Raw genomic sequence first — 144179 nt, 5'->3', positions numbered from 1 at the left:
CTGTAAACAACTAAAAACTTTGGCAGGATTTGAGTAATGCTTGTAATGTACGAAAAACCATGGGAAAATGGAGTATTATTCTTTTAACAAATTAGAGAAAATAAGATAAGCAGTTGGGGGGGGGGGGAGATTGATAATGGTAACCACCATGGAAGGGCAGGGGGGAGTCAGAGGATTCAGGGAATCCTAAATGAAGAGATGAATAATTTGTTTGAATTTAAATTTGTTATGTAAAACCATATATATATATATATAACAAAAAAGAGAATAGGGATGTCCTAAGGAAAAGCGGGACATTCGGGGATCAAATCAGAAACTGAGACAGCTTCTGTTAATCTGGGACTGTCCCTGGAAAATAAGGACACTTGGAGGGCCCAGCCACGTCCAGCCCCCAGGGCTGATGTGTACCCACCTGGGCTCTAGGTATTCATCAGGGACTGCTTTCCAATATTTCATAACTGAAAACAGGGGCATTCCTCTGTGATGTGCAAAACATTATAACATTCTCACACACTGGCACCACACTTATTACAGGACTCAGACATTACCAAAAGAAGAAGAAGAAGAAGAAGAAGAAGAAGAAGAAGAAGAAGGAGGAGGAGGAGGAGGAGGAGGAGGAGGAGGAGGAGGAGGAATGCATCACCCAAAAAGAAGGCAAAAGAGGACATACACATGGAAGACGGAACAAGCTTGGCAGGTTTCTAAGCAGAGATTGGATGGCTGTCTGTTATGGATCCTTTAGCTGAGATTCCTGTATTTCAGGGGGTGGACTAGTCAGTGTTCCCCAACCTTGGGCCTCCAGCTGTTTTTGGACTACAATTCCCATCATCCTTGACCACTGGTCTTGCTAGCGAGGGATGATGGGAGTTGTAGTCCAAAAACAGCTGGAGGCCCAACGTTGGGGAACACTGGACTAGATGATTCTCTGGGTCCCTTCCAACTCTGCGATTCCATAAAATTTGCCAGTGCTGTTTTATAAATAATGACTATACAGTGGTACCTTGGTTTACGAACTTAATCCGTTCCGGAACGCTTAAACCAAAGCGTTCTTAAACCAAGGCATGCTTTCCCATAGCAGCGTGGGACTCAATTTACACTCAACAGGAAGCGGAGCATGTTCTGCTTCCAAGGCAAAGTTCACAAACCAAAACACCTACTTCCGGCTTTGCAGCGTTCTTAATCCAAGTTGTTCATAAACTAAGCTGTTCTTAAACCAAGGTACCACTGTAATTTAAATACTAATGAAATACATATCAGGAAAGCAGGGAGAGAAATAGAGATGGGCAGACAGACAGACAGACAGACAGACAGACAGACAGTGACCAGCTGACCATTGTGCATGCTTGGTCTGCTGTCCAGGTCCTATTGATGGGCAACTTCAAGGCTCCTATTCTTCTTCCTGGATGCCTTATCTTTCAAGCAAACTTGGCCCAGATGCTGTCAAATATTAATTTTCCTGTATTTTATTTTCTTAACCTCTGTCACCAAACCAAAATGTCATTCCCAGTCACCCATCCAAGCACTGGCCAGTTCCAGACTTCTTCTGTAGCTGCATCAAGGTGGCCACACCCTTGGGATGGTTGGGATGGTATGACAGCTTTGTCGTCACTTGCTTGGTTGTTCACCATTGCATCTGCCCAGGACCAACCAGCAGTGCTGTTTTGACTGGTAGGTGTTTTTTTAATAGCTTGGTCCTTGCTCGACTCCCTCAGTGGTAAACTTTGGGCTCGGTCATAGTTTCTGGTCCCGAATGGGGTAACTATGCCCCTGAAGGACCAGGTGTGCAGCCTGGGAGTCATTTTGGACTCACAGCAGTTCATGGAGATGCAGGTCAATTCTGTGTCCAGGGCAGCTGTTTATCAGCTCCATGTGGTACGCAGGCTGAGACCCTACCTGTCCGCGGACTGTCTCACCAGAGTGGTGCATGCTCTAGTTATCTCTCGCTTGGACTACTGCAATGCGCTCTATGTGGGGCTACCTTTGAAGGTGACCCGGAAACTACAACTAATCCAGAATGCGGCTGCTAGACTGGTGACTGGGAGCGGCTGCCAAGACCATGTAACACCGGTCTTGAAAGAACTACACTGGGTCCCAGTACATTTCCGAGCACAATTCAAAGTGTTGGTGCTGACCTTTAAAGCCCTAAGTGGCCTCAGTCCAGTATACCTGAAGGAGCGTCTCCACCTCCATCGTTCTACCCAGACACTGAGGTCTAGCGCCAAGGGCCTTCTGGCAGTTCCCTTGCTGCGAGAAGCCAAGTTACAGGGAACCAGGCAGAGGGCCTTCTCGGTAGTGGCACCTGCCCTGTGGAATGCCCTCCCACCAGATGTCAAAGAGAAAAATAACTACCAAACTTTTAGAAGACATCTGAAGGCAACCCTGTTTAGGGAAGCTTTTAATGTTTAATAGGTTATTGTATTTTAGTTTTTTTTATTGGAAGCTGCCCAGAGTGGCTGGGGAAACCCAGCCAGATGGGCGGTGTATAAATAATAAATTATTATTATTATTATTATTATTATTATTATTATTATTATTATTATTATTATTACTATTATTCTACACCCGGCATGGTGGCTGAACTCTTAACACACTGTAAGCGGTGGACATGCTATGCTACTTTAAGGATGGTGGCATTCTGGAAAATGAATTTTGTCTGGCCACCTTTAAGCCAGTCCTTATGCACACTTGTCCCCATTGATTTGGTGTTACTTGAGACTCCCTTCCTTCTGCTTCTTCGGCCACTCGTTCGGATTACTTGTTCGGATTACAATAGAAACTCGCCCTGGTAGGATGTTGTCCTTCCTGCTGCTAAGCTGTTTTTGCAGGTGAGAGAATAAAAGAGGCAGGGTAGGGCTTACTGGATTTTTCTACATTATTGAGGCAGGAAGTTAAGAGGCAGTTGAGAGTTTCACTCCCCCACCCCACCCCACCCTCACCACACGCACAGCTTTTTTTTCTTTTTCTTTTGAGGGCAAAAGTGAATTGCACAAAGATCCTTTTCTTTCCTGTCTGGGATCCTTTCAAAGTGACCTGGGGCTGCGGGAATAGCAGCTTGGCTGCAGGTAAATGGTTCCTTGGATCCTGCTGCTCAGAGCTGATCTGCAGGTGCACTTTAAGCCCTGGAAACTGTGCTCCTTGCACGGTAACTGAAGACAGAGGATGAGGCAGCACTCCTTCTTCCTCCAGATGTTTCGTTCTACCTGCCTTCTCACTATTCACTTCTTTGCCTTTTGTTCGTTTACAAAATAAATTCAGCTTCTTGGGGCATCCCTCTCCCCATTCCAATTGTAAGAGAATTGTTTCGTCTTTGAAATTTAGTTTTAGGGCCCCTCCAGACTTTTTTGCAGGTACGTTCTGCATCATGTCCTTGATATAATAATACTACGTTAGTAATGGGTTTATACTGGAAACAGCTTTGGTGTGGGGCACACTTGCCAGAAAGATTGCTGACTACTGACCTACCCACTTTTTAAGCAGAAAGGAGGAAGGGGGTGGCACATTGGAAGGTTAGAAGGGAGTTAAAAGCTAAGAAGGATTCCTACACTGGCCCTGATAGACCAGGGTCAGGTAGTAGAGGAAGATAGATTAGTCCCTGAAAACATTGGCAAAGGTAAGCAATGGCTAAGACTGGTCTGTGAAAGAGCAGGACTTTCTACCATTTTGTGCCAAGATTATAGCTGTAAAACCTAGGTTGTGAAATGATTCCTTTTTCCTTTCATGTAACTCCTGTATAGGAGGGTCAAAAGTTCGCAGGAAGGTTAAAAGTACAGGGGGTGTTTTGCTCAGGAAGAGTCGACAATACAAGATGATGTTTTGCACAGAAGGGCTAAAGGATCGTCCTAATAACCTGGCAAATGGTGGAGATAGAAAGTTCACCAAGACCCTTCTCTTCTTATGATTGGCTGAAAGGTTGAGAGAGGAAGTAAAAATACAGCATGTAAGTTGAGTTACAAATAGAGTAGCTAAAAAGATGAGGTGTGCTGGTCCCGAGGGTTAACCGTGCAGCGAGGTCCGAGTCCAGTCCGAGGTCGAGGGTGCGGTACGGAGGCCGTCCATCGAAGCTGAAGCAGGGTCCAAGGAAGGGAGTCGGGTGAGGTCAGGAATTCTGGCAGAAGAGCAGGACAGGGTGTAGGCAGGAACAGGCTACCAACAATGTTGCTCCCGCAACTTGGGCATGGGCTGGCTGGCTTTTATCTGCCCCGAGGCATAGGGCGGCCCCGGTCCACAGGTGACTCACCTCTCCTGGCCTGGAGGTGAGCACTCCTCCTGCGAGAACTTAGTTCCCTCCGCCTCTCTGCCCTGAGCCTCTGCAGCTCAGGAGAGGCTGAAGGGTTACCGGACCCAGAGGCAACTTCACCTTTCCCTGACGGGTCTGAGAGTGGAGCACCTGCAGGCAATGGGTCCTCCATCATCTCAGGAGCCAGAGCAGACTCAGCTGGTGCCTGCACCTGAGGATCCAGCACAGATGAGGACCCTTCAGGCTCAAGCCCCAGGCTCAGCTGGTTCTGGAGGTGGGGACTCCTGTGCAGGCTGGGATTCCTCAGGTTCAGCCTCCGAGTCCGAATCCCAAGCCATCACATGAGGAGTTGAAGAAACTTGTGGAGTCAAAAATGTACAAGAGATGAAAAGGACTGAAACACTTTTTAAAAGTTAGAATACTGGAACGTGTTCAAGGGCACAGATGAGTAGTGCAGCAAAAGCCAGGAAAAAATAAAAGGTGCCCAGAAGCTCAGTTGAGGGATGCAAAAGACAAGTGTTGCCTGGTCTAGGCACACTGTCTAGAATAGGTATAGCTGGATGCATTTAGCTTGATTTATGTTTAACTTATGGGTCTAAATTAATTTCCCCAAACTGGCTGACATTGCCATTTCTACACTCCATAAGAAATAAACACAGCTTGTGATGGGACAATCTGGTTTGAGTCCTTGTTATTTGGCCCATGCCTAAGTGCCACAATACTCCACTCAATATAGAGAGTAGGTTGGGCCAGTAAAAGTCGGAAAGGTCAAACAGCTGTTCAGTGGAGGCAGATAGAGAAAAAGAAAATCATTTACTTGGTGGCTGTGGGAAAGTTAAGAAGGAAGAGGGGTTGGTTTAATTGGTCTCCTTGCCTCCCTTGTAGTTCAGGATATACTCCATGCCATGATACAAGACATTTTACTGCCTGATACAAAGGATAAGATGGAGCTCTCGCTCTCTCTCCCATTCTGTGTACAGTGGTACCTCGGGTTAAGTACTTAATTCATTTGGGAGGTCCGTTCTTAACCTGAAACTGTTCTTAACCTGAAGCACCACTTTAGCTAATGGGGCCTCCTGCTGCCGCCAGGCCGTTGGAGCACAATTTCTGTTCTCATCCTGAAGCAAAGTTCTTAAACTGAAGCACTATTTCTGGGTTAGTGGAGTCTGTAATCTGAAGCGTATGTAACCTGAGATACCAGTGTATAAGAATCCACCAGATTTGCAATTGAATCTTCCTTCAGCATGGTGATGGAACAGCATCTGCCACTGCACCTGAGGACAGTAGGCTAGCCTGAGAAGTACAGAGCAGGCCCTGCGGTGCACACAGTTCTGTCCTCCAACAAGTCACCATTGCTTCCCATCACCTGTTTCTGCCACCTGAGACATCTGCCTCACTCCCTCTAATGGTAACGCCAGCCATGGCAAAACCACTCCCTTCTTGGGGAGTGGTCTCCAATAGAGATCCACAGACAAACCTGAATCACTCTGGCGTGGTGTCCATTTGTTTCCCATATTTGCTGCAGATTCAGAGAAAGTATGCAGCTCAATGAGCAGCTTTCTGATTTGGGCTGGAATAGCACTTTCCCAGGCCAATTTTAATGGGACTTGTTGTTTTCCCCAGACTCTTTGATCCAGTTCATTGCTCGTTGCCTCTAATCTGAGATGCCTGAAAATGCATCTTGAGTTTTTGGAGAGTTATGGCTCCCATCTTATTCATTAGCCACTTGGCTTGTAGCCAGAGGAGATGTTCTGGCTTCTTTGCATGCCAGATGTGATGAAGAAAAAATGGAGGGTGTGTGTGTCTTGATCCTTGAGAAGAAAAGGTCTTGGGTAAATCAAAAGGAAATGTTTGTAATGGGTTATTGAGGCCAATAGAAGTCGATCCATCTTTATACGGCTAACTCATCCCAGGAGAGAACTGGTGAGATTAAACCATTCGTTAGCATTCTGCTACAGCTGCTTGTAGTCTTTCATCTTGCAAACGATGCTCCAATCTGTGGAAACTTCTCTTCTCACCACCGCTTCCATCTTTCTCACTTTCCTGCGTTCTCTTTTGCAGATACACGTAAGCACACACTTTTTCAACCTCATGTTTCATTTTTTTTTAAATGATATTTATTAAAAGTTTAAAGATTACAGAAGAAAGAAGAAAAAAAGAAATAACAATAAAGTAGAAGAAAAAAACAATAACAAAACATATAAAACATAAAAAAACCATACAATAATACAGCAAAAGAAACAACCTCATGTTTCAATGGCTTTACAAAATACTTTAATCCAAACCTAACATCAAATTACGTAATAAATGAAACCGGGATGAAGGCTTTAGAGTTCAAATGCTAAAGATGGCTCAGGTCCATTTGTCCCTTTGGGAGCAGAGAAAAGGTCTCAAGAGATGAAGCCAGCCATAATGTCTAGGGCCAATCTGCTGTGGAAGAAACCTACTTAAAAAGGAAGAACATTGGGATCACCATGAGCAAGGAGATGGAGAAGGCCCTTCTTTATCCACCCATTGTAATCCACAGGCTCACATGTCAATATTTCCACTTTTATTGGCAGGTAGGGGTTTGTGTGTGTCTATCTTCTCTATTTGGATGAATTCCTACAAGTGTTTATTGCAAACATTTCATGTGGGATTCACTCCGCATTCAAGGTTAGAGTAGCTCTTGTTCCTAGAGAAGGGGTGGGTGAGTGGGTGGGGAGGAAGGGCTGCTTAGGTTCCATGGCTGGCAATGGGGAACTGCAATTCCCACGGTGCAATACAATAAAGTGTTCTGCTTGCAAGCTCACAGAGAGGGAGCTCAGAAAACAGACACATTCAAGATATTCAAATTGATGATTGTTTACCTTTTTCTAGTTTATGTAGCATTGTTATTTTCCAGTGGTGTTATTGAGAAATTTGAATTCTAATGAGCTCTCATTTTTGTGAGTTCCCAGAGTTGACAATTAGTCTTGGACTTATTGTACTGTAATATCATTTCTGGTAGCCATCAGCACATATCCAGATGGTTCAAATGGACTCTTTTACAATACACTCTCAGTCGTTCCTCTCTGGCAGGACTTCTCTACTAGTTCCACCATTTTTCTTCATCCCCACTCAACCACTACCAGTGGTTTGAGTTCCTCTAGGGATTTAAGAAAGCATTGTTAGCCCAAGCACAAAGGATATATTTATCCCGGGGCTTTCCAAAAGACCAGGTGCTATCCTCTTTAATCTTCTGGGTCAGAGGTCAGTGTTTTTGACACTGCCGTGATCAAGCAGGAGGTGGACTCGGAGAATGATTCCCAGGAACATGTGTGGTTTTGGCTCAGAAATGATAACCTTCTTTCCTCCCCTGTTTTCCAATAAAATAGTAAATTCAATGCTCTCTTCATTTAGAGCTATCGCTATTCTTCCTCAGGGGCAAAACATGAAAAATAGTGCATCAATACAAATCTGCCTTATAAGAAATGATACAAATAGGTGTACTCATTCCACCCACCTGAATGTATGCAGAATTTTCTCAGGAAATCTGTGGGGCCAGCCAACTCACTGTTTCCCATGGCTTTAGGGCTCCCTCCCAACTGAGATTCAGCTGTCCCCCACATGGCCAAGGTTTAGGCATCAACTCAAGACATGTTCCAAGAAATTGATCTGTTCGTTTTTGTTTTTATTTTGTTTAGAGCTTTTCAACCCAAAAGGCTCCCAGATTAGCTTAAATACAATAAAAAAACAAAACAAGAAAAAGATAGTCCCTGCTTGCAGGTCTGCCATATAAAACTACTACAACAACAACATCACACAAGTCAAAGGGACCAGGGAAGAAGAAAAATCAAACTCAAGTACCAATTATTAAACAAATCGCAATGTAAACAGGATACCAATCTCTTTATTAGCATTGCTGGAGATGGTCCAAAAGAGGCTGCTTTGGATAAAGAAATTCTATATTCTATATAATTCTATATTTATTGTTAGCCACCAGGTTGATTATCGCATTAACATGGAAATATTAAGAGGAATTAAATAAGGAATTGTGGTACAGTATAGTCAAATCTGTTCCATAATTATTGCTGAAAAAAAATAGCTCAAAAATTAAGGTATACTAGAGGACAAATGAAAGAAATATTCATTTTTTTACCATGCAGCAAAATTTTATGCAATAACGATGATAACAATGTTCAAATGACTCCCGTTAAATAAATATGCTGATATTGTGAAGATGTCATTGATGTCATTTTATTATTTATTTGATTTCTTACCCACCCAGTTGCATCGTGGAACAGTGGCTTTTTAATCAATATACCACCATGTCACTCTAAAGTTCAAGTGATGGTAAAGAACTGGATGCTGGGATAGTGCCCAAAATCTCATCACATGAAATTGCAATGCAAAACTCCCACAATTTTCTAAGTTAACAAGGCTGAAAATGACTTTTTCTCCTAGAAGCTAATTGTTAATGACATGGAAATGTTTGCGAAACTCCCACTAGATTTCACCAGATACCCAGAAGTGGCTTTTGTGTCATGTGGAAGATCACATAAGGAATAGAAATGACCAGGTAAGGTAATTTCAGGGAAATGGAAAAGGACTCAGTGAAAGTGAAACTAGGTAGAACCCAACTCCGGTTCTGCTCTGAGCTACAGAGTTCACATGTTGTTTTAACAGGGAGCAAACAGAGCCTCAGCCCTATAGAGTAGCAGGACAGTTGCCTCCTCATTCTGAGCCCTGCGCATACTGGAAAGTTTTGCTTTGCTTAAAGGGGCCCAGCTTTTTCCATGACTTTCTTGCCGCAACAGAGCAGAGAGATTCTCCAGTCACACCGACTCCTCCATGGAGTTCTCCAAGTCCAAGGATAGCAGTACTAGGGGGACACTGGCTCTGTAGGCTCATTAGGTAGCTACACTTCTAGAAGGCACTTCTGTGTACCTTTCCCCTCTGTTTCAGAGTCCTCCGCTTCCTCACGTGAAGAGGACTCTGACAACTGGTACCCTCCAGAAGTTATTGAACTACAACTGACATCATCACCTTTCAGCATGGCCATTGAGCATGGCCAAATGCATTTCTTAGTACAGAAAGTATTGATCAGATTTGTAGAGATCTTTCCTGTTCTAATTAATTCAAGAGGGTTCCGGAAGCTTCTGGAAGCTTCTATGTGTGAAAGAAACTTCATGTTTGGGTTATTCCTTCAGAGAAGCTGAGTACAGCCTTTCTTTCTGGTGTGGAAACACTATATATAGTGTTAAGGTTCAGTCTTATTACAGTATAAGTTATTGTAAGTTTAAGTTAAGTCGGCTGCAACTGGATTCTTATGGACAGGGCCAATCCTGAATGGATTTGTGACCATTATGCTCATTTTTCTTAAAAATATAAAGCGGTATAGAAATGAAATAATAATTAATTAATTAATAATTTGCCTTCAGTAGCAGTAAAGCACTACTGGATGAAATACAATTGCCTCTGGTCTATTTTTGGGGGAATCCTGCAACGTGTTTAAGTTTTTACATTGGAATCTACTCTGGATCAGTATTGAGTAGAATTTAAATGACACAAATATCTGGTGGGTACCTGTTTGGAGAAGACTGTTCTAACCTACAAGGTTCTGAGCTGCTTTGGGTTGGATGAGGAGCAGCAGTTGATGGAAGGACCAACCAACTTCCAGTCCTTGTCTTTGCCTCTTTCTTCTTCTTCTTTTTAAAATAATTTTTATTAACCGGCCAATCACATCAAATCAAATCACATCACATAAATTCCGAATTACAAAGCCGAATTTCAAATTCTGTTGAGGGAACCCATATTTCAAGATCCGATGGGGGATTCTGATCATCTTCTTGCTACTGCGTTAGTGTCCAAATCAGTCCAAACAAAGTTTATAATTCTATCCAGACCCATCTCGCTGCTTCCACATCACATCCTGTTCATATATTTTCTCTTTTTTCTTTATGATCTCTTCTGATAGTCTCCCCAAGCCGATAAACACCAATAATAATCCTGTGTGAATTTTTCCGTTCCTCCAGTCCTCAAACCGAGATGGCTTCCATATATCATCGCCTTCATAGATAACAGCGCTCTTTCCATCATTAATTACAGAACTGTCGTTCTTAAGTCCCACTGAGGAGTTTCATCCACAATATAAAAACAGCTCTATTTCTCTATTTCTCCTCTCAGACTTAAGTCCTCCGACAGAACTTCCCAATATGGCGACGGCATTTTTAACTGCGTCATTCCAAAGCCCTTATACATTCCATGCTCTTCTTAAAACATGCTCTGGTTCAACAGTTTATCTCCACACAGCCTTAAATCCACAGCTTAAGTCCTTAAAACGACATTTCTGACTTGTGGGGGGGGGGATTCTTGTTTAATCACATAAAGGAAAGAAAGGAAGTTTTTTCCCCTCCCCCATCAGTCCCTTTGCCATACCGAGTCTTGGCGTATTTTCTCATGATCTATACTTGTTCCTCTGACTCGTCTTGTTTTATCAGAGATCTCTTCTGTTAGCAGTCTTTACTCCCCCTTCTTCCTTGAAATATGTGCATTAGCTGCATCCAAATTATTTCTTTTGAAGTTCTTGCAGCTAGTGGTGTGGATCAGAGACGGCGTCTAGGAGTGCCAAAATCCCACAGGAGGGCATTGTGCCTAGTGCCCCCATCCCCACAAATTCGGGGGTGGTATAGTGCACAGCAGGCAAGGGCAGTCCCCCACCATAATCCTGGGGGCGGTAGGGAGGCTATTTACTCCCATCACAGCCTCCAATTTACCTCATGTGGGTCGGAGAGATGTTATTGTCAGCCATCTTCTGATGTGCCCCTAGTGGTCCCTCCTGTCCTTGCCTCTTTCACATGTGTTCATTTATAAGTCCACTCCATGACATTAATTTTAGATACATATTTAAATAGGTATTTTTGAATTTATTTGCTCACAAAGCATGCATTCCTAAATGAGTTTCTTTCCTCAAAATACACATTTCTAAGCAGGTTTTATCCCAAAATACATATTTGTATATGCATTGTGGTATTTTTCTTTGCTGAAAACTGCTTTGTGAAATTTAGAAAAGCACAAAATCCAAAGGATAGTTATATTCTCATCTGCACATTAGTCAAAGGGGTGTAAATCAGGTGAGTCCACATTAGAATTCATGAAGAGGGCATTCCTCAAGTATCTCTGGCTTTGCCATTGTGTAAGAACCTGGGTTCGCGGGAGAGAATTCCCCCCACCAAGAAGGCAGAATCCCAGAGTCCAGGCTGTTTCCTGACAATGCTGTAGCCAAAGCACAGGCATGACTGAACAAACCTGGAAATGGGAGCACTTTGCCCCCCGTGATCTGTGTCAGCAGGCTGGAGAATGAACAGTGGGAAGGAATGCAAATGTATGGTTTCACTCTCACCACTTTGCAGAAGTGGCTAGAAAATAATAAATTGGTATTTCTAAAGCAACTACTGAAGCACAAGCAGATAGGAAGACAGACCATAGCAAAAGCATTTAAACAACAGCTGCAGACAGTTGCTAAACACTTGAATTATGAGAACCACAGCCTGTCAGACTTATTGGCAAATGCTCTAGAGGTTCCAACCGATCCTTACAATGTTAGCAATATTAATTATTACAATCTGTCTGGGTTGCCATACCTTCCAACATTTCTCCGATGAAAATAGGGACATCCTATTCCATACCCTCCAGCATTGCTCCGATGAAAACAGACATGTCCTCCAACATTTCTCCAATGAAAAAGGGAATGTCCTATTTCATGTCCTCCAACATTTCTCCAATGAAAAAGGGAATGTCCTATTTCATGTCCTCCAACATTTCTCCAATGAAAATAGGGACGTCCTAAGAAAAAGCGGGACATTTAGGATCAAATCAGAAACTGGAACGGCTTCTGTAAATCCGGGACTGTTCTTTGTAAATAGGGATACTTGGAGAGTCTGGGTTGCCCCACCCACTCTGAGCGGCTCCTAAAAGCAAGAAGGGAGAACTGCTGGATGTACACATTAACACTGCATGGCCTCAACCGAGAGGATAATACTTATGGCTTAGCGTCAGCGAATGAAGCCCTTCTGAGCATCCCATTCTCATAGCTCTATGATGGCCACCTTAGAAATGGCATCACTTTTATCAGAGCAAATGATGAAGGTGGAAGCCCAAATGTTTTGCCATGAGAATTTTCAAATTTCTCTTTTGTTGCTCACTGGAATATATACAGTGGTACCTCTGTTTGCGAACGGGATCCATTCTGGAGGCCCGTTCGCAACATGAAAAGAGCGCAACCTGAAGCGTCGTATCTGCGCAGGTGCCCAGCACAATTTGGCGCTTGTGCGCAGGCGTGAAGCACAATTTAGTGCTTCTGCGCATACACGAGCGGCGAAACCCAGAAGTAACCCTTTCCAGTACTTCCGGGTCGCCGCGGGATGTAACCTGAAAGAACGTAACATGAAGCAAACATAACATGAGGCATGACTGTATATACATATCTACATTCATTCCTTATATACGAAAGAGGAACATCTTCTACACTACAGGCACCAAAAGGACAATGCAGAAGGGCACCAACTATGAAATGCATGGGTGGGGAACCTGAGACTCGGGGGGGGGTCAAATACAGCCCCAAAGCCTCTCTATTTAGCTATTTAGCCCTCAGACCCCTCCCCAGGCCACACTGCCTGTTTTTCCCTGGCTGGAATGTGGCCTGGAGCTCTGATAATGCCTCCTGTTTGCCTGGCTGGAAGATAGTGTGTTTGAAACTAGCCCACTGTACAAAGATAAAAGTCCCATCCAATGCCTCTGGCTCCACTTAAAACTGGCATGTGGATCCCAGATGGCTCCCAGAAGGGGATGTGGCCCTTGAGAAGAGGGCTTCCCTCCCCTAATATAATACCTGTCCAATAAATGATATTACCTGATCTACCTCCTTCCCCCTTCCTATACCACGAGAACATGACAAAGCTGAATGAGTACCACATGCCCTTTAAGCTATTCACAGTGTCCATAATTTCCAGCTGTGCTAAAACGCAACTTCTGCTGCAAACAGATATTCAGGATTCAAATACCTTCCAGATAAAAAACTCCCCCACACCCTTAGGGAATTTGTTCCAGAGGTTAGTTACTTTCCGTGCTTCGTATCATGTGTGCCAAATCATAGTCTGCCTAGCTTCAGTTTCAGATACAGGATCTCGTTCTGCTTTTTGTCCTCTTCAGACATCTTTGAACATTCCCCACTTTGCCTGCACTCCAGGCCCTTTGCTGTACATTATGAGTCTGCTACTTAACCCTCTCTGGGTATGTCTCATAAGTTCCTCCCGAGGTTAGATGTGAACCTTTAAAAGATGACTCACCTGTCTACATTGTACATATGGCAAAGCTGTATACTCTGCTAGTTAAATGTGCATTTCAAGGCACCATCTGGATTCTGAAGAGCATGGCAGATGTTTCTCTTTCTCCATCCTTACCGTACTCCCGACACCTCACATGCACAGATGCCTACACCTGGCCCTTTCCCCGCCATAAACAAGCCCATAAATTAAACTTCCATGGGAAGGATGTCCAGCTCCAACTCAGTGAAGAACCCAAACTCAGATAATGGGTCTTCCAAAACTTTATATGCACAGATCAGTGTGATACATATACTAAACAATATCTCAAAAGTGCATCAGGCAATACACATCTTTACCCAAAGGCATAGCAGGTAATATGTCTACTCAAAAGAATACATTGATCCATGAGCGTGCCAGGATATATGTTGGGGGGCAGGACACCCACCTGTCATCATCCTTTGTCTGGCAGATTCGGAATGAAATATATCAACAACAATTGTTTTAAATTACAGCCGTACCTCAGAAGCCGAATGGAATCCATTCCAGAAGTCCGTTCGATTTCCAAAACGTTCGGAACCCAAAGTGTGGCTTCTGATTGGCTGCAGGAAGCTCCTGCAGCCAATTGGAAGCCATGGAAGCCTCGCCAGACGTTCGGGTTCCAAAGAACATTCGCAAACCGGAACAGTCACTTCTGGGTTTGCGGCGTTCGGGAGCCAAAACGTTCGACTTGCAAGGCGTTCAGGATCCAATGAACAACTGTACTTTCTTTTGGCCCCAAGTGCTAGAAAACTCTGTCAAAATCTTTCTACAATTTCTACTTTTAGGTAAGTATTTTTATTTATTTACTTGATTTGTGGGGTGGGCAGCTGCCCCCTGCCCCCTCCTGCCCACACATTGATCCAACAGTGACATATCCCTTGCACTCCTGTGCAGGCAATAGCACAGGCAAAACCTAGAGTAGCAAACTATTTCTTAGCAAGCGATCTAACACTCCACCTGGAAGGCTGGACCATCTGTTGAAGCCTCTACTGGTGTCTCCAGGACCTAGGTGAAGGATGGGGGTACCTGTGTCTCCTGAGAGACAGGGAGTGGGGACAGAATCCTCCTCCAAAGAGGCAGGGGGAGACCTGGTGCCTGAAAGCTAGACTCTCACAATCCCTTGGGGGAAAGGTGCTGGCAGCATGACTATGCTGGTAACATGGCAATGCAAGAAGCTATGTTATATTTTTCAACCACTTGTTTCCAAATGGCATCCAATCGTATCCAAACATAGAGGGGAAACCTTGATCTCAGGAACCATCACACCCAATTAGATTATGATATCATAAGAGGTGTCTAAACGCATAGAGAACAAACAACTTTCCAAAATATATAGTAGATTTTTGTATGCTGTTTCTGCTACTGTGGCCGTCCTTTGCCCTAACACAGGCATTTAAACCAACCAACCAACCAAGCTCATCACTTTGCTGGAGAACTGCATTGCAAAATTCAGAGACGTGTGAATTTCAGCAGATGGCTGCATTTTGGTTCCTGTGTTATTTTGCCAAGTGCAACTTAGATCAGTTCAGCTTTAAATGTGAACTGAATTGAATTTATCTCCTATCCTTAAAATGATCCTTTCAAGAGAACTGTAGCCATTGGCCAAATTGTCTCAACATCATTGGTATATAGCAGACATGTCCAAAGTCCGTTTTGGGGATTTAATCCGGCCCACCGGTCAGTTTAATCTGGCCCCTGTGGCAGTTTATTTCCTGGGCTAAACTCCTAAAAAACCTTAAAAACCTCAACAACTTCAATCTTCAATCCTAAAAAAAGAAGCTTCTATGAAACCCTAAAAGAAGCTCAACAAGTTTTGGGTAAAATCATTAAAAAAAAGCTGAACAACTTCACTTCAATTCTAAAAAAAGGTCAACAACTTTGGTCGGCCCTCACAGCTCTTCACTTCATCAAATCTGGCCCTCTTTGAAAAAAGTTTGGACACCACTGGTGTAATTCACAAGGTTTGGGGGGGGGGCATTGTGGAAAAATAAAGTACCAGTTTGGATGTGGTTTGTTTAAAAAATAAAAATGTGATATGTAATAAAAGACAAAAGACTCCATCTGCAATGCAGTTGTTTCTGCATCTCAGCTCCAGGGAGAATTTCTGCTCCGATTTCTGTTCCCTTTTAACAATACCTAATCTGAAAAGCAGTTGGAGCTTGGCACCAACAACCTTCACAGCTGGAAGAGGCCCCGGTCTTCTCAGGAACACCCTCCAAAACTACCCAGAAGGTGGCAAAACTTGACTGTGTGAGGCGTCAGAAAGGAGCCGGACTGGTGGTGTGAGGTATCTGTTCTCAGTTCCGGAGCCATAAATCCTGGGCTGATAGGGTAGCCAGATGTGAAAGAGGGCAAGGATGCACCTGCTGAAATTCCATCTTCTACATGGCTATGGAAAGGCCACGTTGGTCCGTATGTGTGTCGCGAGGGGAGGGGTCACTCAAAAATCCACATGCCTTTATCAGGACCAACCTGAAAGAAGAGAATTGCACAAGGAAGTGAAGGCTTATACAAAATGCAAAAAGTCCCAGATGGAAGGGATAGGAATGCGTCCAGTCTGAAACCTTGAGAATCTTCTTGCACCCCCTGCCCTCTGCAGGCCTATTACGGGGGTAGGGAGGGACCCTCACCTTGGGAGTGAGGATATGGTAGTCTGCGGCTCCTGTACTCCCCCCGCGACAGTTTGCAAATTGAAGGTGCTTTTGGAAGACTCATCATGAGGGGGCTTCCTGAGTCCCTAAGCATGCAGCCACATGGCTTGTTCTCTGGCAAATAAATGGCAGTTTAGCAGCCAGGGATTTTTATAACTGGACTGGGATAGAAATTGAACTTTCAGGTTGCAATCCTAAAAAAAAAAAAAAAAAAATTACTTAGGAGTAAGACCCAATGAGATAGGGGACTATGTCAATTTTGGTTTCTCTGCTTCAAACAGGAGTGGTAAACCTGATTTTAAGAAATTTTATTAAATTAAATTAATTTGGTTCAATTTGGTTCAATTTAGAAAATTCATATTAAAAATGGGAGTGGGGATCTGATTTCTTCCAGTTTTCCAACCTTAAATTCAGTTCCCCATATGCCCACATCAGTGTGAAATTCTTTTTTAAAAAGTCATAATGAAAATACATCAGTATTCTATTCCAATTTCTTCTGATACATACTTTTTTGCCTAATACACATGTCTTTTGCCCGCAATTTCCCCAAATGTATGATATTTTTGCATGATATTTTCCCTAATATAGGCATTTTTATGCACACTTTACCCTAGTACATGATTTTTCCTACATGCTACTTGGTTGGAAAACTACATTGCAAAATTCAAAAAAGTGTAAATTTCAAAGATGACTGCATTTTGGTTCAGTATTATTACCGGATGAGAAAATTATTTCTATCTCTAGAAGTAAATGTGCAAAGAATTGTGCTGACAGTAGAGTTACAAAGGTGGGTGCTAATATGTGGAGAATGGCAAATATAGTAACTCATATTAACAACACTCTAGGGGTGTTCACACATTACATTTAATGAGCATACAGTCCGTTTACCTGTTCACATAATAACCTATACACTCTGTACACTCTTTCACGCAAACATTTGTACAAGTGTAGAGGTACCTTTTACCTGTGTTCAGTGTGAACATGTGAGCAGCCTTTTTATCTATCTATCTATCTATCTATCTATCATCTATCTATCTATCGAGAGTTTATATTCCATCCTTCTTCCTGAAGTAGCCAAAGGTGGAAAACATACCCAGAATTTTTTTTAAAAAAATTTCTTAAAAAAATTCTAAAAACAATTAAAGTTAAAAACATTATTCAATCCAGTGATCTCAGGATTGCCAGGAACAGTATTCTTCCACCAAATGACTGGGTAAAGGAGAATGTTTTCTAATTCCTCCTTAAAGTTAGTAACGATGGACTCAGGCTTACCACACTAGGAAGGGCATTCCAAAACTGGGGAACCACCACTGAAAAGGCCCTGCTATGGGTCAACACCAACCAGGCAGCCCCCTAGTGGCAGCACCAACAACAAGGCCTTGCCTGTTGATTGTAGGATCCAAGATGGTTGGTTAAAGTGCATTCTCCAAAACTCCAGAGAAGAAGAAGAAGAAGAAGAAGAAGAAGAAGAAGAAGAAGAAGAAGAAGAAGAAGAGGGAGGTTTGGGGGACTCATGTTGTTTTTTTCATGTGTTTGTTTTAACCAGGAACAGATTCCCAAAAAATGTTTCATGTGCCTGGTGAATAGGAACAATTGGAACACATTGTATTTGCAAACCATGACACTGCTTAGAAGGTATAACCAGACAGTTTAGCTCACTCTGAACGCCTATATGATACGTGCCGTGTTGGTCAAAGAGTGGGAGAACTTGAGAGAGAGAGAGCCATGAGTAACTCTCTGCAGAGTTGTCTGGACCGAATGAGGTTTTTTCCGGAGGTAAAATTACAGGCAGGGTTTTAATTGGGATCATAAATAAAGAGAGAGAAATGTGTCAGTCTAAGACATTTGGGGAGTGTGGGGCAGGGGTGGTGGCTTTCAGCATAAACATAATGGAAAGTTAGGTCTACATTAAAAAAATCAAAAAATCAGAATGGCCAAGCAGAGCCTTAAGAACTCAGCTGCACTGGACTTGTCCCTCTAGGAAAAAGGAAGAGGACAGCTAGCAAAATGAGGCTGGAGAGAAAGAATAAAAAACCCTCATCATGTCTAATGGAACCAGAAGTGCAAATGGGAGCAGAGTTTAATAACTGTCTAGGAGTATCCGTAGTTGCACCCATGCTGAGGATGCTGATAATTTAGCAGAAGCAGATTTGCTTGCTTGTTTATTCCATCTCAGGCTGAGCAAGATCCAATGGGTGCAATGGGATTTCTGAAAGCAGGAAAATTTCAATCTTCCAGTGAAACAGGGCTATATCCCATGCTAGTCATAGTCAGAGCAGGCCCACTGAATTGAACATAACTGACTTTAGGTCTACTAATTTCAGTGAGTCAAGTAAAAGTTAGCAGGCTGCCACCCACAGTTTGAGAGTCGATGGATTCCTTTAAAATAGCTCAACAATTATGTGTTCTTCCTATAAAAAAAAAAGCCTTGCTTCCCATGCCCTGGGTATGATCATACACACCCAGGCAACAGCATACCCTCCAACATTTCTCTGATGAAAATTTGGGTGTCCTATTCTATTATTATTATTATTATTATTATTACCTGCCCGTCTGACTGGGTTGCCCAGTTACTCTGGGCAGCTTCCAACATATATAAACACATAACAAAACATTAAGGAACTTCCCTATACAGGGTTGGCTTCAGATGTCTTCTAAAGGTTGTATAGTTACCGTATTTTTTGCTCTATAAGACGCACTAGACCACAAGACGCACCTAGTTTTTGGAGGAGGAAAACAAGAAAAAAAAAATAATCTGAATCTCAGAAGCCAGAACAGCAAGAGGGATCGCTGCGCAGTGAAAGCAGCAATCCCTCTTGCTGTTATGGCTTCTGGGATAGCTGCGCAGCCTGCATTCGCTCCATAAGATGCACACACATTTCCCCTTACTTTTTAGGAGGGAAAAAGTGAGTCTTATAGAGCAAAAAATACGGTACTTATCTCCTCGGCTTGGGGGGGGGTTCACAAAACCCCATACCCTCCAACATTTCTCCAGTGAAAACAGGGACGTCCTAAGGAAAAACAAGGCATTCCAGGATCAAATCAGAAACAGGGATGGCTTCTGTAAGTCCGGGACTGTCCCTGGAAAATAGGGACACTTGGAGAGTCCGTAACAGATATTTAGTAAGCAAAATCCCAGCACCCAAAGTCCATTCCAGGGCTGGCTCTACCATTAGGCTCTGCCTCAGGTGGCTGATTCTTAGGAAAGCAGCAAAAGCAATGCAGCCGCCTCTGGCTTTTTCTCCTAAGCCCTCAGCCCTTCCCCTCAGCTACCATATGGCCTCTTCTGCACCACCTAATCTGGCCTGCTGTCTCAGGTGTAGTGGGGGATGCTATCCCGTGTTGAAACAAGATTTGACTGCAGTGCAGTTGGCTTCTGACAAGAGTGATGGGAGGGAATGTAGTTTTGCCCTTTGCTTCATACGGCAAAATGTCTTGGACTGGCCCTGGTGCAATCTTAATGCCACATCTGGCTAGGCTGTCAGGGGCCATATAGACCACAGCCTGGCCTTCCAGACACATTGCAGCTACCACAGTATATTTCAGGGATGGGGAATCTCTTGGCTCTCCACATGTTGGTGGACTCCAGACCCCATCAGCCCCAGCCACCACAACCAGTGGTCAAGAATGATGGGAGTTGTAGTCCAACAGCATCTGGAGGAGCACAAGTTATCCATCCCTGGAGTAGAGGCAGGTAACATTCACAGCAAAGTAAGGGAGGCCAGGTTGTGGCTGTTCCCTATAGGGTTGTCACATGTCTGGAATTTCCTGGACATAGCCAGAATACTGGAGTCAGAAGCAGTGTCTGGATCAAAATTGCAAAAAAAATGTCCGGGAAAATTTGGACGTATGGCAACCCATGTTGGGAGTGTCGTTCGGGGTGATTCTCCTTAAAAGTAGCTCAAAAAACTTATCTTTTCTCTCTCTCTCTTTTGCGATTTTGCCAAAGAAGCTCAACAATTTTGGGCAAAACTAAAAAAACCCAACTCAATAACTTTGGCCCAAAAAAAAAAAGACAAAAAAGCTCAACAGAACTTTTGTGTGCAGATTTTCACTTTTCAAAATATGGCAACCCTAAATTAGCTTTCCCAGACTTTGCCTATAACATTCTCACTGCAGGGTGTGTGTTTGTAAATGACGTCATCTGCTTCAAATCATATTTTACTGGAGACAAATGGCCAGGGCTCATGCCAGAGAACTCTGCCGGTTAGGGCCTGATCAAAGACTTTAGGATTGGGATCAAGATCAATGGGAAGGAGACAGAGAGAGAGAATCAGCTTTATTGCCTTCAGATGGTCATTAGCTGCAGGTGGAAAAAGGCATCTCCCTCACACCTGTTGTGTTGGCTCAGTCATGGAGTTGGCATCAGCAGGACCAGCCAAGACACTAATGGCTCCAGGCTGCCTTTCATCTCGAAAATGCAGGGCCGAACTGAAAGAGTGCCCTGATAGCCCCTTTTCTTGCCTCGTACACATATGGCCATTATTTGAGCATGCACTTACTTAAAACTTCCATGCGGATGCCAGGCAGCCCACTACAGTGCCCAAATTTTAAAGCAAATGTGATGACCACAACAGGGAATGGCAGTGATCCATTAGACAGGTTCCTTTTCCATTACAGCTGATTGACAAAGCTTCAACAGAAGTCCTTTACGCTTCCAAATTAAGGATTCTTTAGGGCTTTGAAGAGATACTCTGTCTCTGAGATTCCTGCATCTCTTCATCAAAAATACCTTTTCTCCGGATAACCGGTGCTTGTAGAGACAACCTGAAACTTCTTTCCCAACCTTCTCTTTCTGCTTTCACCTATGGGTGTGAGCGGTGCTTTTTTCCTGGGGGGAGGGGGTACGCAGGGGTACGCATACCCCTACCTAAACATTTCATGAATCTAAGTTTGGCCTCATTGAGGGGCAGCATTTCAATATGAGTGGGAAAATGTTGTTGTTGTTTAGTCGTTTAGTCGTGTCTGACTCTTCGTGACCCCATGGACCAGAGCACGCCAGGCACTTCTGTCTTCTACTGCCTCCCGCAGTTTAGTCAAACTCATGTTTGTAGCTTCGAGAACACTGTCCAACCATCTCGTCCTCTGCTGCCCCCTTCTCCCTGTGCCCTCCATCTTTCCCAACATCAGGGTCTTTACCAGGGAGTCTTCTCTTCTCATGAGGTGGCCAAAGTATTGGAGCCTCAGCTTCAGGATCTGTCCTTCCAGTGAGCACTCAGGGCTGATTTCCTTCAGAATGGAGAGGTTTGATCTTCTTGCAGTCCATGGGACTCTCAAGAGTCTCCTCCAGCACCATAATTCAAAAGCATCAATTCTTCGGCAGTCAGCCTTCTTTATGGTCCAGCTCTCACTTTCATACATCACTACTGGGAAAACTATAGCTTTAACTAGACGGACCTTTGTTGGCAAGGTGATGTCTCTGCTTTTTAAGATGCTGTCTAGGTTTGTCATTGCTTTTCTCCCAAGAAGCAGGTGTCTTTTAATTTCGTGGCTGCTCTCACCATCCCCTAAACACTGTTCTAAGGGGGGGAGCACTGGGTGTGAGAGTGGGGCAAGGAGAGATTTTTCAAACATTCATGAATAATCTGTACTTATGTTTATAGTCAGCTGGGCTGGGCTGGTGCCAACAATGTGGACTTTTAATGCAGCTGAGTTCATGAGCCCAAAAAGCACTCAAAAATTAGTTGCATACCTAGTTGCATATGCTTATTAAACAGCTGTTTTGTGTGGCTTTTATCATACGCGTTTGTTGTGTCAACAGCGAATGCATTACAGATTGATTTTCATTTTAAATATGTATATATACTTCCAAGGCTTACATTGCACTTCCAGTGGTTTCCCATCCAGGTCATTGACCAGACCTTCACTGGCTTAGCTTCACAAAAACAATAGTCTGATTTGCACATAATGCTAAACCAAGCCCCAGCTTAGTGTGAACAAGCAAACGTGTAGCTCCAAGGGAGGAGATGATGGCCACTTTGCTCCTGCCCTGTCAACTTGCTACTGTGCTGTACTGAGCTAAGCCATGGTGTGTCATCCAAACCCAGACTCATGCTTCAATTCTCACCAGACTGACCATGAGCTGGAACTAAAGTTTGACCTTCGATTTGCATCTTGAGGTTTTTCTGGAAGAGGTAAACCACGACGCCAGGTTCAGATGACATGCTAAGGCACACCACATATTTGCACAGCAGCAAAAGAACCTATCATAGCTTCCTCCATAACCCGCCATAGCTTCCTCCATAGAATCCCAGGAACTGTAGCTTGTACAGGGTTATTATTGATACCCCGCCCATTTGGCCGGGTTTCCCCAGCCACTCTGGGCGGCTTCCAGCAAAATATTAAAATGCAATAATTCATCAAATATTAAAAGCTTTCCTGCACAGCAAATATTAAAAGCTTCCCTAAACAGGGATGCCTTCAGATGTCTCCTAAAAGTCAGATAGTTGTTTATTTCTTTGACATCTGGTGGAAGGGTGTTCCACAGGGTGGGCGCCACTACCGAGAAGGCCCTCTGCCTGGTTCCCTGTAACCTCACTTCTCGCAGGGAGGGAACGACCAGAAGGCCCTCAGTGCTGGACCTCAGCATCCAGGTTGAATGATGGGGGTGGAGACGCTCTTTCAGGTATAGTGGGCCGAGGCCGTTTAGGGCTTTATAGGTCAGCACCAACACTTTGAATTGTGCCCAGAAATGTATTGGGAGACAATGTAGGTCTTTCAGGACCAGTGTTATATGATCTCGGCAGCCACTCCCAGTCACCAGTCTAGCTGCCGCATTCTGGATTAGTTGTAGTTTCCGGGTCACCTTCAAAGGTAGTCCCATGTAGAGCGAATTGCAGTAGTCCAAGCAGGAGATAACTAAAGCATGCACCACTCTGGCGGGACAGTCCGCGGGCAGGTAGGGTCTTAGCTTGCGTTCCAGATGGAGGTGGTAGACAGCTGCCCTGGACACAGAATTGACCTGTGCAAAATGAGACCCTAGAAGACTACAGTTCCCAGTTCTCTTTGGGAGAAGCCATGACTATTAAAGTTGTATAGGAGTGCTTTAAATGGGTGGTGTGAGTGTGGCCTTCAATACCCATGGCACATCAAAGACCATGCAGGGGTCCAAAACGGAACTTATTGTTGGCCAATTATGGCAGCAGTGGCCAATGTGATGTCCTCCAGCTCTTCTTCAACTCCAGTTCCCATGGGCCTCATCCAGCATGGCCAATGGTTGGAGATGGTGGAAGTTGTCCCCCAACAACATCACTATTGGCTGTCTTGGCCCTAGGAATCACAAGGTTCTCTTCTATATGCGCAGGAGTCAAGTAGCCAAGGAGAATCTCCTCCGAGAGTTTCCCAGCAAGCATCTTTGTTCAATTTCATCTGAAGACAAGGGGCGGCAGGAAGAAACCGCTATTTCTTTTTCTCCCCTGGAGAAAAAACATGGGTCTCATCTTCCTAGTTGTGGCAAAGGTTAGCCTCTGACCCTTGCCAGACACAAGGAAGGTGTCTGCCCTGAAAGGCAAGCTTGTGTGGAGCAGCCGAATGAATAAAGCCATGGGAGAAGGAGGGGGGGTGCTTTATCCAAAACACATGTTTTTTGCCACTATTCTAGTTATCTGGAATATTTCCTGCATGTTTGTTGCCGTGGTAACTGGCCCAGCATGAAAGACCTATTTACTAGGCCCTAGGATAAGAAACAGCCATGTGTTGTCAATTTTAGAGCTCTCTTTCTCTCCCCCCAACACCCCTGTCTCTCTCTCTCTCTCCCCCCCCCCCTCTTATACAGTCCCCCTCTGCTGTATAACCCGGATGGTACGGAGCCTAAAACCCCAAGACAAGAACCATCCCTCCTGCTCGCATCATTCCCAAGTAATTTTGTTTTCTCCTTGAGTGAGGTTTTCTTGGCTCCGCATGGAGAACAACTGGGCAAAGAGCCATGGTGGGCTGGGGGGGTGGGTTCTGCTTTGAAGGAAACGTTAAGAAAAAGTGTCTGGTGCCTTAGAGGCGTGATTTGAACAGGAGAGGCTCTGAGACTGGACAAGAATTCACCAACAGAGCAGGAGGTAAGTGAGCGCTTCAGCTTTCAGAAGGGGAAGCCGCTGAGTTAGCTGAGGTGAATTCGTTCCCTCTTCCTTCTTTCTCTTTCTCTCTCTCTCTTTGCACCTTCTTTCCCCGGTTTCCTCAGGGTGGTCAACCTGAGCTGAAGCTCTTTCACCTTGCTGCTTTCTCGCTCCCTCTTTTTTTTTCTTCCTGTGAAGTGAGCAGCCTGTCGACAAGCAAACCTGTAGGAAAATATTTGCTCTTCAAACTGCGACAGGAGAACTGCACTGTGCTGCCTTTCTTACGCTCCAGTTCAGAAGAGCAAAAGGGGAGACATTGATGAAAGCATCGAGATTGTGAGGTCGGAGCTTTTCTGTACAACGACAGAAAGATGTAGTCCCCAAGGGACCATGAAACCCTCTAAGAAGAGCTCTGGGGACCCAGAATTGATGGTGGCCTGTTTTACAGTCTAAGCCTCCTCATGCTCTTTCTGTGAGAAAGTCTTGCAGCTCTATGAGGGATTCCTCCAGTCACCAAGGGGCTCTGTTCATACTAAACGTAATGTGTCATATGCTGGACAGAGCCCCAAGCTTCTGTCTGCAGTTTAGGATTCAGAGAAGTCGCTTCTGGTTGTCCCTGGGGACAGATCTGCTGCCTGAAGTCAGACAGGTGCAAGCTCGTTTGAGATATTTCAGTAATTAAAACCAGTCCAGGTAATTTGCCTGAATTAATTATCCTAATAAAAGACAAATGTCTCCTCTTCTTTTTCCTCGATGTCTCTTTGCTGGACAAATCAGAGTGTGCTTAGAGGTGTGGGTGAGCTGAGGGGAGGAAGGTATGATCTGTCTTTCCACAGGTGTTGCCAAGACACTCCTTGGAGAATGTTTGTTTCCCTGAGCTGTGGGATCTCTGGTGCAGTATTGCCTGTGATATATATTGCAGGTCCTATGAAGGATGATGGGTTGTGTTGTGATGTATGCAGTTACAGCTGTGTGAGTGTTCAAAGTAGAGGTGAACAGGAAAAGGATACATTGTAATGGTGTGTAGTGGCCCTTACCTGTGCCCAGGTGTGTGCAGTACCTGAGCACAAAACCTTGCTGCTTTGGGATCCAAAATAATGCCTGAACATCAAACCAGCTGATGTAGGCATACCTCTGGTTGACTGACACATCCATTTCCTATATTTCATAAGGTGTAGCAAGCAGGACTGGATGGTTAGGAGTTTGGGTTTTGTTTCTTATTATTTTTGTCCAAATGCTCTCTGTTTAGATCAGAGGAGGAAGCTAGTCCATTTAGCTTGGTTACATCTACACCAGGGATAGCCAACATGCTGTTCTGCAGAGATTGTTGGACCATAAAGTCCCATCATCTCTGAGCACTGGCCATGCTGCTTGGGGCAGCTGAGAATTGTAGGCATGGAGAAAAGCTTAAACTTCCGCATATTGTGCATTTGTGCATTCCTGCCACAAAATTCAACAATGTCTGGAGGACAACACTACCCTTAGTCTCCACTGGCTGGAAGTGGGTCGTCAGCATTTCAGACAAGGAACTTGCTCAGCTCTACCTGAATATGACAGGGGTGGAAAATAGGATCTTCTGCATATAAAGCATTTACTCTACCACCTTGGTCCCTTCCCAAGGATGCACATGGCAAACCTCAAAAATTATGCATCCCAGGTATGTTATGGCAAAGGGAGCCCACAGCATCATGTATCTGCTCCAACATATAGATGTTAAGATAGGACTGTTCACCCCTAATATTTTGTGCCTTCCCTCTGCTCAGCTTTCCTCTAAGCTCAGTATAAGTAAGCACAGTATGAGACAGGATATCAGATAGGGTGAACTTGCACAAAAGACCTGAGAACTCTTTCTCACATCGTTTAATGTATACATTTCCATTGTACTTGCACATATATATGTGCATAAACTCTGCAGTGCTGCATGCATAGAATTTCCTGCAGAAATACATGTTGCTGTATGGATTCCTGACACTACCACCATCCATGATTAAAAAAACCAAACCATGCAATATAATTCTAGTCCTCAAGGAAATTGAAATAATATTTTAAACCATGTGCAGTATCTGTCAGAGGCTCCAGTGTTCAAATGATAGAGTTTTGGTGCTTATCTTTACCTGTTCACGTATCCCACAACTCACGACTGACCCGTTCCTTGCCTCCTGCCACCCTACTGCTGCTTCCCCCAAATAGTTTATGTTTTGCAAAAAGGTAAGGCATGGGGCTCAGAAGAAAGTTGAGCCCATGCTTTACCTTCATGTTGTTGCTGTTGTTTAATCGTTTAGTCGTGTCCGACTCTTTGTGACCCCATGGACCAGAGCACGCCAGGCACTCCTGTCTTCCACTGCCTCCTGCAGTTTGGTCAAACTCATGTTTGTAGCTTCGAGATCACTGTCCAACCATCTCGTCCTCTGTTGTCCCCTTCTCCTTGTGCCCTCAATCTTTCCCAACATCAGAGTCATCAGGAAGTATGCTTTACCTTCATACTTCACACCAAATGAATAATATGATTATAATAAGGAAGCACATTTACAAAAAATAAAAAGATTATTTATTTACATGATTGAACTCAAGATGTGGGGTAGATGTCATTATTTCTTCCTGGTTAAAAACCTGATTTCTAGAACACATTCGCTACTTTCCCAACCCCATCAAGTACCTCAGGATCAACAAGAGTTGGTGTGCTCAACAGAGAAGTTGTGAGACTGCATCTATTGAAGTTTGGCACATTATAGAAATGTGTGGAAGGAATGTAGTTCAATGGTGCAATGGCACATGCTTTGCATTTAAGAGGTCCCAGATTCACCCACTGGCATCTCCAGGTAGGCAGGGGCTGGGGAAGACCCCTGTCTGGAACCCTGGAGAGCTGCTGCTGGTCATTGTAGATCAGAGAAGAGGAACCCTCTAGCCCTCCAGATGTTGGTGGACTCCAGCCCCCTCCGTCAGCATGGTCCATGGTCAGATATGGTGATCCAATGACATCTGGAGGCCCACAGGTTCTTAATCCCTGGTGCAGACTGTACTGAGCTAGAAGAACCAATGGCCTGACTCTGTTTAAGGCAGCATCCTATGTTCCTGGATATATTCTATGGGGCACAGCCATCCAGCCCACTCAATGGCAGCATTATAGTCAACTTGACCATGTGTTCATCTTCCAACATGCTTTCCATCTACCCTCAGTGCATATAGCTCATTCTCCCATGCCCCTGGCAGAAATTTCACACATTTAACAACTGTATGGCAGACAGAAACCCTGTCCCATTGCTGAATCTGCATGCAAGGAAAGGCTTTGCCTGGTTTCTGCCTTTCATGCAGAGGTAAAAGCCGCAGCAGTCTTGCTGGTGGGGAGAAGCAACCCTGTTCAGTTAGTAGGCTGCATATTTCACCGGCCTTGGCATTCTGTGAATTTGCTGAAAGTCCCAAGACGTGCTGAAATTCCATCAGAAATGGCTGGAATTGAAGGTTGGAGTGGTAAATGAAACATCTCTGATAGGAGGGCAAACTAGGTCACCATTGTGGTTCTCTCTAGCCTGCAGATTTGTGTTACAGACAGCTAGGCTCCCCTTTTGAGGCAAAGCATTCTTTCATATGGATGTGAAGTGACTGTTTCCATACCTTTGGCCAAAACAATACCTCCTGCCATCCCCTAAGAGCAAAAAATGCCAAGAACATTCATTCTGGCATGTGAACTATATGGCAACGGCAGAGCGCGCTGTCGTGAGCCAAGGAAAATACCTCCTGACATTCCCTTAGAAAAATAAAAGCCTAGGTTTCCTCGCAATATGAAATAACTTGAATATTAAAAACAAACAGAGGCCCAGTAACAGGGTCGAGATGCAAAGAGTAACTCCTCATACAACTGAAGTTTTGCATGCAAAGATGAGCAAAAGCTATGGGAGCTTCACCCACATACAACCAGAAGTAAGTAGAAGGAAATATGATGGCACTGGCACTGGCCAGTAGGCAACCACAATACTAATACAACGGCCATCCACCCCACACACATGCTATTTAATCTGCAATACTTCTACTCCCTGGAGAAATCGATCACCCAATCAATCCTTGAAGTGCTATAATCTTTCTCACCTGTATGGATGTATATGCTGCATAGCAGGGCCTCACTTTTGCATGGCTGGAACTTATCTCCAGAACAGAGGTAAACCCGCACTAATTGATCTGTACACTTTGCCTTTGGCCCCATCCACCACTTACACGAGGGCCCTGGAAAGTTCAGACGAAGGGAAAGCAATGTTTGGGTTGGGTTCCCCACCCCATGGGGACAGATAGAAGAGGACGCCTTCATCCCAGTATGGCTCCCCTTTATCACCTGCACAGCTCAACGAGACAACCCACAGACTGCATACCAATCAATATGGCTCACCTGACCCAACAATCCCACCCACCACCCTCACAAATGCAAACAAACCTGACTTCAGCCAACTACAGACAACCAACCACACCCTGGGCCCCCCAATCCCTCTCACTACCAAGGAAAGGTAAGAAGTGAATAGAAAGAGAGCCTACCCAGTTGACACCGGCCAACCGCCCCCCCCCAAAAAAAACCCCACATGTACACTATACAAAATAATATGTTTCACCACCCTACACCTCCTCTCCTCCCTCTCTTCTTCCCTGACTCCATAATGAATACAAAACTAATGTCTCATAGATAATGTAACTGATTCATAGAAAAGTCTTTAATCCAGAAAAAAGAGAGACAAGGCACGTGCTTTGGTAAACCAAGAAAAGCTATAACAACAACAACAACAACAACAACAACAACAACAACAAATGAAATACAGTGGATGCTCGGGTTGCGAACGTGATCCATGCGGGATGCACGTTTGCAACCCACAGCGGTGCGTCTGCGCACATGCGGGTTGCGATTTGGCGCTTCTGTGCATGCACAAAGCGCAATTTAGTGCTTCTGTGCATGTGCGACTGCTGAAACCCAGAGATAACCAGTTCTGGTACTTCCAAGTTTCCGCGGTCTTTAACCCGAATAAATGCAACCCGAAGTGTCTGTAACCCAAGGTATGACTGTACTTATTCTGAGAGCCAAATGGATGCATGGAAGATGGGCACCCTCAATTCCCCAAGCTTATCTTCCCTTCATGACATTTATCTTCGCACTCTTCTCAGAATCAGAAGCCAACTGAGCAAGGAGGAGTTCTGGTGTTGGACTGTGGGAAGACAAGCCATGGGAACGGTGTGGGAATCTTCTCAAATGCACACCCACTTTCCACAACACTGAGCCCCATCCCACATTTTGAACATAATGGGGGTAGACCTAGGCCTAAGCCAAGGGATGGAGAATCGTTTTTTAGCCTGAGGGCCACATTCTTCCATGAGCAACTTTCTGGGGGCCACATGTCAGTGGTGGGTGTGGTCAAAGGGTGTGACTTTCATCTTTGCTACATTCTGGCCACGCAGGTGCTAGAGGTTTGTATGCAAGTGCCCATATCTCTCTATTCAGTCAGGCAGCAGGTATTATCACATTTCCAACCAGGCAAAAGCACAAAAGGAGTGGCTCAGAGGGGGGGGGCCTAGGGAGAGTTCTGAGGGCCAGAGAGATATTGAGGGCCACAGGCTCCCCATTCCTGGATTTCTGCAGACATCACTGGTAATTTGATCTTCAGTTTTCCCACACCAAATATGCATATGTAACCGTAATATACCTGTAAATCCTTGCATTTCCCTTTGCCTTCGGTCTGCTGAGCTGAAGAGAGTTTTGTTGATGAAAAGCTGTGAAATGCCAGGGCCAGGTCACATGCCCATCGCAAGGTGCTCTGCGTAAGGGTAACACTGCGGTTTGTTTTGGAGCAGCCATGGCATGTGCCAGTGGCCAGGGTGCCCAGACGACCAGGGCTATGTTTATAATAACAGTGTTATGTGTGTAGTAAGAGCAGCCTATAAAAGGCAATGCAGGCTGGTGGTTGTAGAGGAGAAATGTAAACATATAGCTGAAAGTTAGAGGCAGACCTGCTGGGCTATGAAGAAACTTGCTTGTGAGATAGAGATGGGATTGAGACTAGAGGAAGCCTAGCGTGCAGGCAGTTTAAGGAGGTCTCTGTCTGCCAAGCATAAAAACCTCAAAACCTGACAATATTAGGAGTCAGGTCACACAGCCCTTGGCTCTGTCCGTTTGGAATATTGCTGTGAAAACGACGACAGCCTTGTAGAAATTTCATAAAGCTTTTCTTGAAATCTGACAGAGGATTTGATCTTGCACCTTTAGTCTCCTGCTTTCAGATCCACAGCATTACACATTTTTTACTTGGGTGCTATCGGCTGACGGTTAACATTTCTGTGTACTTGTCAAGGATATTTTCATAATATGCTGACCTGTCATGCCATTTGCAGTCTGATCCTCTGACCGCCATTATGTTGCACCAAAAAGACCCATTTAAGTTATTGAATGTGCCCCCAGTTTGCAACTTTTCCGTTCTAACTCAGAAGCATGGAACATTTAAGACTACAAAGTCAATGATTCAGTGTTGCGCTGAGCAAGAAAAGGAAAGAAAGGAACATGTGTGACACCACTCAGGGCCTAAATTAATTTAACCAAGTAGCTGAGAAAGTATGGAAGTTGATTGCTTGGGGCCAGGGAAGTGGAATGCATCTTGTAATGGGCTATCATTTGTGTTATGTTTATTTTCTTGTAACAGTTTATTTTATTAAAGTTTTTTGGGATGGGGTAAAACACAGTTTGGAGATGGAGGCAAGCATTGGAACCAGAAGCCTCTCTGAGCCATGAACACACATACAAGTGATGCGCCTCTGTGGCTAGTTATCACATGCCTAGAATTCTCCATCCGATCACCTGGACACTCACAGCTCCCACTGCCCCTCGCTCAAGAATCCGTCTCTAAAATGCCAAGAATGAGCCCCTCTCAAACAAGGGAGGAGGCTGGAGGCCACTATGCCTTTGCACAGGTATCAAAGCAGAGTGCCTCGAGTGGGATCTCCCCAGATTGACAACACAACATTACATGCAGCAGCATCTGCCATCATTCCTGAGCGCGGAGCACAATGTGCGGCCCGGAGGCAATCCACAAGGTCAGAGTCCTGACCTCCAAAGACACAGCCCCACGGGCTGGAATGTGTTTCCACAGCAACCTGTTGGGTTTGGATTTCCCCACCCCACCCCAACCGCCTCACTTATCAAGGGGACAGTTTCTGTTTTGGCAGCTAATGGAGCAGCCTGGGAGTGTAACTGGATCCACAGCTGGAATTAAAGTAATGGCCTGGCCTGTTTAAGAAGTTTGATGGATGGGGAACCCCTTGGGGTGAGTGGAGGAGGGGGCTGGATACTCAAGGCCGAGTCTCGGGAGCTGGTGCTGAAAGCAGAAGGCCACCTGCCCTTGTTGCCCCAGAGCCCTCCTTCTAATTTGAGTCCCTCCTGGGTTGTTTGTGGTCTGGTGGGTGGTTAGATGCTAGCCGGAGAGATCTGATGAGTGGCAGAGCCAAGCTGTTTGCTTTAGCTTGGAGTACTGGCTCACTCTTTGGTTTCTCCTCTTTCAAGTGGCAACTGAGGTTGTGTTGTGGGGAATGTGGGCAAACAGGGGTCCGGACAAAGAGGAAGCTGCCATCGAGCCTCAGCGCAGTGGAAGGAGCTGCTTGTTGAGCATCTCATATTTCCAGCCAGGGCCTTTGCAGGTGATGAATTTATCTATATTCAGACATTTCAATGTCGCACCCATGATAAATGAACCTCGCGGTGCCTGAAAAGTTGATTGTCCCTGGCCACTGCTATTGAGAATGCTCACTGTGCTGGTCCAGTGCTCAAATTTGGAGGGGAAATGCATAAAGTTATCTGCAAGATCCTCCTCAATTTTAGTCCAATCACAAACATGGCAGCCTTTTTAAAAACAGTAGCTGAGGAGGCCAGCACAGAGGGGAAAGGGGCTGGGTCCCCTCTGTCCCTCCTTATATTTAAGTCATATGCCTATTTTATGTATATTTGATCTTCCCGGGCTGCACCTTTTGGCATGTCATGGTCATGTGGCCTTACTCTTGTATATACATAAGTGTGAGCATCTGTAAACACAGCATCTCTCTGGATTACAGCAGCCAGTTAAAGGTAAAGGTAAAGGTACCCCTGACTATTAGATCCAGTCTTGACCAACTCTGGGGTTGTGTGCTCATCTCACTCTATAGGCCGAGGGAGCCGGCGTTTGTCCGCAGACAGCTTCTGGGTCATGTGGCCAGCATAACAAAGCCACTTTTGGTGAACCAGAGCAGCGCACGAAAACGCAGTTTACCTTCCCGCCAGAGTGGTACCTATTTATCTACTTGCACTTTTGACGTGCTTTCGAACTGCTACGTTGGCAGGAACAGTAGCCAGTTAGGTGTCACCAAAAACAAAAGCAAGTCAATTTTGCATAACATTTGCATATTGTAATGTACAGCCACAAGCTGACAAATTATGGGTTGCATCCAGTACAGCACTAAGTTGACGTCACTTAGTGGCATACTTGTCCCACCGGCAAAATGTTTTGTGGGAGAGAAATGTTGTGGCGCAATAGAAGGCTGGTTGCCGGTAATTTTGTTGTGCAGCTGATTGTTCAATCTGTTTTACAATGACTTTCCACCAGTGCAGTTGATGCGATGGGTTCCTCCGTTGCACAACAGTAAAACTCACCTGTCTGCTAGTGCTTAATAACAACAAAACCAAATCCATTGCAGGTGAGGAGCTCTAGTTTCTCTGTACTCCAAGAGCCTGCAGCATTCAGGCCTAAGTACAGTTCAGAGGGAACGAGGGTCTTCTCACCTGGATGAGTGGTTCACAGCAACCAACTTTCACAGTGAGAAAATTTATACTGCACCAATGAATTCAGGCCCTATGCAAGCCTCTGTCTCCCTTCGCTGTTGTGTGTGTCAGCCTGAAGGATGCTATGGGAAAGTCTTGGTCTTCTGTGGGAACCTCAGCGCAAAGCTCTGTCCCCCCACTTCCCAACCTCCCATGTTGTGTCCCGAAGAAGCACCTGGACCTGCGCCCCCATGAAGCAGAGAGTGAGGAGCTGTTGTCCTGGAAAAAACTGCTCCCTCGGCCCTGTTTGCATGCAAAAGTCTTGCAGCAGGAGATTCTGTAGGCGTGGACCCAGCCCAGCCGACAGTGGGATTTGCATACATCAAAGCCACAGACAAGGAGCCTCCCATGTGTTTGTCAGCCTGAGTTAGAGATGATATGGGCCGGAGCTATTGTCTGCCCTTAAGCCACCCCTGAAAAGATCCACTTTCAATATCTGAAATAATTTCTCCCTCGGTTATTAAGAGACGAGTGGCGGCCACTTACTGAGAGGTCTCCAGCTGTGTAGCCAATGGGGTTTTCATGGCCTTTGGAAGCGAGGCTGGTCCTTTATGAGAAAAAAGAGAGGTTTCCTGTGGGAAGAAAGGTTGGCCAGGGCATATGTATGTCACTGTGAGTACTATGGACCTTGAGCAGGTTCTGTCACACTTGTCTTGCACTAAGGAGAGGCGTGCTGTCATTTCCCAGGCTTGTGGGCGATTCAGATGCATCGCAACCAAAACCAATATCATAAGCATAAGCTGTTTGTCTAGGGAACAGCCAGATGGCCCTAGTTTGAGGAGCTAGGCAAACTGATTCAGCCCTTCCAATGCCCACAGAGGTGTAGGGTAGCTCAAACTGCATGAGCCCTCTTTGGGTTCCACAGAGCTGAAGGAAGCCCACATGCGACCACTGGGGGTTGCATCCCCTGCCTAGCTGACTCGGGGTGGGCATTTGCACATCGCCAAGAAAAGAGTGGTGGTACTGTGGTCTAAACCACTGAGCCTAGGGCTTGCCGATCAGAAGGTCGGCGGTTCAAGTCCCTGAGACGGGGTGAGCTCCCATTGCTCAGTCCCAGCTCCTGCCAACCTAGCAGTTCGAAAGCACGTCAAAGTGCAAGTAGATAAATAGGTACCACTCCGGCGGGAAGGTAAACGGTGTTTCCGTGTGCTGCTCTGGTTTCACCAGAAGCGGCTTAGTCATGCTGGCCACATGACCCGGAAAAACTGTCTGCAGACAAACGTCAGCTCCCTCAGCCAGTAAAGCGAGGTGAGCACCGCAACCCCGGAGTCATTCGCAACTGGACTTAACTGCCAGGGGTCCTTTACTTTCTTTCTTTTTTAAGAAGAGAGGGAGAGGGAAAGAGGGCGCAGAGCTGCATAAAATTCACATCTGTGAATTTATGTGTATAGATGTGCAAATTTTGAAATAATGACTATGACTGAAATACCTTTCCCCAGAGCAAGGAACATGGAGACCAGCTGGCCCGTGTACCTGCTCAGTATGTTCTCCAGATACTAACTGTAAATGGGCAACCTGGGCACAATTAGGTACATCAACACCATTAAAAGCACTGTTATACCACTTAAACAGTCATGTCTTGAGTTTGTTGAGGGTGCTGAGAGTTGTTAAGACTCCCTCAGAGAGCTACAATTCCCAGCACCCTTAACAACTTGCCAACAAACTTGGACCAGCCAGACAGTCCTTCAAGTGAAAGATGCCTTCAGAGATGGAGGTGTCGTCTGTCAGTTAGGATCCATGGACCCCCTAAGACATGGTTAGGTAAACTAAGGCCCGGGGGCCGGATCTGGCCCAATCGCCTTCTCAATCCGGCGTGCGAATGGTCTGGGGATCAGCGTGTTGTTACATGAGTAGAATGTGTGCTTTTATTTTAAAATGCATCTCTGGGTTATTTGTGGGGCATAGAAATTTGTTCATTTATTTTTATTATTTTCAAAATATAGTCCAGGACCCCACAAGTTCTGAGAGAAAGTGGACCATCAATAAGCTAGGGTGTAAGTGACCAACTTGCAGCCCATAAGCTGAAATTAATCCAGGAATTTATATACTGTATACATAAATACATGTGTGTGTGTGTGTGTGTGTGTGTGTGTGAGAGAGAGAGAGAGAGAGAGAGAGAGAGAGAGAGAGAGAGAGAGAGAGAGAGAGAGAGTGTCAAGTATCAAAATAATTTGAAAGGGCTTCGGTGCTTTGAATTTCAGTTTGTGGGATAAGGCACCATATACCATTTTGTCCTAAAGAGCAGAATATGTCAGGCCAGCTTTGGAAACGAACAGACTGGTGGTTCAGGCTAATGGCTAATGCTAAGCAGAACAGGAATTCTGTCTCTGATTCCGTAACTGAATTACACCGGAATGCCCAGTCTCCCAATCCCCTTTGCAACCTGCTGCTGCTCCAACTGGGCAGTGGCTGACAGGTAAAGAATGGGAAGGAAGTGTGCTTCGGTGCAAAAAGGTTATCAGTCCGCTGCTGTGACAGTCAGCAGAAACCTGCCTTGGTCAGAGGCTATGCCAGAGACAAAGGGAAGATAGCCCAGGGGTGAGGAGCTAGAGAATAAGGGAGGCCTGGAGGTGAGGCTTTGTTACCATAGCTACCAGGATGCAAACACGGCTGGGCGCAAAGATGCTGGAGGCAAGGAGCAGCTTCTTAAGAAACCGTTTTTTGGTGTGTGTGGCCTTTTTGGCTGCGTAATGCGCCTGTTGAATAAATATTTCTCTTTCGCTACAATCCAGTGACACTTTCATTGTTTTTACTTCATAAACAAGAAGGCTGAGTTTCTATAACTTTTGTTTGTTTGACTTGTCTCCTTTGCTGTGCTAAAGGCAATGGAAGGCAAAGAGCAGAACACTCTTATTTGGGACTGGGAAGCGTAATGCCATGTCAAGCTTCCCCAAGCTTGAGCCCTCCAGATGTTTCGGACAGCAGCTGGGCTGGCTGGAGCTGATGAGAGCTGTGGTCCAAAACATCTGTGTGGCACCAGGTTGCAGGAGGCACCAGGTTGCTATCCTGAGGCTGCTACAAGGGCCAAGCAGAAAATTGACTTTGACGTTTGTGGCCCTGAAATTGGGAAGCCGTTTTTAACTGTTTGGGAGTGATGTTTACCGCGCTTTGTACACAGAACATCATTTGACAGAGGAAGTTGAGCTAAAGGGAGAATGAATTTTAAAGACAGGTTGTCAGGATGCTCAGCAGGGAAGAGAGACCTGAAAGCCACAAAAGAGATGTCACTTCTGCACACATTACAATATGTTGTAAATAAATGCCAATTACATGTGCATTTGAAGGATCATTGCAGTGCAGGTACAAACCTCTGGCTGATCTTGGTTTGAAGTTTGGCTAGGAGTCTCACAGCTTCTTTTCATGAATGTACTGCTTCATGTTATCTGTTAATCAGTACAGTGGTACCTCGGGTTAAGTACTTAATTCGTTCCAGAGGTGTGTTCTTAACCTGAAACTGTTCTTAACCTGAAGCACCACTTTAGGTAAGGGGCCTCTGCTGCTGCTGCTGCTGCGCTGCCGGAGCACAATTTCTGTTGTCATCCTGAGGCAAAGTTCTTAACCCGAGGTACTATTTCTGGGTTAGCGGAGTCTGCAACCTGAAGCGTATGTAACCTGAAGCATATGTGACCCGAGGTACCACTGTAATGGCTAGTGACCCTTGGGACTGGTAGGATGGAAGACCGGGAGACCAACAGTAGATGGCACTAGAATTGATGACAGGCAGATCTAACTAACTCAGGAATTGGTTCATTCCCCCCCCCCCATTATAATCCGGCCCCTCATAAGGTCTGAGGGACAGTGAACCAGCCCCCCGCTGAAAATGTTTGCTGACCCCTGGTCTAATACGTTTCCAAGCACAATTCAAAGTGTTGGTGCTGGCCTCTAAAGCCCTAAATGGCCTCGGTCCTGTATACCTGAAGGAGCGTCTCCACCCCCATCGTTCCACCCGGACGCTGAGGGCCTTCTGACAGTTCCCTCACTGCGAGAAGCCAAGTTACAGGGAACCAGGCAGAGGGCCTACTCGGTAGTGGCACCCGCCTTGCGGAACGCCCTCCCACCAGATGTCAAAGAGAAAAACGACTACCAGACTTTTAGAAGACATCTGAAGGCAGCCCTGTTTAGGGAAGCTTTTAATGTTTAACAGACCACTGTATTTTAATACTTTGTTGGAAGCCCCCCAGAGTGGCTGGGAAAACCCAGCCAGATGGGCGGGGTATAAATAATAAATTATTATTATTATTATTATTATTATTATTATTATTATTATTATTATGGTCCTTGTGATCCTTTCCAACCCTATGATTCTCTACCTCCCCAGCTTCTGGAGTCCTGCGCATTTTCTTTATCAGTTTTGGTCACCTTTTCCAGCTCCTCCTCCCATTTTCTTTACCTCCAGTGGAGCACTCTCTTCCAACTATCTTTTATTGGTTTTCTTGCTTCTCAGTCCTCTGCCTCTTCTTTTTTCCCTGGGCTCTCCTGCTGGCTCTACCTCTCCATACCTAGACCTTCCTCCTAACACCCTGTTCTCGCAGTGGCCAGCCAAACGCCCATGGGAAACCCACAAGCAGAATCTGAACACAAGAGCCTTCTCCCCTTCCTGTGGTTTCCAGCAACTGGTCTTCAGAAGCATTGATGCCTCTGACTATCTGAAGCTGTGCTTAGGCTATGTTTTTAACCTTTCCTGCAAAAACTTTGATGCCACTGCCAGACGTATAGCTGCTCTGTATCATATATGCAAGAACACCCTATCAGTGATTCTTCTCTGATCTCTCTCGCCGGCCTTGTTCCCTCCTTCAGTTCTGAAAAATATCCCCAAATGCTCTAAAGTAGGGCAGAGGTTGGGGAGGGGGTGTTATTGGGGGTGGGGGGTTGTCATATTTTGCTGGTCCTAAGGCCGCAGATTACCTTAATCCTGTTCTGTGTATAAGGAGAGGAGACAGTAAGGAAATTGTCTCTTTTTCAATTCCTGGAGGAGTCGAGAGATTTTGTTTGAAGACAGTTCTTAATTTCCTGCCTTGCATGCTTCAAAGCTGAGGTATGCCTTAGGGAGTTTTTGGGGACTGCTCTGCTCGCAAGAGCTCAGGAAGCAGAGCTCGTGGGGAAAATGACAGCTGCAATTTTAATATGATGACTGCTTTTCAAATGAGCTCAATTACGGATGCAGGGCTGTTGCGCTGTTGACAGTGTTGGTTAAAAACCAGAAGAACAACTCCATCGGATGCAAGGAAAGCAACCAGGCTAAAGGACAAACGCTGAAATGGGCCTCTTGCTAAGGCTTCACTAGGGCCAAAGGAAGCATGGAAGGTTTTCTTTCTTTCTTTCTTTCTTTCTTTCTTTCTTTCTTTCTTTCTTTCTTTCTTTCTTTCTTTCTTTCTTTATATATATATATCTATAGATAGATAGATAGATGATAGATAGATAGATAGATAGATAGATAGATAGATAGATATAGATAGATAGAGATAGATGATAGATGATAGATGATAGATGATAGATGATAGATGATAGATGATAGATGATAGATGATAGATAGATAGATAGATAGATAGATAGATAGATAGATAGATAGAGATATATACAGTCATACCTCGGGTTACAGACGCTTCAGCTAGCATTTTTTCAGGTTGCGGACGCGCCGAAACCAGAAGTACAGGAACAGGTTACTTCCAGGTTTTGGCGGTCGCGCATGCGCAGAAGCACTAAAACACACTTTGCGCATGTGTAAAAGTGCCGAATCGCAACCCGTGTGTGTGCAGATGCAGCGCTGCGGGTTGCAAACGTGCCTCCCACACAGATCACGTTCGCAACCCGAGCATCCACTGTGTGTGTGTGTGTGTGTGTGTGTGTGTGTGTGTGTGTATAGGTTTACGAAAGTACCGGTATGTGCAATGTCTCTTTTTCAAGTTACATTTTCTACAGATCAGTTTCATTTGTTGAGACATTAGTATTACATTAGGAAGAAAGGGGGGGAAGAGGTAGAGGGGGGAATGGGGAGTGGGGTGGGGGTCAGGTGGTTATGCTTCTCTACGTCTACTTAGTGTATGTGTGGGGCTTTGTGTCAGCATCACCTGTGTGGGTTCTCTTTACTATTCGCTTGTATCCCTTTGGTGGTGAGAGAGGTTGGGGGTTGGCCTAAGGTGTGGTTGCTTGTTTTTGATTGTAACCTGCCAACAGCATTCGAATCAATCTGGCTAAGCTGATGCAAACACACCCACACCCCACTCACACAAGAAACCAAAGTTTTCTTTCACTTCTGAGTATCTGTAAAAAGGGCTGCAATGAATTGCTGGTGAATTGGTGCAACTTCATAGCAGTCAACTTTTCCCTTTTCTTGCGAGGAATCCTATTCAGAATAAGGGAATTTCCCTTAAAAAAGGGAAACAGCTATGCAGTTAATGTTGCTAGAAATGTTTTGGTTGGCTAAAAGTGTGTGTCTGGTTGATCAGGTAGCAGGTTCTTAAATGGCCCTGGCCACATCCACACCAAACATTCAAAGCACATGACTTTCCCTGAAGAATCCTGGCAGCCACAGCTTTTAAGGGTGTTGGGAACTGTAGCCCCATGGGGGAGGGTAAAACTACAGTTCCCAGGATTCTTGGTGGGGAGAGGAGCATGACTGTTAAAGCGATACTAGTATGCTTTAAATGTGTGGTGTGGGTGTGTTCTTTAAAGCTGTAGAGGGCCAAGTGGTTTTTGAGAAGTGGAGAATGCTTTTCAGCTGCATGCCCTCCTGGACAACCTTGCAGGGACTACACACCACTGATGGGAACGGCCACAGGCAACAGTGCGTGGGGCCAGAGGCAAAAGTAGGTGGAGCAATAGAGACTAATCTTTCTTTTTCAGAGAAGCGTGCATTCCAATCACACACAACTATGGGGTTTCTGTTTCTACAGACATAGGGCTACCATACATCTGGGATCCCGGACATATCCGGGATTCATCCATTGAAAATAGTGTCCAGGCAGAATTTTGGAGAAGCGGTAAAATGTCAGGGAAAACTGGGAGTGTATGGCAACCCATGTCAGAAGTGTTGATTTTTTGGCGAATTTCCATAAAAATTGCTCCAAAACTTCATTTTTCATTCTACGAAGTTTTGCAAAAAAAAAAAACTCAACAGCTTTGCACCCCCCCCCAAAAAAAGACAACTTCGCTCCCCAAAAAGTTCAACAACTTTTGTGTCCGGATTTTTACTTTTTGAAATAACTCTATACCCTCCAACATTTCTCCAATGAAAATAGGGACGTCCTAAGGAAAAGCGGGGAACTTGGAGGGTCTGAAATTTATGCAGATTTAATGTCTATTATATTGAGTAATCAACTATTCTTCCTCTGATTCTTTGACTTTAATCACAGGACTGTGCTTAGGTTCAGTGACAGTTGGATACCAGTGTTTGAGCAAGTCCAATGTCTGTTCCATCCACATTGGATCAGTTTTTTTATTATGGCCTGAGGAGGTGGACAAGCTGCTTAAAGAAGTGCAGCCGACCGCTTGCCTCCTTGGCCCTTGCCCATCTTGGTTTCTTAGAGCTACCTGTAAGAGGATGACCGGGCGAGTCCAGAGAGTGATTAGTGTTTCACAGAAGGAAGAGGAGGAAATGCCATCGGCATTGAAGGAGGAAGTGGTGTGCCTCCTCCTTAAGAAGACCACCATGGACCCCAAGATGTTAAAATAACCATTGCCCGGTGGTCTTCTGAGGGCAAGATGCTAGGGAAGATGGTAGCAGTCCAGCTTCAGGCATGCTTGGAGAAAACTGCGTACTTGGATCTGTTCTAGTCTGGCTTGATCATGGCACTGAAACTGCTTTGATCAGGAGAGAGATGGGGCAGTACAAGCCTTGATCTCTCGACAATTCCTGAAACTGTCAACCTCAGGAAGGTAGAAACTTGGGGACATTGTGTGGCAGCTAGACTGGTGGCTGGGCATGGCCGCCGAGACCATATAACACTGGTCCTGAAAGACCTACATTGGCTCCCAATATGTTTCCAAGCACAATTCAAAGTGTTGGTGCTGACCTTTAAAGCCCTAAATGGCCTCGGTCCAGTATACCTGAAGGAGCGTCTCCACCCCCATCGTTCTGCCCGGACACTGAGGTCCAGCTCACAGGGCCTTCTAGCAGTTCCCTCCCTTCGAGAAGTGAGGTTACAGGGAACCAGGCAGAGGGCCTTCTCGGTAGTGGCACCCACCCTGTGGAACGCCCTCCTGTCAGATGTCAAGGAAATAAACAACTATCTGACTTTTAGAAGACATCTGAAGGCAACCCTGTTTAGGGAAGTTTTTAATATTTGATGTTTTATTGTGCTTTTAATATTCTGTTGGGAGCTGCCCAGAGTGGCTGGGGAAACCCAGCCAGATGGGCATGGTATAAATAATTTGTTGTTGTTGTTGTTGTTGTTGTTGTTGTTGTTCCACTCCTGCCTCCAGAGCCACTTGCAGAAAATACATTTATGACAAGTTAGTGTTCAGCACCACCTCAGCTGCTCTCTATTGTCCTGCAAGGTTGAATCTTGTCCCCCATGCTGTTAACATCTATAGGAAGCTGCTGGGAGCTGCCACGGGATATTTGGAGTCTAGGTGGCACTTAGTTCTTTCTTCCACCTGAATCAGGCGAAGTGGTTGGAGGCGATGGTGAGGTAGAATTTTCCTCCCCAGTTATGCTCACAAGTCATGGAAGCATCCTTGCGTGGAAACACCACATAAGGGTGTATGTGTTTGTGTGTCAACTTCCAGTGACAAGTGTAGGTGTCTGCCATCTGGGTACCACACAGCTGATTCTCTTCTCTCTGCTCTCCACAGAGAGACTTCCTTGGCAAAACTGGACCATTCCAGAAACGGTAGCCTGCTACGGTAAGTCTGCCCTCGTGGATGCTGCTACTTCCCTCTCTTCCCAATTGCCGCTTAATTCCTTGTGTAAACTCTTTATTTTTGCCACCTCGAGGCATGCTTCCAGTGACCCTGTCCAGTGTTTCCTCTTCCCCCAGCACACACACACACACACACACACACACACACACACCTGGGAGGTCCCCTGGGAAGTCTGCTGCCTTGATCTCTTTCGGGTAAGTGCTAACTGCTGATAATAATCTAACAATAAGCATTTCAGGGCAAGGTTAGGGATATTATTATGGCAAAGCGTTCACACTCCTTTACTTGTTGTTGCAGATGGGGCCGGGGCTGGGGGGGGGGGCATGGCTGGAAGTGGATGGGGATGGGGATTGAGACCAAAATAGGCCTCTTTTCCTGACCTTGCGTAAATGGCCGACTTTAGGTCACGGCTGTGCAAACAGAATCTTCCCTCCCCTACTTGTTTATTTCTTTATTTGTCTAGCTAATGCGGGTTTAGTTCAAATGCTGCCGAAAGGACTGCTAGTCCCCTGTCACGGGCTTCACAGCCTGTGCCAGAAATCGGTGGCAGGACCACTAGGCAGGCAGCCACGCCAATCTCTCCTCAAAGTGCCACATTCTCCAAATTCAGGGGTGCACCTTCCCACACTCTGTCAAATAGCAGAACTCTGCTCCCTGCAACTTCAGTGGAAAAAATCATGTCATTACTGAATTACTCAGCCTGCTGCTTGGGATAGAAGTCTCAATTTGCTCCTGTGCTTGCAGGGGCTGGAGAAGCCAGCTATTCCACATCCCTGTCCTGTTTCCATGGTCCCAAGGAGTTTTCTGGGCAAGGAGGGAAAGAAAACTCCAATGGTCCTCTGTCCTTCCACAGCTATTAGTCAGCTTTGGAGGTGGTTTGGCTGCTCTCCTTCCAAAAGGAGTTGTAAAGTAAAGGTAAAGGGACCCCTGACCATTAGGTCCAGTCGTGGCCGACTCTGGGGTTGCGGCGCTCATCTCATTTTATTGACCGTAGGAGCCGGCGTACAGCTTCCGGGTCATGTGGCCAGCATGACTAAGCCACTACTGGCGAACCGGAGCAGCGCATGGAAACACCGTTTACCTTCCCACCAGAGTGGTACCTATTTATCTACTTGCATTGTGACGTGCTTTTGAACTGCTAGGTTGGCAGGAGCAGGGAACGAGCAACGGGAGCCCACCCCGTCACGGGGATTCAAACCGCCGACCTTCTGATCGGCAAGTCCTAGGCTCTGTGGTTTAACCCACAGTTCCACCCGTGTCCCTAAAAGGAGTTGTAAACACATTCTATTTGTCATGGTTAGGAGTTGCCCCGTCTTCAATTCAGATTTTTGTGCAGGTGCATCACCAGGTAAACTACAGAACGATGGGCTGAAGCATTTGCCTAGTACTCTCAGGCCCTGGACTAGCTCTGTCCACCCAAGCTGGTCACAGGGCACCTTCTTATTTCACCTGAGCAGCAAGACATTCCTGGTGTTGATGTGGCCTTGCATGCTCTGCACCTGTGCCGTGCAGCCCTGCATTTGGACTTATCTTTGGTTCCAACTGTCAGGAGTTCAGCCTACCCTCAAGTAGGAACCTGGCAGAGATACAAGCCCGACTGGCATGTTCTCTCACTCCTGGTCGATCGTTCGGGAGCTTCAAAAGCTTTCTTCTGCCCGAACATCACAGCGACCGATGCCAACAAACACCTGCACACTTAGGGATCCGCAGAGTCTTTGCAGCTTGCATAACAGACCTCAGCAACTCAGCATTTTGGCTAATCTGCTTTATTTACATATAAACATATACAGAGCACTGCAACAGGGCTCCCTCTCTCTCTAGCATCAGACAGCAAAGAAAAAGAACAAAAGACAATAGTCCCACTTCACGGAACACAGTAACACAAACCTCCTGTCTCCATCACTTCCCACTCTGTGGAGTCAAAACATACACCGTCATGTGATAGACAAACATCCCATGACTGCAATCATAGATCAGGAATTCTAACAACACCACCTGCTTTCTTCTAGGCTTGCGTTTGATTCTGCTGGTTCCTGGTGTGGATAGTGTCATTATGTAGTTTAGTCAATAGGTGGCGCTGAACTGACCTGTCTCTGGGTGGAGTCAGGCAATTCCTGTTGCTGCTCTGTTCCTGTTGGAGAGAGGCAATAAAGTTCCTGTCCTGTTTCCTGTAGCTTTTAAGTCTTCCATGGTATTCCTTGGTGTCCGATGGTTTCCTTGGTTTTGAGTCCCCAAGCTTGCTCCTTGGCTTCGACTCTGTCGATTGGCTCCTGGCTCATTTTGTACATCTGCCTGTGGTTCGATCTGAATACTCACCTTTTCCAGGTCCTTTGCTCCCTGGATCTTGCCAGTGGGAAAAGGCACCAGTGCTGTTTGGACAGCAGGCACCATCTGCAATAATCAACTAGCTGAACTGGCAACAATCTCCCTGAAACAATAACCCTCATTGCAGTTGCCCCTTACCCTCATGGTCAACTGACCGCCATGCAGGACAAAAGCCTGACAGTGATTGATAAAGTCCAGCTGGACTCACTGCGCTTGGCTAATCATTTAAGGAGCCATCCTTCTTCCGTTTTCACGTGCTTATCCTTACTGCTTCTCTCAAGGCAAACCTCGCGTTCCTGCCTGTCGGCCGAGCTTCCCAAGCCCAAGACAGATGGCCAAATTGCATCTGCCTTCTGCAATTAAAACAGCAATTCCTGTCGCTAGGTACTGGGATGGGAAAATAAGGGGCCCTCCTTTATTCCTGACCTGGAAAGTTCCCCAAGCAAAACACAGCTCACCCTCTCCAAGCATCTCATAATGAAAACAGCAGGCAACAGAGCAAGCTGTTTACACAAGCTGTGCTCTTCTTCCCATGGAGAGGTTGACTGGGGTGGAGAGCTTCCTTGCACATCCTTGTTTTAAAAAGACATTCCGGGGACTGGCTTGGCTCCGACATTGCATCTGTTCTGTTCTACAGACCAGTCAAAGGCTAGTCTCTTTATTTCATGGACGGAGAACCTTCTTTCTGTTGAGGGTCAGGACCCACATGCTGTTGGTGGGAAGGGCCCAAGGCAGAGGTGGTTAAAGCTAACAGGGGCTTGGACTGAACACCTTTCTCCCTTCTTCCTCCCCAGTCTCTTCACTGCCCAGCTGTCAGCTGGGGGTCAGACATTTTGTGAAAGGTCTGAACAGATCACTTGCAGAGGACTTCTGAAATCAGGCTAAGGTCTGCGTGTGGCCGTAGGGCTGCTGGTTGCTCATCATAGCCCTACTTTTATATAGCAGAATTCCCTCCTTGGTCTTTCAGTCAGGCTTATCCTAGATTAGGAATGGGGAACTTTTTCAACCTTGGGGCCACATTCCCTTCGAGGCAACCTCCATGCCAGTGGTGGTCAGAGCAACAAAAATGAATTACCTGTATACCTCTGCACTCCATCCAGACAGGCAAGAGGCATGATTAGGGTTCAAGGATGCATTCCAGCTAGGTAAAAAAACTTGAGGTGTGAAGGAAGGCCAATGAGGGGTGAGGCCTTGAGAAGGAGGGTGTCGCTTGTCGTTTCAAGGGACCACGAGGGTCATCTGGTCCAACCCCCTGCAATGTATGGATCTTTTGCCTATCATGTGGCTCGAAACCCACAACCTTGAGATTAAAAATTCTGTGCTTTACCAACTGAGCTAAGATGGGCACACTAACTATGTGATAATTAGAGTAAAACTATAAAGTTGTGCTGAGACTTTGGATGTTTTAGTTATATAACAAACTATGGTGTGTGTTTGGGTGTGTGTAATGCACATCTGTATTGGACTGAAATGTGATGATGGCATCATTATGACAAAAAGAATTTTTTTTTAAGAAAATGGGATTTGTTCATAATCACGGGCCCCCAAATGCTATAAATCCCCTGCTGTTTAGGAGGTTTGAGTCTTGCTGTAACTGACTAACACAGATACCGCTTTGGAATTAGTTGCTTGTTCACCAGAAGCGGCTTAGTCATGCTGGCCACATGACACGGAAGCTGTACACCGGCTCCCTTGGCCAGTAAAGCGAGATGAGCACTGCAACCCCAGAGTCGGTCACGACTGGACCTAATGGTCAGGGGTCCCTTTACCTTTATATTGGTTTGTCATGCTGTGCAGGTGCAAAACCTCTTCTTTGCATACAGTATATCCTACCTGTAGTCTCTTTTCTGGAGCATCATCTGGCGCACCATGTCTTAGGATCTGGCCCCAAGCGTTATTAACACCATTTGCCTTTCGTTTAATTAGAAAAACAAACAAGCCCTCTTCATTTCATCGCTACAAATAGCGAGCCAAAGACGTGGCTGGTCCGGCTCCGCCGAACGCAACAGATTTACACCAGGAATGACTGTGGTCTGCATTGTGTTTTATTCAGCCACAATAAATTTTCTCCTGCAAGTGCTCTGGTGTGGCATGAAAGCAGCTGTGTTTTCTTAGGCACCAACAATTTGACTGATATGGTTTTTATTGCCACCACAGAAGCTGTTAGCGCGTAAAAGTTACATTAAAGTTTTATGGACCTTGCTGTCTCCTATGTTAACCTTCATATATCTAAAGAGGGTTTCCAAAGGAGACACCTCCTTCCAGAAAAGGCCTCTGCAGGTCTGGAAAGACCCACATGCCACACATTTAGAACGCGGAGAAAGACAGAATCCACCGTCCGAATGATTCCTGTCCCTCACCTTGCAGAAAAGCAGCGGTGCCTCCTGATTCGGTGCCCCCTTCCCATTAAAAAGCAAAACAAAACGCTCCGTCATACAAGTCTCAATCATTATGCCGTATCAGATCATGTCGCTAAGAATGCCATAATGTAACGGGCAGCCGGCCAGGAATAATATTCGCATTCCCACTGGAAATCTCGAAAAGCCTTTCATTTCACCGCGTCCCCAGATATACTCTCCACAAAGAGGTCATGAAATCTAAACCTCAGTGTATAAACCGCAGGAGGACATCGGCCGAACATGTCAGGCTGGGAGCGAGGGGGTGGGCTGAGGGGGGGTGTGAAAAAAGCAGGGAGGGTGTCGCATTAAAAATTGCCTTGCCCATTTACAATCTGTTGAAAGTTTAAGGATCGCTTTCTTTGAGGTGACAAAGCGATCTGTCCGCAGCAAACAAAGGCCATTTACCCGAGTGCTTGGTTTTGGGGGGTTTTGATGGTGTGTGTGTGTGTGTTTGCGTTTTGTGGTTGTTGCTTTTTAATGCGCGGAACAAGGGCGACTCTGCAGCCGAGTCAGCTTAGAAGCAAGAATGGTGCCTGAATCGGGGAGACAGGATGATTTGGGAGTGTGGGCTCGCTTGCATTGTTCCCCTTCCTCCTCGCCCCCACCCCCCACCCCCGTGCTGCCCCCATGCTGATCTGGCTTTGGCAATTTGAAATTGATTATTTTGGATTGTGTGCGTGTGTAGAGCCCCGCCCCTTCTGCCGGCTAATTAAAAAGTGGCCTTGTTGAAGCAGCATGCTTTTAAATTGCTAAGGATTGGCAGGCCGGGCCCGGCAACAAAAAAATCATTAATTCTAATGTGACAGTGTTTCTTTAAGGGGCCCTCATGGTACAGGACAGGGGTCGGATCAAGTTGATTATGGACTCCTGTTCTCATCAATCTCGCGCTCTGCGGGAAGGTAGCGGAAACATAGCTCCAGACTTTGGCTCGCTTTTCAGCTCTGGGCTGAGCTGGGGTCGAGACTGTTTCTCAGGCTCCTCGTTTCTCCTGGGGGGAAGGAAGGGGGGTCAGAAACGAGGCTCCTCCGCGTACAGCCAAGTGTAATGAAGAGTCAGCCTTCGTCATCTTCGGCGAGATTGCTTTTCAGCGTTAAAAGCGCTCCAGCCAGGACACTGCTGTTATTCAGCTGGGCTGGGTCTGGTCCTGCCGGATTATCCCAGAGCAGGGTGTGAGATATCAAAGTTGGAAGAGCAAGGCAATGTCAGCTCTGCTTTGTGAGATTCACTCCCATGAATGCATGAAAGGCTCCCTGTACAAACTGCATTAGATGCGCTCCAAATGTTCATTCCTGATTGGTCACGCTCTGACCCGCAGCTGCATTCCCTGGCTGGAGGAGTGAAAGATGCACTGTGGCTTTGTTCTGCCAAAATCAGGGCTTGGAACCATGACAGGACTATCATATTACTGAAATGGAGGGTCATCTGGAGAAAAATGATCCTCGCTGTGGCTCGAGGGCCATGTCCCTCCTTGGGAGAACAAAACACGCAAAGTCCCGGATTGGTTTCCGTTGAGGTGGGCGCAGTGAATACTGGGTGCAAAACAAGCATCCGCCAGAGGCCCGGAATCCTGCTCCATCGCAACAGCCAAGGATACAACTCTCACTTCTAAATTATTTGCTTCTAAATTCTGCTGTGTGGATCGAAACGGTGACTGAACAATATACAGTGGTACCTCGGGTTACATACGCTTCGGGTTACATACGTTTCAGGTTACAGACTCTGCTAACCCAGAAATATTACCTCGGGTTAAGAACTTTGCTTCAGGATGAGAACAGAAATTGTGCTCTGGCGGTGCGGCAGCAGCGGGAGGCCACATTAGCTAAAGTGGTGCTTCAGGTTAAGAACAGTTTCAGGTTAAGAACGGACCTCCAGAACAAATTAAGTACTTAACCCGAGGTACCACTGTACTTGGCATGTTTAGGCTTTCTCTAAGTAGATCTTGCCTTTCAGTGACTAATTTGGACTCACTATCATAACCCAAGGTTGGTTGGTTTAAAAAAAACAAACCCAACTAGCTTTGATAATTCCATTGTCTGCCCCAAGTGTCCCCCCCTTCTTTCTTTCAGAGAATAGTCTCTTTTATTTTTGTTAAGTTTCTAGTGCTCATGGACATCAGGGCTATGAACATCAGTAGGTGGCAGCTGCTGAAAGCACAGCAAAACAGTGGATGGGTTGTGTTCAGTGCTTTTTTTCTTTAAAAAATGTTTAGGGGTACTCTCATTTTCCTACTCATAGAATCATAGAATCATAGAATCATAGAGTTGGAAGAGACCACAAGGGCCATCGAGTCCAACCCCCTGCCAAGCAGGAAACACCATCAGAGCACTCCTGACATATGGTTGTCAAGCCTCTGCTTAAAGACCTCCAAAGAAGGAGACTCCACCACACTCCTTGGCAGCAAATTCCACTGTCAAACAGCTCTTACTGTCAGGAAGTTCTTCCTAATGTTTAGGTGGAATCTTCTTGTAGTTTGGATCCATTGCTCCGTGTACGCTTGTCTGGAGCAGCAGAAAACAACCTTTCTCCCTCCTCTATGTGACATCCTTTTATATATTTGAACATGGCTATCATATCACCCCTTAACCTCCTCTTCTCCAGGCTAAACATGCCCAGCTCCCTTAGCCGTTCCTCATAAGGCATCGTTTCCAGGCCTTTGACCATTTTGGTTGCCCTCCTCTGGACACGTTCCAGTTTGTCAGTGTCCTTCTTGAATTGTGGTGCCCAGAACTGGACACAGTACTCCATATTGAAATACTGCCCCTCAATGAGGCCAAACTTAGATTCACAACATGTTTAGGGGTATGCGTACCCCTGCGTCCCCCCAGAAAAAAAGCACTGGTTGTGTGTATTCTGAGAATCTGTGCAAATGCAGGATGTCCATGCTAATACTTAGCAAAATAAATTAATAATTCCCCCAACACAGCATTTTGTAGCAAAAAGAACCTAAAACACTGCAATAAATCAGAATCAGATAGGCAATTACAAAATGTGCACCATTTATTCCGAGTGTGGCATTCGGTTCTTATTGTCACAAAATTTGGATGGGGCATTATGACCTAGTGGTCACCAGGGAAGCAGTTTTACTCGATGCACCTTTTATTGTGGGCATAGTCCAGCTGAACCCCAGCTGAAAAGTAAAAGTTTTTAAAACATGCCCTGTCCTATTTGGGGCTGGACCTTTTTATTGGGGATGAGCTAACCACTACACAACAGGCTGAGATTCAATAGTTCTAGTGAAGCACCCAGGGGTGTGCTCTCTCTCTCGTTTTACCCCTCACAGAGTTACAGTTTGTGACACCCTTAACAAATTACAGTTCCCAGGATTCAAAGAGGGGTGAGTGAGAGAATGTGCTTTTAAATATATGGTGTGTATGCAGCCTTTGCACCCAATGTGCTTCACCTTAAGTCAATCCACTCCTCTCATTTTTCTGCCACGGTGTCTTCACAAAACTGCAATCGCTGTTTCTCGACCACTTATTTGTGGGGCCAGGGTCTCTGCCTCTGTCTCTGGAGGTGAATCCCCCATCCAGGAAAGATTAACAATAATTTAGAAGCAATAACATTTGTTTGTCAAAGAGCCCTGCTGGCTATCAGGTATCACTTGGGGCAAAACCTTAATGAGAGACGCAATAATGGAACAGCAGCTTTGAAAGTATTTTTATTCTAGCTGTATGAACTGTGCAACAGACTGGCTTGACAATTTGCCAAGAACCTTCTACAGTCGCACCTTCTACAATCGTAGCTTAGTTCTTGAACGTTTTGGCTCCTGAATGCCGCAAACCCGGAAGTGACTGTTCCAGTTTGCGAACTATTTTTTGGAAGCCGAACGTCCAGTTGGCAATCAGAGCTTCCTGCAGCCAATCAGAAGCCGCACTTTGGTTTCCAAATGTTTTAGAAGTCGAACGGATTCCGTTCGACTTCCAAGGTATGACAGTACAGTGGTGCCTCGCAAGACGAAAAGAATCCGTTCTGTGATTCTCTTCGTCTAGCGGTTTTTTCGTGTTGCGAAGCAAGCTCATTGATGGATTAGCGGATTAGCGCTATTAGCGGCTTTTAGCGGCTTATCTGCTGATCGGATAAGCGGCTTAGCGGCTTAGAAAAAGGGGGGGAAAGGGGGAAAAACCAGCAGGAACTCGCAAGACATTGTCGTCTTGCGAAGCAAGTCCATAGGAAATTCGTTTTGCGAAGCACCTCCAAAACGGAAAACTCTTTCGTATAGCGAGTTTTCCGACTTGCGAGGCATTCGTCTTGCGGGGCACCACTGTATATGTCTTTGACGGAAAACAAAACCAGCATCCTCCCCTACAACCTATACTGAGTTTGCTGCTAGCATATAACTCCACTTTTGTTTCCAAGGAACTCAAGCCAGCATTCAAGGTCCACCCCCAAATCATATACCTCACTGGGGTTGTGTTTTATCTTCACAACAACCCTATGGGGTTGGTTAAGGTGAGAGATGGCAAGTGGTCCAAGGGAAGCTTCATGGTTGAATGGGGACTTGAACCCGGGTCTGCCAAGTCTATATCATGCTGGCTCTTTATGCAAATTAAGAATTATTTCCAGCTACCTCTAAGCTTCTCACATGCTTGGCAAATGCTTGACCGCATCAACATCGGGAGCCGACTTTGGCTTTATTCCAAAGTGAGAAGAAGAAGAAGAAGAAGAAGAAGAAGAAGAAGAAGAAGAAGAAGAAGAAGTAGTTATTGTTTCTATCCCGCCCATCTGGCTGGGTTTCCTCAGCCACTCTGGGCAGCTCCCAACAGAATATTAAAAACATGATAAAACATCAAACATTAAAAACTTCGCTAAACAGGGCTGCCTTCAGATGTCTTCTAAAAGTCAGATAGTTGTTTATTTCCTTGACATCTGATGGGAGGGCGTTCCACAGGGCGGGCGCCACTACCGAGAAGGCCCTCTGCTTGGTTCCCTGTAACCTCACTTCTCGCAGGGAGGGAACCACCAGAAGGCCCTCGGAGCTGGACCTCAGTCCAGGCTGAACGATGGGGGTGGAGATGCTCCTTCAGGTATACTGGGCCAAGGCCGTTTAGGGCATTAAAGGTCAGCACCAACACTTTGAATTGTGCTCGGAAACGTACTGGGAGCCAAGGTAGGTCTTTCAGGACCGGTGTTATATGGTCATGGCGGCCACTCCCAGTCACCAATCTAGCTGCTGCATTCTGGATTAGTTGTAGTTTCCAGGTCACCTTCAAAAAAAAAGAAGGACTTTGTTGTATTGAGTTACTTTGACCGCTTCAGCAGGGCATAGTTAAAGCTATGGAATTTGCTTCCTTTGAGATGCAGTGGTGGCCACCAAGTTCCATGGCTTTAAAATAAGTTTGGGCAAATTCCTGGATGACAAGGCTATCAATGACTACTAACTCTAATGACTATGTTCTGCCTCCACTGCTGGACACAATCATGCTTTTGAATATACCAGTTGCTGGAATCTGCAGAAGAGGAAAGGGTTCATGGGCTTGAGTGTTGCTTGCAGGCTTCCCATAAGTCTCTGGTTGACCAGTATGAAAACTGGTTGCTGGACTGGTTGGTCCGTTGGCCTGATTCAGCAGAGCTCTTCTCGTGTTCTCAGATTGCCTTGACTTATTTGCATGTAACTGTGGGAACACTTGTAATGGTGCTTTTCCCCCGAGAAAAAATAGGTTCTGGGACTCTCAGTAAGTTGCTTGGCGACTTGGGCAGCCCTGAACAGATGCTGGTTTGATGGCAGCCACATTCAGCGCCTGCGAAGATGCTAAAAACTATGGCAAGCTGTCTCCCTAGCTGGTTTGCGGGTCGCCCCTGGTTTTTGTGCAGGTCAGATAAATGTGTCTCTGCCTCCCTCATTTCTTAGATTCAGGCAGATGGCTAGGGCAGCTCAGAAAAGTCTTGGCACAAATACACATTGCATGAAATGGCAGAGGGCTGGCTGGAAAGCTTGAAGCCCACTGTTGCTACAAGGGAGACGGATCAGAGGAGAAGAAATATGAATTGGCCCCACCCTGTAGCTTGACTAATTGCAGCTAGAAGTGGCTAGGAGCTAGGTGGAGTCATAGACCTTAGAAAAGTGTAGATTCACAAACGCTGGCTGGCTTTTGACTTAAAATGTTCATTTTCAGCTTCTCAGAAATCCGTAACGGCAAGAAGCAGCAAGGGGGAGCTGGCCAACAATGGTGCCCAACTGAGAGGTGCCAGAACTGTGCTCCGGCTTGCGCCAACTGGAAAAGAAAGCACTGTGCATGCATCTGCTGCAGTTGACTCTAGCTCCTGAAAGCTTATAATTACAGTGGATGCTCAAGTTGTGAACGTGATCCGCATGGGAGGCACGTTCACAACCCGCAGCGTCCGCAACCTGCAGTGCCGCATCTGCGCATGTGCGGGTTGCAATTCGGCGCTTCTGCGCATGCGCAAAGCGCAATTTAGCACTTCTGCACATGAGCAAGCACCGAAACTCGGAAGTAACCCATTCCGGTAGTTCCGGGTTTCGGCGCGTCTGTAACCCGAGGTATGACTGTACAGTGGTACCTCGGGTTACATACGCTTCAGGTTACAGACGCCGCCAACCCAGAAATAGTACCTCGGGTTAAGAACTTTGCTTCAGGATGAGAACAGAAATCGTGCTGTGGCAGTGGGAGGCCCCATTAGCTAAAGTGGTGCTTCAGGTTAAGAACAGTTTCAGGTTAAGAACGGACCTCCAGAACGAATTAAGTACTTAACCCGAGGTACCACTGTATTTTGTTTGCTTTTAAGGTGCTGCTCTCTGCTGCCGTTAGATGGAGTTAGCTGACCACCTCAGGCAGAGGTTGCTGAGGGAGCAGCAGTGAGGTGTTGTGGCCCAGGGCTGTCTGAGCCAAGTGGCCTGCTGTGTACCCCCAAAGCTAGCCCTCAGATGATGCCACCTCACTGCCACAGCTGAACCGAGCGCCACTCTGATTGGCTTTTGTACATGGACTTAGGAGGGCAGCACCATCTTGCCTGTTGCCTCGGGTGGCGAAATGCCTTGGACACCAGACTGATGCAGCACTGTCCCTCTGGAAATGGTCGCTTCTATCCGCCATTCCTAGCGATTCTGCGTCACGGCCTCCGTTTATGGCTCTGCGAATGGGCACAGCTTTGTGCCCTTCAAACCACACCACCTTCCCTCGTGTGATTCCAGCCCACTCAGATCATATCCATTTCTGAGCAGCAAACTGGTTAACGTGACCTTGCGAAAGGTTGGTGGGGGCTGGGGTTACTTCTCCCTCCTTTTTTGTTCTTTTGAAGCTTGAAAGGGAGTTTAAAGGCTCCAATCAGTAATGGGAAGCGAATGGGCACAGGTCAGAATAAATTAGACTCTCCTCTTGCAATGAAAACCAGGTTGGCTGAAAATTACCCCCACTCCCCAGTTCTCACTATTTTTAGTCCCATGGCGGCAGGGCAGGCGGATGTGGTGGGGGAACAGAACTATTTACCTTTTGGCAAGCATCAAGTATTGAACTTGAGAAGGGAGAACAAAAGGGAGAACATCTTTCTCTGGGCAGGCGGAACTCAAAAGGGTCAATTCAGAGCTCGCCCTGGATTTAATACTTCTGTACTGCTCTTTATCAAAAGAATCCAGGGAGGTGTACAAAAGAAGACTTAATTCACACAACAGAGAGATGTTGTTTGAAAATGAGTGAATAAGTATCAGAAGATACAACACACATGCAAAACCACCCAAATACTGCTTCTTAAAGAAGCTGCCGAAAAGAAAGAGCCCGTGTAATATAGTTGTTAGAGTGTTGGAGTAGGACCTGGGAGACCAGGGGTCAAATCCTTACTCGGCCATGAAGCTCGCTGAGTGACCTTGGGCCTTTCTCTGCCTCCTAGGCTAGCCTACCTCACAGAGTTGTTGCGGGGATTAAATCTGGAAGGGGAGGAACCATGTACACCACCACATGACCCCAGTGAGTGGGGCTTCGGTTGCAGGACAGTAGCCACAAAGGAGCAGCACATTCTCGTTTCACCTCAGGCGGCAAAACAGGACGGGCCGCCCCTGGTCCTTGGGCAAGACACCTGCCACAGGCCCCGCATCCTTTGTGAGGCTACCTGCTCATCACCATTCTCCCTCATCATGGCTATTGCCTGCTCGCTTGCCAGGCAGAGATCCAGTGAGCAAGCGATCCGTGGCATCTCCTGCCCACCTTCTCCCCATTGCCATTGTCTTGGTGTCTGGTGATCAAGCAGGCTACAGGTAGGGGGGCAGGCCCAGGAGAGCTCTTGTTAGGGGGCTCCCTTCTAGGGTGGATGCCCAACCATGCTGGCCCTTGGCAGTGTCTCAAACCTTCATGTTCAGAAGTACCATTGCTGCTGGATTCCCCTTGCTGTGGGGCAACCGTAGTCTTTGTTTTGTCCTCATGGGACTGAAGGAGGCATCTGCCTGGCCAATGAAGGAAGGAGGATGTTGGGCTTAATAGGCCTTTGGCATGGGCATAGCCATAGGTCACTTGGATGACGTTGTGGCACATTTCTAGCAATGCAACCGCCAACCTGACTGAGCTATGACTCTGAAGCTGAACTATGGTACGCCATGGGGAAGCAGAAGAAACTCAGCAAAGAGCAGTTGAAAGAGCTGAACATAGCAGACCTAGTAAAAGATTTGGAAACCTTTTAGGTAAAGGCAAAGGGACCCCTGACCATTAGGTCCAGTCGTGACCGACTCTGGGTTGCGGCGCTCATCTCGCTTTATTGGCCGAGGGAGCCGGCGTACAGCTTCCGGGTCATGTGGCCAGCATGACTAAGCCGCTTCTGGCGAACCAGAGCAGCGCACAGAAACGCCATTTACCTTCCCGCTGGAGCGGTACCTATTTATCTACTTGCACTTTGATGTGCTTTCGAACTTGGCAGGAGCAGGGACCGAGAAATGGGAGCTCACCCCGTTGCGGGGATTCGAACTGCCATCCTTCTGATGGGCAAGTCCTAGGCTCTGTGGTTTAACCCACAGCGCCACCTGCGTCTCTCTTGCTCTGCCATGTACCACTTGCACCCTAGAGCGGTCATTCGGTACCTTGAAGAGAGTAAAGATCTAGCTAAGGCCAACAGTGACCGGGGAGCGTCTCACTGGGCTATGCTTATTGAGCGTGCGCAGAAAAACTGGATGGGGGGGGGGGAGGAATCTGAGAAGGAAGGGCTTAAAAGGTTTTCAGCAAATCTAAGAAAACTTGTTTTAGTTTAGATTTTTTAAAAAAAATAAGATGGTGGGAAAGGCGCGTTCTTTGTAATTTTGCAAAATATACTCGTTAATGGCATGAAAGGTACTCAAACCATACTGAATCCAACCATTAGTGTCCATCTAGCTCAGAACTGTCTTCATTGAGTGGCAGCCGTTCTCCAGGGTTTCAGACACGGAACTCTTCCAGTCCTAGCAGGAGATGCCAGTGACTGAACCAGGGACCTTCTACATGCGAATCAGGTGTTCTACCACTGAGCTGCAGTCCTTCTTAACTCCAAAATGGCATTTCTTGGAGATGACCCCCCGGGTGGCTGAGGGAGGCCTCTATTCCGTCATGGATAGATGCCAACGGGTCATTGGATGTGCTTCAGCTGCCCCGTTTCCCCTCCGTGATTTATGTTTTGCAAATGCCAGGTGAAACTGGGCTGGCAGCCCGTAAATCTCCCATTGGTACAAATGGGAGCTTTCCCTCTGATGCAAACAGCAGGCACGAGGCAGGCGATCTGGATCAGGACCACAGTGGGTGGAAAAGGGTTAAAGCCCCCTCCTTCCTGGCCAGGGTCTGGGACTCAGCACCTGCTATTAACTTTTTAAAAAGCGATTCCAGAAATTGCAAATTGCATGAATGACGTCTTGTCTAGCTTTGGACTACCTCTTTTAGGCTTACACCTGACGGTCATTTGCCGGGAACACTTCTGCTCGTTAAACTGCAGGGCAAAATGTACTGGGAAAGGAAAGTCCTCTGATTCAGAGAGAATTTTACTTGAATGCTTGTAAAGAGAAAAGAGCAGTCTGCTCATGGACACCCCGTAAAACTATGGCTGTTTAAGAGGCAGTCTCTCAACATTTTCACCTACAATGACATCCACATTGTGGACAAGCACTACAACCTCCATGCTGCAGTGCAAGCATGGTCTAACTACACTATAAGCACAGAAAATAGCAGTCTGCTCATGGACACCCTCTAAAACTGTAATTGTTTAAGAGGCATTCTCTCAACATTTTCACATATATTATTATTATTATTATTATTATTATTATTATTATTATTATTATTATTATCCGCACCATGGACAAACACTACAATCTCCATGTTGCAGTGCAAACATGATCTAACTACAGTATAAGTATAGGAACAATCTCATGCTGCTGTTTAACTCCCAATAAGCAAAATATACCTACATAATGTGTGGGAGCTAGTATGCAGTGGTTTGAGTATCAGACCAGGACCCGGGAGATGGGTTCAAGTCCCCTCACAATCACAAACGGACTGAGTGTCATATATTTTAGCCTACTCTACTTAACTGGATTGCTGTGAGGATAAAACAAAAGAGGGGGAGAGAAGCGATAACTGCCTTGGGATCCTTGGAGGAAAAGCTGGATTCAAATGTAGAAAACGAAATAAAGCAAAACGTGTACGTGAAATCATCTGTTTGCTGGATTCCAGCGAAATCAGTTTTCCTCCTGGATCCGGATGGGTGGAACTCGCAGCAGATTTCCCGGTGGGATTCAAAGCAGCACGGTTGCTAACAGTCCATTTGAAAGCACCCAAGGCTCCCCTTTCATAAGACGGTTGCATTGTGTGTTGGAAAACACAGCTGGGGAGGGGAGAAGCAAAGCAATTCAGGAGTGTTGCAAAAGGCCATGGTGCCCTGCCAGCTTCCGCAGACTAGGGCTGCCATTTCACTCTTGGAACAGCTGGGTGTATTTTTCATTTGGCTGTTGCCTGGCTTCTGATATCAGCATTGTGCCTGATGTCACCTAGCTGATAAAACATGGCTTCATCCCCCATTGAGAGGAGCAAATGAGTGAGTCAGACAAAGAGCAGCGAAGAAAAGGGCTCACTTTAAAGAGGCTTTCAAGGATGTTGCTTAAGTCTCTTTTATAAGCTCCTCAAAGCTCCGTCCCTCCTCCTATTAACTTCCCTCTAGGTGGGAACCTCTCCTTCTGAAGTGTGACATAATGAGAGGACTGTGACTTCTGGGGCAGTCAGGTGGGGCCAGAGAGGCTGCCATTGCTTACACAGTGTTGTACTTACCTGGTTGTAGCCCACAAAAACAACGATCAAGGGCATGTTCGCTGCTTTGGCATGATGATTTTGCACCAGTATGTACTGCTGGTGGCTTGTATGGTTTCCGTATAATAATGACATCTTCTACCAGCCTGTTGTAATTGATATCCCATTTCTAGGGGTGCGGGGACACGATTGTCACTTTACAAGAGAGAAATTAACGATGCATCTTTCAGTAATTTTGCAAAAAACCCTGACTGGAGCAACGGAGACATCATTTCCTTATTAGAATATTTTCTTCTTCCCAGGCGTTTTGTTACCACCGGAAGCCTGTCATTTCAAAATCTTAAGTTTAATTTTAAATACCGTAGATTCTGCCCCCCTTCATTTTGTAGTTATAATTTAAAGCTGTCATTGAAAAACCTTAATAAGCCATTGAAAAGGGGAGCAAAAACTTCACACCTATTTTAATGTACTAACAAGGTTGCCTGGACAAATATATATATATATATAAAACACAAAAGGGGGTTATCTGGGTACTGGTTATAATTTCAAAACTCCTCCCAGCTCTTGTCTTGCTCTGCTCTTTTATATTTTATCACTACTTATATTTTATCACGACTACATTTTATCACTATATTTTATCGCTACTATTCTATCTAATAATAATAATAATAATAATAATAATAATTATTATTATTATTATTATTATTATTATTATTATTATTTCTATCCCGCCCATCTGGCTGGGTTTCCCCGGCTACTCTGGGCGGCTTCCAACAAAATATTAAAATACAATAATTCATCAAATATTAAAAGTTTCCCTAAACAGGGCTGCCTTCAGATGTCTTCTAAAAGTCAGATAGTTGTTTATTTCCTTGACATCTAATGGGAGGGTGTTCCACAGGGTGAGCGAGTGCCACTACCGAGAATGCCCTCTGCCCAGTTCCCTGTAACCTCACTTCTCGCAGCGAGGGAACCGCCAGAAGGCCCTCGGCACTAGACTTTAGTGTCTGGGCTGAACAATGGGAGTGGAGACGCTCCTTCAGGTATACTGGGCCAAGGCCGTTTAGGGCTTTAAAGGTCAGCACCAACACTTTGAATTGTGCTTGGAAACGTACTGGGAGCCAAGGTAGGTCTTTCAGGATGGGTGTTATGTGGTCTCGGGGGCCACTCCCAGTCACCAGTCTAGCTGCTGCAGTAAACAAAGGTCGAAGGTGCTGGGGGAATGGAGCCAAACCTATTGTTTCTCAGTAGCCCAGTCTTGGTGATACTTCAGTAGCCCTATAAGGATTGAACATACTCAGTACCCTGAAATGTTATGGGGCGAGACAAATCGAAAATCGGGGGACTTGTGAATGCCCTTCTTCAGCTCCTTGATAGTATCCTAAGGAACGCATGCAGAGTCTTGTTGCTCGGAAGTGTTGCAGGTCCCAGCGTAGGGTGTGTCACCTAAATGTTCCCGGTAAATTAGAGTATTGTAGTATTAAAGCCTAGTGCCTCTTTCCCAAAGCCTAGGAAGCTTCTGCCTGGCTTAGGGAGGGAGGCGTGATGTCACACCCCCCCCCTGCATCACCCTCGCAAGCTGGCACCTCTGGCCTTAACTGCTCCCCTGTGAAACATTTCACTGCACACCACTGGTGTGCATTTGCTTGCCAATTGTAAAGTTTTGGCATCAAATTGTACAGATGCCTGCCTCTTCAGCATTTTTATTATTATTACAGTGGTACCTTGGTTACCAAACGGTTTGGCTCCCAAACAAATTGGCTCCCGAATGCTGCAAACCCAGAAGTAAGAGGTTTTTTTAAAAACATTTTTTGGAAGCTGAAGGTCCAATACGGCTTCTTTGGCTTCCAACTGAGTGCAGTAAATTCCTGCAGCCAATTGGAAGCTGCGCCTTGATTTTCAAACAGTTTCAGGAGTTGAACGGACTCCCAGAATGGATTAAGTTCGAGAACCAAAGTACCACTGTATTATTATTATTATCAGAGACTTTTCAATCATGTATTTAGCTTTAAAATAAAAAGCGTTCTAAGGTCCAAGTTGTTCTCCGTGCCTCATTTACTGAAAATTTTCTCACTTCAACAGAGTGAGTCTGCATATCTGCAGCTAACGCATAAATGTTTTCCATGGAGCTAGATGTCCATGGGCTGCTCATTTGCAGGTTGTGATGATGGAGATACCTGTTCCTTGAGAACAGTGATGGGGAGCCTGTTGCCTGCCGGTCTTGACTCCAGCTCCCATCAGCCCCAGCCAGCATGCCCAATGGCCAGGAATGATGTGAGTTGGAGTCCAACATTTCAGTTTTTCAAGGCTTGTAAGAACTGCTAAGGTAAGCATTTTCTTTAACCTTGGGCAATTTGATTTTCCTGTCTATTTTGAATGGGCTGTTGCTGTTTTACTCTGCGGGTTTACTTTTTCTGCATTAGTGTGCATTCTTGATTATAATGACTATGAAACTGTAGTCTAATATCCTGTAGTCTTCTAATATCCTATACTCCCACAAGATTAGAGCTTCAGAATATGGGACATTATTTTATTTTACTGTATTTTAAGCCCCAAATAGCTATCCCCTTGTGCATGCTTTAAAGTCCAATATTTACTGGATGGAGGAACCTGAGGAAACTTAAGGGATATGCTTACAGCCATGGATTCAGGAACAATTTGCCATTCATGTGGAAAGGAAAACCCCACACTCTCTGATAACAACGACATGGGACGCAAGGTGCAGACAATCAGCTACAAAGTCAAACTTTGGATCAAAGAGCAGCTATAGCACTATAAATGGTATACACTATAAAAGGCCCACAGTTGTGAGGATAAAAGCAGAAGAATATGTGTGCTGCCCTGTGTTTGTTGGAGGAAGGGTGGAATGAGAATATAATTATTATTGTACATGACTTCACACCTAACAAAAAGATGATGTTTCTCATGGTTTAACGCAGAGGAAATATTTGCAGCATGTGGTGTGGAACATATAGGAATCTTTCGGTGCATTTAGCTAGCAGGACTGCTTAATAACAATTTCAGGAGCAGCTGTTTACCAAGTTATTTCAAAACCTCACATTTTCACCCAAATCCCCCTCTGGGAGTTAGCGATCTCCCGTGTAGACCGTGTGCGACAGACATGAAGAAACAAGCTGTCCGTCATCCCTTCTGAACCATGAAGCGGTTTGTCCCCTGATGTTAATTTAGTTAGATCACGGCCAAAGGGCGTAGCTTGTATCAATGCCAGGCCTTAATGAGCAGCTCATTTGAATCCATGCAAAGTACCAGGGAGCATGGAGACATGCTAATTAAAGTGACTGCTGTTCTTTAATTAAGCAGTAATTCCCCCCCAAAGAGGTGATTATCATGCAAATGGAGCCCACTTAAGTGATGTAAATGCTTTGGGCAATATATGAGCCTCTTTCTTTGCTAAGAAGTAAGGGGACATTAATCCAGTATGCATGTACTGGTATTAACCAAGCAGATAAAAGTTATTCATTTATTGAGCTATTGGGTTCTCGGGGCTTTGTTGCGGAACAATGGGGCCAGGCAACAGGGCTCTGCTTACAATAATATATTTATGAATAATCCTACTTCCATCCTAAAGGCCTATTCAAAGATTGCAGATGTATAGTTAAGGTCTGCCAGCAATATCTTACAAGTGTGTGTATATCTCTCTGTGTGTGCTGGGCATGTGAGAGTGGGAATACATCTGGGTAGTATTTCAAGAGCAGTAGGGTAACATGTGTCTATAGATGGTGTTGACATGTTGGTCCTGGAGGGCTGAAGGAGACAAAGGGCTCACTCCATTGGGAATACCTTCGGTGTAAATTCTCTTGGAATGAATGGCTCTTGTGCAGGAGCACAGCTCCCCTACTTTTTCCACTGATCCCATGCCTTTCAACCCTGCTTGTTCTACAAAAGACCTTCCCCAGTTGCTCGCGCCCAAAGTAGGTAGCAAATTGATACTGTTTTGGAGGCGAGCCGCTAGTGCTAAATTTGTTCTTTAGTTTGCAACAAATCAATAGCAAAGATCCCACAACTCGGGGACATTTCTGAGGGAAGTTTTATTAGCATGCATGCTCTGCCAGGTGCTCTGTATTGGGGGAACATTGGAATTCCAAAAGTAAACCAATCAATTTTTTGTGCATAGCCAAAGGCCTTCACAATGTACAGCAGAGGGCAAGGCAAGGCTTTCCTCTGAAATCACACATACCCTATAAAAGGTTTACAGTGTAAAAAGTTAACAGCATGAAATTTTCAGTTGAGAGAACATTATGGAGCTTCTTACCTGCCAGCACAAATTTGGCTACCAGGTGTATAATCTGTAGATATTTATCAGCTTTGTTGTTGTTTAGTCGTGTCTGACGCTTCATGACCTCATGGACCAGAGCACGCCAGGCACTCCTGTCTTCCACTGCCTCCCGCAGTTTGGTCAGACTCATGTTTGTGGCTTCGAGAACACTGTCCCACCATCTCGTCCTCTGTCTTCCCCTTCTCCTTGTGCCCTCCATCTTTCCCAACATCAGGGTCTTTTCCAGGGAGTCTTCTCTTCTCATGAGGTGGCCAAAGTATTGGAGCCTCAGCTTCATGATCTGTCCTTCCAGTGAGCACTCAGGGCTGATTTCTTTAAGAATGGAGAGGTTTGTTCTTCTTGCAGTCCATGGGACTCTCAAGAGTCTCCTCCAGCACCATAATTCAAAAGCATCAGTTCTTTGGCGATCAGCCTTCTTTATGGTCCATTTACCAGCCAGGAGCTCTATTATCACCCCCTGGGGGGATCGGCCTGACAGTCAAGGACATGTAATTTTCTCTGGGCATTGAAGCTAAGGGGCAAAGCAGCAGGTAATACCTCAGAGACAATTCACACTTCCTGGGTTTAGTTTGATCTGTGGACCAGCTGCTTGTAACACTTACAACAGAGGGGAGGAAGAGGGGGAAAGCAGGAGGGAGGTTGATGCGGTGCAAACACAGTGGTGAAGCCCATCTAGAACTCCTGCAAGCGTGTTTGCTCCATGCTGACCTCCCTGCTGCCTCCACCTCCCAGTAAGCAATAGCGACCCACCTGCTAGGGCGGCCAGTCCCTTCTGGGTTTAGGTTTATTAAATTTATTTATCTCTTCCTGCAACAAAAGTCCTCAAGCAATTTCCAACAAGAACAGAATACAATTATAAAAATACGTAAAGATATTAAAAATATACTTGGAGTAGAAACATCCAACCATTAGTACTGACCAAAATGCTCAGGGGGTGGTTGGGTGGTATTTTCCTAGCACCAAATTAGCACCAGGGGATCTGCTACAGATTCTCAGACCCTCCAAGTATCTCTATTTTCCAGAGACATCCCTGATTTAGAGAAGCAGTCCCAGTTTCAGATTTGATCCCGGAATGTAAATGTTGGACGGTTTGGAGTTATCCGACCCCCACAGGCAATCCTGCCTAGGGAAGGTTTTTTATGTTTAATGCTTTATTATGTTTTAATATATGTTGGAAGCTGCACAGAGTGGCTGGGGCAACCCAGTAAGACATGCGGGGTATAGAAAGTAAAATTATAATTATGGAATGGGATGTCCCTATTTCCATCGGATAAAGCTTGGAGGGTATGGATTCTTATTTCTAAAGGTCCCAAAGCCATTTAAAGAAAAGACTGCCTACATCCTGCCCTTGGCAGCCTAGTGCAGTGGAAGCTTGGGTTGCGAACGTGATCCATGCGGGAAGCACATTCACAACCTGCTGCATCCGCAACCCGCAGCACCATGGCTGCGCACGCGCAGGTTGCGATTCGGAACTTCTGCGCATGCACAAAGCACGATTTAGCGCTTCTGTGCATGTGCAAGCACCGAAACCCGGAAGTAACTGTCAGGGAACTGCCATCCGAGGAACAGGTGGTGGAGGGGCTCAGGGAGGCTGGGAGAGACTCAACAGCTGAAGCAGGAACCAGCAGGGGGAGGAGTGGATCTCTGAGGGAATGCGAGAAGGAGGGAGGGCTCAGAGACACTTCCAGCGAGAACAGTGGGGAGGTATCTGAAGCTCCCATAGGGAGACCCACGCCTCGCCGGAAACTGTCACGCCGTGAGTCCAGAAGACGTGTTTCCGTTAAGGAGCTTTTATGCTGGAAACGATTCCGAAAACAACCACTGTCGGAATCTGCAAGTGACTAGAGCAGCCATGTCTGAGGGGCTCCGTCACAGACAGAGGTTTGTGAACTTGCACAGACTCTGAGGGACTACGCTTTTACGCACAAGCAGCTCATCATCCCATCACAGTAACCCATTACAGTACTTCCGGGTTCGGCGCGGTGCGCAACCCGAAATTGCGCAACCTGAAGCGTCCGTAACCCAAGGTATGACTGTAGTATATTTTGGGCTGTAAGTGCCTTGGATGGGGCTGCTATGAAAATCAATATAGCTTCTCATGATTAGGCCAGGCATCAGTATCTGCTCATACTGATGTGATGTCCATGCTCAGCTTGCCATGTTAGTATTGTGAGAGAAGCAGTGCTGGATTTACATATAAGCTAAACAAGCTAAAGCTTAGGGTCCCACTCTCTTGGGGGGCCCCCAAAAAAAATTAAAGGGGAAAAAATACTGGGTGTATATTTCCAAAATATAAGATAAAAACCAAATAAAATAAAACCTACATACAGCAACAGTGTTTTGTGTTGTGCAGACTCCTATGATGTACGTAATGGGCCCCGCCTGCTGCCTAACATATCACTGGTTTGCTCATTTCTATATATAAGGTGCCTACATTCTGCATGTGCAAATGGCTTTAGATACCTGTTAGGTCCATAAATTACCATATAGCATACATTCAACACAAAAAACAGTGAGAATTGTTGACAAAGGACCGCTGGACATATGAAGTGCCCCATTACTTTCAGTCGCTTAGGCCAGCGCCTCATTAAACCTAGATCTGGCCCTGGAGAGAGGAAGAGGGGGGAAAGCCTGCCCAAATTAGTAGGAAGGTTAAAAAAAAATCAAGTAGTTGTGTCAATAAACCCTGGCTAATATTCCAAGACAGATGTGTGCCTGTTTATTTTCATGATATTCTGGAATTGTAGAGACCCCAGGGGTCATCTAGTCCAACCTTCTGCAGAGATATGCCATAGTGTGACGGCTTGATATTGCTCAATAGTCAGCTTGGAAAGTTGGGACTAATAAGGTCAGCAGAGAATCTTGTGGCAACAACAAATTTATTACGACATAAGCTTTCATGGACTACACTTCACCAGATGCATGAATTGTTATCCTGAGTTACAGCTACAGGTGCATAATATGAGAGGCAGCATGGTGTAGTGGTTAGAGTGTCAGTCCAGAACCTGGGAGACTAGGGTTCAAATCCCCACTTGGCTAGGAAGCTCACTGTGTGACCTTAGGCTAGTCACTGCCTCCCAGCCCAATCTAAAGGTAAAGGTAAAGGGACCCCTGACCGTTAGGTTCAGCTGCGGATGACTCTGGGGTTGTGGCGCTCATCTCACTTTATTGGCTGAGGGAGCCGGCGTACGGCTTCCGGGTCATGTGGCCAGCATGACTAAGCCGCTTTCTGGCGAACCAGAGCAGCGCACGGAAACACTGTTTACCTTCCCACCGGAGTGGTACCTATTTATCTACTTGCACTTTGACGTGCTTTTGAACTGTTAGGTTGGCAGGAGCAGGGACCGAGCAACGGGAGCTCACCCCGTTGCGAGGATTCGAACCACCGACCTTCTGATTGGCAAGCCCTAGGCTTTGTGGTTTAACCCACAGCGCCACCCACGTCCCTTCCAGCCCAACCTGTCAACCTGTTATTGTGAGGATAGAGGAAGAGAGGGAGAACCAGGTATGGTATCTTGTGCTCCTTAGATAAAAATGTGGGAAATAAATAAACAAGTGTGTCTGCCTAGCAGCAGAGATTGTCACTAGTGAGGTCAGTAAGAAATAAAATGCAAGGAGTCTGGAAACTGCTAAATATTGGAACAGCTTCTATATAACAGCACAAGACCTTTTCATAGAAATGAGCCGTGCTGTAGCATATGAAAGTTATGTGCTTAGAAGCAGCGTATACAAAGGCTGTTTCAGGAGCAAGCAAATCTGGCTTTTATAGCTTGCAACTCATCAAAGTTAAAATGGGCCCTTACGCTGCTGATGGATTTTTGGAGCCTAAAAGACTACAGAACAAGCATCAGGCTAGAGAGAATGAGAGCTTCAGTGCATCACTTGAAGCCTGGGGAGACTCCTGCATGTCTGAGTGGCAGCCTTTGAAATTCATTTATTTTTGTCTCTGGCAGCTTTGATCAGATTGTCAACATGGGGCCTGACAAGGACTTGTTGTGATGATGAGCGAGTGATAAAAGTATCTTCTCTCTAGAGGAGAGACTGATCCAAGCTGCTCCTTTTCTCATTATGTAGGCTTGTAAACTGTGCAGAAGAGACACTAGATGTCGAGAGGATTCTGAATTTGCCGCAGTTATTGTTCTGATCTATGCTGGAGCAGGGGAATGCGGGAGGCTTCCCTGCATCCAGCATGTATTTGCATGGAATTAAAGATGGTCTTTTGATCCACTGTCTTCAAAAATAAAACCACATGGAATGACTGGATGCCAAGAATGATATTGAGGCTGCTATTTTGGGGCTAGCAGGGAAGAGGCTTCAGACTGAAGGTGGCAATCCTAAATCTTGGGCGGGAAGATTTAGACCTTATCTAATACTTTGCCAGGTTCTTACAATGGCAGAAGAACACTCTTATGTTTCTCCATCCGTTCCCTTTTGTTGCTGTGGTGGAAAAATTTCCCTCCCGATGGAAACTACAGAAAGAAAAAAGACAGGAAGAAACTGCACCAGCTCCATGAATGGTATAGCTCATGATGTCCAACCGGTTGACCGCAATCTACTGGTTGATTGTGAGGTGTCCCAGGTCAATTATGTGGTTTATTTGCCACAGCATATATTTCAAACATTTTGACTGTGGGACCCATATACCGTATTTGTTGATGTTTAGTCATTTAGTCGTGTCCGACTCTTTGTGACCCCATGGACCAGAGCACGCCAGGCACTCCTGTCTTCCACTGCCTCCCGCAGTTTGGTCAAACTCATGTTAGTAGCTTCGAGAACACTGTCCAACCATCTCGTCCTCTGCCGTCCCCTTCTCCTTGTGCCCTCAATCTTTCCCAACATCAGGGTCTTTTCCAGGGAGTCTTCTCTCCTCATGAGGTGGCCAAAGTATTGGAGCCTCAGCTTCAGGATCTGTCCTTCCAGTGAGCACTCAGGGCTGATTTCCTTAAGAATGGAGAGATTTGATCTTCTTGCAGTCCATGGGACTCTCAAGAGTCTCCTCCAACGGGGTTGCCATATTTCAAAAAGTGAAAATCCAGTTGCAAAAGTTTATTTTACTATATGCCCAGGAAATTCTGCCAGGACCCGACGGACGAATTCCAGACATATGGCAGCCTTAGCTAAGTGACTTTAATTTAACGCTACATTGGATACAACTAGGGTTATCATATTTCAAACATTGAAAAAGTTGTTGAGATTTTTTTAGTTTTGCCCAAAGTTGAGGTTTTTTTTGCAAAATCGCAAAAAATGCAATTTTTGAGCTATTTCTATGGAAAATGGGCACTGCCATATGAACAGATTTTCCCAGACATTTGACCTATTTCCGCCAGGACACTGCTGCCAACTGCAGTATTCCAGATCTGTCCAGGAAATTCTGGGCGTATGGCAACCCTAATACACCCACAATTGCTATGCTCTGTACAGCCAGTGCTTCTTAGCCCTTGCTTAAACATTCCCATTGTAGAAGAGCTTCTGCAATCCTTTAGGCATGTGCAACTGCTTTGAACATGGCAATGTACACCACACCAGTTCTTACTTTTCTTCTTGGGGGTGATTGCTGTATTGAGAGAGGAAAGGGAATGATGTATTGCAGATCAGACTTGCTGGTGGTGACAGTGGCGCTTACCCAATACATGAACTATGATGGTTGCTCCTTAAACATTCTGTATCAGGGAAGGATAGTCAATGGAAGCCCAATGGAAGCCCTCAGATCATATCTTGCCTACAAGGGCTTTTCCATCCCATGCTGTCAGGAGTCTGCGCTGGAATCACAGTTAACCTGATCTATCACACTGAACAGGTAGGAACACACCCAGTCCCCCAAATAACCGCAATGTGGGCCACTTGTAGGAGCTGCAGACCTCACCAAGCCTCCGCTTCCCAGTCTCTTTTCAACAGAAGCTCTTCTATTAACGGGTTCTTGATCCTGTTTATTTGGCCTTTAATCCACCAAGAATAATTGTCCTCATCGGGAAGTTAGCATTTATTAGAGGAGTCGTTTTCAAAACCCTTAAGCAAGTCACAGTGATGAAATGTGTCTGTTTTTATGGGGCTTTAAAATGCAGCTTAATCATTGTAAACAAAGAAGAGAATCGCGGACAGTGGAAATCTGGAGTAATCCCAAATGGTGAGAGAACCAATGTGCTATCTAAAGAAGAAAACAAAAACAGAGGCCTGAAGCCCATAGCTCTGTTTATTTTATTCTTGGCCGGTGGAATCCTTTCACAGTGCAAAAGCCCCAACAAAAACTTAAAACAGCAGTAGCTATTTATATAGACAAGCACAGAGTAAACACTCTCTGATGGAGTAGTCCACCATTCACAACACAGCAGCCATTTTTTTTTTCGGGAATCCTGCCACTTCCTGTTTCCATAGAAACGTGGCTTGCCCTGTTTCGCCCTTATCATTTCCCTAATGTCTAGACCGCCAAGAATTCTAGCGCATTGAACTTTCCTAAATAATACGAGGCATTTCAGCTGATAAGCAGTCAGAGGTGTCTCACCACACATCTCACGTGTTACGTAAAGACCGGGGGTGGGGGGGGGGGAGAGAGAGAGAGCGCATCTTAAAAAAACCCCCAACCACCTCCCAGAAATCTTGACAAGAGTAGATGTTGTTTGCTTTGGAAGCAGAGACTCTGCGGCTGTTGGGATACACACAGCAAGCTCCACAATTTGGTGGCGTGTATAACATCGCACAGGCTTTTCTGAGTGACACATACACAGCTTTTACAGGCTTTAAGTAAAAACACCTCCTGGACTCATCAATCTCTCTCCTCTGTCCTTTTAACTTTGTTGTCAGCAACTACTAGTTGGAAGAGATTGGATGAGTTAACATCTCTGTTTACCCGCTTCCCCTTACTTACTCCTTCCCTCCTCCCCCCCCCCCACCCTGTCTTTTTACAACAAGGGGCCAGTAATATAACCTTTTAGGGCTTTGAGGAGCACCATTATCCTCTTCTGGCTGATGCATCCTGCAATTGTATTCCTGCCTTGGATAGCTTTTGTTTTGCTTCGTAGTGCAGGAGGCAAGTGGCCGAGCCCTGAGTTAATGAGGGTAATTGCTGCTGCAAGAAGACTGCTGTAAATATTATGCTTTGGGATTCTAGACTGCTAGGTTAAACATCATCCTTGCTCTGCAGTCATCCTTGGAATGCGGCCTTCCAGCGACAGAAATAAAGCTGAATCTGTTAAAGGCAAGCCTTTCTGGATCCGCCTTTTCATGTAAAGGGGATAGGCCGGGGAAGGGCAGGGGAAAGGTTCCACAAGCAAAAATGTTTGTGCTAACTGAACAAGTTGCATGGCACTACGCTGGCCGCAGGCGTTGCCGGAAGGAGGCCTACAAGGCGTCATCCCACTGTAAGGCCTTAGGGACCCCACTCGGGATTTGTATAGGGTTTATTCCTTAGCTTTTTCTTCTCCAGATTACAAAATCTTCTCAGATTATACAGTAATCTTATAATTATAAGGTAAAGGGACCCCTGACCCTTAGGTCCAGTCGTGACCGACTCTGGGGTTGCAGCACTCATCTCACTTTATTGGCCAAGGGAGCCAGCGTACAGCTTCCGGGTCATGTGGCCAGCATGACTAAGCCACTTCCGGAGAACCAGAGCAGCGCACGGAAACGCCGTTTACCTTCCCACTGGAGCAGTACCTATTTATCTACTTGCACTTTGACGTGCTTTCGAACTGCTAGGTTGGCAGGAGCAGGGACCGAGGATAGTGAAGACAGGAACCCTATCTTCAACCTGCCATAGTCCCGGACCACTACACCACTGCATGGATATGTGTTATGTACTGAGTTGAATAGGATCCAAAAGGCAGCAGTCTGATTGATCCTAGAACAATAGGGTCCAGAATGCAGCAGTCTGGTCCTACAACAATGCAGCAGTATGATTGGTCCACAGGAGCCACCCAATCCAGCTCCAGATGGAAGTGAATCCGCAACTTGATTGGCCTACAGGAGAACCTCAGAATTAGCCAATCACGTGCGCCCCATTGTGTAAATAATGTATATAAAGCAGATATTTTGGGGGATCTTGCATTCCTCACTACTATGAGCTGCATAAAGAGCATGAAATCCACACTCAACTCTGAGTATATTTCAATATGTTTTTACAGTAGTCCTTTCTCTACATAGCTGACCTTTTTCTCAAATATTCAAGGCAACTTACAGAGGGCGTCTGAGCATTTTCCCATCCAAGCTAACCAAGACCAGGCCTGCTTGGGCTCAACAAAGCGGACTGTATCATATGGGGGTTGGAGTAGATGTTCCTCAGGGTCCCTTCTATGATTCTGTGTGCCTTCTGACTATGCCTTGGGCTGCTGGGGTATTTATGTGACACTGAGGCTTCATGGGAAAGAAGTTTAATGGCCAAAAGGAGCTCCTATGCCACCCAGCATGGTCATGTGATCACTAGTGCCATGCCACTAGTTTATTCACTCCCAGAAAAGTTACCAACACCTGTGGAAAAATGAGTAATCTGTGAATATTTACACAGCCAGGGTGGTTCTTTTTAAAAACTCTGTTGGTGTTACTTTCTGCCAAAGGCGTTTGCTTGATGTTTGAGGGTCCTCCTCAGTATGAATGGTGGCAGTTTCTGTAACGTAAGCAAAGAACCTCATAGGTTCATAGAATTGCAGAGTTGGAGGGGACCTTGAGGACTATGTAGTGCAGGGATGTCCAGCCAGTCGACCGTGATCGACAGGTAGATCCCCAGATGTTCGCAGTCATTCACGGTTGATCGCGTGATCCCTGTTGATAGCTGGATAAAAAAAGATCACGGTGAAAGTCTCCGGCTCCCGCTGTCCTCGCTCTATCTAATGCATCTAATGGACGTCCATTTGTCGTTTGTTAGCCTCACCTAAAAAAAGCTCAACAACTCTCTGGTGTGTCCCCCCTCGACTGACAATAGGTAGATAACTGCTATTTATTTTCTACTGGGAGTAGATTGCAGTCTCTTGGGAGTTGGATGTGCCTGATCTAGTGCAACCCCCTGCAATGCAGGAATACGCAGCTGTCTCATATGGGGATCGAACCCGCAACCTTGGTGTTATCAGCACCAGGCTCTAACCAACTGAGCTAACAACAGATGCTTCTGTGGTGCAATGCTGCTGCTGTATCTTGTGCAAGGAATGTGGATACACAACCATCCGATGGCTTGCGATAATCAAGAAATTCCAGCTTATTATGACATATGAACATCGCCAATCAGGGGCGGAGGAATGGGGGGGGGCGAGCCGCCCTGGGTGTCACCATTGACGGGGATGACAACATGCCAGGTGGCACTCACCATGGGGCCTGCAGCACGCCCGAGCCACGCATCTCTCCTGTGAGTGACGCGGTGGCCCAAACAGCCCACCTGCCACCTCCCCCCTCAGCTATAGGGCGGCTTAGTGGGAGGAGGCAGGCAGACTCCTCAGAGGCCCTGCAGAGTGTCCTGCCCCAGCTCGCCCCGTGGGCAGCTGGCTGCGCCCCTGGGTGCAAGGCATAGCTGTCAACTTACAGATTTGAAAATAGGGGACCAGCAGCCTCGAAAGTAAGGGATCAGCAGCCAAAATAAGGGATTTTCCAAGCACAGGTATGTTCAACTTCCGAGCCCCTCCGAGCCAAAGGCAGAAAGCCCAGCCAGCAGCCAAACGAAGCCTCAAGCAGTGGTTCCCACAGCTCAGCAACCCGGCAAAGGGGATGCAGCAAGGAAAACCACCATCACCTCTCCGCTGGGAAGCGCTGAGCAAAGGCGAGTCCCCAGGGAACACGGCCAATTTGATCAGCACAAGGCATACAAGCTCCACCCCACAGTCGCTCTTAGACTCCTTATTGGGTGAGCAACGCAGCCAAGCAACACAGTTGGAGCCTTCCTCCTCCCTGGCTGGCAGGGAGGGAGGGAGAGGAGCTGCTTCCTTTGAAACCTGGGAAATTTAAGGGACATCATCAATAAGGGACAGCAGCTTGACACGGCGCTGGGATAAGGGACTTTCCCGCCAAATAAGGGACGGTTGACAGCTATGGTGCAGGGCACGTTCGCCGCCCCAGGCGCCCGATTGACTTGCTCCGCCACTGTAGCCAATGGCTTGCTCTGCTACCTTGTTGAACTACAGCAGCCCAGTTTTGGTTGCACTCAGACCTGAACACTTCTTTTAAGGATCCTTAAATCTTTCTTGATAGAAAAATTCATTTCTTTAAAGAAAAAAATGGTAAGAAGACATCTTTTTCCCATAGCTCCCCCTTTTCTTTTTCTTGAGGCTATTATAAGCTTATATTAAAGGCAAACAACATGGTACTTCTTTACCCCCCCACCCCCACCCCATAGCTGGCATGGAGTGCAATTCCTGTTGTTCTATAGATGATTGTTAAACTATTTGCTTCTATTTTTTTAAAAAAATCTATTGCACAGATTTCTTCTCACATTTCCATCTTCCTTTTAAAACGTCTCTGTAATGCCATGCCAAAATGGAAAAAAGGCACAAGTGGTGCAAGCTGAAACATTAAGATGTTTAAAGAGAATGTGTGTGTGTGTGTGTGCGCGCGCGCGCGCGCGTGTGTGACAGAGTGAGTGTGTGCACACTGAATTTAATATTGAATGTGGAAAGAGAAAAAGCAGATTGCAGTCTTTCTTGAAGTCTTGGACAGCAAACAATATTGTATTCAGTTGCGGCAGAATAAATGCTTTGTGCTACGGCATGCTCAAGATATGATCTCAAAAAGTCTTGCCAACTTTGCACTCTTTGTGCCAATTCGCAGGCCGTTTCTGGAAGGGGGAGCAGACCAAAAAACAACATTGCCAGGACTTGTTAGCAAAACATTTTCATCATTCAAAGGACTGCCATGCTTGAAAGTGCGAAAGATACCAAGCATGCCCAATGACTCATAATGTACATACTTTTTACCTTGTTTAATTTTTTTAAAAAATTGTCCTGCAAATTGGGCAGTTACATTTATTTAAAAAACTGCCCCAATGTTCCACCCGGTGGGGGGTGCTGTATTGTGTGTGCGTTTTAAAATAATCCTACATGAGTTATTGTGTTAGCAGTTAGGAAACTTTCACTTGGTTGGGTTTGAAAATGAAAACAAGGCTCTTCAGAGTCAAAGTACTTTCGATTTACCAAAACCTACAGGAGGAAACCAGATTTTTGATAGTGAACCAAGGCAAGTTATTTTGGTGCTTCTCTGAGATTATCATAGAGCGACTGTGATTCTTATCAGTATTTTCCACAATAATTATGACGCTCGTTGCAACTCTTTGCACATACATACCTTCCAACATTTCTCTGATGAAAATAGGGATGTCCTAAGGAAAAGCAGGACATTCCGGATCAAATCAGAAACTACAGTGGCTTCTGTAAATCCGGGACTGTCCCTGGAAAATAGGGACACTTGGAGGGTCTGCGAGAGAGCCTGTTGGCTCCACTCCTTATATGTGTTTGGCTTCACACTTTATGTGTATGTAGATTCTGTACACAGGAAAGTACGTTATACTGACTTAGGCCATTGATCTATCTAGGTCAGAATTATTTCCAGATTTGCTGAACTACAACTCTCATCATTCCTGACTGTTGGCCATACTAAGCAAGGAATGATGAGAGGTAGAGTCAACAATATTTAGAGGACTCCGACTGATCAACTCTGGCTGATAGACGGTTGTGCCAATTCACACCATGGGTTAATCTAGTTCACTATTATCTATAGTTATTGATGGTGGCTTTCCAAAGTTTCAGACAGGAGTCTTTTCCAGCTATACCTGAAGATACCAGAGATTGAACCTGGAACCTTTTGTCTGCAAAGCATGTTTTCTGCCACTGAGCTACATTTATCCATCACCTGCTACCTGATTCTTTTAATTGACGATACCAAGGATTCAGCCTAGGACTTATTGCCTGCAAAGCATGTATCTTACTATTCAGCAGCATCAGTGATCAGAGAGCTCATTGAATAGGCAGAATCCCAATTATGTTTGCAGAGTCCGTGCTTACGATCTCTGGGTGTGCAAGTAGGTCAGGGGTCACAAATTTTTTTGGACTAGTGGGCCCATTTTGAATTTTGAGAGGGTGCTGGGGTGCCAGTCACAAAACAGCTATCATGGAGAGGGTGGGCACAGCACAAAATGGTTTATCTGGGGTAGCGTGGCATAACACAAAATGCGAGGGACAACCACCCCCAGGAAAAAGATGCATGGTAATCACTCTCATTTCACAGAAACAGCTTTGAAAGTACCTGCATTTTTTGCCCTATAACTTTCTAGGAAGGCTAGAAGCTTTTTTCTTTTTAAAGGAAAGCTCAGAGTCTGGGCCACTTGTCCAGAGACACCTCCGAAGCCTTCAGAGGTGTCACAGTCTCCCCTGGGCACAGAACTGGTGACTCCTGATATAGGCCCTTTCACAGGTTATGTCGAACTCAGGTATAGGGGAAGGCTAGCAAGCAAGCACAGTCCCACTGCCCCATCTACATGGAGTCACCACAAAGTGTGGTGTGGTCTGAGTGGTGGGAATGCACAGGAAGTGGGGTCCATTAATGGATCCAGCTGAAATAATTTCATGGCCTTGGCAGGTGGTGAACAGTAGAGTGGTTTCCCAAAGCTCTGTAGTCACACTGGAGATACCATTTCTCACAGGTAAGTTTTATTCCACGTAGACTCATGGAAATGAATGGGCCTAACCTGGTCATATAAATTGTGTTGGGTCTACTCTGAGCAAAACATAGATCCCACCCCAAGCTGTTTGTTCCAATCCAACAATGGAGATCCAGCATGAAGACCGTCAGCATGCATGGCAGATGTAGAGGAGAACCTGAGTGCCACCTGCATCACGATGCTTATCCATATACGGTTCCCACAGGTGGGTGAGTCTATTGATGGAAACAGAGAATATAAGCCCACCAGGGAAGGTCCAGAACAGCAGTGGGGAACCTGTGGCCCTTCAAGTGCAGTTGGTCTACAACTCCTGTTGTCCTTTGCCATTGGCCATAGTGTTTGGGGCTGATGGGAGTCCAACGACATGTGGAGAGCCACAGGGGTACATGATTTGAGTTGGGTCAATTTCCCTCTTGGTGTAGTCATATCAGTACCCTACATCTGGCAGAAACACATTCTGAGAATGTGTTGATTAGTAAGTAATTAGATTTTAAAACATACCCATACACCCCTACAGTGAGCAGGAGGCTGTGTGCGGCTGGCAGCATAGCTAGTGTTTGAGAACAGCTCATTCCAAGGGGATTGCTTTAAACAGCAGGTCGTTAATCAAAAATCTCGTTTCATTAGAAACGAATATGGCATGTTAGTTTTTAATCTAATCGCCTATAAATTTCAGTTTGAGAATAATAATAATACATCTTCTTAAGTGGTGTGGCTGAGTCATTGGTGTCTGAGTAATGGAGTTTTGGATGGTGGGAAGAAAGCCCTCTTAGATCATATCTTTCAACAAGATTTTCTAGTATCCTCCCAGTCTTATTTCAAAATGTTTGTTTAAAGTGTGTGCGGTGCCCATTGTCATGGTAAGACAACATCTTTCCATGGGGCCACATGAAGTCTTTTTTGTCAAGAGCCACAGACGGCACTCTCCTACCTACAGCCTACCTTTGGCAATTTTGGGGTCCACCTCCTCTGCTCCTGTAGTTTCTCCCGGGACAAGGAATTATTGAATAATGGACCTTTTAAAAATTACAGCAAGAGTCACCGCATTAAGAGTCTGGCTACAGTACAAGGAATCTATTCAACTGATGCTCAAACTCATGGCCAAAAGCAGCTGCTCTGCCATGGAGTAAAAGAAACTCGCCATTAGCTGTCATCAAAAACAGCATGTCTCTATCCCAGCTGCTAGCAACATCAGCTTGCCTGTCTCTGCACACAGGTGCAGAAGAAACTAGGCCTTTCTGAGTACCCAGGACTCGGCCTGGAGAACGTCAACCCATCTCCAAAATGTGGCTTGAGGGATTTCTATAGATTCTCAGCACAGGTTTCCCCCCCACAAGTGAATCTTAAACTGAGTGTGGCAAAGGGGACTGAGTATGCTTTGATGAATGAAGTTACCATGCTTAATTTGAGATTTAGGCAGGTTATCAATATATGTTGATTTTGTGATTCAACATTTACTAGTATTTAAACACGCCCATTGGAATGGGTAGTGTTTATTCGAAGAACTGCCAAGTCCCTTAAGATTCTGCCCAGTTATCAAGACCATCATTAGATAGAGGCTCAACTTGCAGGTGGCTGTCTTTTTCCCTCATATACAGGTTATATCAGGCTTCCTCAACCTTGACCCTCCAGATGTTTTTGGCCTACAACTCCCATGATCCCTAGCTAGCAGGACCAGTGGTCAGGGATGATGGGAATTGTAGTGTCAAAACATCTGGAGGGCCGAGGTTGAGGAAGCCTGGGTTATATAATAAACACACTGGGCTACACTGTTATTTATTTTATAGGATAATTTTGGTCCTGCTTCCCAGAAAAAGCCCGGAGAAAAACAAACAGAGCTAATTGAGGCTACCCAAGTACTATACAGTGTGTGCGTTTGCAAGATGCAATGTTTGGCATAGCAGTTTTGCCCAATATAATACCTTCTTATTGAAGAAATAGAAATCTCCTAACAAGTTTTGCTGCAGCCTGGAAAACCATTCACAAACTTGTAAATCCCATTAACTTCAGTGACATAGCGGTTACAAGTGGTTTTCGGGCTCTGCCCTTGTTATTTTCAGTCATTTGGATTTATTGAAGGAGGGGAACTGGGGTGTCAAAGGCAAGTCACTCCACCTAAATAAAAACAAAGCCCCGAAGCAGAGGATCTTTTGTGCTGAAGGATCACAGACAGAAGCTCTGTTGGTTCAGCTTCCTGGCTTCTGGCAACAGGTCAGGCAGAGTTAAGTGATTTAACTTTTTAGAAAGGAGTTAAGTCCTCTTTCAGGGCTTTTTTTTGTTTTTGTTTTTTCTTAGGATTAGAGAAAATGTGGGTGTTTTCCCCCACCACTCCACCCTCCTCCTCCAGGCTTAATTCTGAAAGAATGCAGAAGGATGCATTCAAGGGTGCTGTCCCGAGGCACCCAACTTTAATCACAAGGTAAACCTTTTGTGGAGCTACCCTAATAGAAAAGACAGCCATTCTAGGGTGCTAATTAGCTCCGAGTTAAGCTTCTGACAAATCCAGCTGAAATAAATGTGGGATGGGAAACATATCCAGGAATGCAGGTAGAAGAATGTGAATGGAGGTGAATGAATAGCCTCCGCTGATTATACATCCCCTCCGCAGCACTCCGACAGACAGGTAGCGGGGGAGAAAGGATGTTTAATCTGAGACCATAGAAAATTGCATTGTGGCCTGCCTTTAAGGATCTCTGCCTGGGTTTTAGCTGCTGCTGTCAGCAGGACTGTCCTTTCCTTAGGGAACTGGAGGAGAAGCAGAGAGAGCACCATGCTGGGGTATAGAGTACATCCTGGCAGGGGACTGGATTTGATTCACTCCCTTAGCATCATTATTCTCTACAGAGCAAAGAAATTTTAAAAAGGGGTATCTAAGTGAAGCAGGCAAGTGGAGTATCTAAGTGAAGCAAGCCACATTTAACAGAGGCCATCTAGAGAAAACATGCTAGCCATGTCTTCTATTCCATGCAAATAGCTTTCCTCACTTTTTGATTTGTGGTTATTTTGTCCTTGTCTTGTTTGCAGAGATTTGCTGGATGAATATACATTTGCTTTTCAGCTTTGCAGCAGACTCAGGAAACATTAACTAATTTTGTCTGATGAGTAAGGAAAGATTTCACCATCCTCAAGGGCAGTTCCACTACACACACACACACACACACACACACACACACACACACTTCATTTTAGTCATGCCACAAGTTCATTTGAAAGCTGATGTAATGTGAAATAAGCTCTTAAAACTGCCAGAAACATCACCCAGTTGTTTAAAAACACAGTCTCAAAAAGAGCCCAAAGTTATTTCAGTATGGCATAGCGGACAGAGCATTTAGACTGGAGAGACACATGTTCAAATCTCTGCCCAGCCATGGAGCTCCTCGGGTAGCCCTGGGCCAGTTATTCTCAGCCTAATCTGCTTCGCATGGTTGTTTTGGCTTAAAACATGGGAGAGGGGTACCATTCTAAGCTCTTGGAAGAAGAGTGGGATAAAATATTTGAAAAGCTCATTTGGAATCTATCTTACACATCAAGGAAAGATATTTAAACCATAGGCTACATACAAAAAAGGTGTTGCCTCCTATTTCTCTGATAGCCAGCTCAGGCATCCATAAACCTTCTGGGGACTGGGCTGGGATAAAGGAAGCACATCAGCCACAGGTGGGTTTGAACCACAGCTCTTCCAAGAAATGAGGTGTAGGGCTGACTCTTGAACTGTTCCATGTCCTTGAAAACCATGGGGTTTCCTGAGTCCTAGCAGCTTAATGTGCTCTTTACCTGGCTCTCCCTGTTGCGATGATACTAATACTAATACTAATACTAATACTAATAATACTAATACTAATACAGTGGTACCTCAGGTTACATACACTTCAGGTTACAGACTCCGCTAACCCAGAAATAGTGCTTCAGGTTAAGAACTTTGCTTCAGGATGAGAACAGAAATTGTGCTCCGGCGGCACGGCAGCAGCAGGAGGCCCCATTAGCTAAAGTGGTGCTTCAGCTTAAGAACAGTTTCAGGTTAAGCACAGACCTCTGGAACGAATTAAGTACTTAACCCGAGGTACCACTGTACTAATTTATTATTTATACCCTACCCATCTAGCTGGGTTTCCCCAGCCACTCTGGGCAGCTTCCAACAAAGTATTAAAATACAGTACTCTGTTAAACATTAAAAGCTTCCCTAAAGAGGACTGCCTTCAAATGTCTTCTAAAAGTCTGGAAGTTGTTCTTCTCTTTGACATCTGGTGGGAGGGCATTCCACGGGGCGGGTGCCACTTCCAAGAAGGCCCTCTGCCTGGTTCCCTGTAACTTGGCTTCTCACAGTGAGGGAACCACCAGAAGGCCCTCAGCGCTAGACCTCAGATTTCTCCTTGCCCTCTGCTGTCTGTGTATGATAACCTTCTCTTCCTACCAACAGGCTCTGGCCTGATCTACAGATGCAGCAGAATCAGTGGTGGTAGAGACCAGCACTTCAAGCTGCAGCTTGAGATGCGGGGAGATCACATATGGGAATACTCTGTTTATGAACTCCCTGCAAATAGACAACCAGTACAAAGGGCAAAATGGCCAAGTTGTTGTTGTTTAGTCGTTTAGTCGTGTCCGACTCTTCGTGTCCCCATGGACCAGAGCACGCCAGGCACTCCTGTCTTCCACTGCCTCCCACAGTTTGGTCAAACTCATGCTGGTAGCTTCGAGAACACTATCCAACCATCTTATCCTCTGTCGTCCCCTTCTCCTTGTGCCCTCCATCTTTCCCAACATCAGGGTCTTTTCCAGGGAGTCTTCTCTTCTCATGAGGTGGCCAAAGTATTGGAGCCTCAGCTTCATGATCTGTCCTTCCAGTGAGCACTCAGGACTGATTTCCTTCAGAATGGATAGGTTTGATCTTCTTGCAGTCCATGGGACTCTCAAGAGTCTCCTCCAGCACCATAATTCAAAAGCATCAATTCTTCGGCAATCAGCCTTCTTTATGGTCCAGCTCTCACTTCCTTACATCACTACAGGGAAAACCATAGCTTTAACTATACAGACCTTTGTGTGCTTCTTTATTTATTTACAGGGAGTCTGTTTTTATTCATTTGGTGGTGGTGGGCGTATTCAAAAGTGGTATCCCACACCAGGCATTGTGGAATCATAGAACTGTAGAGTTGGAAGGGAACCCAATGGACATCTAGTCCAACCCCCTGCAATGCAGGGATCTCAACTAAAGCACCCATGACAAATGACCACCCAGCCTCTGCTTAAAAACCTCCGATGGAAGAATCCACCACGTCCCAAAGAAGTCCATTCTTGTCCAACAGCTCTTCCTGTCAAAAAGTTATTCCTGGTGTTTAATCTCCTTTCTTGGAACTTGAAGCCATTGCTTTGAGTCCTACCCTCCAGAGCAGGAGAAAACAAGCTTGCTCTGTCTTCCAAGTCACAGCCCTCGAGATAGCTATCATATCTCATTTCAGTCTCCTCTTTTCCAGGCTAAACATTCCAAACTCCATCAACCATTCAGAGTTTCAGACCCTTGATCATCTTGGTTGCCCCACTCTGCACATCTTCTAGCTCGTCAATATCTTTCTTAAATTGTGGTATCCAGAACTGGACACAGCATTCCAGGTGCGGTCTGACCAAGGAAGAATAGAGTGGCACTATTGCTTCCCCTGATCTGTGTAAGAATTTAGGCTGCAGTCCTAACCCCCTTACCTAGGAGCAAGCCCCACTGACTTCAGCAGGACTTATTTCTCAGTAGACCTGGTTGGTTGAATCTACTTACATGCCACTCTTCCACAATGGGCTGCACCCAAAGTGGCTTACAGCAAGCATCCAAAAATCAAAATACAAATATACAAAATATAGAGCATGTCAGTAAATTTCAAAAAATGGTAATTTAACAAACACAGAATAAATTCAGTATTACCAGAACACACACGCCACAATATAGGTTTAAGTACTGTAAATACAAAGCAAAACAAGAGGCAACTGACAATAAAGTTCCTAGTTTTCCTGTACTGCAAGCAGCTTGGCTTACAGCTCATAGGGGAGATGTCCTCTCACCAGGCTAGATGACACATACAGCTGGCTCCCAAATCCTTACTCCAGAGGAGTCTGGCAGCAGCAAAAAGCAGAAGTTGGGCAGGGCAATTATGGTCAGTCCCTTCCCTAGCATCCTAGTGCATATCTTATTGGTTAGGAGTTCACTGTTGGTATAAAGTTTATCCATGAATTCTTATGGAAGCAACAACCTTTTATTTTCACTCATTGAAAGAAATGTTTCCGCTAATAGTATTACAATTTATAAGCACTTACCTGGATGACAGCCAGCCATTTCCTGAGATCCCCTTTTCCATTATATTTATTTTAAAACTTGGTGGAGGTGGGGTTTTGAAAATGCTTTTCTTAATTTAAACCCTTTGTTTTTGCTTCACTATTCATGTCAATATATATGGCCTGCAACAAAGAATCTTGTTTTGTCTAGCGACGTTGATCCTTCCAAAAATGCTTATTTTTAGAACGCCTAAAAGTCAGCCAAACATGCAGCAGCCACAATCTGTCTTCTTTTAGACAGGAAAAAAAACAAGCTTCTATTGGGTTTTTGTTTGTTTGTTTCGTTGTCAACTCCACAATGTTCAAGTGGATTATAACCACAGTCAGATGACGTATAATATCACTAGGGTGGGTGGGTGCCCTAATTTACAATGGGCAGTCCTCTATTGGGCTGACACTCCTCTATTGGAAGCATCTAAGTCTTGTTTAAAGAGAAAGAACCCCAAGAATGGTGAGCAGGTGCCATGAAGTTTGAGATCAACAGTGAACACCTGCACAGAAGAAAAAGCAGACACCTGGCCATAGTTGTTCCCACTACTGTGAGATGTATTTTAGTTAAATGATAGCAATTCTTCCTAATTTTACATCATTACATATAAATTGGGGGTGCGGGTGGCGCTGTGGGTTAAACCACAGAGCCTAGGACTTGCTGATCAGAAGGTCAGCGGTCTGAATCCCTGCGACGGGGTGAGCTCCTGTTGCTCGGCCCCTGCTCCTTCCAATCTAGCAGTTCGAAAGCACGTCAAAGTGCAAGTAGATAAATAGGTACCACTGCGGCAGGAAGGTAAACGGTGTTTCTGGGTGCTGCTCTGGTTCGCCAGAAGCAGCTTAGTCATGCTGGCCACATGGCCCGGAAGCTGTACGCTGGCTCCCTCAGCCAATAAAGCAAGATGTGAGCCGCAACCCCAGAGTCGGCCACGACTGGACCTAATGTTCAGGGGTCCCTTTACCTTTACTTTTTACATATAAATTAGATACGTAAGTTCTTTGCAAATCTGTGTCCTCTTTTGAGGTGATACATTTCCACTCTTTTTGGGTGCTATATAAATGAGCACCCCAGCTGGAGCTAGCTGAATTGCCCATGGTGTATTGTCATTGAAGAAATATTTTATTACTGTTCTTCCCTATGTCTCTATATGTTAAAGGAGAGAGATAGTCGGAGAGGCTAAACAAACTTATTAGGGAACAAGCCCCATTGGACACAATGGTCTTAATTCCAAATAAACATGTATCGGAGACAGAAGGCATGTTCAGGGCTGTATGTTTGCATGAGTGACCAAAGGTAAACTTGATCAGAACATGAGTTATTGCAGGAGCTACTCAAATGCTACAGCTATTAGAAAGTAAGATCATCACTCCTGGGATGGTAATACGTACAGGATAGGGGTGCATGCATTCTTGAGCAAAGATAAGATACTGCGTTGAATTTCATGAATGCACATTTCAATTTTTTCCTTTCATTATGAATGGGTAAGTGTGGCAAAGAAAGGAATAACAATAGCAAATGAAACCAGGAGACTGTACTCTGTGTATCAAGTGTAGAATTTTATTTATGGCATTAGAATTACACTGGCTTTGTGCCAGTGCAAAAAAATCAACCCCGTGGCACTCCTTTCAAGGTTTTCAGCTTCCCCAAGGAGAGAAGTTCTAGTTAGCAAATGAGTAGCTTTATTTATTTATGACACATGGCCATTTTTAATTTCAGAATTTGTTATGCATATCATCACTGTGGCCTCTGGGGACATCAGGCATAAAACGGAACCTCTGATATATAGCATTCCGTGCTGCTGCTGCTGGTAAATATATTAACTCAGCCTTGCAGAAGACTTTCAGATAATTTACTAGCTCACCTGTCTACAGCTACAGGCCATCAAGCAGACCCAGCAGCAAGTTGCCCTTTGTTTATTTTTGTTTAATTGCTACCTTTATATCTCTCCTTTCTTCCATGATGCATAATTCCCAGACAGACTCTTCCGGGGCAGGAGCAGAGGGCTCTGAGTGACTGACCCAAGGATATTCAGTGAGCTTCATGGCTGTGTGGGAGTATTTGAACCCTAGTCTCCCAGGCCCTAGTTTGGCACTCTAACCACTGCAGCGCACTGCCTCTCACATATGTGAGCCCTGTGGTGCTCTGGTCACTTTAAACTGCTATCATATGCCTCTATGCAGTGCTTTTTTCCTTAAAAAATGTTTAGGAGTACTCTCATTTTGACTCAAGAAAATCTCCATTTTATAGTTCAAATCGGGAAAAATAAATACAGTAAATTGACAAAAGTGCAAAAATTCACAAAATGTTTAGGGGTATGCGTACCCCTGCGTCCCCCCAGAAAAAAGCACTGGCTCTATGAATAAATAACACACGTATTTTTTTTAAAAAAAATGGGTTTTATAAAGGAGCAACACTGCAACCCCACACCTGCTTACCTAGGAGCATGTCCTACTAAACTAAATGGGGTTTATTTCTGACACTAGAATCGTAGCGTTCATCTCAGTAAAGTGCGCAGCGATAAAGCCCACAGCAAACCATACACGAACTTCGCACGTTGCTGGATCTCATTGAGAAAACTGGAGGTCAAACAGAGTTACACATGCCCGCAGCCCCGCCTCCTTTTCTGGACGGCAACGCCCATGTTCGTACGGGGGGGCGGAGAGAAACACCTTCGCTGTTCATTCCTCGGACTTCCAAGCGGCGGCGCCCCCCCTTCGAAAGCCAGCCGTTTCCTACACAAAGTTCCTCACATCTCCGCTTAAGCAACGGACGCGGCTCGGCCAGGATTGAGATTTCGCTCTTTTACGCACGCACCCCCCACCTTCCATTTGTTTACGCCATTGGTACATTCCAAGAGTGTTGCGGCGGCGGGAGGAGGGAGGAGCGCGGGAAGGCAAAGGAAACCGCCGTTTGGCTGAGCGAGCGCGGTGGGCGGCGCTTGAGGCGCGAGCCCAGCCGTTTCGACTCCTGAGGAGGAGGAGGAAGGCGGAGCCTCGAGCGCGCGCCTCCCCCCTCCCTCTCCGTCTGTGAGAGGCTGCGCTCGGGCGCGAGCGGGCCATGGGGCGGGGCTTAACGCACCCACCCAACTACCCTCGCGAGCGGAGCCGAGCGCGCGCCTGGCGCGCGCGGGCGCGTTCCCTCCCTCCCTCAGTTCAGTCAATCAGTCCGTCAGTGCTTGAGAGTCGTGTGTTGTTCGTTGGCGGCGGCGGCGCAGGACGGGACGGTCTGCTCTGGCCGGTTGGTCGGTCGGTGTTGGATGGAGGGTCCCGTCCGCCTCGCCTGCTCTCTCTGGAATGTACTGGGGGGCGGCTGCCGAGTGGGAGCGAGGGCTCTATGGGCGCAGGCAGCGCCGCTGCTGCCGCTGAGGAGAGGTGAGAAGGAGGGGAGCCGCGGGGGTGGGTGGGGGGTGGGGGCGGGTTGGCTACGGTGGGTGTGTTAAAAGCCGGTGAGGGGATGAAGAGAGGCCGAAGAAGTGCCGGGGCTTCGGGCCGAATGCCTTGAGCCCGGCCAGCCCTGGGTGTGCGCGCGTACGTGTGAATGCGCGCTTGGAGATACAGGTCACCTCAGGAGGGCAAAGTGTAGGGCCGGGGGACGCTGCTGCAGCTGCTGAGGGCCCTCAGAGAGGAGGAGGTGGTGCTCTTCAGTTAAATGGTGAGGCTTGGTGTTTACAATCGGTTCGTTTTTACGGCTACGTGTAAAAAGAAAAACCTCGAGTCTTCGCACACTGTACTCTGAACCGGGAAGTGGGGCGCGTTTGTGTGTAAACGAATCGGATCCGAAGCAAGAGCCGGGTGTTAGCTGCAGGCTGAATGTGGCGGGGACACCCCCTCCCCAATGCACAACGCCCACACACCCTGTAAAAAACCCAACAACACGGGTCATCAATGTGCGAAACAAATAAACACGTGCGCACATGTGTGACACCTTTAAAGGCTCGCTGATTTATTGTGCGAGTAAGCTGGTGTGGGCTACGTGCAGCAAGCAGCCCACTCAATCAAGGCAAGAAGCAGTTAGGTTTTGCGCTGAGGCGGGAGCATCAGCAATGTTTCATGGCACCTGGAAGACAGTTTTATCCGGGATGTTAGCTTCACGAAAGCTGCTGCCATAATAAACCTGCTCCTCTAAGTTGTGCCGCATTATTTAAAGACATGAAGCATGATCCAGCCAGCCACATCTAAGTTGGATCACAGTTCATGAAAGTGGGATTCTGTAGCCCATGTAAATTTATGCCACAATAAGTATATTGCTTTTAAATATGTTATAGAAGTGAGGCTTAGGTTTCTATTGTGTTCTGGTGTTTATATTTGGTTTTAATGCATGTTTCACGTTACAAGGAACTTTAGGTCTCTTTTTTGAAAAATGCATCTAATGAATGCAATTCATAATAATAAAGCTTCTTAAAGTGCCCCAAGACTTTCTTCTGTCTATATGTGTTTGCTTTAATAAGCTACCATGTCTACTCCTCTGAAATTTGAGGAAATAAAGTTTGTTTAATCTGAAATAGTTTCTCATGCATCTGCCCAGGAGAAAGTAATTGGTGTGGAAGTACTTTTTTAAATCCTAGAACTGTGAAAAGAAAGAAGCATTATGACTTTAGTCTTTAATTCTGGGTGTCATTTTTGATATTACGGTATCCATCCTCTAAGGCTGGCACTTGAAAAATCTGTTTGTTGTTGAGTGCAGCCAAGCTTTCCCCCTATATACAAAGGGATGAGCACCTCTTACTCAGCTGTACTTTTCTGCAGAGTGCATATGCAAACTAACACTGGGGTTCTGGAATAACCAATGCCTCCTGGTTCCATTTATAAATGTGAAAGTTTTTTTTGGGGGGGGGTGGAGGCAGATGACTCTGTTTAACAATTTCTTAACTTTCATTTTTACCTGACAATGGATGAAATATTTTGATTGGTATGAATATACCCTCTTGCACTTGATTACTTTACTTTAAAATAAGTTAGCCTAGTACAAGACATCACTTTTTATGTCTTCTGCCCCCATATCCTGGACTTCCTTTAATGTCAAAAAATGCTTCTGCCTACTTTTTGTTACCTGACTTTGCAGTCAGGGATAACCTTACCTGATTGTGTTCCTGTCATTTATGATGGAGTTTCAAAAGCTCTAGTGTCTACATGTGGAAGGAAGAATACCTGTGATTACCTGTGTGAACTGGAAGGTATTCTGTTCCTTCTGGTTAAGGCATGGAAGCTGTATATCCATGACCAAATCCCATAGAAGCAGATAATTGGATCCTAAGCAGCTGCCATGTCTGCAGTCTTCTGATGCTGTCTTGATCAGAAACTTGCTTTTGATAGAGCCAAAAGCAGTTCCTGGCACTTCAATGGGAAATGTGATTGAGAAGCTTGGTTGTCAACTTCAAACTGTTTTAAGTTCTGGCACATCTCTTTATGAACATGAAACTGTAAGCTGCATCTTGTTTTTCTTAAAAAGTATTTATAGCAGCTACATGTTGGGAGTTCTTCTCATTTGGGTTGAGATGAAACATCACATTTTGTCTGGAAGTTTAAATTAACTGTTGTTAACTGCTGCTCAACTAGAAAGCATTCTTACCAGGAGCAGCCTGCATTGCCGCTATCTGTTATGCACATGTTAAAATTGCATAGTGTCCAAATGAGTTGTGTGGAAGAAAGATATTATAAAATAGGAAAAGTTTGTTTCTCTGTACTGTACCTAATTTCAGAGGAACAGTTTGCTTACTTAATCAGGAACATAATTCGCTGTGACTTGTGGGTTTACATAAGAGAATTCTTAGCATTAAGTTCTTTCAGCATCTTAATTAACCAAACTCGCAGGAGATTGATGCCTCAATCTGCTGTTCCTGGAGGCTATCTCTATTGATTTCTAAGCAGAGTATTTATGATTCTCTGTCAAAACACTTGTGTTTGTGTCAAAAGGAGATCAGCTGTGATTTTAACCCTGTATCACTCTTAACAGAGGTTTGGCTGGTTTTAAAACTTTGTATTCAAATATTATTTTTCCTGTGAAAAGAACTCTACAGTGTCATTTAGTTTTCTCAAAAAGGACACAGTAAAGAGTTGGATCATGTTGCTTTAGTTTGTAGGTTTCATAATCCTTGCCCAGTCTAGCAGGTGGTTTGACTTTCAAGTGAATTAAATTGATTGTTTAGACAGCCAGGTCAGCAAAACAGTACAGAATGAGTTTTCTATGTACCACAGCAAAGACTGTTGTACTCCTTTTACTGTCAAAGTGAGAGAGGACTTGGTACTGAACTCAATTTAGGAGGCCTATAATCTGATGTTTTTCCATGATGGATAAAAAACACGCAGACCTATTTTGATGTATTTTTACATTTTTTGCCGGGCAAGTGTTTCTTTTTAGTTATAGCATGTACATAAACTAGGGGTTGAATCTAGTTCATTATGACCTATTATCTGACAGTTTCCTTTCACAAGTAATAATGGTTGTAGTCTGTCTGCAGCGCATTTTAAACAGGATTTAAGGCAATATTATTTTAAATGTTAATGTTATCTAACTGTGAAATATCCCTTGACTTTTAGCCATAAAAGTTATCTCCCAGGGCCATTTGGCATTCGTTATATCTCATGAATTTCAAAACTCATAGTATTCAGCAACCTCAGTGTCATGTACAAAGAGATTTCATTTTTAAAGTTAAAAATCTAAAGGAAAAGTTAATCACTGCTAGCTTGTTTTCATGCTCAAAGAGTTAAGCATGAATGTCTTGCTGTTAAAATGAAACCATGCAGCATGCAATAATAGGAAACATCCCTTTGTAGAATATGTAGCATTTTGTATGATTCTTTTTATATTTCCTTAGTTCCCTTTTTCAGCCTTGCGATGTACAGTATCGCTGTCACGCACAATCTGGGTAATAGTACTGAGGTGATATTAATGTGACTCTTTAAAATCAAACTAATTATATCTGCCTGAAAGAGCCACATTAGTGTGATTCTTGCTCCCTGGTGCTTTTTTGGAGCCCTGGAGACAACCTAGTGAATAGGGCTGAAAATTCATTCTGTATTTGATTAAATGGAACAGACTCGTTGCTTCTTACCCCAGCAGGGGCTATGAGATCTCTTGATCCCCGAAGCGGTTCATAGACCCTGGGAATTCCATTAGCAAGCACCTGAGGAATTTCTGCCCTGCAGTGCCTTTTTTTGTAATACGGGTGGGGGTGGGGAAAATAGAACAAGAAGTATATCACTCTTGATGATGAGTGGGGGAGGCTACACCAGAAGAATCTGTATGTTGGCAGATCTAAAATCAAGGCATGACTTAACAGCTTATCTAGTGAGAGAAAAGCCCAGCCCCAAAGAATACGAATAGTTAGACACTGATGTTTAAAGAGAACTGTACTTTACTTAAGGCACTGAAATTAGTTCAACCACCCTTATTATTGAAACCATCACTTATTTCTCAGTCTGAAGAAGCAAACCGGTGGCAAAGCATTATCAGTGCAAGCACTTAGACTTGTGGAGTGGGTGAGTCTTTATAAAAAGATGGAATATAACAGGCAATGGTGTGTACTTTTTATTTGCCAGTTAATATAAATTTGGTTTTTAAATTATTTTTAATCATATTTGTGGTACTGTTTAAAGCACAGATTTTTGCTGAGAGAAGCCTCTAGAGCACTATTTTGATCACACTGATTTTTTTTAAAGGTCTGAATAAGTAACAGATTCTTGGTAATTAACTTTTTATTTGTATACTTTTCATCTTCCCCCACAGGAAAAATACTGGTAATTGAAGTATTTCTCAATAGATCCAAGTTTGTGTTCATTATCTTTTTATCTTAATTTTTTGATAACATATGCAAGTGGTATATGATTTGTATGCAAGAATATATATGGATTGCACTATACATGTTTGATCATTTGGTGATTACCATATTTCTATATTGAATGGTATATTTCTTATGTGGTCCATTGTTTCCATTTACAATTTGTACATGGAATTTATGTCTATTTTTTAGACATACTTCATTAAAACAACTAAGGTACTTAGCAACTGAAGATTGCACCTTGAACATAATCACAAAGACTGCATAGGTAGTCTTGTGTAATGTGGCTTACTTTTAAGGATGACAATCCCTTCTCTAAATACATACTCTCCTCTACCTGCTCCAATTTTTAAACATTATTTTTAATTGAAAAGGTTTAGGAAGCGAAGCTTATTCTTTAACATGATTCTTGGAGGGTGTGCTAATTTCAGGGTTTAGATTTTCTGTTGTTATTTGTGTATGTACATTAAATGTGGAAATTGTAATGATTTGATTTACAGCACCAGCAATGCTTTTTCTTCTTCTAAAGAAATGTTTAGGGGTACTCTCATTTTGACTCAAGAAAATCACCATTTTATAGTTCAAATGGGGAAAAATAAATACAGTAAATGGACAAAAGTACAAAGATTTGCAAAATGTTAAAGGGCATGCATCACCCCAGGAAAAAGCACTGAACATCAGTATTGGCTAAGATTGTCTCTGGTACTGTCTGAGTTTGGATTCCAATTTTAGTAGTTGCACTGACAAACATTTCCAGTAGCATTTCTAGTTTATCATTTGGATATTTTAAAATAGAGCATATGAAGGGGGAAGAAAAATGTAAGGAGTTCCTTAGATTTACGTAATTCAATCGGTTGCATGAAATATACTTCTGAAGTAAGATTGGAATATTATTTGTTTGTAAGTTTCATTTAAGCATAATTAGGTATGATGTGGGCTAACAAGTATAATAAATAGCTTAAATGTCAGCCTGGTAAAAGCACAAAACAGTGGGAAAATTATAAAATGGTATTATATTGATTGACACAAGAGCTAATATTTTAGGATTACAACTGAATCTCTCCTGTAGTCCTAACATTTGAAAGTAAGATTTTATTTCCAACACAGTTTTTATTCTGAGAAGTTGGCATTTTCTGCTCATGATCTGCAAACATTGATCTTCTCTATTTCTGTTTAGTAAAATTATCTAGTTTGTGATGTTTACAAAATTCTTTTCAGCTATGCAGAACATTGGCTGTGACGTACTCCCTCTGCTGGTCAGCTGCAAAGGCAGCACTATTTGTGAATACAGTACCTGTTCAGGAAACTTTAGAGTAGTAGACACTTTTCATGTTTGATAGTACAACAGCTATAACTTTAGGGAAACAGAGAAAACAGTAATTTGGGAGTCATACAAGCACTACTATCTGTCTGTTAGAATGTAAATTCAAGATTCTTGATTTCAGCTTTCTCTTTTGGAATGGGTTCACCAAAGCACGAATTGCACACACATGCATTTGTTATCAAAGTACAAAAAATAATGCACTGTATTCTGTACATTAGGAGAATAAAGCTTGTGAAAACTAGTGGGCAGTCAGTCCATGTCAAGTTATTGGCACAATAAAACTATGAATTGAAAACCACAGAAACAAGTTTGGATAGTGACTTGAAGAAAGGGCACAGTTTTTAAAATGTAATTGTATCTTAGCATTGCAGCCAAGTCTGTTCTTTTAATGTAAAGTAAACTATCTTAAAGTAGCCTGGGGCATTTTATGTAGTACTGATGTCTGCCTTAGAAATGTGTCATAAGTGAGTATTCCAATCTATGTTTTGTGTGGTCAGTTTTTGATGGTTCATTATGCTCAAGAAAAACGTATCAGTAAATAGCAGGTAACTTTCTCTGTCTCTACTGAAAATGGTTTTTCTTGCTACATGTAGGGTTTACATAAGTCTACTTTCTACAGCTGTCTTGATGAGTCTTCCCCAACCTAGTGCTCTCCATATGTTTTAGACAACTCCAGCTGGCTGAGGCTGATGGGAATTAAGTCCAACAATATCTGGTGGGCAGCAGGTTGGGAAAGGCTGACATTAAGGTTTTAGAAATTAGTGGCCACTGAGAAAACAGCATGCTGGATTAGACGGACCTTTGGTCTGATCCAGCAGGGCTGCTTGTATGTTTGTATCCATAGAAAAGTAGGTGGCAAGTGACAAAGCAGGGAATTGGTGTAAGTAAGCTGTGCAGAGAGTGTGTAGAAGACAGCTGTGCTGAAAAATCAGGGGTGGACTCTAGGTAATCTGCTGGGCATTGAGGATGCATATGAGGCAGAGATGTACAGTGCACTGAGGGTCTACTTACCTCACTGCTTCAACAATGGGGTTGTGATTTTATGACAAGTCCATTGAGGTCTGGCATCTCTAAGACAGTCATAACCAGGCAGGAAATGTATGTGATCTTAGAAGTGAGAAGGCAGCGGGTTCTGATTCTGCAAGTTTGTTGAGTGTAAAGGAAGAGAAGTGGGGAAGAGAAGTGGTGATTGTCATCCCTGTCTTTCTACCTGAGCCCTTTGTTGGCAGTATAGGCAGTGAACATATTCTCCTCACCCCTCACAGCATATATGCAGGAAGCATGATGTTGGCACAAGAGAAAGCATGATGCAGTCAGGTGACATATCAGTAAGGGAGGGTGATGGAATAAGTTAGGCAGACAGATATGGGAGATAAACATGGATGATGGAGGCCATGTATCAGGAAAAGTGAGGAGAAATTTTCTCTCAGTCTACTATTTAGTAACTGTGGGCACATTTGCGTATTCTGGACCAGCCAATGCATTGGGTGTGGGCCTCTAGGGTCCTAAATTGAGCTATTAGAAGAATAAGTCTTGGAATCCAGTGTCAGCTTCCTGGTGGTGCTCTCTGTGATTGAAAGTGAGGGAGGTCAGCAGCCTCTTCCTGCCTATGGAACTTCTTTCTTCCAGCATTCTATGAAACCCTGTGCTGTACTGGACAGATATGGAGAAGGTGTCAGAACACCACTTTTTGTCCCTTATACCTCCCAGCTAAGACTATTCCAACCCATCATCCATTGCAACTATATTTTGCAGTTTGGCAGTAGGCATGTCTTGATTCACCGGCAGTCCCCCTAACCTGAATCAGCTGCTCACCATTGCCAACAGCCCACATAACAGAGGCACAAATGCAAGGATCAGACACTGCAACAAGCTCAGATACAGATGCAATAAAATAGGTATTAAAGGACCTAATAATGTTAACCACAATATCAAGGGTTTATTCACCTGCTTGTCTTCCAGTATGATAAACAGCATCATCTGCCAGTAATGGCCTTCTGCATTCTATGCAGCATAGGGCAACCAGGTCAGTAGCCTCTATGCAAAGAAAGAGAGAGAAAACACAAATATTACATCAAAAAGGACAATATTCCATTGGAGAACATTTCACTACCACAGAATACTCTGTTACTGACCTTAAGTTGACAGTTCTTGAACAAAGAGAAGTGTTGATTAACTTGCAATGCCAGGATGTGTATGTTACTGTTCACAAAGCAATGTTGCTCATTGTAATTCTTTTACATATAGTTAAGCGTTAATACATTTTTCACCATCTGTGTTTCTTACATTTCATTTTCTGCTCATCTGACAGCTAATGTTTTGTCTCTTTATAGTCATGTGTACTATATTGTAGCTACTCATTCAGCATCATATTCCATACATCAGATAAAGTGGACTTTAGTCCTTGAAAGCATGTGCCATAATAAATTAATTTTAAAGATGCTGCAAGACTTTGTTTTTTGCCTATGCTCTAAATAAAACAATCAAGTTGTTGCTTGAATACCTGAGGCTACAATCTTAGAAATTATTAAAAAGCAAATAATCACAAATCCTTAATTTAATTCTTCAAATCCCCATTTAGCAATCACAGAAGTTATAAAGCATTTGACTGCTGGTGCAAGACTTGCCTACCACTAAGTGGATTTATTTCTGGCATTATATCCTATAAATCAGGGGCTGTTCAAACAATGTTGATACCATGTAAATTTTAGAATAGCTGTAGCCTTCAATCCAAGAAATCTTTCTAATAAGACTGCTGCATTGTTGAAGGAATACTGAAATGATACTGTTGTAAATCTGCTGTTCTGTGATCTGATAAAGCTGTTGAGATACATTTTGGAACATTAAAGCTTGATTTCCTCATGGAATCTTCTGCTGAGTTACCTGGAAATTTGCATTGGGTTTTGGTTTCCCAAAACCTGAAAGAATTACAGGAGGTTAAAAAGTGTGGCCCACCAGTTCATTTGAATCTAGTATATATGCCAGCAAAATGCAAGCAAGACTGAGTTTGGTGAAAATGTCAGTGAAGTATAGAATAAATAACATGAAGTCAAAACTTAACAGTTGCTCCTTTCTTACTCCGTATTGAGTCAGATTTAATTCGTCTCTCCCATATGCTGGTTGAAATTCTGTGGAACTCGTGTTTGCTTTGTGTTCCCATTCATGGGACTTGTATTTTCCCTGTGGCCATGAATTCAGTGAATTCTAATTACCTATGATGTAAGACAGTAGTAGATGACTGGGTGGCTATAAATTGTAGCTGCAGGTGTGGATTTAATAGATATATGTTCCTTTTATGGATCACAAATAGTATCTATAGTACAAGTTGCAACAGAAAATAACACTTGATAAGCTGGCGTACTTTTGGCCTGTATTTTATAGAGTTGCCATAGTTTCTTGACAATGTCAGTGTAAGTACAGTTGAAAATTAAATTATTAGTTATTTTAGAGTAGAGTTGAGATACCTTTGTACAAGTGCTTAATGACTGGTGGATACTTAATAGCAGAACACAATTATTCTTTAGCCAAAATGGATACTAAACAGTGTGGTGTAATGGTTAGAGTGTTGCAATCAGGACCTGGGAGAGCAGGATTTGAATCCCCACTCAGCCATGAAACTCACTGGATGGTCTATCTTAGCCTAACCTACCTCACAGAATTGTTGTGAGGATGACATGGGGGGGGGGGAGAACCATGTACACCACCTTGAGATCCTTGGAAGATAAAGGTGGTATATAAATGTAAGCAATAATAATAAATAATAATAACCCTGATGGATATGTTCTGCCTTCAAAGTTGGAAACCACAGGAGGGGAGAGTGATGTTGTGCTCAGATCCTGCTGGTGGGTTTTCTATACACATCTGGTTGGTCAGTGTGAGAACAGGCTGCTGAAGTAGATGGGCCACTGGCCTGATCCAGCAGTCTCTTTTTACATTCTTGTGTGAGTGTCTCTTCCTGTCATTTAAGTTTTAGAATTTCCCAAAAGAACAGTGTTGAGGCATCTGAGCATTGTGATGGAATGAAATGTCAGATCTCTACACTTGTTCTTCCTTCATCATATCTGAATCATCTTTAATGTCATTTTTCTAGTCTTTCAAACCAAATTAATAGGTCTTCAGGCCTCTACGTTGGCTCATCTTACTTTTCTCTCTATGCGATTGAATTTGAGACTACTTGAGGGATCGTATTTGGATTCAAACCTAGTTCTTGTCGTACACGTTAGTAGCTTTCTTTCTTTTTGAATGCAAAGTATCTTAACTACTGATTGCTTACACTAGTGAATGGAGTAAGGCACTGTAAAGCTAAAAGAATTTCCTCACTGAAAATGCACCAACAGTCTACTTGGGTTTCTTCTTCTGTACAGGCAACTCTCCACTTACGCAGGGGTTACGCTCCAGGGACAGCGCATAAAGTAAAAATCGTATATAGTCAAAACACATTGGGTTGAGTGGGTGTGTAAGATTGCCAAAGCCTTTTTCCCTAGACACCTATTCCATTTCCGTCCACTCATTTATTTTTTAGTCAAGCACATAAAGCTGGATGTGTTCAAGTTAAATGCACACAAGTTGCAGTTACCTGTACTGCCGTGCTTGATTTGCTTTCTTGAGATGTGTGGACTTTTACTGGGTTGTTTATGCACTTCTGGCATTGCATACCTTGTGTGTTCTACTCCATTCTTGTGACACACTTTAGTCAGAATGTTTTGGAATGTTGAATAATATACAGAAAATCATGCTTTTAGGTCAGAGGGTAGATGGTTCTATTATATCTCTAGGCCGCATCTGTATTCCATGTGCAAGTTCCATTAGACTGTCATTGGCCATACCTAAGAACCAGATGTGTTCGACATGGTTCAGTGTGCATTACATAGTCAGGGCCATATGCATGCCAAGTTTTAGAACAAAGCTGCTTTTTTGTGTGTCTCGTTATAACAATTGAATAATTAAAACAGTTGAAAATCCTGCCCTACCCTATTCCTTCTATAGCTTGCAGATGTGTAATTTAGTTGACCTATGAGTTGAGTTCAAGAATGAAAATTTATAGACCTCAAGGCAAAATGTAAAAGGCTTACCAATTGAAGTGTGGCTCAGATAAATGGGTGGTGGCCGCTATCTAGCTTCGAAACATGTACAGTTTTTGGGTTTTTCAGAGGAGAAAAGTATTTCTCTCTAGGCATCACACTATAATTAGAATTTCTTACACAACTGTGTAATCAGGTTGGCAGCATGTCAGCAAAATGTGTACAGTTTTTTTAGCTATGTGACCCACGGAGCCTTACAATGATGAGTTGCCCAACTTTTCTTAGCCTTTATAGTTTCCAAGAATTAAACTGTAATAGAAATGTTGAAAAGTCAGGAGCAAGGAAATACATTAAAATATGTATTCATTGGTCGGTGGTCATAATCAGTGGTCATAATTTCTAAGTTAAATCAATATTTTTTTAAGGGTTGCAAAAAACTCTTCAAAGTTTTCTGTTACCATTCTGTATGGCATAAAGAAAGACTCAAAATGGGACTGGAAAAATGTAGTGAACTCTAATAAAAAAGTAAATGGACAATTTACTACATTATTTTGTTGAAACATTCCTTGGGGGTGTAAATTTAGTTTAAGGTGAATTATAATGCCTCTGAGGAGAGTTTATATTGATACTCACTGGACAGTTTACTGTTTTACTTGAGTTCTCTCCTTTACCCTGTACTATTTTGAGGTTTCCCTCTTTCTCTGCTCTTTTGCATTTGGTTCTGTCCTTTTTTATTTAGTGTTGTAGCAGTTGTTTGTAGCCTTCTACTTGTGAGCTATAATAATCCTGGTTCATGTTGCAAGACACAAGATTTTCATAGTGACTTTAAATTTCAGTAGTAGATGGATTTATGTGGATTTAATACTTGCAGAAATAAGCCACCATTGTACTTTGTTTCACAATAACTTGCACACAGAGAATTTGTCTCAGGATTGTGGGTTTGAGACCTACGTTGGGTAAAAGATTCCTGCATTGGGTAAAAGATTCCTGCGTTGGGTATAAGATTCCTGCATTGCAGGGGGTTGGACTAGGTGTCCCACATGGTCCCTTCCAACTCTACAGTTCTATGATTCTAAGTTTCTGTGAAATAAACTCCCTGGAAAAGTTCAAGAGTTCCTTCAAATGGTTGTGGTGTTTGATGAAACATGAAATGGTGCTTTGTGGCAAGTTGGCATATTTTTGTTCCTACTAGCTCATGCTGAAACTTGACTCGAAAAACAAAACACCCTAGTCTAGTCATAGTGAATCAGTGGAACACTTTACCTGTTGCTTTAAATTAAACCTTTTTCCAGGAAAGTGTTGTGACTTGTAGAATCTAGAAAAAATTTTTTACTAGTGCACATCTGTGATTCAAGGTTGTAAAAAGTGTTTGGTACACCCTTTATCTCTAGAGTTTGGTTTATCTTTAGTGCCTGACTCTGTTTTTAATTTAAATTTATATTTACCACTTTGAGAACTGAAGGTTCTCAAAGTGGTAAATATTAATATACTATTAAAATCAAACAAGGTTAGGAATGAAGTTACAGCAACAAAGTAAGCTTTAAAGCAACATATGGTCACCATCAGAGCACTAGTAGGAGGGACAGATAATCACAATAGCAAAGGCATGAAAAAAATAGCAGGTTTTTTTTTACAAGATGTTCAAATGCCAATAAAGAGTGGGACAAACAAGTGTCTTGGGATTGGGAGTCACATAATCAGAGCAGTACACCTTGATACGTATGATTACTACATGCATAGTGATTTCCAAATTTGGGGCAGGGTGGACAATATCATATTTGTAATATGTATAAATGGAGTGTTGACTGCTTGATTCCTTCCTTGTTTTAGAACAGTGAAATAAACTTGGAAGCGAGTTTGTTGCTCATCAACTTTAATTCAGAGCATAAATAATGGCATAACATTGTTGCTGGGTTATATAGATATCTCACGTTTAACAAATGAAAATAGGCATATTTGTTCCTGAACAGGGATAGCATAACCACTACAGTCCATGCATTTGTAATTTCTAGGCTAGATTACTACAGTGTGCTCTATGTGGTGCTGCCCTGGGTCTTGTGTGGAAGCTGCAGCCGGGGATGTGGCTGATAGCATGTGACAGCATAGTTAAAACATTAGCATTGCGGCCAATCTGCTACTAAGTCAGGTTCTGGGTCCTTGTATTAATTTACCTTAGGGACCACCTGAACCCTTACATTCCAGACTGATCCCTGAGATAATCTGCAGGGGGATCATTAGTTGTTTCCTAAGTTGATGAGGCTCATTTGATAGTAACAAGAAGCCTTTTGTGTCACTGGAATACTTGTGGAATACTCTGCCAGTAGAGGTACCTTCTTTTTCAGCTTTTAAATCAGGGGTAGGGAACCTAAGGCCAGATGTGGCCCAATTACCTTCTCAATCAGGCCTGTGGACGGTCCGGGAATCAGCGTGTTTTTACATGAGTAGAATGTAATTTATTTAAATGTTATTTAAAATGCATCTCTGGGTTATTTGTGGGGCACAGGAATTCGTTCATCCCCAAAAAAATGTTGTCTGGCGCCCCACAAGGTCTGAGGGACAGTGGACCGGCCCACGGCTGAAAAAGGTTGCTGACGCCTGTTTTAAATGCTTGCTGAATTTTTTTCTATTCCATGAGGCTTATGCTGGCTGTTACACATACATATTTCTGTAATAGTTAACTGTTCTCTGTTGTTGTTTTTTACCGTAATTTTGTGTATTTTTTATGTATCACTGTTGTAAACCACTGTGATACTTTTTTTAAAGAATAGCGGTATACAAATGTTCAGAACAAACAATTAAAGCATTTCATATTGGTGTTGCACACAAGCCATCTAGTTGCCCAAGGTGAGCAGGTTCAAATGCCTGCATAACTATGGGATCTCTCTGCATGACTTTAGCAAGTCACTCTCTTTCTGTCTCACTTATCTCTCAGGTAGTACTTGTGCACACAGTAGCATAAAGCTTGCTTAAACATATGTTCTTAATGGTTGCGTTCAGAGTGTTACAGTGACCTACAGCAGATGGTATTGGATTTTGATGAGGAAATTTTCCACATTCCTGCCTTTCCATAACATTTTGAAACAGCATTCATTTAATCCCCTTCCCCCTTGTGGCCTGTGGAGATTTGTATTCATCTGGTTGCCTTTTCTGTGTCAAGTGTCCATATTTATCATGAATAGTATCAGGGATATCACACACCTCAGATTTAGTTGCTGTACCTAACTCCACCCTTTCTGCTCTTGGAGTGTAAAATGACCCAAATCCAGAAGTTATGGGAGCGAGGGAGTAAGATATGCATAGCCAGACAACAGACAACTCAGTTGCTGTCAGCCCATTGAACTTAGTGAGACTTACTTCTAAGTAGACATGCATATACTTGTCTGTTCAGATTTAAACCATGCTATATTAATTTATTTTAGGAAGATGGGAGGGGGATAATAAACCGATTAGTAGCTGTTATTAAACATACCTATAATAAATTTATTAATTAAATGGGTTTTCATAAAAGCTTATGACTGCAGCCTTCATTGAAACTACCACTTTTTATACATTCTTATTTATTGATTTCACTGCAGTGTTTGAAACTCCCATTGTTCTAGGCACATTTTACAACAGGGAATTTCATTTGCGCGCGCAGTTTCTGAGCTCTGGGCGCAGTACTGCGCCAAAGATTTCAGATTAAAACTGCATAGTGGAAGGAAAGGAGGATCTTTTTCTGTCTCCCTACTTCCAGCTACTCTCTGAAGACTGGAGAAGAGACCCTCTTAAGAATATTAGGGGGGTGGGTAGGAAGAAGGATTCTTGCTATTAAAAAAATATGCCTTGACAGTCCATCGTTGCGCTCATAACCTAGGTTTAAGGTGCCATTTAGCTCCTAGCTTTCATATCTCAGTTTCTAACAGTGTTATACTGATATGCAGTACTAGCCTTCTTCCCAGGCATTCCAATTTTATTTGCATTTTTAAAATACTAAAACAAACAAATGGTACAAAATATGGAACATTTTCTTCTTAGACCAAGTGGTGGTCCCTTCAAGAGCTGATAATGAGCCTCCTACCTTGAGCTTCTTCATTTCTGCCTTCCTTCAGGGCATACAGCTCTTAATTTGCCCCAAGGAAGATGTGGGAAGAGCTACCCCAATAGTAATAGGTGGAAGAAGGCAGTTGTGGAAAAAGACAGCAGGCTTGAGGACTGTCTTCTGTTTGGTCTAGCAATTTTAGAACAGTTTTTTTAAAAAAATCTTAATTGCCATTCTATTTGCTTACTAAAGATGACATACAATAATAAGAAAAAAGGCAAAGTTAGGCAGGCTGATACACAAGTAAAATATGACAATATCTCCACTACTTTGGTAATATCTTCATCGGGACCATCCAAAATGTCACAAAAGTGTAGCATACTTTTGAGCTCCCCAGAACTCAGCTTACAAATAAGATGTTTACACAGAGATGAGACCAAGAGGTCAGCTTGTAGACTCAGTTACAAGATGGAGACTGCAGGCTAAATAAGTCCCTCCCAGGTGCTTCAGATATCAGGTTACACACCTAGGATTCTGGAATAAATAAGCAATGCCATCTTGAAATTTCTGATAAATTAAAGCCTGGCTTGTAACATATCTGTGTCAAAAATAATGAATAACAAAAAATTCTCCTGAAATGGTTAAAAATGTTAACTTTTGAAATAATATTATGATTCTAAAGTATAATTCAAATTAGCTTGTTACACACATTGTATTTTTGTCCTAAATTTAGAAAATTTAGGTGTGTGCACACATATCCTGCCTTCATACTTGTTTTGAAAAACTACTGGTAAATTCTTTGTTCCATTCAGTACCATAGATTTGTGAAAGGCTAGTACAAATATTGAAAGTGCAAATTTAGTTGAAGGACTGAACCTTGGAAACCAACAGACTCACTTCTCTCTTCCCAAAGTACTTCTAGATCTGACTTTTCAAATCACTTTTGCAAGTTTCTCATCCGCAGGTATGTTGGAGGCCTGACTTCTTTTAATCTAGTAATACACAAAAATTTAAGTTGTAGTTCCTGGCTTTTACATTAGGTTGTGACTAAATCGAAACATTATTTGAGCTCAATCCCTTCTTTTCTGAATGTAATTAGGAACACACTGATTCTTATTGCAGCTGGCAGCCTCTCACTATTGCCTTTTTCTTCATGTGACCCCCATGGTCTCGATGACCTTTCCTGGGGTTAGTCATAGGCCTTTTTCATTGTGATGGGCTAGAAGTGGCTCATGTGGAGTTGATTATTTCCTTGCTTGTCTGGTCTTTTTGGTGCCATAACTTCAAGTCATTTCCATTTTCTTCTCTGTTTTTGGCTGACCACAGTGAAAGGAAATGCTTTTGCTGGCGACAGGATCAGTTTACATGCTTGGCCGACTTGATTGAGCCTGTGAAAAGGTGGGGGGCGTAGGGTAACAAACCCCAAAGGTGCTATATTTCCTAGGTATAATTTGGTAGTTGGTAGTGTCTATTAAGCATCTAAAATCTGCTTAAATTTACATTTCCCTGACTTTTCAGTCTCCCTTTCAGTGTTTAATGCACAGCAACTTTTTAAAAATCCCAAACCCACAGCCCTGTGAGAGAGAATGTATTAGTGTCAATTGTACATGAATGTGCATTGAGAGATTTTACAGTTCTCAGAAGAGTGAAGAAATGAACCCTGGGGTTAGCAGTTAAAATTGATGGGCAGCAAGTCAGTTGTTACTAGCTGATGTTTAACCACTCCTTGTAAACAAATAAGGCCTAGTGAATTGCATATGCCAGCTGTTACACTTGTATTCCTGAGGTCTGACGAAACAGCATGAAAACTGTGATCAAAGGCTTTGAGAATCACGGAGGAGCCAGTGACTAAGGAAATGCCAGTGACTAAGGAAATACCTTTCTCCAAATAATGTAGACGTCTCTACTTTTGCTTTTAAGGTGGCTCAGTGGGAAACATAATGATCAATTTTCACTTTTAAAAACGTGTTCTGTTCCTGACAGATGTAGTGGAATCTAAATGGGTTTTCATTGATGCAAGGGGGGCAGTGTGATAAGATGTTTCTTCACCCAATGTTATGTACAGATTAAGATCATACAAAACTCTGAAATTGCAACAGAATGAAATAAGCAACTTTCATAAGTTGAAATTTATCTGTCGCACAAAATTTTAAAATCCTCCATTTTTCAAAGGCATTGACTTGCACTGGTGGTGTCATTTGCTACCTCTCTCAGCTCTCCACCCCTCACATTTGTAATATGTCGATAGTACTGACATACATTCATGGATTTTTAAAGTATTATGACAAGAAAAAATGTAGCTGAAGTGTGTTGAACACTGTTGAGTGCCATATAGATGGATTATTATTCATTCAGTTAATATTCTCAAAGGGCAAAGAAGCTTTGTTGTAATTCATCTAAAGCAAATTAGCCACTTATCAAAAGCTCATTTTAGAGCTGGGGTAACAAAAGCAATATTGTCTGGCTTCTAGGAGTGGAATCATGATCTTACTAATTTTTGAATTTTTTTGAAAACTTGGTGCTACTTTAAATGGATGATTTGCTTATTTCTTTAAGCACATCAGTAGAAGGGCCTAAAATATATTCCAGTGCAGAAATCACTAGATATATAGATGGTACAAAACAATGTATTAATCATGTGCACAAAATGATCTGCAAATATTTGCTAGGATTGTAATGTTTACTGCAGAAATTCCTGCAAATATCTCTAAAAATATTGTTCACTCATTTGATTTGACATTCTGAACTAAAGCTAAATATAAATAGTGATGATTCGATTCTGCAGTAAATTCTCCAGTTCAGAATTTTGTTCACTATGGACAGTTAACATAATAAATAAGGAATAAGTAATGATCCAGATTTTGGAATATTAGAAATTGTGATTAATGTCCAAAATAATATTCTGTGACTGAAATAACTGTAACATCTCATGCTGCCTCTTTCTTGAAGATTTACAACTTGTACAGATGAAGAGACTTCAATCTGTAGACTCATTAAATCTTGACCTCTTGAAATGATCAATAGAGATATCAGTGATGACAAATGAAAGGACACCTGTCACTTAACGAAGTTGTTGGCCTTTCCTTTCAGCTTCAGGCTGAGTTTCGGTACTGTGGTTACCCTGGTAGATGACCTATGCTGTTGTAGAGATCTGGATACCATGAATGTTGACCCCCCCCCCCCGATCTTTCAGTCAAATTTGATACCATTGACTATGGATGTTGCTGGGAGGTTCAGGAAGGTGAACCTAGGGAACTGTTCTTAGCAGCTTACTTGTTGAATATTATCTCCAGGGTGATAATATTTACAGTACAAGAATCATCAGAGTGAGATCAGCCCCAATATGCAAATGGTACACACTTCCATCTATGTCTTCCATCTTAATGACATGATTCTTCAGCTTTACTGGGCACTTGCCTAGGGTTAATAATAATAATAATAATAATAATTTTTATTTATACCCCGCCCTCCCCAGCCAAGGCCGGGCTCAGAGCTGCTTACAAGCAATAATAAAAACAAGTTGAATGATTACAACTTAAAAACAAAATTAAAATACATTAAATATTGCAACATTAAAATATTAAAATGTAGCCTCCTCGCAGGAGGAGAAGGAAAAGAAAAAAGAAAGAGAGGGAGGGAATCAAATTGGCTCCAAGCCAAAGGCCAGGCAGAACAACTCTGTCTTAATGCACTGATTAACTCCAGTCAAGTTGCTCATAGTCAATATTTCTCTGAAATGAAGTGAGACAAGTAACTATCAGGGACATAGGGACCATCTCCTAGGGGGTGAGGTCCCTTTACCCCCCCCCTAAAATATTTGAGGGAGGCGGGCCCCTGAAGGTTGATTGGCATTGCCATTCAAATGGTGTGCATGTGCCATGTTATGTGATCAGTTATGCAGAGTGCGGCTTACCTGGGCCCCCTCAATATTTTATTCAAGTTGACATCTGTGATCAGGGTGGGTGTCTTTTTAGTAGTGGCAACCCAGGTAGGGAGCTCTTCCCAGGGATGTGTGTGTGGTGTCAAGTTTGTGGTCTTTTCAGTACAGTGTGAAGACTTTGCTGCTTATTGAGCTTAATGGCAATTAATATTAATTGGTCAGACTATCTACTTATTTTGACTTTTAAAAACACAAAATATTGAACTTGTTAGGATTCACCTGCTTATCTCTCAGTATGATATATGAGGGACTCCATTCTCCTGTACAGACTTGCAGTTACTGCAGTATAGTCACTCACTGCAGTCTGCCGATGGAACCCTCCTGATTGTACCATGAACCACAGAGATCCGATTGCTGGTTGTGCAAGGAAATCCTTCTCCTTTGTGGCACCTACCACATGAAATGCTCTTCCCACTGAAATCAGGGAAATACCAACCTTGGGGTGTTTCTGCCACTGATTTGAAGACATATCTGTTCATTTTTTCCCTGACCCTTAATATTACTAATACTGGTCATTGGGATGATTGTACTGATTATTTTTATTGGATTTGTTACATTTTATTATTGTGTGAGCTGCTTTGGTATTTCTTTCTGTATATGAAAAGTGGAATAGAAATGTTTTAATAAACAAACTGAAAAATCTACCCGCAATACCCTTCTGCATTCTACAGCGGAAAAACCCATCTCTGTGCAAAAGAATAAGTGAACACAAATCTGGCACCAGAAATGACATTATTCAAAAGCCATTTGGGGAGATATTTCTGTAAATGATCTCAAAGTGCCCATCCTAAAGCAAAGGGACTTCAGAGGCAGATTAGCTTTCCAGTGCCAGAATTTCTGTCATCAAGTACACTTTGTGAATTACCACTGTCAAGTATGTAATGATCACTGTCTATTTTTTTCTGCATTTCATTTTCCTTTGACCTTAGTTTTTACAGTCCCTCTCAATGGGGTATATGCTTGTAAATATGTGTGTATCTACCTGTAACTTGGAGTAACACTTCATATGTTTGATGAGGTAGACTAAAGACAACAAATACTTATGCCAGAACCACAAAAGACTAACACAGCTGTTACTTGGGAAATGGTTAGAATTCTACTGATGTTTGATACTGCTTTGTTTGTAAGCTGCCTCATAGACCAAATGGTAGAAAGGCAGAATATTTTGCTGCCCTCAAAAATAAAAATGCTTTTGTAAATAAATACCGTGCCAAAATGTAGTTCATGATGAGTGCTTAGCTGCCCTGATTGAGATGATGCTTAAATCAGAAGCCCTTTGTTTTTGTGAATTACTGTTTTCTGATAGAGAAATTAACATACATGACATTTTGTTTTATATGGAAACTAATCTGCCAATAATAAATAAATTCTGGTCAGAAAGCCACTTAAGTGGTTACTGGATGAAGAGAAAGTGGGAGTAAAGAAATTCTTTAATAAGCCATCATAAAGTAAACTTCTTGAAAAGCAACGTAATTTATTTTCTCTTATTAAACATGTTGCTATAAATAGTACTGGGTGTTTTCTGGATGTTCAGTTTTATAGCAAACAGTAAAATTTGTGACATGTACAAGTTGCATGAATTTTCTGCTTCTACTTTTCATAATACATTTTATTAAGCATTCATGCTCCACTGAAAATTTAATATGGCAAGCATTCAGGAATCATGGATTTTTATCAGGCATTGCCCACCACATTAAAACTTACCTTCAAAATATATGGGCTAGAAACTTAGGTCACATCCACAACTTACATTTAAATTTCTTATACTGTAATAATAATAATAATAATTTTTATTTATACCCCACCCTCCCCAGCCAAGGCCGGGCTCAGGGCGGGTAATGGAGAATCCTGGGAACTGAAGTTTGCTCAGGGTGCTGGTAATTGCAGGTCTGTGAGGTCAACACCCTAAAACAAACTACATTTCCCAGGATTCTTTGCAGGAAGTCACAGCTGTTAAATTGATATGAGTGCTTTATGGTGTAGATGTGACCTTGCTCTTTTAGAATTAAAAGCATTGGAGAATGTAATATATGGTTGACTTCAACTGCAAGTTCAAATATGCTTTGCCCTCTATCACTAGCCAGAAGAGTGAGGACCACTGGGAGCTTGTACCCCTCTCCATCCCAGAGCACCATGGCAAAGGGAGGACTAGTCTGGCCCTAGCCATATTTTCTTTCCATCTCCCTAATGGAAAGAACTCTACACCAACTACAAGGACCTGTGACTGCAGTTGTATGAAGAAGATGACACTGGCTTCCCTCACTTACCAGAGCACTAAGGACCATTGAGTAGTTTCACAGGTTCTATTCCAACCAGAATATTCACAAGGGAAGGCCAGTGATCCTAGGTGTCTTCGTTCTGGCAGTATCAAACTGTTGATTTTCCTCTACCCTTTTCTTCCTCTACCTTTTTCTTTTAGTCCCTTCTGCATGTGTGTCTCTCCCTTTGTAAAACTAAGGGAGGGCCTGTATTTTCTTTCATTTGTGCACAGTGCTTCCCACCACATGCATTGTCCGATATGAACCATTTTGTAGCCATTTTTGTAGCCATTTTTGACAAGTAGGATTAAGAGCATATAGCCTGACTATGTAGCAACAAAAAACACAAAAGTCCACTTCAGACTGTTTATTTCATTGGATGGTTTCTTATGTGAATACAACTGATGTTTTGTAAACCATGTTTCATTTAATACAACACTGATTTTTAAAAATAAAGACAATCCTAGAAAATCAATACATTAAAGAGCATGTATAGCATAGATATGTATATGGTCCACTGGATGACTTTTGAAATTTTTCTGGATACAAAGCCTGTGAAATAACTGGGTAAAGTTGATGATGATGAGTGTAGTTCCAACTACACTCTTTACATAAATAGATGGTAGAAGGATTTGGCAGATAGAGAAAACACTGCTTCTCATCCTCTTAAAGTTCTCTAAATGTTTACTTCTCACATACTTCTCAGGTGATTCTACTACTGAATAAATGAAAAATAAACTCTTCTATACAGTTATTTCCATCTGTACAGCTTGAAATCTAAAGGATCACAAATAAAAGTGAACTAAATAATAAAAGTGAACTAAATACCTTAGATTATTTATGTGAGTTTTTCTCTTTTCAGTAAGAAAATTACCCAGCAAATGGTAGTATAAAATGTTGAGTTCCTGCTGGTTGAGTATAGTTCACTTCTACATTGGACATTCTAATGCAGCAATTATATACCTCATTTTATGCCATTTTAAAAAAACCCTTTCCTTAGTAGACATGGAAAATAATTGACAGATATGGTGCTAGCAATACCTCTGGAGTAAACAAAAACAGTACAGGACACCTTTACACCCACCCACCCCTTTAGGCATGTTGTTCATCCTAAAATGACTTTCAGGTACACCAGAACTGTACTGCAGTTGGAAACAGTTAGTGAAAAGTATGTAACATCTGTTTAAAACAGAGCTGAAAATGTAAATGCAGTGTGTTGAACACATGCAAAGACTTCACTCCTAAAAACTGAATTCCCTTAAGCAACTTGGAGATCTCTTATGGCCTTCTTTGATAAGGAAAGCAACATAGGGCTCATCCACACTTCTGTTTGTGCTGTTCCTAGAAAGCACAGGTCTGAGTGGTTTTCCCCTTGCCCTACTCCTTTCCATATGACAGAAAAGAAGTAGGCCTTCCCTCAAACGAACTTCAGTGTATCATTCACATCTGTTTGGCTGTACCATATTACATCTTATTCATGCAATCTTTCTGGCCTCATCTTACTGTCCCATCAGAATGCTTCTATTCTGCAGGCATTTGACATACCTGATTAATGAATTTAATATGGCAAACCCTTGTTTTAGATTACTTTTATCTGCTATGTCAGCCTTTTTAGCTGTTCTTACATTTACGTATCTGAAAGCTGTTTTGAGTCCCTGTTAAGGAACAACAACAACAACAATGTTGTTGTTGTTGATGCTGCTGCTGCTATATTAGTTTGTGGTAGTGGTAGGTTTGATTTTTCCTGTTTTTACCTGTTGTGTACTGCCTTTACAACAGCAAATGCATTGGAAGGGCAGGTTAGAGTTTTCCTAGCACTGAGAGATGCTGAGGAGAAACTCAGGAGCTAGAAATGGAACAAGACAGTTTCATATCTGAAAAACAGATGAAAAACAGTAGTAATAAAATAAATACCTAAATAGTAGCCTCCAACATGTGCTGCTCCTTCCTCCTTGTTAGGCATTCCTTGGTAGCTAAGTTACACAAATGTTGTATTTGCTTAAATAGCAGGTACAGCTTCATTTTGTACGATGGGATTCAATTAACCCACTAATATGTCTGTCAGGATCATATAAGCATGTGGAAATGGTACTGTAGCAATTATGGAATGAAGAAATAACCAACCTTATTTTTAGATTTTAAAAACTTAACAAAAGCCAACTAGACAAAAGACATCTGAGAGAATTTCCTTTGTAAAACAGTTATTATATTTACACACTTGTAAATATTAAAATATGAAAGATAAGATCTGTAGGAGAGGAGGGGGGTTATTGGATTATTTTTATTTTTTTGTTCATTTTAAAAATTTATTTTGTGTATTTAATTTTGTTTTTTATGCTGTGAACCACCCCAAGATCTATGGATGTAGTATACAGATTGAGTAAATAATAGTGTGGCCACCCCTGCTCTATCAAATAACATTCCTGTTAAGATATGACAGGTGTCCACTATCTGTACTTTGAAGAAACCATTAAAGACATTTTGGTTCTGATAGGCTTTTCCAGGTGGATAAATGGGTGTTTATTACAAGTGTTCACTTGTTAGGATTTTAGTATTCTTTTAAATGTATTTGTTTTAAACAGTTTTTAATTTTCTTATGTGTAAATCACATTGAGACAGTTATTTAGAAGGCTATTAATAAATTAATTGTAATAATAATAACATGCCTATTCTTTTGTAGGCTCTTCAGTGATTCTCATTAATCTGAAGCTCTTTGCCACAACACTTTCTAACTTGGCACTATGCATCCTGATCCTGGACCTTTACAAGAACTACTTTTTCTTATAGTTACCATTTGCTTCTCAACTACAGCTTCAGGTAAGTTCACCTTCCTAAACTGTCATATATACCTAATGTTCTCTTCCAGACATTTTGGTAGTTGATCTCTATTGCCATGCCCCTATATTATGTGCTCCTCACTTGGGCACAACCTAACCATTCAAACTGCCAATCTTCTGATTGGCAAGCTCCAGGCTCTGTGGTTTAACCCACTGTGCCACCCGCAGGGATAAATCCCATCAAAGACTGCACACTAATATGGATTCTAAAGAGAGATACAGTATACTTACAAGAAGCAGAAAAAGTGAACCACACGTGTGGATCTGTTCATATCAATGATACAGACAGATAAATTGGATCAGAAAGACCTTCCTGGATATAAGTACCTGAAGTGTCTGTTAATATATGATAATCAAGCTAAAATATTCTACTATTTTCTGTATTTAAAACTGAGTTTTTTAAAATCAGTCAAAGGATTTAGAATTAAACTTGATGATGCCACATATGGTGATCAGAGGTCATTGTATATTAAATAGTTTGGCTTCACTGTAAAGAAAGCGGTTTCTGCATTGTCAGTCTAGCACTGTACTTGATTTTGAGAGTGGTAAAAATGCTCATATTGAGCTAAGGTTTAGCTTCAAAATGGTTTTCTGTTCCAGTCTGTAGTGCTTATGAGTAAAGAATGCATAAATATTGAGGCTGGATATAAATTTTGAAATAGTATAAACTGTCTGTATTTGTAGGAGATACATAAAAAAAATATCTATGGGATTCCCTCCCCCCCCATGATGTTTCCTATTGAAAATCCTGACACTATTTTATATTCTTTTGATTGTTGTGTTTTCTATATTGTACCTTTATTGCGTATTTCTTTTGCATCAATACGTATTAATGTTTTCCACGGCTTTGGGGGCCTTTGGGCTAAACTGCGGTACAGTGGTACCTCGGGTTACATATGCTTCAGGTTACAGACTCCGCTAACCCAGAAATAGTACCCTGGGTTAAGAACTTGGCTTCAGAATGAAAACAGAAATCGTGCTCCGGCGGCGCGGCCGCACCAGGAGGCCCTGTTAGCTAAAGTGGTGCTTCAGGTTAAGAACAGTTTCAGGTTAAGAACGGACCTCCAGAACCCAAGGTACCACTGTACTGTATATAACCTGCAGCATACCAAATGTTTAGTTCACATTTTCATACATACTCAAACTGCTAACGGCTAAAGGAATTGGTTGCACTGTGTGTTTCTTTCTTTTCTAGATTTGATTCCTCACTTTGTTTCTGAGCCACTTTCTACCATCCAGAAACCTGGTGCAACTGTAAAGCTTCATTGTACTGCTGAGCCCTCCACGGCTCATGTATCTTGGCTATTCAATGGCGAGAAATTACACAAGAAAGTGGAGCAAGTAGACTCACAGCCAGGATACCTTACAATCTTCTCCCTTAGCCCTTCAAATTCAGGTGTATACCAATGCATAGTCAATAGCAGCATTGGTGCAATTATCAGCAGGCCTGCAACAGTATCCATTGCCTGTAAGTTATACTTTTATTTATGGTAAAACCGAGCACATTACCTTTTTATAACGTTTCCTTTTATTTTGCCCATTTTTTTGTTTGCCACATCCATGAATTTAACATCTGGGAGGAATTTATGTGTTTTTAAATATGCCTTATATGGGACTAAGGGATGACCTTTGTGTTAGAAGCACATAGTAAAACAAAATATCTGTTTTGTGTTTTTCTCTTGAAGTTAACTACATAATATAGAAAGAAACAATTACTAATTTCTTCCAGTAAAAATCAGTCCTCATATTACAATTTATAAACATGTTCTAGAAAGGGAGTTTGTGCTAAATGAAGAAATCTTTATCTGAAGGCCTACCCAAACACCCCCTGGTTTTTAGGTAGATGCTGCAAGTTTGATCAGTTTTACCTGAATTGAAAGGGGAGGGGAAGAAAAGCTTGTTAATTCCCTGGGAATTGCCATAATTTACATTATAAACCATAATCAACTGCAAAAAAATTAGATTTGCATATACAATCTTAAATGAAAGTTAAAAGGCCTCAACAAAAATCCCATGCTTATATTTGTCTTTTGAAAACTTCCCCCCCCCCCCTCTTGTTTTCAAACGTGTTTCCAACTTGAGGGTGATTTGGCTTTTGGGAATCAGAAGTAAGATGCTTGAATTGTCTTGTAAGTCTGAGTTAAAGAATCTCCTTTATAAAGATGCTGTGTGTATGAAGCATATCCCAAATACCCATAAGAGAAAAGTTTCTCATAATTGAGACGGGTAAGTGTTTTTGTAGAGTATTGACCCATAGCAGGATTCCCTTGAGAGCTTATAAAGGTCAGTTAGCACTGACAAACTCTACTGGTTGCAATAAATTGTGAATATATCTAAGTGTACTGTACCACTTGGAGGTGAAAATGGGAAAGGTTGGAGCTACTGGTAGGTGAATTGGCATTTAAGTGAACTAGCAGCTCTGTAACATAAGCTGAGAATTGTACAAAACAGTGGCCCAGTTCACACATCACATTAAACCATAGTTAAAAGAAACCAGTGTGGAGCAGCATGTTCATGCATGCTGCTGAAGTCATGAGCACTTCACTTCTTCCTTGCCGCTGCATGTCATGTTGTTCAAACCCAGTTGTTTTTTCTACAAAGGAGCAAGATGTGGAAGCCAAAGTTATTTGGAGAGAAACAAACCACAAGAGTGGGTTCAGATAACATGACATACCAGATCATGGCTTATTTCCCAACAGTACAGCAGGAGCAGGGGAGGAAGAAGACATCTGTACTCTCAGCAGTATGCACCAGCAACTCTGCTCATTCAAACTCAGTCATAATTTGTTTTAACAATGGTTTAATGTGCTGTGCAAACCTAGCCAATGAAAACTGGCATGGCAATACTGTACAACAGCACTATATTCTACACATTGTCAAATTTCAACTCTGCTATTCTAATTATCTTGCATTGCTGGATCAAAATGTACTCTGTTCTTGTTACATGCCCTTTCTCTTGCATCTGATTTTATAACAGTATCCCACTAGTTCTTGTATTTTATCCTTTCCTTTTAGCCTTATTGCAAAATAACTGAAAGGTTTTTTAAATGATGCTTTGAATGAATTCATCCTACCTTTCATTTAGAATTGAAATTCTCTGATTGCCCATATAGCATTGTTGAGGTCGAAAAGGTTAGAAGAATTTTTGGATGGTGCTCTTCAGGAGGCAGTCAATACAGTAACAATGGATATTCAGACGTAGGTATATTCATCCCCCGCACATATGTGCGCGCACACACAGAGAGCTTGTAGAAAATAAACTTCAAACTGGGCTGTATGCTGGAACTTTAATTTCTGTGCTTAGTAAAGTGGGAAGGGAAGGACACACATGAACTTAAGGTTTTCCTTCATTGTTACTGCATTGACATTCTCTCTTGAGAAATATCCTCTGATCAGGACTTGAGCACCCCATTTTTATTAAACCCAAAACTTTGGAAGTAGATCCTGCTGTATTTTCTGAACCTTTAAAGAAAGAACTACATTTTCTTCTAGATCTTGATGATTTTGAGACCTCAGTGAGGAACACAATTGTTGCGGAAGAAGGGAATACTGCTTTAATCAGTTGCAAGCCACCCAAAAGTAGTCCAGAGGCACATATTCGTTTCCGTGTACGAGGGAAATGGCTGGAACAATCAACAGGTAAGACACTGTGTAATAAAAAGATCTAAATGGCTGCAATCCAGTGCACCCTTACCAAAGAATTAGTCCCATGGAACTCCATAGAATTTAATTCTGGGTAGATACAGTGGTACCTCGGGTTACATACACTTCAGGTTACATACGCTTCAGGTTACAGACTCCGCTAACCCAGAAATAGTGCTTCAGGTTAAGAACTTTGCTTCAGGATGAGAACAGAAATCGTGCTCTGGCAGTGCGGTGGCAGCAGGAGGCCCCATTAGATAAAGTGGTGCTTCAGGTTAAGAACAGTTTCAGGTTAAGAACAGACCTCTGGAACGAATTAAGTACCTAACCCGAGGTACCACTGTATATATATAGAGAGAGAGAGAGAGGGATTTCACTTTCTGTCTGTTTCCTGACCATTAGGAATTGCTACAGTAATTTGAGCTTTGGTCATTACATTATCTTTCTGTTTCAGTAAACACTGATTAATCTGCACACTTGAGTAGAAAATCAGTCCATAGCAACTTAATTAATAATAACCCAATTTTATCCTAGAAAACTACCTAATTCTCCCATCTGGAAATCTGCAAATTTTGAATGTATCTTCAGATGACAAAGGATTCTATAAGTGTGCAGCATATAACCCAGTCACTGATGATCTTAAACATGAACCCAATGGACATAAGCTCATAATCAGCAGTGAGTATTGAATGTGATAGGACTAAAATTGTTCCATGAAATCATAGGGCGTAAACCACCAAGGACTACCACTGCAAGTTCCCTTAATCTCATACCTTGCACTTTGAAAAGTTCAGTTTGGAGGAAGCCCTGTCAAAGTATCAGGTACTATGCACACAACGCATAACCAGTTTTCCTTAACTGAATTAAGGATTCAGTTAAGCATTGAATCTAATTCAGTTAAGCATTGAATCTAAATACCTAAATTATTACTATGGATGTGAAAACATAATTTGGAGTGTGTTTGTAAATTGTAGTTAGTATTAACCCTTTTAAAGAGTTGCATCTGCATCAAGCAGACCATTGCAAAGGGCCACAACTCAGTGGCAGAGCATATGCTTTGCATGAAAAAGTTGGCCTCTCTAGGTAGGACCAAGAAATGCCCACACCTTGAAACCCTGCAGAGCTGCTGCCAGACATGATAAGCAATACTGAGCTAGATAAACCAATAGTCTGGCTTCGTGTAAGGTAGATTCTTATGGTTAAAGCAGTTTGCAAGCAGAAAAATGAATGAAGAAGGAAAAGTGATAAGCACATGTTACTAATGTGTACTACTTAAGATTTAGCTTGGCTGCCTGGCAAATGTTTGGAAATTTAACCAGGCTGAAGGGAACAAACTACTGTACAATCAAATGTTACATCTTCACTCAGCCTAGGGTCAACAGTGGGTGGTTATGTTAGCATGTTTATAAAATGATATAGAAACATAATGCCTTGATGAGAATGTAGGAAGCCAGAGAGTTTTGAACACCCAATTGAAAAGAACTCATGTATCCTTTCCTCTCAATTTCTAGGCTCTTCCTCAGACAACTTTCACATTGTTCATCCCACCACTTCTCAGACTTTGGCAGTACCTCAGCACAATCCTTTGATGTTGGAATGTGTTGTTAGTGGGCTGTCTGTTTCTTATGTCCATTGGTATAAGGATGACCAAGATGTACTCACTAAAGGCAGGTGGAGAATGCTTCACTCTCATCTTATGATAGACTCGATTAATACGTCAGATGCTGGAAATTACTCCTGTGTGGTGGATAACAAGTCCGGAGTTGTGAAACATGTAAACTACAGTATAAATGTACTTGGTAAGATATGCAGTGGCAAAATGCTTGATTGGCGAGTTTTTTTGAAGCAATAAATTTATGGTCCATGAGACATGCTATTGTGAAATTAACAGAATGAAAGCAGCATATCATATGTACATTTTCTTTTCCATTCTAGAATCGCCATCAATTTCAAAAGGATTGCAAGATCAGTTAGTGTCCCTGGGTAAAAATATACATCTTTCCTGTGAAATACATGGAAACCCGACACCTAACCTCACCTGGTACCATAATGCAGCTCCTGTCCATCTTTCTTCACGGCACTTACCTTCAGGAAACAAGCTGAGAATTAATGGTTTCGCCAGAGAAGATTCAGGGTTGTATCAGTGTTTAGTCAACAATGGCATTGGATTTGTGCAGTCTACTGGGAGACTTCATTCCCAAGGAGGTAAAAAAAATAAATCACATCAAGCACCTTTTTGTTTATAAACTTCTGCTTTACTTTTCGACATCTTTCAGTCTAACATGAAAAAAGCCCGTTGCTTCCTGGGATTATTCTCCTAAATTGTTCTGATCAAAAAGTTATGCTTTAAAATGGTAGACCTCATTTCTTGTGTTACAAAGTAGGCTGTAGTCCACTGACCAAATACTAGCCAATTTTTGATAGGCCACCTAGTGTATGAGCTATAAGACTGTGACAGACTAAATTTATTTGCCTCTTAGTTTTGATGGTGTTGAGAGTGTTGCCAATGGTTTTGATGATGTTGCCAATTGAAACTAAATTCCAGCTGTAAACTTATATATGCAGAATCTCAAATAATAGAATTCTGATAATACTTCTTGCTGATGTGTCACTTTAGGGAGCATATTTGAAAGCTTTCAGTTTCTTTCTCTTCAGAATATTAAATGTTCTTTTACTAGAGTAGTTAACAATCACAGCACCTGCATGAGTGGGTTCTAATGTGTTTGTGGCCCAAAGCAGTCTACTTAGCCTTTATGTGCATACATGTCCATATATGCACATAAAGGCTGTCCCCCTTTATGACTCTGCTGGCTTCGGGATATGCAAGAACAGTACTGTATTTTATTATAATATGAGTTTGTATCTTATATTTATATTTTTAATAGACAGAGGCTTCAAGCCAACTATAACCTCGCTGCCAGCAAACAGCAGAGTAGCAGAAGGTGACACAGTCACGCTGTCCTGCAATGCCACTGGGTTGCCTCCGCCTGTAATCCGTTGGTACAACAGTCACGGGCTGATTACCAGCCATCCTTCACAGGTGCTTTATTCAAAATCACGGAAGTCATCCTCCCAAGCAAGAACTGGCAACTCCATTTCAGACAGAACCTACTTCATCATGTCTCGCAGTGGATCAAGCTCCTTATATGTTCAGCCTGTTACATCAGAGCATGCTGGGAAATATACCTGTGAAGCAATGAATGAATATGGGACTGCTCGTTCCGAAGCTTTCCTTACCGTTGGTAAGTGGCATCCAAGTTGCTGCTCCAATAGCGTGCAGATATTTTGGCTGAAGTACTGTCAGGGTAACTTTTTTTTTTTAATTGGATTTGGACAAATCATACGACTAATGGCTGGTCAGGAGCATCTGCCTGTTGCTGTTCATACATATTCTGCAACTTATCATGCTTTGTTTCTGGCCAAGCAAACCCATGAACAGGAACCAGGGTTCTTGACTTAACAGTTGTGGTTGGTTTGGTGGAAATAAACGATGACTATTAGTTCACACATAATCCTAAGCCAGGGCTATGGTTTATTTCTTCCTGGCTTGGAAAACACAGGAGCAGGGAAGGAGCAAAGTAAGGTATGACTAACTTGTGTGCCAGTGCACAGTGCTTGTTCACGTTAAATCAGAGTTTTATTTTAATTTTATATTTAATTATGCTTTTGTCTGATGTGCAGTCTGGCTCACTGTGCCACAAGAATGTGTCTTTCATATTTGTTGGTAAAGATCAAAAAGCAAAGCAATATTTTGTGTTCTGTAGGGTAGGGGTATCCAAAATGATGCCCTTCAGGTGCTGTTGGATTACAACTTCCATCATACCTAGCCATTGGCTATTGGCTGGGGCTGATGGTAGTTGTAAACCAATAACATTGGAATCCATGCTTATCTCCAGGGCTTTTTTTCAGCTGGAACTTGCCAGAACTCAGTTCTAGCATCTCTCAGGTAGACACCATTGCCCTTATAAGAGATTAAGGGAAGCGTTCATGGAGAGTTCTGGTGCCTCTTTTTCTAGCACTGCATATCTCTAACCTTCAACTTCCTTCTGTAGATTCCTACGAAGCTAGTACAAAAGCAGAAGAAATTGCTCCTGTGGAAATTGCCCAGAGTGATGAAGGAGATGGAGATTATGATTCCGATACGGGCCTTCAAAGTTCATCTCCAACAGAGATTCTTACTGAAGAAGTCGCTACAGAAAAAACATCCAGTGGCATTTCTCCACCAGAAGCTCCAATCATTCTCAGTCCTCCACAGACTCTTAAACCAGATCAGTACAATCTGGTATGGCGCCCTGGAAAAGATGGTGGTCAGCCAATTAATGCCTATTTTGTGAAATACCGCAAGGTACTTATTCAAATTGCATTATATTTTATAAACTTTGCACTTCCTTTTTTTTGAAAATTGGATGAGTTGGACTGCCATTATTTTTAGTAACAAACAGGGCTTATGTTAAACACACACACACGGTACAGAACTCTGGTATTTGATGATAATATTAGGCCAAAGAGAGATACATCCATCTGGATAAGTAGGTAGCTATTTGGGAATGCAGAGGTTTCAGGTTCTTTTGCTACTGGCAACATGAAATAGAGCCTTGGGAGTTTCCCATTTAACCTCCCAATTTAAATACTGCCCAGAAGCTTAGGGAGAAAACCAGAAACCCTAGCAAGATTAGGGAACTCCATGACCCAATGTCTCTGCTCCTAAAGCTTGCTCTAAGCTTTGCAGGAAAAGTCATTACGAAAACTCTTTCACATCAGTTACTTGTTTTCACTTTCTTATAATGAAATAACTAAGGTATTAGCTTATATTTAGACTTGCCTTTCCTGTATTTAACTGCAGCAGATTCAGATAGGGGTTTATTTGCTCTTAGCCTCTTGTGATTCCTTTTTGCAGTTGGATGATAATCTCAATGTTACCAACTGGAATACAGTTCGTGTCCCTGGAAGCGAAAATGAACTTTCTCTCTCGGAACTGGAACCTTCCAGTCTCTATGAAGTCTTGATGGTAGCCAGAAATGTAGCTGGTGAAGGCCAGCCCTCCATGCTTACTTTCCGTACTAGCAAAGGTAAGTAAGTAGTTAAAATACATTGCAGTTGATGGGCTTTTTTCTAAAGTTCCCATTTGTGGAGACCTATAATACCCATAAAAAAACCAAAGATAGTGGCTGCAGTCTCATTGGAACTCCATGTCCAGTACTTGCTCTGAACCAGGATTCAGGAACTGAACATAGATCTGCAGTCTGAGTAGAACCCTGAGATTCTGTGAGTGATCTTCTATTCACAGAACAATGTCTGCACTTGCTGATATAAGGGGAGGAAGGTGATTTTTGCAAATTTCTCCTCTCCTCTTTAGCCCCTAGGAAAATTCACTCTGGTAGAGTGGGGGTCCCTTGGGAATAGTATTGAAAGTTGTGTGGCTGGCTGGCTGCAGGAATGAAGGCAGATTGGCAAAATCACCTTTCTTGCATTATTGGGAGGCTGTGCTCTTTCATACATAGAAGGGCACTTTAGGATCTCTTCACAATGAGAATACGCTTTCCTTGGGAACTTCCCAAAGTTCCATTGAAACAGACTTGCAGATTCGGGCTGTCCTATAGCAAAGGCTAAACTGATGTACCTTCAATAGCATGGCATATTCAGTTTTAGTGGGATTTCTGTAGTGTAAATATTTAGGTTCAATAGTATTGCTGCCTATCTCCATGGGGCAGAAAGCTGTTCTCAAATGGCATAAAAATTGTGTGGGATGTGTGTGATTATAAACCAGAGCCAGTGTGGTGTGGTGGTTAAGAGCGGGAGCCTCGTAATCTGGGGAACCGGGTTCGCGTCTCCGCTCCTCCACATGCAGCTGCTGGGTGACCTTGGGCCAGTCACACTTCTCTGAAGTCTCTCAGCCCCACTCACCTCACAGAGTGTTTGTTGTGGGGGAGGAAGGGAAAGGAGAATGTTAGCTGCTTTGAGACTCCTTAAAGGGAGTGAAAGGCAGGATATCAAATCCAAACTCCTCCTCCTCTTCTTCTTCTTCTTCTTCTTCTCCTTCTTTACTACTTGGTTCAAAACATGCCATAGGAGAGGATATTGACTGACTTAGCAAGGGTTTCTTCCACTCACTGAGCACATAATTCTCTTTTAGAAAGAACCTCCTCCTCAAAAAATACACAGGCTCCCTCTCAACCAGTTGGTATTCCTAAGCACTCTGTCATTCAAGAAGGGGCAACCAACAATTTTGGAGTGGTCCTTCCAGATTCATCTCGACATAGTGGAGGTAGGTGTTACCATTCAGATTTTTGTCTGTGCATTTTATACTGCAGCATACATTACGGTTTGGGGTGTGTGTGTGTGTGTGTGTGTGTGTGTGTGTGTGGAAACCCTCCTGAATGTTCTCTGGCTGTTCATCTGATTTTCAGGTCATTTATGTGTAAGTGTTCAATTTGTGACTCTTCTGGTTGAATGACAGTATAGCAACTTAAAAGAACACCGACTGAGCGCTAAACTGTTGTGGAATTGGGAAGGCCCCATTGCTCATTGCAGAATGCATGCTTTGCATGAAGAGGATCCAAATTCAATCCCTGGCATCTTCAGTTAAAACAAAAATCTGGTAGCAGATTATGAAAGACTGAGAACCTGGAAAATTGTCACTGCTCAGTATGGGCAGTACTGGACTAGATGTTCAATAGTCTGATGTGGTATAAGGCAGCTTCTACATCCAGTTAAAGATCTTGGGTAGCAGTGCTGGGTAAGACCTCTGCTTTTGGGAGAGTGCTTCCAGTCAGAGTAGATTGCAGTGGGCTAGATTGGGGTAGAGAACCTCTGGTCTGTGGAGCTTCGCCAAACCACATCCACTTGCCCCAAACCTGACATCATATGTGATGTGAGGTGCTAGGCAGATAGAGATGTGACTGAATCCTGCAGCTGGAAAGCAATATTTAATCTGCCAATTAGTCAACCCCCACCTTGTGGACCAACTTTGACAGAGTATACACATAATGTCATCAGATGATTGACAGTGGTCCCCCCGATTCATCAGAGTTTGTCCAAGAATGAACTCTCTGTGCATCAGCTGAGGTGTGGGGATTCAGGAACTTGATTCCCAGGGGGAACTCTCTGGTGCATCCAAACCTTCTAGAAAGTAGGACTCTTCACTCATTACATGATTTATTTACCCTCCTGATTTCCTATATGATTTGTTGTGTAATGAAGAGGGTTCCAGTGTATAATCAAAATGTTTTATTTGTGTTGGTCTTTAGGTTGCATGTTGAGATGGTAGGATTAATGGAATTTATAATTAGTGAGAGATGTCCTACTCATTTACTAAAAAATGAGTCCAATGAATGTTCCACCACTTTTGTCAAGTTGCTAAATTTTACAGAATATTTTAACATTTCATAGTTAAATTGATGTGAAACAACATAGTCAAGTGTCGGCGCTTGCATGTGTTGTCTGTCCTATGTGGTAGAAGATGACAAGCTGGAAAATAGCCTTAAGGATATATAACCTTTTCATGGTTAAACTATGTATCTTCCTCTTCCAAATTATATCCCATTTCTCTATTCTATACTCTATGTAGTTTAAATGTATGAACCAATAAAATAAAGACTGAAGGATATTTCTGCCAGAATGGTTATAATCACACTTACTAACACCACCTCTCTTCATTCTTTCTGTTCCCACTGCTGTCTAACTTCAAGTGAGTTCAGTAAGTATTAATATAATCTGCATGGTTTTGAATGCTAGCTAACTTGTTTTTAAGAGGTCTTAAAGCTTCTTGATACTTATGAAAGTTTTATTCTTATAGTTACTGTATCTAGGAATTTCAGTTTAGATTGTAGGCTTTCTGTACTGCAAATGGTTAGGTTTCTGTGCAATACGTTCATTTCACTTTGGTACCAAGTAGTAGTGACACAGCGGATCACCCTGTCTATTTCTGTGGTTGTGAATTAAGCTATGCAATTCTCTTGGTTTCTGATGATGTGCTAATACTTTAGGACTGGTGTGTGCTGACATTATACAGTGTTCTTGCATAATGTAAGCTATATACAATAGACTACATTGCCAAATTAGCTAATTTTTTTTCCTAAGAAGCTTTAATTATCTCCATATTTGAAAACTGAAATGATCTTCCATGTTTGCATTTCAGAAAGGATTTTCTGGGCTTAAGACTAATGCACATTTGAGTATGTTCTTTCTCACTTGACTGAAACACATTATTAAATAAAATCTGGGTATAGAAATCAAGTGCTTCTAACTATTCTAAATCTTTATGAAGCCGCCTCAATTTCCTATTTCAGTACCTGAGGCACCAGATCGACCTACTATTTCCACGGCATCAGAGACTTCTGTTTATGTCACTTGGATACCACGTGCCAATGGTGGATCACCCATCACTGCCTTTAAAGTAGAATATAAACGCATGAACAGGAACAGTGAGTGGCTGGTTGCAGCTGATAACATCTCCCCTTCCAAACTTTCAGTGGAAGTTGGCAGTTTGGATCCAGGTATTAATATACATTTTTTGTTCAAGAAAGATCACAATCAGTATTATACGTTTCTGCATTTGCGCTGTAGCAAGTTAAAATCCTGTTAAACTATAAGATGCTGCTTTTAATGCCACCAGCTTTTACTTTCCTAACTTGGTATAGAGAGCAGGCATGTGCTCACATCTTGCCATATCTTTTCTGGTGGAAAATAACATCTCATCCAGTATTTGGCTAGATTGGATCTTTCTATCAGGAAGGGATGTCCAGCATAGTAAGTGAGAAAAATAGTATAAGATAATCTTACAACAAGGGCCATTTGGATCTTTCTGTTCTATGTTTCTAGAATGCTGGGTTTTATCTTTTCATCTAATGTTCAGTTCTCTCTTTTTTCCATATGAAAGGAGCTGCATATAAGTTTCGTGTGATTGCTATTAATAACTACGGGGAGAGCCCACGAAGTTCTGCCTCTCGGCCTTATCAGGTAGCTGGATTTACCAATCGGTTTTCCAACCGACCCGTCACAGGACCTCACATTGCTTACACTGAGGCAGTCAGCGACACTCAGATCATGTTAAAGTGGACTGTAAGTATCAATTTATGTGCACCATGAAAAAATTGATTTTGCTTGCATCTCACGTTAGATCAAATGTCTGTTCTGTACAGCAACAAATCAGTGGATTATACTAAACTGACCTTTTGGGAACCAACAGCTGTATATGAATAGCAGTGAGCACTTGAAATGCACAGTATAAATGCTGAGTATGTGCAGTCAGTATTAGCAACCAGTATTGCACTCAGGAAAATGCCTTGGTGAACATGTACTCTTAAAAACTTGCATGAAAACATAATATAGATAGTGCCTACTGTAACTCTGTAGGGAGGCTGTTCCACATAGTAGGTGCTACCGTCACAACAGCCCTTTTCCTGGTGGTCTGGAGGCTAGAAGGATGCATAAGAGGGCTCATCTTCTGATCTCATTGCATGGACAGGTCTATGGGAGGAAGCATTCCTTTGTGTAACCCGGTTCCAAGTTGTTTAAGGTTTTATAAATTGCAGTAGACCCTTAAACTTTGTTTAATAGCAAATTGAAAGCCGGTGCAGTTTCTTCAAGTGGGATGTTACATGCCCACAGTATGGTTCTCCACTGAGCAACCAAGTTACCACATTGTACACCCGCTGCAACTTTTGAAACAGTCTTCAGAGCAGCCCCACATTGAATACATTATATTCCTGCAATCTCAGAATTTCCAAGGCATGGGCCACTGGCTTAGGCTGTGCCTTTCTAAGAACAGTCATAGCTGACATACCAGCCAGAGCTATAAAAAGGCATTCATAGCCATGGAACCTACTTGAGTCACCAGTGACAGTGATAGATCCAGGTATACCCCAGGCTAGATACCTATTCCTTCAGACAAATGCAGCCCCATCTTGAACATGCAACTCTTGTTTCCCAGAACTAGGAGCCACTTACCCATAGGCCCTCAGCTTTAGTTTATTAATCCTCATCCAGCCCACTACTGCATCCAGGCACTGATCCGGGACCTAAACAGTTACACCTGATTCAGATATTACAGAGAACTGGAGCACAGTATCACCATCATACTGAGGACGCAGGGTGCCAGATAGCCTAAAGACTTCTCCCAGCAGCTTCATGCATAGATGGTAAATACCAGATGCAACTGTTTGGGGCCTGAGGAACAGTTACCCAGTGCCACTCACTGAATTTGACTCCACAGGTAGAACAAAACAGTGCATCCCACACCTAAGCCATGGAGTCAATTTAGGGGGATACCATATAGCTGATAATATCAAAGGGTTGTGTAAAGGCAACAGGGTCACATTACTCCTGCCCTTCTCCTGATAAAGGTCATCCCTCAAGGTGACCAAAGCTAATTTGGTCTGAACCCAGAATGGAATGGTTCCAGATTTTAAACCTTTAAACAATAATGAGAATATAGCTTTAGCTAAAATTCTAGAACTGTATTCACAAAATACTTCTCACTGTTTTAAAGCCAACTTTTCTTCCGTTGTCTTTTCCCACATTACATTAACATTGTCTTTCAGCCCCTGCCCCAGGAAAATATACCCCTTGTTGACTGTAGTTCTGGAATTTCAGTTGTTTTAATATTTCTTTTCTAGTATATCACTTCAAGCAACAACAACACACCCATCCAAGGATTTTATATTTATTACCGGCCAACAGATAGTGACAATGATAGTGATTACAAGAGGGATGTTGTGGAAGGTAAGATACATTACTCTGATTATGCAAGGAATTGCTCCAATTACAGTACTTCTTATTCCCCCTCCAAAGCATCAACCCAAATGCTGTTCTAATGTAAAGAAAACATAACAAAGACATCACAAAAAGGACATCACAGAAATAGACAACTCTCTACTATAGACTAAGGGACTGTGCTCTTTGTAACATTTAAGAAAGCCAAAGTGTAATGCGGGGGGGGGGTGAGAACCCTTTCTAATTCCTGTGAACTAGAGTTGAGGCACTAGAATAAACATATTTTCATTCAGTGTCTTGCACCAGGTGGTCAGTAGCTTCTCTGCTAGAGGAACTTTCACTAGTACACTCCAGAATTGCATTTGCTTCTGTTGCAGCCACACCAAACTAATGGTTAATAGTTGTTTGTAACAAATATCTCTTCCTCCCTGTGTCACTATCTGCCAGATATTGAACCCTTGTCACAGAAATTGCAGTGGGGACTATATTTGTGGGGTATTAGTTCTCATAATAAATTTTGCACTTGATCCATAAATCTCATTATGGTCTAACAGGATTGTGTGGAAATTGTTCATGTGAATGAAAGATCCTTCAGTTTTTGAATTCAGTGTCCCATTACTATAAAGATGCCATGTTGTTAACTTTTAGGTTACAAATTTGAGATAAGCTGCAAAATTTTCTATACTTCAATTGTTCTTTTATTTAATTCAAGTGTTAAATCTCTTAACGTGCTTGAAGCTGGAAAAGAACTGGCTTCTCAGATTTAGTCTCAATATATAAGCAGCTGATTTTATTTGGATGGATTTTGGTCCATTTGTAAGTCTTAATTTTATGAGCTGTACAGTGGGAAAGTATATAAACCAATTACATTCGTTAACGCAGGAACAGGCATTTGGTTGAGCACTGACAACTACAGAATTCCCCTGATAACACCTGTTAGTGCATCTATGAGCTCTTAAAAATTATTTTATGTAAGATTAAACCTGTTCTCACAATTGCATAGAATGGCTGTGGCTGCCACAAGTTGCCATTCTTGAATCTATTACTCTATTAATATTGCTCTACAATGCTACAGGGCTGCTAAACACCTATGTAATGAGTGTAGTTAACTGAGAGGTTAAGCTATTACCTTGGAAGAAGTTCAGTGTTTCACTTGTAGCCTTTCTGGTACACAGAATTTGTGTTTATAAATGTTTAAGTGAGCTCCGCTGTGCTGTGAAATTTGCTTGTTCCTGATTTTCAGGTTTATGCATTCTGAAATCTTAATGGAAGCCTGAAACCACTAGCAGCTGCTCTGCTGTGCCAAAGCTTGAACAGAAATTTGCACAGTGGTAGAAATGTTATACATCAAACTCTCCTTTACTACATTATATAGCCACAACTACTTATTGATTTAAATATTCAAATTAGCCTCAGTTATGTAGGAAAATAGAGAGAGAGGAATCTCTTGTGCATGCCTTTTGGATCACTGCAGCTGCATTGTATTTTTCTTTTTCTTTTTTGTACCTTTCATAAGTAAATTTCGACAAAGGATTTTCAGTTCCAAACAGTAGTAAAGTTTTTGCAATGGTTGTGACTCCATTAGTAGCCCAAGGTTTCATTTCATGATCAGTCTTGTCTTGCTGAGATTGTCTCAAAACTTTGATGCCTTTTCTGTATATGTTGCCACATGCTAGCTTGATTTTATTTTTAAAGTTCCTGATGTTTGCATTTGGTTCTTCATTACGTAGTCAGTAGTTTTCTGTCTTTCTGCTTGTTCAACAAAAGCACCACCAAACCTTCTGTTGTCTCCTGTGCTGAAATTTTGCATTCCATACTTGGTTCATGGAGATAGTGTCAAAAACTCAAAGTGCATTCAGATAACAGTTGCTTATATTTTCCTTGCTTCAATATATGGGAACAGAGTTAAAAAAAACTGTACTGATTCCAGTTCTAGTAAACGTTTGAAGGGAAAATCTAAAGCTTGATGTAATTACTAAAAGGATGCTTGAGGTGTAATGAGAAGATGGAGCTTAGAAAGATTTGGAAAACTGAGTTCCTGGGGAAAAGCTAGTCTGCTGCTTCAGCCTGTATTCATTTTTGAGGATATAAGCTGCAAACATAAATGAACTATGATTTGTTTGAAACAGTCACCTCTAAGGCTCTTCAACAAAGCAGTTAAACGCACAGACTTTCAGATATTGGCAGGCTGTATTGTACAACAGTGCTGTTCTCTTGTCGGTTCAGTCTTTCAGTAGGGACAATAGTTGTATATGCATGTGATTCACACCTGGAGTGTGATTTTGAGGGGAAGCAGAATTACACTGGCTGACTCAAGCTCTATGCATTGACACAAAGGTGGGAATTAGGTATCTGTGTGTGTACATGTCTGGAGCCTTCCATGCAGTTGAGATCCGTGATTGATCAGTGTTTCAGGTGGTGCCGAAGCTTCTGGGCACATAAAGGCCCATTTTCACCTTTGTCGGACTGTATGTGGAGATCAGGGGAAGCACCAACTGAAACGATCCTGCTTTACTTCCACCTTTCTAAGAAGAGCAATAGGTTATTGTGTAGATAGCACCCCTACTTGGGTGCTGTTGAAATACAGTAGCATCTTGATACTATTCTTCCCTGTGAAGGCTGTAGCTTATAGATCTGTCTGTGTTCTAGGTGGAAGTAGTTCCAGCAGAAATAGACCACGATGTCGACATTTAAGAAGCATTAGGCGTATCTAAACCATCTTAATTATAATATAGTGGGTTCCTATTTATTAAAACCTGTCATAAGAGTGAGCATACAGACTGAAAGTGATTTATGAGTACGGAGAAAACACCAGGTGGTGTCTAAACGAAAAATTGACTTTCAGCCAGACACAGTAAAATCATTCTCTTAAATGAACTTGTTTGGATTAGAATTTCCAATGCTGAATATCAAAGGCCTTCTTACTTCATATATTTTCATAGTACATAAAAATTGTCTGCAGCTTGTGCTAGTCATGCTGTTAGTAAACTACTTACGCTTTCCTCAGGTTCTCTGGAGTACGTTCTTAGACTTAAGTATAGAATTGAGTGGCTTCAAGTCTTTTTGTGATGTCTTCACTTTTCTGCCTTTAAAAAGACACACGCACCCTAAGGTGGCTAGCAAAATGTTACTCCTTTTATCATATGATTTGTTGTATCAACAGAAGACCTACGGACAAAAGTACAGTTTCCCTTTCTACCAGGCTCCTATCACATGCTTTATTTTTAAAAAGTCAAGTCTTAAGAGCATGGTGGAAAGTGCTGTGGGAAAACCCCACCTAAGGTCTGTTGCACAGCTGAGTCCTTTACTCACTATCAAAACAACAAGTGACACTCAATAATTCTCTAAAAGCAAATTTTATTTCTTACTTGAGCAGGAAGGGTAACAGCAGGCGATCAGAAAAGTGATCAGAGGCTGAATCCTTATGTCTGTTTGCACAGTTTTTATACATATAGGTTAGACATGCAAGACTCCCAGTAATACAGTCTTGCGTGTGATAGCGCCAGCTTAACTGCATAGACAGATGCTTCCACATTTCAGCTAGCTAGGCATTTTTCTGTTTATTCCATTTAAATGTCATGGCCTAGCATGCTCCTAAAACTTCCCTTTACACACCCTCTTATGGTTTGCTTTTTCTCTGTTCCTCTCTTAAGCTTGCATGTCAGCATGATTACAATGAGAATACATGATTATGGTGTCAGCCTGCAACAAGATGGTGTTAGTCTTGCTTAAGCTATAACAAAGGTGGAGGTGATTCATGCTACTCTTTGTATCATATTGTGATTGGTTGTATCAACAGCAAGACCTACAGTCAAAAGTACAGTGTCTCTTTCTACCAGGCTCCTATTGCATTCTTTATTTTTATTTATTTTTTAAGTCAGATCTTAATAGCATGGTGGAAGGTCATCAACAATGGGGCTAGATGAGTCTCTTTAAGAAAGACATTCTATGATCATATCATGTTGTGATCCATGGCTGTCCATGCATACTGCTGTGTATTGGCCAACTTCCAAAGTTTAAAACAACCACTTTCTGCCAAATATTTCTTATTGCAGTTTTATTTACATGTTTGATTCAGACTTTGCCCTTAGGGTTTTATGTTAAATAGATGCTACATTCCATCTTTGAGACAAACATGTTCAGGAAGGTTGTAGACATTTTATTAATAGTAAATTACATTCTTCTTATATGCATATTTGTGTATGTAAGACTGATTTTGGCCTGCTATCTTTGCTCTTAATTGCAATGGGTCATTTATTTTTTACCTGTTGTCCTCAAATTGTAAGGACAGTTCCTACATTTTTTTAGCTCAGTTTATATTTTCCAAATTGTGAAACAAACATGCTACATGTCTATATGTTTTTCTTTCTAGGCACAAAGCAGTGGCACTTGATAAGTCACCTGCAACCTGAAACATCTTATGATATTAAAATGCAGTGCTACAATGAAGGAGGTGAAAGTGACTACAGCAATGTGATGATCTGTGAGACCAAAGGTGAGAAAGAGCTGTTATTTTTCTTCTGTCACTAAGCCAATAGCCATATATTTGCTGTTCCCTAATCTACATACTTGGGACCCGGGTGGCACTGTGGTCCAAACCACAGAGCCTAGGGCTTGCCGATCAGAAGGTCAGTGGTTCGAATCCCTGCAATGGGGTAAGCTCCCATTGTTCGGTTCCAGCTCCCCCCCCCCCCAACTAGCAGTTCGGAAGCACGTCAACGTGCAAGTAGATAAATAGGTACCGCTCCGGCAGGAAGGTAAATGGCGTTTCCATGCGCTGCTCTGGTTCGCCAGAAGCAGCTTAGTTATGCTGGCCACATGACCCGGAAGCTGTCTGCGGACAAACGCCGGTTCCCTAGGCCTATAGAGCGAGATGAGCGCGCAACCCCAGAGTCGTCCGCAACTGGACCTAACGGTCAGGGGTACCTTTACCTTTACCTTTAATCTTCATACTTATGTAAGAATTCATTTCTTTTCAAATATTTTCCACAATATTTCAGATGTTTTAGTTAGTTTCTTGACTTCATGAAAATAAATATTCCATTTCAGCACACTATATGTAATCCAATATGGGCTTTTAGAAATCACATGCTACCATCAAAACCAAACCTCAGTGCTTGAGAGAGCTTCTCATTCAATGCATAAAACTGTGCTATCTCCCCATACTTTATCTCAAGCTAATGCTCTTGCTTGTTATTGCTGTAAACAAAAAGACGGCTTCAGTTTCTGAGTTCAGAAAGACACATAGGATTTATCATCAGCTACCCAATACCCTTGTTCAATAAATAATTTATTTCTTTTAAAGCAAACTTATGTTTGAAACTATGATCAGTTTTAAAATATAAAATTTTGGGATACTAGTAAGGGTAGAAGAAGGATCTTTAATAAATTTTACGCACACCTGTCCCAGAATATATCGGTGTGTTTTCATTTCAAACCATCCATAAGCATTGATATTTGACAACAAAAATGGGCCCATTATCTTTTTTTGTCAACTACTTTACATGCCCTTTACATTCTGGTAATGTTCATTATTCCTATGTGTGAAAGTGTGAAAGAAGCTAAAGCAGTGGCACGTGTGGACTTGAGGGTAAACAAATTCCAAAACAAATATATATTATCAAGTAACTTATGATCAAAAATGTTCTACCATCATATTTTATGCCATTTTGAATTGCAGTAGTTGCAGCTCTTGATTGACTTATAGAATTAATAACACTTCTGTAGACTTGCTATTTTAAATGTGTGCTTTATCTTATACTCTCCTCCCTCCACATTAGTGAAGCGCACACCTGGAGCATCAGAATACCCAGTGAAGGACCTTAGCACACCACCAAATTCTCATGATCGTGGAGTTGGGAGTAATGCTGGTCAACCAAATGGTCCTGTCCGAAGCAGTGACATGTTATACCTGATTGTGGGCTGTGTCCTTGGAGTGATGGTGCTTATTCTGATAGCCTTCATTGCTATGTGCTTGTGGAAGAATCGCCAGCAAATTGCCATGCAGAGTAGGTTAATTCTGATATTCTTCATGTCCTCTGCTGGACCAAACCTAATGAAACAATATTGTTGCTAAGTAACCTAACACCACAACATTTATTGTGAATTTAAGTTGCTGTTATGATCACCACTGAATAACGGAGGGGAACAAATTTGAAAAAGTGCTTTATTCTTCTTATGAAACATAGAGATTAGAGCCTAACTCCGTGCCTTCACTTTCCATTCCAATTTAGCAATAGAAATGTATTCTAGGAGAACTTTATATTTTCACTTTCAGAGGATATTGGTAGATATAGTTAATGGCCAACTTACATAGTTACAGTCTTCTTTGAAATCTTCTGCTGGCAAAGGGAGATGCTTCCTGTTCCTACATTTTTGGTGTTCTAAATGTTCATAAGGTATAGCAATTGTGTCTTGGTCTGGGGGAAATGTGGGATATAAATAAATATAATAATAATAGCAATTTTACTTGGCTCTTATAACTGTAGATCTGACAGAACAATCTATATTGCATTGTTAAGAATAGTGCTGGTGCAATAAAATAAGTGTGTTTATGCCACAAAAGCTGTCAGATTCCCCAGACAGTGGTAAATATGCAAAACATGTAATCTGTGTTAGCCCCTTAATTATCAATGGTGGTCACCTGCTATCTAAACTCTGTTCGTCAGATTGTAACATGTTTTATAATTTGTAAAGGGCTTAAGGCATTGTAGTGCTAGGGGTGTAAACTCTACCGTGAACAGCCAGCTATAAAACGTTTTCATCTGTAACCTTTTCAGATAAAAAACATGTGTAAGAATTGAAGTGTTAAGCATTTTCTCCCAATCCTCACTCTTTCAGAGTATGACCCTCCTGGTTACCTTTACCAACGTGCTGATATCAATGGGCAAATGGTTGAGTACACGACATTACCAGGCACAAGTCGTATCAATGGCAGCATACATGGAAACTTTATCAGTAATGGAAACCATAATAATGGTTGCCTTCACCTCCATCACAAGGTTCCTAATGGAACGAATGGAATCATGAACGGTGCTGTAAATGGAGGAACTGTTGTTTATCCAAGGCACACTAACTCCCTGTCCAGAGCACACATGGAATATGAACACACCCACCACCTCGGAAATGTAAGTAACCCCTAGATGTTGGAGGCCTGTTTCTTGAACGTAATACGAAATGAAGTCTTAGGAAATGGAAAGCATTCAGCACTTAACAAAAATATGTTGAAAATTCCATAACATGGCATGCTTTGTGAAGCTTAACTTGCTGGAATTGCCTCATAGAGCTTTTACTGCACTGTTAGGGGTTAGAATCTTCATTTTTAAACAGCATTTTTAACACCCAATATTAATGTTTTGCTAACCTGGTGATTATAGAGAGGCTCGAAAAGGTTGGCTAAAAGATCAAGCATAGCAAATATGCTGTCTTTCAATTCTCATCTTTTCTTGTGACTCTGCCAAGTTTTTCAGAATAAAGATGTTATGCATGCATGTGTGAACCTGATGGGGTGAACAAACGCCACTGAAAAGTTTTGCGTTAGACTTGGTTGAAGAAAGTTGTGCCTTTAGTGATCTGTTTTTATATTATATATGTGCATGTCATCAATGGTGATTTTTTATGTGTGAACCAGCATATAGATAGATAGAGGTAACTTGCATAAGTGTAATTTCCCATGTACTAGTCTGTTTTGTTTTGTTTTTTTGTTCTTGAAGACTGTCAGCCTAACTTTGATGAAGGTGCTTGGGTGGAATTATTCCTCAGGCATTCTCAGTTTAATTCTACGTCATAGTAATAATGGCAGTTACACATTGGATACCCTTCCACTCACTTACATTGCTTGGAGATTTTTGTGATCTTATTGGAGACTTCTCACATTCTTCCATTAATTGTGCCAGAACCTTTAGCTTTATGACCAGGCTGTTACTACAGCCCCATTTCAGGTTTAACTTTTAAGCAGTGCTCTTTATTACACTACAGTGTGCCAAAACTTTAGGTTAATAAATCAAAAAATCGCTCCTCCTGGTCCTGCTCTGACACAGCATAAGTCTATCTGCATTCTGAATGTTTGAGACTTGGGTTGAAATTATTAAGAATGATTGTGATTAGGCCCCTGTATTATGAAAAAAATATGCATTTGTTTCCCCAAGGAATTATCTAAATAGCTAATCTTTTTTTTAACATTGGTCCTGCTCAAAACTGTTTGAATATTTTTGAGTAAGTACACTTCTAAGGTTTTTGGGGAATATAGGACTAGTGTTTGTTTTTGGTAACTGAACACAAGTGCTTCGTTTTAGGGAGAAACAGATTGCTGCTCAAGCAAGAGTTGCCACTTCAGATAACCTTGCCTTCTCTTATTTCTTTTTGCAGCACTCTTAAACTCATAAGTTCTCATTCTTTTTAAAAGCCAACCCAAACACTGATTTTACAAGTATCAAAACATGATTCTATAAGCATTCTGTAAGTGGTGGATATATCCAGACTATGTGAACCTAAACAGAACAATTGTCTATTGTCTATATAGGGGTATTCCAGGGACACAAACCTAAAACAGGTGTTAACCAGTTTTCTTTTAGATGCTTGTCTAAGGCCTGATTCTCACTTTGATATTTACATTCTGAATAAAAATATAGTCATACCTCAGGTTACAGACGCTTCAGGTTGCGCCTTTTCGGGTTGCACACCGCGCCAAACCCTTAAGTACCGGAACGGGTTACTTCTGGGTTTCGGTGCATTCACAGAAGCACTAAATTGCACTTTGTGCATGCACATAAGTGCCGAAGCGCGACCCCCTCATGCGCAGATGCGGCGCTGCGGGTTGCGAACGTGCCTCCCGCACGGATCACGTTCACAACCCGAGTGTCCACTGTAGTACCTCTTAAACTAAATATGAAATCTGTAGTTCAGCATGCATGCCTATAAAATAATCCAAAGCAAAGACCTTTTCTTTTCTTATTCACTGGTTTTGTTTATTTCAAAGGGCTGCATACTGACATTTATAGAGAGACACTCTTCCACTTAATGAGAGCCATGTGTCTGTTGTACTTGCCCCATCCATAATATCAAAGTGAGAATCTGCCTATAATATTCTAATTTGTCCTCTTCATCTTGAAACAACACACCAGGGCTAAATTGGAGCATGAAATTGGAATTTTGTGTGGCTATATAGTACGTTCTTTTAAAGCCCTCTGACCCACACACAGAACTATGGTTCTTATGATTTACTGGTGAGCAAATTTATTGCATTGAGCAAATGTGGCAACTTAGAACTAGAGCACAGGAGCAGTTTTGCTTTGGATGTCTTCATAGTCAAATATTGGACAGAAAGATTTGTTCAGTAGAGTTTGAGTCTTGGATGTAAAATGGTCTTTCACAGTCTTGAGTAGTTAAATAAGGATTTTTATTGCCACCTGTACTACCTCATTTTCAAATATTCCTCAAACCTGCATCTCCCTTTCATTCAGCAGTGAGGTATGTGTTAATCTTAGCATTTTTATTTGTAAAATTCTGCAGCCAAAACCAACAATTCAAAATCCCTCTCACCCCCCCAACCCCAAATCACTCTTGGCTGGTGAATTATTGCATCTGTGAAAATAAAGAACATTTCAAAACTGAGTTTGGTGAAGCAAGCTGATCTAATCAGATTAATTCCAAGAAAATCAGTCAGATGTATTCATCATACTAGCCACATGTATATCTTGTCTCCACAAGCAGACAAAAGTCTGTAGTGGAAAGGAAGTTACTTTCATGTCTCATCTGTGTGTGAAGCATTTTCAGTTTTGTCAAATTTGAGTTGGGCACTACCGGCTGAAAATAGAGCCAAGGAAATTACAACATACATGGGCAAGCTACAGCTGTTAGTTTTTGCTGTAGCATACATGCTGAAAGTTAGGCTTTGCAAAACAAATTTTGCAATACTGTGAGCTCTGTCTTTTTGATGAATGCCAAACTTCATTACAAATTAGAATAGAATCTGTTGTTGTTGTTAATTGTGACAGATGGCATGCTTAAGGGCTTGAGTTTATTCTGATTTGTTATTCTCTCCCCACCCCAAACCCCCAATTTATCTAGGGTGGTGGTGTATACACAGCTATGCCTCAGACAGACCCTTCAGAATGCGCGAACTGCCGGAACTGTCGGAACAATAACAGGTAGTAAACCAGGGGAGAGAGAATAAAGTGAGCTTTGGGATTGAGTCTGCTCCAGTTGCTTTCTACACTTATGCATTTTAGGGGCTTTCAAGTGGAGGTTGCTATTTATCCCTGATTTTCACATAAAGACTATGCAAGATTTATTTATAAAAGCTGTTACATTTTATGGAAATGTGCATCCTAAGATGTTGGCACTTTAACAGCAGCTTCCTGGGATTTCTCGAATACTTTGAGTCCAGAAACAGGTATCATAGCAGCTGGTGATGCTGCCTCAGGATAAAAATAATCTAATCTTGTGTTCTGTTACCTTGCCATTGCAAATGAATGGGTGAGCTTGCAAATCTTCTAGGTTTATTGTGGTTATCATACCACTGTGATTTCAACATGGGTGTCTCAAACATCCCAAACAAGGGATGAATATCATCACCCAGAGGAGCTTCTCTCTGGATCCTCGTAGCTTAGTTTGTAAGCTAAGCTTCCAAGAGGCATAGTTCTTTTGCCATCCCTTCTCTTTTATCTTCCCCATCTACCAGCACCTTCCAGTCTTTTCCCAACTGGAACATCTTTCTTGTTCCGTCTATGATATTGCATTGGTATATGATAGACCAGCAGATACACTCTGTATTCTTCCTTTTATATTGAATTATTACTATGAAGAGGCCCCAAAATAAGGCAAAAGTCCCTAAGCTCTGTACAGCAAAACAGAACAAACACAAGAAATGCAGATTATCTGCTCAATTTGTATGTTCCAGTTGCAAAATGGGAGTACTGGATTGACAATTTTGAAGTGTGGAAGGTGTTTTAACAGACCTCTTATCCTTGTAGTGAGGATGGGGCATGCAGTTAGGTAATGAGCTGAGTACCTCCAAAAATACAGGATCTGCATTTTGCCGTGAAGTATCTCTGAACCCTTCTCCTGAGGCTTCAGATCAATGGCAGGCTAAACACCACACCCAAAAAATGTAGCATCAAGCAAGAGAATTTCCAGTTTCCACAGATGCAAAAATATGTCATTTCACATAACGTTTATAAGAGTCAACAGGAGAAATGAAGCTGTCCAAGAACCAGCCACAAGGTTGGGTGTGGCTCACTGCTTAGCACTGGATACATTTGGCTGCTTTTGCAGTCCTGAAAACAGTTCCATCTTCAAATGTTATAGTATCTAGTTGCCACAAAAGCCATCCATCCACACAGAAAAATGCTCTTAGGAAGCACAATGACAGGAAAGAACAGCTGTTACAAGCTCATCATTTTTAGGCTGAAAGTTTCATGCTGCAACAGACAATTTCATTATTCGAAAAGAAGCTAACTGCATGTGCACATCAAGAGAAACTGGGTGATTGGATAGAACTAGTAATAAAGATAATCAAGCAGAGGTAATATCATTGTTAGATATTTCCACTTTACTCTTTTGTAAAAGGTGCCAATCCCTGCCCCCCAAGTTTCTTAAATGACCACAGCAATAACTAGTTGGCGAATCAGAGCGCCATGTATGCTGCCAGACATCTCTGCACATGCACCTGAATTCTTTGGCTTTCTCATTTCAACTGCAACTCCCTTAGGTGCACCAGAGGCTTCTCTAGTGAGACTATCAAATTTCAAGAGTGACTCTCTGGCTTCCATGGTGGCAGGAGTGGGAAGTCACATCTTGTGGGAGGGAGGTTCAGTCAACATCTCTTTAGTCTTACCCTTGATTTTTGCAACTTTCCATTAGCAAACATTGCACACCGTAGTCAGCGAGAAACCACTGTCTGTCTGCAGGGGACACGTGGAATGCCCTGGTTGATTACCAGGGTTAATTTGGTCTTATTTTGCACACAGCTGACCCTTCTGGGCCCTTAGATCAAACAAACTCAACATTTGTGGATCAATGCTAATGTTTTCCTGGTCAGACTGTTTTAAATACACCTGGGGTAATAGTTCTCTTTTACAGATGATAAAAAGCACTCCTTGTGTCGGCTGTATATTTTGAGCTTAGTGGCTTGTGGAGTAAGGGGAAAACCCTCATGCAAACATTTTTAAGTTTGTTCATTCCAGAATATAGCCAGTTTCTTGCCCTTCAGTGTAAAACAAGCGGAAATTAAATGGCTTAGTCAGGAGCCATTCTTAATTCCTTTGCTGTCAACTTAAGTAAGCACAGCTTCTAAAATAGATGATTGTACCGTAGAACTGTGTAGCAGTTTTGTGGTGTCAGTTTTTCTTAGTATTGAGTGTGGTGCAGTCATCCCAGTCTTCTCTAATCAAAGACTGATGTAACTATGATCCCAGGATTGCACAATCTCTACTTATAGTTGCCTGTGTTTTGAGTCGGTCACGTATTTATGAGTTTATTACTTTAGATGCACAAAGTGAATAATGTTTTTTTAAAAGAAAAAGTTATCTCCCAGCATTCAAGCCATTCTGTGTTGCAAATTGTAAAGCAAGTGTACTATCCTTTCAAATAGAATCAGACAAAAATGTAGTAGTAGATCTATGCTGACTATCAAAAGTTGGATTTTACAGGTCTTCTGTTAAAAATACACCAGGAGAGTTAATTTCACGATTATGGTTAGACCACAGTGTGCTCATCAGCATTTGCCTCTGCTGTCTGCATTTGTGATTCTTTTTGGGAATCTCTTTGATTCTTGCAATAGGATATGGGAAGGATCCGATTGCTCAGGTAGGGCTGAGGTTGCAATTGTTTTGATATGCGCATTTAAATATACATTTGGAAACCAGCACTTTGTCTATACTATTGGAAGAGCAGAGGCTCCTAATCAGAGGTTCTTAGTTGTTGCCTTACAGATGTGGAACTCCCTTCTAGATTTCCATTGAGGTCTCAGCCTGGATACCTTCCAGAAGTATTTTTAGGCTAGGTTTACACGTGCAGCAGAATTTATAAAAACTCCTAACCCACAAGGCATCTCACAGCTGTAAATCAAAACATAACAATTTACCAATAATAGAACTGTTAAAAATATACAGCAACAGGTTTGAATTACTCAAATCAAGCTAAAAATGTGGCAGAACAAAGTCTTTTCAATTCACATAAATGGCATTAAAGAAAGGACCAGTTGACTCTCCCAAAGACCGTTCCAGAGTCTAGACACTGCAGCCAAGTATGCAGTATCCTGGTGGACCTATGATGGCGGTGAGATGCGGAGCATGGCCTCTAAGAAGATAGAAACTTGAGACTATAGGTATCATTGTTATATGATCCCCATATTGGTTTAAAAGCCTTGCCAGGAATAGAACCCTTAGTTGTAATGAGGGGAGGTTTTAGCCGAGCATTCGAAAACATCTTTCCACCTGTAGTCTGATGTGATGCAGTCCATTTTACTGCCTCATTCTGCGACAGACATAACCTTCCCTGTTCTGGCTGGCTTTTGAAGCTCAGACGTAAAGTGACTTCTGTATGTAAATTGTGTAAATGCAGCATCAGGTTTTTTTTAACTTGGTAGAGTTGTGCTGTGTCTCAGCTGAAAATGACAGTGCTTAGGCATCCTAATGGGGTATAGAATGGAATAAATAATCCTCTAGTTGGTAAATGTAGGAGATGCAAATGTATATTTGGGGTAACTCTCATGGTCTCAAGATGTGGGCTACGACCTTCCTGGGGGATTGTGAAATAGTCATGGGAAAGTTATGCCACAGGAACTTCATGGAATAATCCAGCAGTGCTGGAAGACATAGACAGACCCTGGCTGGTAACGTGTGCAAGCAGCAGCTCAGTTCCTTGTCTTGGCAGAAAATATAGATATGGAGAAAGGGCAATAGCACTCCTGCTAAGGTCTTGAATATCCATTTGTTCAAGTCCGTAGGTTCTCACACGGCGCAGAAAGATATATGCTACTCTGTGCTACATTGTCTAGACACTCTTCCACTTGTACAAGGTTAAGGGAGCCTGAAAGTTTTTTAAAAAATTAAGAGGATGGCTTGTTAACTTGAGACACATTTTAAATATCCTGCAAATAAGAATCTTGCAGCTTGTGTTGTATTTGTCCATATGAGTGTTCCATTTGCGAAATGAATTTTATCTCTCTCCATTCACATTCCTCCTCCGAATCCACCTCTTCTATGAATCCTGTGCCCTAACTTCTTAATCTTGATCACAAGCCAAAACACAGTCTCTGTGTATTTCCATCTGCTCACATTAATCCCCTTCTCCTAGCTCTGTTGTCTCTCATCATGACGAAAGTTAGATTGTAAGCTACTTGCAGCAGGGTGACTTTTTGGTTGCTTCTGTAAAGTGCAAAGCACGTCGTTGGCACAGTATAAATAACAAAGCATTTCTAATTATGATTCTGCTTCTGTGGCTAAAGAAAGTTCCACATAATAAGCTTTCTGTCTGTAAAGCTAAATATTATGTAGCTTTAGGATGTATTTTGACAGCCATTGTGAATAAGTGGTGTGGTTGCCAAGGAATAATTTAAGACAGAGCTTCATGTTAAGCATCTTCTTCCTAGGAGATAATTATGGAGAGCTAGCAAACCATAGTCAATGAAAAGTGAATGAATTCAAAGAATGTTTATGCCAGTAGTTCCTCTACTTGGTGGAAGAATACTTTCTATGTTTTATTTCAAGTTCTCATAATAAACCCTGTAACAAGAAAAGGTTTAATTTAAATCACTGTAAACATGTATATATGTGAGAGGATGAACTGCAGTGTCAAAATATTTTTGCTACTTCTATCATAGTTTTGGAGAATATTCTTAATTGCTCACATGTTTTGTGTCCCAGATTTTCAGTTCATATGCCTGTCTTAAATAGATATGGGTGTGCTTTGGTTTCTCATTTGTTTAGTTACAAATAATATAGTTAAGTACTTGTTAGCATATATCTTGAAAGTTGAAAAAGCAAGTTGATAACCACCTCAGTGTCCTTAGAAGCTAGTTCTCCAGCTGCAAACATTTATAGCACTGGCAGTTTCCCAACACTTTGGATTAGCTCTGGGCATGTCTACAAAGGATTTTAGCTGTAAGATGCCTTTTTTGTTGTTCAAAGGCTAAGTAGATTCCGCTATAAGGAATTGACTTCCTTCCCTGCTTGACTAGTCTTTCACAATCCAGAATGAGAGAGAATTATCAAAGATTCTTTCTGGGAAGGCTTAGAAAGCATGTTCTCACTTTCTAAGTTTACAATGCTGAAGAATCCAATATTGAATGTAATCACTCTATCAGCAGCACTTTAACAGAGGTTGAGTTACCAATTGCAAGAGCAAATTGATATTGAAGTTCTTTTTCTTATATTTTCAAAAAAATACCCCAATTAAAAATGTGTAAGAGAGCACTTAGTGGGAGCTGTCTTTTTTAAAAAAAATAAAAAAACTCTCTATTTTGTACAACTGGGTAATGAAACATTGTTTATTTCATTTATGAATCACTCTATAAGGTACATCACAAAGTGATTTACAGTATACTTTATAGTGAGCCATTTTCCATGAACGTGTTTGAATTTTTCTAGGTGCTTCACTAAAACCAGTGGCACTTTGGGAAGCAACCCTGCAGCTGTGATGCCCATTGTAGCACCTTATCAGCAGGACAGTTTAGAAATGAAACCGTTGAATCATATGATGGTTGCGATGTGCTTAGCGTCCACAACCCCCGGGTGCAACGCTGAGGCAGAGGAAGACGGCAAGGAGAAAGTGGATCCCCCATCTCCTCGGGACTCCTGTGACCAAGAAAATGTGAATCCACTCAGTACAGATTGTATAGAAGGTACGCCAGCATTTTGGGAATTGTGGAAATATATAGCTGCCTCCGAGGCAGTTGCTTTTTATTTATAATCAGAACAATTTAGCACAGAAACCAAACTTAGACTGAGATTAAATACTTAAGCTTCTTGTGGTTCCCTGTGCATGTTATGGAATTTGGTGCTGTGGTGCTTAAACTGCGGGCTTCTTTTTCTTTTTTAAAAATGGATTTCATCCAGTACTCTCCTTGGATTATTTGTGGTGACTAAATAGTTTTAAACACTGTGCTAATTTATTTAAATCTCTGCCAAGACCACCTTCGGCTGTGATCTTGTGTTTCAGCAACTAAGATTAATCAAACTAGCTACTTAGGATAGAAGAGCTGCAGGACAGCGGGGGAGGGAGGAATGTTGATGATTCATCAAATAGTAGTCTTGTTTCCCAGCCTGTTGGAGCTTGTATGAAGCCTCTTGATAAATTGGATGGTTGTTGAAGTTGCTAATAGACAACTAGACGATAATAGCTGTGTTTTTAATTTGCAGATCACAGTGCACATTTGGAAACATCAGATCACATGTTGAGCTGGAGCCCCCTGATTCTCCAGCCTCTTTCAAAAGACTGCAATGAAAAGACAGAAGGGATTTCAAATGGCGTTACATTGGACAGTTTGGGGAGTCTTCGACAGCTCCAAGTACAAGAGACTTAAGGAACTGACCTCCTTCCCCTCCCCACTTAAAGCCAGTAACTGCACAGCAGAGTCGCTGAAAGAGACTTACAACAGGATGTTAATTATAAAAGATGCTATTTATTTTTTGGTGTAGTGTCCTATGAATGTATGTTTTTAAGAAAGCCTTTTGCCTTTTCATTTTATTTATGTCTTGAGAAATTCCTTCCCATCCTTCCCAGCACGACACCATTGTGACTATCTGAAGGTATGTTGTCATTACAGGAAACATACTAAAATGTTTTCCATGGACATTGGAAGAATACAGCTTCACTTTAGTGCAAACATTTAGGAGAAGTGCTTATTGGATTGGTTCAGATCCAAGCTGATCTTCAGTTTATAATTTACAATTTGGTGATATAACTCCACGGGATGGTTCAGTGCAAATGAAAACAGAATGAACTTTTGGCTATGGAAATTTAAATTGTTACAGCATATTAATGAACTGTTGCCACCTAACTCTAAACACCCTAATGTGGAAAAACATGGAACTTGCAATGGAAGTCTGGTTCTCAGTCAGTGCTAGCGAACACTTGTTGGAAAATGGCAGGACTGAAGAGAGGCTCATTTAAGTGAATGTAGTAGTTGAGGTGTGGAGTTCTTGCCATACTCGTTCCAGATAGTGAAAGGCACAACATGGGCAACAATTAATGGTTGGCAGACACATATGTAACCCTTACTGCTGGGTGGAAGAGTTGAGCATGGGTATTTTGCACCGGTGCCCCTTGTTGCCATTCTAAAGTGTTTTGATTTGTTTCCTCATGTTCCTGTTATGTGTCCTGTGCATCAAGGAGAATGTACAGGGCACATTTTCTACTTGGGTTAGGTGAGCTTTTTTGAAAGGCTTTGTAGGATGCTTGGGTTAAAAAAAAACAAGGGGAGAATTTGATGTCAGTGATTTAGGAAAGCAATCAAAATTGTTCTGGATTGAAAATGGCTCCCTCCTATCTCCCCCCCCCCCTCAAATTTGTGTTTCTGGCGTTTGCTTTAAGGGTAAATAAGTTCATACACGGTCCACATTAAGGAAATAGAGAGGTAAACACCAGGAGGGAAATGGCCAGAATGGAGGAAGTTGAGAATAGTTGTCCTGGTTAATCCGCAGTTAGAACCTTTTATAACTAGTCACTTTCACAAGATGGAGCAGTATTGAGAGAGGTTTGGGGACAAAAGTGCTAGTTGTTGGTAGTTAAGTTTAGCAACACATTCTATGAAATAGGTCGTACAAACTCACCCTTTGCCAGAAGTTGGTCCAGAAAAGGGTTCTGCTTTGGCTGCTTTATAAATACACTGGAGCATTACACAATCAAGCTTAGAATGTAAGGCCTCTAGAACATTTTGTTCGTTTGGTTTAGGCACCAGCTTCAGACTCAAGTCCTTTGCCTTACACCTTCCCAGGGTTGCCAACTTGAATAAAATATTGGGGGGGGGGGGAAGCTTCCCAAAGATTATCATGATGATTCTGTGTATCTTCATGGAACTTGGATAATAGGTGTAAAAGCAGGGCAGTCAGGGTTGGGGGTGATGCAGAATGTTTAACACCCTTGTTTCACTTCTTTTGGAGTACAAAATAGCTGCTTCACCCCACAGCGCCCAACACTATTCAATGGTTGTGTCAGACTTGCAGCCAAGTTGTACAACACCTGTATATGTATCTTTAAGAAAGGTGCCTGTGCTTCAGAAATAGCTGAGGGCACAGTGTGGACGTCACAAGGCTAGCTGCATATTTCCACCTTCTCCCAGTTTTAACCAGCACAAATAAAACAAACTTACACTTGTAAAACAGCTCCACGAATTGGAGGCACGTAACACTATAGTTGCAGTTGCCCCGCGGCAATATGAATTCATTTTCCTAGCTAGATCCAGGAACTAGAAACGCCCCGTTTGAAGAAAGGGTGAGGGGGGGGGAATAGAGGAAAGGCCAAATATACTGAATAGTAATTGCAAGCCCCTTACAGAAGAGCAGAGATGCTCATAGGTGCAATGTACCATACTGAGTAACATTTGTGTGTTTTGTGAGTGTGTGTGTGCGCGCGCGCGATAAAGACAAGCTTTGTATTTTTATATCTGTTGCAGCAATTGTCAAATGCTGTGTGTGTATATAGTGTGCGATTATTTTATATAATATATTATGTATATTATATAATTTTATAAATAAGGCTCCCTAATGAGAATTTGCAGTGCTTATTTGGGTTACTGTGCAAGGACCCCTTTCTTTGTAGGAAATTAGAACAAGATTCAACTTATAATTAGGCCCACAGAACATCTCTGCTGCTCATCTCCAAACTAAACTAACGGCTGGAGACTTCCGAGAAATTACTTTTCAAAGCCTTAGAGGGGGAGTGACAACTAGTAAACGAATGTGACCTGGTGGAAGCAAAGTCCCAGCTGGTTTGGAGACAATTATTATATATGCCTTTTCAAAAAGCAAGAATGTCAGAGTACCTTTGATGTGGGAATTTAAGGGATTCTGGCACCTTCTCTGTCATACGAGGCCACTTCAATTCAAAAGAGTCCAGGCAGGTAACATGAGCCTTTCGATGTGGAACTGAGAAAGTCATACTCGGAGGCTGGGAAAGAGTTTGTAATCTGTTGTAGTAGGATCTCATCAAGGACTGCTTTATTTATATTGTGTGACACTGTTTTAAGTGTTTTTCCTTTTTATTGTATTTTATTTATAAAAGTTATATATTGCCTTTATATTTTAGGGGGATTGTGAGTTTTCCCTCAATCATAGGTGTGTAATTATGAACCTTGCAAAGCATAGAAAAGTGGCCAAGTTTCTCTGAGCCACGTGCTCATTCAGTGCCCACTATCATATTAGATTCTGACTAGTGACTTCTGGCCAGGAAACCTAAGAAAATCTTGTTTTTGCATGTACTGATGGATAATAATGTGCCTTCCTACTTGGTATCCACTTAAGCTGTCACTGCCATTTCAAATTCATTAAGCACAATAAATTTGTGGGACTTTTTAATGGCTCACAAAGCACTTTCATGAGACTTACAGCATCTTGTTTAAAAACTTTAGAATGCTAGCTTCTCAATGTTTCTACTCCTCATGTCTTCACAGAGCTTTGGAACCAAATAAGCAAGTAGAAGTCTAAACTCCACATTCAATCTCATGCTTTTAGTGTTTAGCATATTTTCCCTGAATATTTCTCATATACAAAATTCATGATCAGAATATATTACTGCCACAGACAAATTCTTCATGTCTGTCATCAGTAGTTTGGCATCTGACATGTGTCCTCGTGGTAAGATGCAGATTATGTTAAAGCAGAAAGAAAATGCACAATTTTGGCTTGTGATAGGTTAGATGTTCTCCTTTTGTTCATCCTCAAAGTCTCTGACTTATTAGAAGGGCTTCTGACTATTTTAAAATGGCAAGAACTGATGCAGCGATATATTATTATACCACAGCTATCCATGTTATGCATGGCACTAGCAGGTATGTAAGTCCAAGCACAAAATTGGAAGTATGTCCCACTGATATCTGTCTTCCTTACTTCAACATAAGGAGCCAGTGCTGGGAAACAACTTCAGCTTTGACAAGTTTTTTTTAAACAACTTTCTTGATGGCATATGTCCTGCCTATGGAACTGAAGCATTTCTCAACCTGGTGCCCTCTGTATGTTGCTGGATTACAATTTCCATAATCCCAAAACATTGGTCATACTGGCTAAAGCTGATGGAGTCAACTTCTGAAGGGTACCAGGTTAAGGGATACTGGTCTTCATTATAAAAAGGTCTTATCCCCCTCCAATCTCTTAAAGCAACTTGGTTAAATAAAGTATTGCTGTCTAACCAGCAAGCATTCTAATATTTGTAATTCTTGTTCTTTTGCAAATAAATGGTTTTAAAGATGCATGTCTTTTGTATCATATAGAAAAAAATACACTATATTTTCCTTTAAAAGTTGTAATATTCTTTTTTAAAAAAGAAAATTGTACATATGTTTAAATGATGTAGGTTTGGGCAGGATTTTCCTTGTTTTTAATATTAAAGAGAATGCTGCTGCTTTGGTGTAATAGTTACAATTGCTGTCTGGTGTTTCAGTCTCCAATGTTTAAATCTGAATTCTCCAGAATTATGGTTTCCAAGTGCTATACGAAGTAAGTTAACTGCTTAACAGTGCTTTGTTATTGTTATTTTGGTATTAGTAGTAGTACACACAACATTTCTTTCTTTCTTTCTCTCTCTCTCTCTCTCTCTCTCTCTCTCTCTCTCTCTCTCTCTCACACACACACACACACACACACACACCTGCGCATCATAAAATTAAATGATTGGTTAGTATACTATGTGTTTACCCCGGACATATGGGGATATTTTCAGGACCTTTTCAATAATTGTGCCCTGGTTTTGGAATGCTCTCCCCAGAAAAGTTCCTCTGGCACCCACTCTGATAGTTTTCCTACAACAGGTGAAGTCCTTTTTTATTTTCCCAAGCTTTTTTTTTTTTACTGAACCCAATAGATCAATTGGGTTGTGTTTTTTTTTGCTGCCCTCTATAGGTTTGATGTTTTTTAGTTTATACATAAGTTTATACATACATTATTTTATGGTGTTTAAATTGGTGTTTGATAATACATTTGGAATAGTAATAATAACAAATAATAACTAATTTCAAATCCACTATTTGGCACACACCTTATTTAAATGGTGACATTAGATCAGCCTTCTCTCACCTGGTGCTGTTCCAAAGTATTGAACTATAACTCCCAATATTCCCTAACCATGGCTTTGCTGCCTAGAGCTGATGGGAGCTATAGTCCTGACACCTGGAGAGCAGGTGAGGGAAGGCTGCGCTTGAGGATTACAGTGCTTTCATGTGTTTGCCACTGCCATCCCATAACCAGCTGTTGCTATACTGCATTGGTGCTTAAAACTGCTGTGGAGGTTTCATATAAAATATCAACCCAAGCACTTACTATGGTTGCCTTCCTCTGGGGACCAGTTTTTCCAGCAGACAATTAGAACAGGCTTGTAATAATTGTGGAATTGGATGCCATTTCAGGGACAAAAA

General features: G+C 42.9%; 1 protein-coding gene and 1 long non-coding RNA gene across 6 annotated transcripts; one reads left to right on the top strand and one right to left on the bottom strand.

The window, feature by feature from the left end:
* Window positions 1-24184: 24184 nt before the first annotated feature.
* Window positions 24185-143190, top strand: CDON (cell adhesion associated, oncogene regulated). Of its 5 annotated transcripts, none has more exons than XM_083480362.1 (21): window positions 24185-24265; window positions 41865-41915; window positions 108100-108236; window positions 109452-109724; window positions 111749-111895; window positions 112433-112576; window positions 113410-113697; window positions 113834-114103; window positions 114784-115140; window positions 115951-116243; window positions 116796-116967; window positions 118032-118163; window positions 120187-120393; window positions 120777-120958; window positions 122515-122620; window positions 126984-127106; window positions 128392-128619; window positions 129452-129738; window positions 132680-132759; window positions 138202-138455; window positions 138973-143190. In XM_083480362.1, the coding sequence occupies exons 3-21, from the start codon at window positions 108161-108163 to the stop codon at window positions 139134-139136; spliced, it is 3783 nt and encodes a 1260-aa protein (XP_083336488.1). In that variant the 5' UTR covers window positions 24185-24265; window positions 41865-41915; window positions 108100-108160; the 3' UTR covers window positions 139137-143190. The 5 variants fall into 5 exon arrangements, 4 of the variants coding, with proteins under 4 accessions (XP_083336488.1, XP_083336486.1, XP_083336489.1 ...); XR_014520205.1 differs by lacking the exons at window positions 24185-24265; window positions 41865-41915 and adding an exon at window positions 84175-84452 and having other exon boundaries at window positions 138973-142370; window positions 142515-143190; XM_083480360.1 differs by lacking the exons at window positions 24185-24265; window positions 41865-41915 and adding an exon at window positions 84175-84452.
* Window positions 92102-97911, bottom strand: LOC310695851. Its single transcript, XR_014520295.1, has 2 exons — window positions 94759-97911; window positions 92102-92217 (listed from the first exon to the last, which is right to left on the bottom strand). It is a non-coding gene; the product is annotated as an uncharacterized lncRNA (long non-coding RNA).
* Window positions 143191-144179: the final 989 nt, after the last annotated feature.

Source organism: Podarcis liolepis (genome assembly GCF_965112155.1).
Source record: "Podarcis liolepis genome assembly, chromosome: 16".
NCBI classification, from domain to species: Eukaryota; Metazoa; Chordata; class Lepidosauria; order Squamata; family Lacertidae; genus Podarcis; species Podarcis liolepis.
This window is presented reverse-complemented; position numbering and strand designations above follow the sequence as displayed.

Coding starts and splice junctions, on each gene's coding strand:
- CDON (XM_083480362.1), top strand. CDS start 108,161: ATGCATCCTGATCCTGGACCTTTACAAGAACTACTTTTTCTTATAGTT. Junction 129,739..132,679: donor ACACCCACCACCTCGGAAAT/GTAAGTAACCCC, acceptor CAATTTATCTAG/GGTGGTGGTGTATACACAGC. Junction 132,760..138,201: donor AACTGTCGGAACAATAACAG/GTAGTAAACCAG, acceptor GAATTTTTCTAG/GTGCTTCACTAAAACCAGTG.